At 45.9% G+C, this 144179-nt stretch overlaps 5 protein-coding genes and 2 long non-coding RNA genes across 13 annotated transcripts in view; 3 read left to right on the forward strand and 4 right to left on the reverse strand.

Moving 5' to 3' along the window:
• Positions 1 to 2365, forward strand: part of LOC120671000 (disease resistance protein RPM1-like) — a 3173-nt gene extending 808 nt beyond the window's left edge. The window contains exons 1-2 of one of the 2 annotated variants that reach the window (XM_039951193.1): positions 1 to 1709; positions 1788 to 2365. The exon at positions 1 to 1709 is cut by the window's left edge and continues 808 nt beyond it. In XM_039951193.1, the coding sequence (XP_039807127.1) occupies positions 1 to 1709; positions 1788 to 2229 (2151 nt within the window). In that variant the 3' untranslated portion in view covers positions 2230 to 2365. The remainder of the gene's footprint in view (positions 1710 to 1787) is intronic. The other variant, XM_039951194.1, reaches the window with a different exon arrangement.
• Positions 2366 to 13200: 10835 nt separating this feature from the next.
• LOC120671110 (zinc finger BED domain-containing protein RICESLEEPER 2-like) lies at positions 13201 to 20625 on the forward strand. 2 transcript variants are annotated; one of them, XM_039951353.1, is made up of 4 exons: positions 13201 to 17536; positions 17836 to 19999; positions 20088 to 20239; positions 20325 to 20605. In XM_039951353.1, exons 2-3 carry the CDS (start codon positions 19231 to 19233, stop codon positions 20234 to 20236), a joined length of 918 nt encoding a protein of 305 aa, XP_039807287.1. In that variant the 5' UTR covers positions 13201 to 17536; positions 17836 to 19230; the 3' UTR covers positions 20237 to 20239; positions 20325 to 20605. The 2 variants fall into 2 exon arrangements, with proteins under 2 accessions (XP_039807287.1, XP_039807288.1); XM_039951354.1 differs by having other exon boundaries at positions 13201 to 19999; positions 20325 to 20625.
• Positions 20626 to 22287: 1662 nt separating this feature from the next.
• Positions 22288 to 23931, reverse strand: LOC120671003. The gene is made up of 4 exons (XM_039951197.1): positions 23785 to 23931; positions 23639 to 23656; positions 23371 to 23524; positions 22288 to 22656 (listed from the first exon to the last, which is right to left on the reverse strand). The coding sequence occupies exons 1-4, from the start codon at positions 23929 to 23931 to the stop codon at positions 22580 to 22582; spliced, it is 396 nt and encodes a 131-aa protein (XP_039807131.1). The 3' UTR covers positions 22288 to 22579.
• Positions 23932 to 50695: 26764 nt separating this feature from the next.
• On the reverse strand, positions 50696 to 89420 carry LOC120671010. Of its 4 annotated transcripts, none has more exons than XM_039951222.1 (3): positions 89292 to 89420; positions 52575 to 52730; positions 50696 to 51985 (listed from the first exon to the last, which is right to left on the reverse strand). In XM_039951222.1, exon 3 carries the CDS (start codon positions 51634 to 51636, stop codon positions 50821 to 50823), a length of 816 nt encoding a protein of 271 aa, XP_039807156.1. In that variant the 5' UTR covers positions 51637 to 51985; positions 52575 to 52730; positions 89292 to 89420; the 3' UTR covers positions 50696 to 50820. The 4 variants fall into 4 exon arrangements, with proteins under 4 accessions (XP_039807156.1, XP_039807155.1, XP_039807158.1 ...); XM_039951221.1 differs by lacking the exon at positions 89292 to 89420 and adding an exon at positions 56028 to 56164; XM_039951224.1 differs by having other exon boundaries at positions 51663 to 51985; positions 89292 to 89413.
• On the forward strand, positions 56708 to 57418 carry LOC120671011. Its single transcript, XR_005673467.1, has 2 exons — positions 56708 to 56992; positions 57206 to 57418. It is a non-coding gene; the product is annotated as an uncharacterized LOC120671011 (long non-coding RNA).
• LOC120671009 (UPF0481 protein At3g47200-like) lies at positions 64084 to 66234 on the reverse strand. Its single transcript, XM_039951220.1, has 2 exons — positions 66163 to 66234; positions 64084 to 66004 (listed from the first exon to the last, which is right to left on the reverse strand). The coding sequence occupies exon 2, from the start codon at positions 65930 to 65932 to the stop codon at positions 64253 to 64255; it is 1680 nt and encodes a 559-aa protein (XP_039807154.1). The 5' UTR covers positions 65933 to 66004; positions 66163 to 66234; the 3' UTR covers positions 64084 to 64252.
• A 44279-nt stretch (positions 89421 to 133699) lies between the features above and the next one.
• Positions 133700 to 135529, reverse strand: LOC120671275. 2 transcript variants are annotated; one of them, XR_005673576.1, is made up of 5 exons: positions 135324 to 135524; positions 134986 to 135204; positions 134564 to 134877; positions 134094 to 134168; positions 133700 to 134018 (listed from the first exon to the last, which is right to left on the reverse strand). It is a non-coding gene; the product is annotated as an uncharacterized LOC120671275 (long non-coding RNA). The 2 variants fall into 2 exon arrangements; XR_005673575.1 differs by having other exon boundaries at positions 134564 to 135204; positions 135324 to 135529.
• Positions 135530 to 144179: the final 8650 nt, after the last annotated feature.

Genomic DNA, 144179 nt, shown 5'->3' on the forward strand with positions numbered 1-144179 from the left:
AGCCCGAGAGTGAGGCAGGCATTCCAGCTCCGGCCCTGGGTCACCGTGCCACACCCCCTGGTCATGGACGAATTCATCGCGAGCTTGGCGAGCCAGCTGGAAATGGTGGAGGCCGAGCCGGGCTCGCTCGTGCCCTTGCACACCAAAGCCATGCGCCACCTTCGTGACCGGAAGTACGCGATGGTTGTGGACGACGTGCTGACCATTGCCGAGTGGGAGAAGATCAAGCAGGCTCTCCCGGACAGCAGCACGGGGAGCTGCGTCGTCGTGACGACGAGGGACGAGGCCGTCGCCATGCACTGCTCGACATCGCCCGGGCATGTGCGCCAGCTCAACTATCTCTCACACGCGGAGTCTTTCCAGCTCCTCTGCAAGAAGGTGCCACTGCAGGAGGGGGGCCCACTGATGCCCATGGTGGATCCCATCCTCGAGAGATGCCGTGGGCTGCCTCTCGCGATTGCCGCCGTCGGGAAGCTGCTGGCTACGATGAAGACGCCGGCGGAGTGGAACAAGCTGCATGATCACCTCGGGTCGGAGCTGAAGGGCAACCCGCGGCTTGAAGAGATCACTAATGTCCTCACATCCAGCTATGAGGGGCTGCCGTATCACCTCAAGTCCTGCTTCCTCTACCTCAGCATCTTTCCCAAGTACCGTGAGCTTCGCCAGACCCGGGTGTCGTGGCGGTGGATGGCCGAGGGGCTCGTGCGGCCGGAGAGTTCATCTGGCATGGACCCCGAGGACATCGGGGAGAACTACTTCAACCAGCTCATCAGCAGGAGCATGATCCAACCAGCCACCACCTGGGTCAACCTCCACGACAGGATCAACACGGCCCAGGTTCATGACATGATGCGAGAGATCATCCTGGCTAAGGCCACTGAGGAGAACCAACTGTTCATTCTCAACGCCCGCCTTCCGTCGAGGCTCCCACGGGAGAAGATCCGGCACTTGGTACTCACCAGCGACGACTACTGTCGCTGGCCGGCTCGCAGCGACACCACTGCTATTCTGGACGGCATTCGCAACATGTGGCAGGTCCGGTCACTGACCGTCAATGGAGAGTGCCCACCGCGCCTAATTATTCCCTCCAAGATGAAGATGCTTCGAGTCCTCGACCTGGAGGACAGCACCAACGCCACGGATGAGCACCTCTCGGGTATCGGCGAGCTTCTCCAACTCAAGTATCTGGGGCTCAGAAAGACAGGCATCACCAAGCTACCGGAGTCACTGGGAAGGCTCAAGTTCCTACGGTCACTGGACGTCCGAGGCACCAAGGTCACCACAATCCCACAAGGTGTTACCAAGCTTGAGAGGCTGCGGCACCTTATGGCCGGGAACGGCATGCTGCATGATGATGACAACACCATCAGCTCCTTGCCGTCCAGGCCATGCTTCTCCTGGAGGGCAATGAGCAGCATCAGTGCCAGAAAACTAGCCAGAAAACTTACCGTGAGTAGTAGTATTGGAAAACACAGCGGTGTATGGCTTCCTGATGGCTTTGGGAGGCTGAAAAGCATGCATAATCTTGGCACGGTGGATGTCGGGAATGATGGCCAGCGCATACTCAAGGACATAAGCAAGTTGGCTGGCCTGACCAACCTTGAAATTACTGAGCTCACTGACAGAGATGGCCCTGAATTTTGCAACATGATCCATGAGCTCGTCAGTCTTAGGGACCTGGAAGTGCGCTCTAGGTCGGGCAGGAGCAGGTCACTTCATTGCCTAAACATGATAGAATCACCCCCGCCGCATCTCATCACTCTTCGCCTTTGTGGTCATCTTGGCAGGCTTCCCTCGTGGATTGGGCACCTCCAAGACATCACCAAGATCAAGCTGCTGGCCACAGAGCTGGAGCAAGATGCGATCGAGATGCTCGGTGATCTCCCAAACCTGACTGGTCTGCATCTCTGGAGGATGTCCTACATAGGGCGAGAACTGCGCTTTGGCACCGGAAAATTTCCCAAGCTCAAGCTCATGGACATCAACCGCCTGGAAGACCTGGTGTCATTGGTAATCGAAGGAGCATCGACACCGCAGCTCGAGTGGCTGTGGCTCAAACAGTGCTGTAGGTTGAGTGACGATGAGAACGGCATTGTTGGCGTGCCACTCCTGCACCGATTGAGAGAACTTCAGATCATGTTCTGCGGTGACAAGCCCAACAAGCTTGTGGACCTGCTACAGAAACAGCTAGGAGACCACCAAAATCGCCCACTTTTTGAGTGTTTTTGAAATGTAAAGATTTTTTTTTCATTTGCTTGCAGGCGTACACACTAACCCCCGTCCCGTACACACTCGATCCAGATGTAATCTACAACTATGCAATGTTATCAGATCATCCGACTAATCATGATTAGTCAACTAATCATCCTTATCGGTTCCTTGGTACTGATTACACTCACCGACTCGATTAGCTCGACTAGATTACAAGATGTCCGATTAGTCATCAACTAATCATGATTAGTCGTCTGATTAGACATAGAACAACTAATATCTGATTCATAATACACTTCCTAAGGTTTGTAATCCATTACTAATCTCTCTTAACTATACTTACCATTTACAATTTGCTTAAGGATGTTTGTTTGGTGAGATATTTATGTGTTGGACCAACCAACTACGGTTGAATCTTAATCTTTATTGTTTGTCTATGTATTCTCTGCTGTAATTAAAAATTGACCATCTATTTAATATATATATACATCCTAGTATCAGGAGATTTAGATAGGACGACTAGACTACCGATTAGGTTCGACTAGCCTCAACTAATCAGCCTGATCAATAATTAATCATGATTAGTCATCTTATCGGTGCCCTTATGACTAGGTTCGATAATACGATAATATTTTGGTTATTATTATGGTCATTATAACTTATCATTCATTATATTATGTATTTGCTTTGAAATTTTTTTATATGCGGCATACCTAGCCGCAAATTCCTAGCTCCGCCACTAGCATACAAGCAGGGGTATGTTGTCCAATATATTTGTTTGGTGATTTGTTTGAGTAGAAAATATTATTGTATGAGCTATAGTGTCCAACACCAAATTACCACACTAGTGTAGTGTCTTTGAGCAAAGATATAAATTTTTAATGGCTTGTGGCAAAAATCATCTTTGAGCCGTGTCATGTAGCCAATTTTACCTTCTTATTCTTTTTGTTCTGATTTGTAATATAATTTCAATAGTGAATGAATACCAACTCAGGGGCGGATATGGGCCTAATAGGGAGGGCCGTGACCCTGATCTATTTATATCTCCTACTCCCTTCATCCCACAATATTAGCACTCCAAGCATTCAAATTTTTTCTCACAATGTAAGCACTTATGCAGTTCTGTGGGCCCCACACACAGTGATTCCCCTCACCCCCAAGGCAAGCCATGGCACATGTGCGGCAGAGAAAAAAAAAATCCCCAATCGCCTCATCTCCTTCCCCAGCCTCTCCGGTCGCCATCACCTCCCCACCCTCCGTCCCCACATGGAAGCGGCGAGTGATGGAGAGTGCAGGTGCCGGTGAGCTGAGCGGCACCGGTGGTAGGTTCCTGATGAGGACGCGGAGGTGCCATCGGCAGCAGATTTGTAAGCGCTGCCACCAGGATTTGTGGCGGCGGTGGTTGGTGCTATGGCCGCGCCCCCAATAGCTGACGAGGCATGGCGCCGGTGGGAGCGGCCACGGAGTCGACAGATGGTGCTACTGTGGAGGCGTCGCGCGGGAGTTGCTGGTGCTGGTGCGGTGGCGGCGGACCAGCGGATGGCTGGTGAGCGGGAGCAGCTATGACGGCGGTGTGGGAGGGGTAGCATCGGCGGTTGTTGTGGCTGGGGTGGGAGGCACGGCGGCGCCGGCTGCTGCAGAGTCGACGGGAGCTTCTCCGGCATTGGATTGTGCTGGTCAGTTTTGACTTCTGACGAGGACATCTTACCTATGCACGACGCCACAGAATTCCATTTTGGAGGGCATCAGTGGCTCGGTCTTGTTGGTGGTCCACTGTCTGCTATTGTACCTTTGTGGTGGGCCACTACACAACTTTGCACATTCGTCATTTTAACATAGTGTTATTTCTTCCATTTGAATGCTCCAAATGTTAATTTTGTGTTACGGAGGGAGTATAGTTTTACATTTTTTTTGAGGGACTGCACTAGCTTTATTCATATATCAGAGTAACTAGTACAAACTCCATCCGGGGGAGCCAAAAACCAAACATGACGTACTAACGATTCATAAATCGAGATTTTAGCAAGCCTGTGAGCATCTCCGTTTGAAATTCTTCCTTCATGGACAAGAAGGGCGTCCGTGAAGCTCGCCAATCCCGCCTTGATTTCTCTGACAATGTGGCCATACAAGCCCATCCCTGGCCCTTGTGCGCTGCTCACCACGTTTGCGCAGTCGGAAGCCATTCTGAACCTCTGCAGCCCCAAGTCTCTCGCCAGAGCCAAACCTTCTCTGCAGGCCATCGCTTCTGCAACTTCTGGCATCGACACTCCTTCCAGAACAATTGCTGAGGCACCCTGAAAATTGCCTATATCATCCCTCGCCACAGCAGCCAGGGCTACTATATTTGAGTTTTTCGACAGTGCTGCGTCAACATTAATCTCCATCATGCCCCGCGGAGGGGGTATCCAGCGTGGTGCTTGGGGCCGCACCCCAACAGGCCTTTGCTCCATTGTTGTCTCCATTTGCAGGTCCGAAAGGAAACACTCAACAAAGCTGTGGGTCGACAACGGACTCTGAAACAAACCTTCATGAATAGCTTTCCGTCTTGCATACCATATTGCCCACATCGTGACAACCAGCTGCACAACATCCTTGTGTTGCAGTGTTGCCACAACATCATGCAACCAACCCCTTGCATCAATATGCTGGGCCTGTGCCAAGAAATCGAGAATGACCTCAACTTGCAGTGCCCAGACACACCTTGCCATATTGCACTCGAGTAAAGCATGCCTCCAGAAATCTTGATTGCCGCAAATGGTGCAGTTGCTGTGTTGCGCCATGTTTCTCTTCTGCCGAACATCCCCTGTAGGCATCGATTGTCTAGCAAGCCTCCATAGGAAAACCCGGACCTTAGATGAAACTTTAATATTCCACAGCTCTGTCCACTCTTTCTGATCAGCCCTCAGGTCTGACCGGCCTAGATTATGGTCGATCCAGTCTGTCCTTCTCTCCCGGTTGTCTACATGCATCCGGTACGCAGATCTGACTAAGAATACCCCTGATTTCTCATAGTGCCAAGCCCAGAAGTCCTCCTGTCTTCTGCTCGATAAAGGAATACTCATGATCACTTCCCAATCAATTGGCAAAAAAATTAATTTCAGAGGTTCTAGATCCCAGGTCATCAGAGCAGGATTAATCAGTTCTTGTACTTTAATCGGCGCCACATTGTTCACACAACAAACCGGCCTCATCATCCCAGCCCTGGGTATCCAGTTCATATTACACACTTCTGTATCCTCCCCTGTCCCAATTTGCCTGATCAAGCCCTGCATGAGAACTTCCTTTCCATCGATAACAACTCGCCAAACTCTGGATGGGGATGGCCCAATATCCGCTGAAAAAAAAATCTTTCTCTGGGAAATATACTGCTTTCAGAACTCTTGCACTAAGGGTTGTCGGTTCCTGTAAAATGCGCCACGCCTGCCTGGCCAGTAACGCAAGATTAAATAATTCAAAGTCTCTGAACCCCAGCCCTCCCATTGTTGACGGTTGTTAAGTCAAAAATATATGCCGTCAACTCCTGCATAAAGACATGAAAAAAGAACATCAACAGTAGTGGTAGGAGTTATTACTAACAAATTCCACGAGTGTTGGTGAATTGTTGATTGCAGGGACACAAGTCGGGAATAACATGAAAACATGCAGAAGACACAACAGAGATATACAAAACATCGCTGCTGCGTTAAACATCCAAAAGAGGCCCATTTGACATAGAAAACTGACGAACAAAGCCCCGACACCGACATACACAAGTTGGGGGCCCACTTAGCAGTGTCTAGGATGAAAGGCGGCGCGAGAGGCGACGCCCATGGGCTGGCCGAACCACAGGGTTGGCTGGCCCCATGTTGGCGGCAAATGACCCGAGCTTTGGCAGGAAGAATGATCTTATCAACATAAGGCGGTTCCCATATGTTTCCATGATTATTCCTCATAGGAACCGACCTCCTTGGGCTATAAAAGGAGCCTCCCTCACCCCCTCTCACACACACCACTCAAGAGAAGATGTAGTGCTCCAATGCTAAGGCGAGGCCCTGCCTAGTCTAGTGCTTAGAGTAGGAGGAGAGTGAGGAGTAGTTCGGGAAAGCGCGGGGCCTGTCGGCGGTCTTCTCCGGTCTTGTACCTCTACGGATGCTGGCTTCCTCTGGTATGAGTAAGTTAGTTTTTATGATTCTTGTATTGTATAGTACTTTTGCATAGTACTCATCGCTCTGTATTTATATGAAGTGCTGTAGTTTGCTACAGGTCAACATACGTAGTTAGACTGCAGTAGTAACCAGTAGCGCAGACGTGGTGTCTGGGCTAAGGTTTACCTTCGTTTGCCTTATATCCCACGGTCTGTGCAGTAGGCCGCAGGTGGTGACAGCCCTATCGGTCCTTCGTAGTCCTCCACGTTCGGATATAACATAGAGATGTTGGCCAGAGTCTCCAAACCATTTCAGGGGTAAGCCGGTCCCGAAGCGAGTATTCTGCCCGAGAGATCGATCTTTAACTCATCTTTAGTGCTACCGCAGGAATCATCTCCATCCTCGCCACATATCCTGGTGTGTCCTTGGACCGACTAAGTTAGGAGTTAGTGCACACACGTTCTCTGTGGATACGATTCCCTTGAATACTCACGGGTGAAAGCTACAACGGTATCCGTGCGCTTGCGGATTTATTTCGCATCGTTAAAATACCCAACAAGCTTTATGGCGCCGTTGCCGGGGAACGATTGCTGTTCTAACTTCAAACCTAGTTGGTCCTCGTATCCTTATCTTTCAAAAAAAAAGTCTTATCCTTTGCTTTTCCTTATCTCTACCTTGACCCTCGCTACCCACTTCGTCTTCATACCTTTTTGCTTTTCTTACCTCTACCTCTACCCCGCTACCCTTAGAAGAAGGTTATCCTCGTACACACCTTCCATTCTTTCGGGGCGAGTCTTTAGAGCCATCCTCTCTGGACCTAGTTCCTCATCCGGCTATGAGATTCATCCCTGAAATGTTCCCGTGTCAAGGTAATCTCCAAGGTGTTTTCGCCGAGGAATATCATCGACATTGACCACCATGCTGTAAGTCCGTAGGACTCATCTTTCGGTCAAGGGATCATAGGAACATACCGATCGAATCGAGTGAAATGAATTTACATTCAAATTCTCGATTTCCGATCAATGCCAATCAAATCAAGTGATTCAAAATTCACATCTTGTTCCTTGATTTTGATTGATGCCCAATAGAAATTATGTTCACCCTTCATTTCAAATGAACTTCTATTGGAAGCTTAGGATGGTTTGCTTTGTCTCCACGCAAGGCTTTCATCCTAATGTGGGGTTGAGCTGAAAAATACTCATTCCCCTAATGATCCGAACTCAGAATCGTTCCAATAGCCCAAAGAGTTACACATCCTCTTTCATTTTGGCGCTATGAACATTCTTGAGTTGCTCTATCTGGAGATCAAACCACTCACTCCATGAGCATGAAGTTCTGTTCTGATTCATCACAAAAGCCATGCTCATCCTTGATTTCTCTGAGATCTTCTGATGTGCCAAGTCGCTACAAGCCATACAATCATCTTAGGGTTTCCCCTCATAGATGCCCTTTAGGATGGTTGTTCTGGGTTCTGCTTATCATAGTATCTATGCAGGGCTCGTTGTTGCATTTGTGCACTAATCTTGCAGCTTGAACAACGATAAATTAACAAATGGTGGTAATGTTGGGGACTACATCACCATTGATAGCTGCAGGAGGAATCCCCATGGTCGAGCTTGCGACCATAAATAAAGCACTACCGGGAGATAGCCCGGAGCAACTTAAAAAAAATCTTTCTCCTTAAAAAAAAGGCAAGAACATGTTTTTATGCATAGTATGCACCTTCGGGTATTCTTGTTCCTAACCATTTCATGTGACGATTAAGAAGAACGAGGGACATACGATGCCCGAGAACATGAGGTCTGCATCAGCTGAACACTTTGATGCTCTTTGGAGTTGGAACACACTCGAAAGGAGACCCCGACATTGCACACTTGACTTTCACACAAAAGTCCAAGTGTGGGGGGAAATAACTGAGCGTCTCGCTGCAAAGTTCTAAACATCCAAAGGAGTATCCTTGTTTCAAGAAGGTGTCAGACCTAGCTTGCTCAAAAAAAAGAGAAAAAAAGAGAGGAAAAGAAAGAAAAAATGGGGAGAGAGATAAAAAAAGAAAGAAAAAAGGGGAGAGAGATAAAAAAAGAGAAGAAGGAAAAAAAGAAAGAGAGAGAAAATAAAAAGAGAGAAAGGAAGAAGGAAAGAGTGAGGGAGAGCCATGGCTCCACACTCTCAAGCAGCTCATGCACACAAACAATCAAGAACCCTGCTCCTCTTCCTTTCCAAGCCTTCGCTGCTCCACTCAGATCGATCAGGCCTCTCCAAGGAGTATTGCTCCCACACACGAGGCAGGAGTATCACACGCCATCATTGCAACAATTCCAAGGAATCCATCTTTCATGCTGGCGGTAAGTATACTCAAGTAAGCAAAGGTAATGTTCACTAATCCCTTATGTTTATCTCCAAATGAGCAGAGTTTGAAAAATCATGCTTCCTTTGTTTGCGTTCGTTTGCTCTGGTTTGGGAGTATTTTCGAGATACTTCCATAGGTTTTTTAAATTAAGCATGGTGCTTAGATTAAATAGCCTTCTTTAATCAAAATGAGACATGGTGTCAAAATTTTGGTTAATGAACTTTGGAGTAATACGACCATAAACTTTGGATGCATATCTTTTTGGACAAACCCCTGCAAGAAACTTTTTAAATTTGTTGGGTAAAGTCCTCAAGTTCATGCTGGAGATAAGGCAAGGCTCAGAAGTGCTTCAAATAATAAAATTTGCACAACTTTCAAAGGAGGCACTTTTTAGCTTTCAAGAATTCAAAATTAGTATTCTGTGAAAATGCCTCTTTGTTTCGTGCAGTTTTATCTTGGCCTTGTTTGAGTTTTGCTAAAAAGATAAAAAATTTGGTGAACAATAAATAAAAAAAACTCTTTGTTTAAAAAAATCTCTCTCGAAAAAAAGATAAAATAAAACAATGGCAAGCATTTTGGGATCCATGCTCTTTACATCTTTGAAATTTATTTTTGGATGTGAACAACAAATCTCAAAAAAAAGAAAAGAAAAAAATCATTTCAAAATTCTTTAAAACATTCCTAGAGTATTTGTTGTCCACTAACATTCTGCAGGGAAGGAAGTAAACATCCAAAGAGCAGTGTACAAAAACTCCATCACCAACACAACGCTCCTTGGTCCCATGAGGAGACAGATGCACGAGGAACCAAGCTGAACAAATGCAAAGTTTTGTTTCATATTTATGAAGCTTAACTCTTGAATTTTTGTTCCAGGCTTGGCGAGTTCTCTCAGGTAAGTATCCTACACACGTCGTGCACCATTTGCCTCATGTCTCCACCCTGCTGTGTTACCCATCTTGTTTAACTTGCCATGAAAAGAAAAATTTATAATAAGATAAAAAGAATAAATAAAAACATCAAAATTGATATAGACTCCCCGGTGTTAAACCCGGTAGAGTCCCATCTTGTTTCCACTTTTGTTTTCTTTGAATAAAGACAGGTACAAGAATAAGTGTGGGGGTGATCTCTCAAAATCACCAATTTCAAATTCGTTCAAGATCTCTCCCCCAAACATGTTGCACATCATCGACGGTTTAGCATGTTAAAGAACAGGACAGATGGAACTTAGAGAAGGATAGCCGAACCTCTGGTTCAACCAGACCACCTCTGAGTTTCCTCAGCTCTCTCTTCTTCCTCTACAAGCGATGATATGTGCAACACATCCCTCACAAAAACTACTCTTACTCCCTAAGTTCTTGAGTTTAAATGAATTCATGCTAATCACTAAAATAAACTCAATGAAGCACCTATCACCCTATGCACTCCTTGTGCTTTCATTAATAAACCTTCATACTCTTTATTCCTTGCATTCTTTCTAGTTCTTGTGAACATTTATTTTCATAGGGACCCCATGCTCTCTAAGTGATTGAATAATGTGATATGATTAGATGAATGGAACCATGCTCTTCCTTGCAAAGTACTTGGAATTTCTTTTCAAAAAAAAATCATCAATAGCTTCTCTCCTCAAATTAATGAAAACTCCTACCAAAGCCGAAGTTAGATTTTCATGCTCAAACCTTCATATGCAGTTTGACTTTGCTTTGAGTTTTGTCAAATTCTTTGACCCTTGTTAGAGACTTGTCATACTCTCATGATCAAGATCACGTACACGTCCACTCACATGCTATACTTCTACACTGGAAGATAGCAAACATTGTCATCCACCCATAAAATAAAACTCCATGACATACCATGACTCTTTCTCTCTAAAGTGACCATCGAGGATGTGGGCTATGAAAAAAAATGATGAAATAAAAGATGCATACCCAAAGAAGGTATGCCACATGCCCAAAAGGCATGTAAAAAGAAAAAGAGAAAAAAAGATGCATACCCAAAGAAGGTATGCCACATGCCCACAAAGGCATGTCAAAAGAAAAAAAAGAAAGATAGTCCACATCCAAGGAAAATAAAGAAGAGAGATGGATCATGCAAAGGAGTTCATCCACCCTCTGCAAAAAAAAATCCACACACTTGCACATCGTGATCGGTTTGTATGACTCGTTTATGCTTGGATCTAGTCTTTGACTTAGCAACATAAGCAAAGCAGACATGCCTCTTTTACTCCTACCCTGAGCTCCACATAAGCCTGATTAGATTATAAGAGAAAAAGAAGGCAGCAACTTTGCCTTGGTGAGGATTTAAGATACAAAGAGTGATTCGAGAGAATAATTTGAGGAGCAAGACTATTCTTTTATTTCAAAATTTTAAAACCCAAGTTTCTAAGCAAGAAGAGCTAGGAATCCGAAGTCTTTATTGTTCCATTCTACAATTACCCAAGAAAGCATGGTAGCCACTCAAAAAGTATCACAAGAATTGGAAGGAACTTGGAATAACTTGTATGCAGGTTTTATCAAGGGAGATGCATCCACCTTAGTCCTTCAATCTTTACTCGAGGACGAGCAAAGGGCTAAGTGTGGGGGTGTTGTTGACGGCTGTTAAGTCAAAAATATATGCCGTCAACTCCTGCATAAAGACATGAAAAAGGAACATCAACAGTAGTGGTAGGAGTTATTACTAACAAATTCCACGAGTGTTGGTAAATTGTTGATTGCAGGGACACAAGTCGGGAATAACATGAAAACATGCAGAAGACACAACAGAGATACACAAAACATCGCTGCTACGTTAAACATCCAAAAGAGGCCCATTTGACATAGAAAACTGACGAACAAAGCCCCGGCACCAACATACACAAGTTGGGGGGCCCACTTAGCAGTGTCCAAGACGAAAGGCGGCGCGAGGGGCGACACCCATGGGTCGGCCGAACCACATGGTCGGCCGGCCCCATGTTGGCACCAAATGACCCGAGCTTTGGCGGGAAGAATGATCTTATCAACATAAGGCGGTTCCCATATGTTTCCATAATTATTCCTCGCGGGAACCGACCTCCTTGGGCTATAAAAGGAGCCTCCCTCACCCCCTCTCACACACACCACTCAAGAGAAGATGTAGTGCTCCAATGCTAAGGCGAGGCCCTGCCTAGGGTAGTGCTTAGAGTAGGAGGAGAGTGAGGAGTAGTTCGGGGAAGCGCCGGGCATATCGGCGGTCTTCTCCGGTCTTGTACCTCTACGGATGCTGGCTTCCTCTGGTATGAGTAAGTTAGTATTTATGATTCTTGTATTGCATAGTACTTTTGCTTGAGTGAGATCAGTTCTCTTACTCGCAGGTTCGTCGCTCCGTATTTATACGGAGTTCTGTAGTTTGTTACGGGTCGACATACGTAGTTAGACTGCAGTAGTAACCAGTAGTGCAGACATGGTGTCAGGGCTAAGGTTTACCTTCGTTTGCCTTATATCCCACGATCTGTGAGGTAGGCCGCAGGTGGTGATAGCCCTGTCGGTCCTTCCTAGTCCTCCACGTTTGGATATAGCGTAGAGCTGTTGGCCGGAGTCTCCTGACCATTTCAGGGGTAAGCCAGTTCCCGAAGCGAGTATTCTGCCCGAGAGATCGACCTTTAACTCATCTTTAGTGCTACCACAGGAATCCTCTCCATCCTCGCCACATATCCTGGTGTGTCCTTGGACCGACTAAGTTAGGAGTTAGTGCACACACGTTCCCTGTGGATACGATACCCTTGAATACTCACGGGTGAAAGCTACGATGGTATTCGTGCGCTTGCATATTTATTTCGCATCGTTAAAATACCCAACACCCATATATTTTGGTTTCGTCATATCATCCCATGCCACCCAGCATGTCCTCCTCTTTCCTTCTTTACTTCCCCACCAAAAACCACGAAGCAGACCATCAAGATGATGACATAAACCTCGCGGCAACCTGAAGCACGACATGGAGAAAGTTGGAACTGCCTGTGCAACTGCCTTGATCAACACTTCTTTTCCACCCATCGACAGTGTCTGTTCCATCCAACCCTGAACTTTCTTCCAAACTCTGTATTTTAGGTATTTGAATGCCCCATTGGTCGCCCCTCCGACGTCCGTGGGCATACCTAAATATTTCTCGCTTAACGCCTCATTATGCACATCCAGTGATGTCTTAATTTCCTCTCTGATACCTTCACTCACACCCTTGGCAAAGTGTATCGAAGACTTGTTTGTGTTAATCCTCTGACCCGATGCCTGGCAATAAATGTTTAGCACATCATTGACCATATCTGCATTCTCTCTATTCGCCCTGAAGAATAGCAGGCTGTCATCTGCAAACAGGAGGTGACTGACCATCAGCACCGATGCAGCCACTTTAATTCCACTGAGGTTTTATGACTGAGTTCTTGAAGTATAGTTTTACATGATCCAATGAAAGATTTGCATTGGGTGGCCCAGTATCTCAGCCGGCCCATGTTCTTTCGCAACCTAGCAACTCATTCCGGAGGTTAGGTCGGCCTGTCTCCGCATCGCACCATTCACCCCTACCGCCGCGCCGCCTAACAGTTTGCTCTACTTGCCCGACTCCTCCCAAACCTAAGCTGGCGGCGGGCGGCCGATAAGCGAGGTCACGATGGGGGTGAGGCTGCCGAATGGTCGGAGGCGAATGAGAGCGGGCGCTCGGCACAGCATTTCCGGCTGCTCGGCATCTGGTGGCCCGCGGCCAGCGGCAAGCGCCAGCCACTCAGGCGCCCAGGCCAGGGCCACCAGCACTGCAGCTGATGGCCGGACGGTGGGCCGCAAAAGCAGCAAGCCAGCAGACCAGCATCAGCAAGCAGTAAGGTCAATTATTCAATTTGATTCTGTCTTCCCCAATCGGCCAATCTTGCAGTACACATCAATTTTTTCTGCTAAAGTCGAACACATTGACTTAAGAGATTATTTATGCCCCATTCCCATTATATAGACTAAATTACTAAATGAAGAGGAACATGAGAAATCCTTTTTCTCATGCTCCTACGCCTGCAACTGCACTCTGCCCTCTTGATAAAGTTGAGCAACAAGTAGAGCTAGAGAGTGTAGTAGAGTCTCAAATAATAGCTAGCAATGTGGATGCCGACATTAGAAACAGAAGGATCAAGTTTTTATTGAGTTTTTCGTACAATTAGACTTTGGAGATATAATCTAAACCATGTAATTTAAGAACTTTTAGCTATTGCTATTTCAACAATTAATATGTGGATTAGTTTAAATGTTTCAAACACTTAGATAAGTGGCCCCTGCTAGAAAAAAGCACATACGTACCGGGCGCCGGCCCGGTACCGCCTGGCCGGTACTAAGTAGGCCGCCACTTAGTACCGGTTAGGCGGCCTGGTACTAAAGGTGCACTTTACTAAAGTGCCTGCCACGCAGGCGCCGCAGGTGGAGCACTTTAGTACCGGTACTAATTCGTTTCATTTTTTTGGTTTCAACTAATTCGTATTCGTATATGTTTGCGTATTAGTATTAGTGTATGTCTATGTATTCATATTCTTGTACGTCTGCGTATTCGTATATATTCGTATCTAGCATATAATTGAATACATTTATTATAGTTACATAAACTTGAAATATTATATGTACCTCTAATATAAATATGTTAATAATAAACTTAGGATTCATAACATATTTACAAGTCGTCGTGCACAAAAGTTTTGTCCGACAAATTTTTACAAGATACTAAGGGTCCTTAGGCGCCTCATCATCGCTGATGTCTTTATTCGGATCCGCTCGACCCACACTTATTTTAGGATTCACATAAAATTCTCGAGTTGGATTTATGACCTCATCTAGGAGGAATCAACAGATTGAATATTGAATTGCTTTGATTCTTTCCGGTTGGATGAGGGCATTCGCCATGCAAGTACTATGTCAAGTGCAAACACCAATATTTTGAATTAGTACCTAGAAAGAACTAAATGCAAGTAATTGTTAGTAATGTTGTTCTACGTACTTTGAAATCATGTTGTGACATCGAGCTGCGGCGGCAAAAATCCACCATGTACTCACATATGTAGTAGCCACATAGGTTGTTTCCTGGCGCCTGTCTCATTATATATGTATATATATGTTGATTAAAGAAACGACAGTAGATGTGCGATATATATTCGTACCGGCCAGTTAGTGGTGAATTCTAGCGGGGCTGGAGGTGACGATATTCCTATATGTTTTTCGAGGAAGCGAGCCCATGCTTTTTGGATGATGTTTATGAGGTCTTGGTAATAATATGTTGGCTTCCTCAAGGAGTCGTGCACCCGAACTCGGCATCTATCGATCTCGATAATAAGAAGGATCTAGTGGAACCTGTTTCATGCACATATATGTATAAGAAATGTTGGATATATATACACATATATATAGTGAAGTCAAGAAAAAAGATAAAGAACTCACTCGAAGTTGTACGGAAATAGAATGTATTGACAAGTATTCTACTTATGCAAGGCCCTGAGTATGTTGTTCTCGGTCCGATTAGGCCATTTCCTGACACTCTCCTCATGTATATTATATGAGTCTATGAAGCCGACGTGGTAGTATCCTTTTCTCTGGCATTCTTGAACCTTCGCCCTACACAATTAAAAAAGAAGGAAGAGGATAAGAAAACACATAATTAGTAGAGCTATGATACTATATACAAATGGTAAGACGAAGTACACTTACATACAAAATACACTGAGGAGAGACTTGTCTAGGGCGTTTTGATGGTATAGATCATAAAGATTTTCAAATTCAATCCATATGTCATCCATCCCCCGATGGAAATGCCTATCTTGTATTCGAGCACGGAACACTACATCCTTCGATGCACTTGCTTTCAGGTACCATGCATGCAACTCACGCATCCTAGTTGGTAGCGTCGGAATCAACTCTTCCCACATAAGAGGTTCCCCCAACACAAAAGGTTTTTTGTTTGCCCCTGGGTGAACCTCGATTGGAGCCTCTTCGAGCAGCTGAGCTTTTGTGAGGCCGCTTTCCAGCACAAACTGAGCAGTAGCTGCATCCTTTGAGTGGGGGTATCGATTGCTTGGACTGTTGTCCGAGCTAGGGAACTTGGTTGCGCCAACGGTTACTTGGCTTCTTCAAGTATTTTGTGATCTGGCGGTCGTAGTCCGATAGGGGTGCCCTGTACTTTGGTTTGAGTAAAGATCTGAAGTATTTCTTATCTGCCTCTGACCATTGATGCATCGGTGGAGGCTTTTTTGGTGCGAAATGAGCTCTGACGTGCTCGCGCACACTCTCATCCAATTCCTCCTGAGTCATATGGTATGCTAACTTCGGTGGTGGAGGTTTTTCTTTTTTCTTCTTGGGGGTGTTCCTCTTCTTAGGAGGAGGCGCGACCCTTGTGCTCTTCCTTGCCTTCGGAGGCGGTGGGACCGAAGGCTTCGCGCTATCCTTCTTCACCTTCGGAGGCGGTGACGGTGGGACCCAAGGCCCTGAGCTAGCACTTGAGTCCCTTGCATCATCGGGAGCCGAACTAGGACTCTTTTCTGCTGCCGGTGCTATTCTAGGAGCCAGACTGGGACTCCTTTGTGGTGTCGGTGGTGATCTCGGAGCTGGACTGGGACTCCTATGTGCTGCCGGTTGTGATCTCGGAGCTGGACTCAGACTGGGACCTCTTTGGGCTGCCCGTGACTTGGCGGGCTCAGAGCCGGGAGTTGGTGTATCGGTGAATTGTATCTCAAAGGCCAATCGTATGTACCACTTGTTCCAACAGATCCATGTGTGCATGGCGTGTTCAAGTTCCTCTTGTCCGTCGCCTCCAAGGATCTCGCGGTCAAGGTCTTCCCATCCTGGCTCGACTCGATCGATCATGACCCTAGCATATCCTTCCGGAATCAGCCTGCCATGAATTGTCCCACATTGGACAGGCACTTCAGCAATGCCGTGCGCGACCAGTTTGATCTTTTTTCTCTACTGATACAGAAGCTCGCAGGGTGTCCTCACAGTGATGTCATCCACCGGGTAATGTTCTGACTCATCCACAACCACTGTGGGTTGACCTCCGGCTGGGTGCTCCGTGGAAGCGATGCTGCGATGGCGTTGCGAGCCGGGGCTGCTCTTCAAATTGGCGGCTGATCTGGCTTCTTGTTGGTGTGCCTGGCTGCTAGCTGCCATTACCCCTTCAATTGAAGCTATCCTTTGTTCCAACCCGAAGCCCGAACCTGAGAAACCCGAGACCAAACCCGAAAAACCCGAACCCCAATTCGGGTTCTAACCCACGGTACCCAAAATTATTACGGGTAGTTCGGGTATTGGGCCACGGTACCCAAATTACCCGAACTACCCGAAATACCGCCCAGCCCATGTATGTTTACTCATTGCACTTGCAGCCCAGCCAGCCCACGAAACCAACCCTAACCTAGGCAGCCGCACAGAGCCCACCCCACCCCAAACCCCAGTCGCGCTGCCACTACCCTGTCCGGCTATCCCCGTCGCATCGCGAGACGCGAATCGCCCACCCCACTAGTGCCCCTCGCCCACCGACCGTCGCCGCACCACTGCCTCTCGCCCGCCAGCCGGTGTCACCACGCCACACAAACTGGTGGCCGCCGCCTCCGCCCGCCGGGCGCCGGGCGCCACTGCGCCTACGTGAACGTGCAGCTGGTGCAGGACTGCAGGCCGTGCAGGCCCCCTCACCGGCTCCCCCCGAGGCATCATGGTGAGGCCCCTTCTCCCCGTCCCCGATGTCGCTAAGACCAGAAGACCTCGAGTCCTCGGCCTCGACTGCAGGCCAGCAAGGCGCTCCTTACCCCCGGCGGCTCCGGCTTCCTGAATCCTGAAGACCTCGAGTCCTTGACCGAAGAATGACACCATCGACGGAGGAATCTTGCAATGTATGTCATTCATTCCTCTTCTACTTGTTCATGGTAGTACAGATCTAGTGACTAGTATGGTCTATTTGATCTAGTAGCATCGCTTCCACAGTTACACTCTTGTTTGAATGCCATTTTTCTGTTGAATTAGTAGAACATTTGAAATGCATAGATAGGACAGGTCACAGGTGTACAATTTTTCAGTCATGACTTGAGGCAAATTAAGATTTGATCAGAGATTACCACAGTCCACCTATTTGATCTAGTAGTGTCTTGAACTCTTGATGAGCTCACTGAAATCAGTGCTCTTTGTTTTTTAGATGCCTGAAACTGAAGATAATATTGAGACCCAGTCAATAAACACTGAGGCTCTACATGATAATTCAGTTGTGCCAATGGAGATTCAAGATTCACAGCCATCAGAGTCGAATGGACAAGCTGCTAATCAGGAGGTCATTGATCTAGGGAATGACACAGGGAAAGAGAAGGAAAGGAAGCAAATGGCACCAAGGTCAAATGTTTGGAATCATTTCAACAAGATCAAGGATGATAAGGGTTTTCTCAAGTTTGCACAATGCAAATATTGCACTCGCAAGATGAAGGCTGAATCAAAGGGACATGGTATATCTTCGTTGTCTCGACACTTGCAAAGTAGCTCGCGAAATCCTAACAAGTTCGAGAATGACTCAAAACAAGGCACATTGCAAAGGGAAGGTATTACCACATGGAGGTTCGATCAAGATGCACTTAGAGCGGCTTTCGCTGAGATGGTTGTAGAAGATGAGGAGCCTTTTTCTATGGGTGAGAGGCCAGGCTTTAGGAAATTTATGAGCAAAGCCTTCCCACGATTCCAATTACCATCTTGAAGAAACTGCACCAGTGATATTGTACGTGTTTACTTTCAAGAAAGAGCCAAGCTGAAGAATTTTTTTAAAGATTCTTATCAGCGAATTTGCTTAACAACGGATGGTTGGACTTCTCAGCAGCAAGATAGCTATATGACTGTCACTGCGAGCTTTATTGATGATAATTGGCAGCTGCATAAGAAAGTGATCAGTTTTTTCAAGGTAAAAGGACATAAGGGAGAGGATATGGGGAAAAACTTTCTTAGATGCTTGACAGAATGGGGTTTGGACAAAGTAATGACTGTCACTGTTGATAATGCTAATGCTAATGACAATGGTGTGGGTTTTTTGAGGAGACAGCTGTAGGGGACCAACATAGCTGGTGGCAAGTATTTGCACATGAGGTGTGCTGCACACATCATTAACCTCATTGTGCAAGATGGATTGAAAGAAGTTGACCTCTCTGTGAAGCGTGTCAGGGCTACTATTAAATGGATTAAGAATGGGACTTCAAGATTGGTAAAGTTTAAGGAAATTGCTGAGGAAGAGAAGGTGGACAGCAAGGCATTTCTTAAGCTTGATGTCCCAACTAGATGGAACTACACATACCTTATGCTGAAATCTGCAATAACTTATGAGAAGGTGTTTACAAGGCTTTTCAAAGATGACTACTCTTTTGTTATTGACCTATCCGAACAGAGAGAAGGACCTGGTCACCCGGATGAAACTGATTGGGATAGGGCCAAGAAAATGGCTGAATTTCTAGAGCATTTTCATGATCTTACTGTCCGTGTCTCCCCAAGTCTCCATGTCAGCTCTAATACATTCTTTCAAGAGATTGGGGAAGTGCACTTGCTGATTCAAGCTTGAATGAATAGTACAAATAATCTGCAAGTATCAATGGGCAAGAGAATGAAAGATAAATTTGACAAATACTGGGGAGTTTGGCACACCAATAAAGAGCAGGAGCAAGAGGCTGAGAGTGATAGGGATAGTGAGAGGAGGGGTAGGGGGAAGGGAAAAGCAAAGGAGAACATTAATTTACTGATTTTCATTGATGCAGTTCTTGATCCAAGATACAAGTTATCTTTGTACACCAAATTGACTGTTGAAGAAATACTTGGTGAGGAAAGAGGACAGCTAGTTTGGGCAGCTATTAAATCTTGTCTCCGTGAGCTGTTTGATGAATATAGGCAAATTCATACAACAAGTGAAGTACAAACTGAAGTAAATACCAATCAATCAAGTGGAGCTAGACAAGGCATGCTTGCTGAAAAAATTGCAAAGAGGATGAGGATGGAAAGTGGTTCCAGCAACACAACCAAGTCAGAACTTGACAAATATCTTAGTGAAGATATAGAGGATAGGAACAAGAAGACTGACATCCTTGTTTGGTGGAGAGACAATGCACCCAGGCTTCCAGTTTTAGCTCACTTGGCTCGTGATGTGCTTGCTATACCTATCTCCACAGTAGCATCAGAGTCCGCTTTCAGCACTAGTGGACGCATTTTAGATGACTTCCGTACTTCTGTTACTCCATTCATGGTAGAGGCTCTAGTTTGTGCACAAGATTGGCTAAGGAGAGCAACTCCTATTGATATCCAAGAGAATATGGAGGAATTAGAAATGATGGAAAAAGGTACATAATTTTACTTAACTCATTTATGCATTTGTTGCATTGCATCATTGTAAAATTTTACTCATTGCTTGGATTCTTGTCATTGTAGAGTTAATTGAAGAATTTGGTAACCATAAAGCCCAGAATATTGGCAAAGGAAAAGGGAAAGAAAAAGAGGCTTCCACTGAGAAAACACAAGCAACACCAACAGGAAGCAACTCCAAGTCCATCTCCAAACCCGGGTCGTCTACATCTTAGAAGGTAATATTGTCATTGTTTCCAAACTATTGTCATTGTCGTTGTTAATTTGCATCCCTGTCTTATTGCTTTGTGCCTTTGCATGTAGGGTGGTGCCGTGGTGCATGGTGCTGGTGGGTGCCTGGGTGGTTTGGACTTTGGAGCCTGGAGGCGCAGCTTGATGGGAGTCATGTAGTTTGGTCATGTTTATCTCTGTTGGTGCTGTTTATCTCTGTTGGGTGCTCTTTATTGGGTGCAGCCTGGTCCTGGTGGGTGCTGTACTGCTGTTTATCTCTGTCTGGACATGTGGTGCAGTGGTGCATGATTTGTGTGCTTTAAAACTATATTTATTAATTGTGATATTTGAAGTGTAAACTGTCAGTTTGTTCATGTACTGGTACTGCTGTTTATCTCTGAAAATCTCATGTTTATCTCTGAACATGTATACTAGCGACTGTTGTATAGCCTGTTTATTGCAGAGTTCAAATCAGCAATTCGGGTAGTTCGGGTAACCCGAACCCGAACCCAAAATTTTTGGGTACCCGAATTGTCGGGTTCTAGTTTTTGTCAGCGAATTTCGGGTTCTATTTTTCAAAACCCGAAATTTTAAAAACCCGAAACACCCGACCCAAAATTTTCGGGTAACCCGAACGCCCAGCCATAATGGAACTACACCCATACCTCGCACACGTCCTATGTGTTCCGGTGTCCCGAGAGCGTACGTCAGCTCATCTTTCTCTCTGTCCGGCTTGAAACTGCCTTCGGACACGACCTTTAGTGCCTTATCCAGCCTGTTGGCTGCTTCTCTTATGGCGTCGCTAGTAATAAGCGAGCCATCTTTCGGGTTTAGGGAGCCTCCATGAGCGTAGAAGAAATGCTTTGCTCGCTGCGGCCAGTCGAAAGTCGCCGGTACGATTCCCCTTGCAGTGAGGTCGTCTTTCATTTTCTACCATTTGGGGATCGCCGTCGAATAACCTCCTTGCCCAAGATGATGAAAGTGTATCTTCTTGCTCGCGTTCTCTTTGGGTTGTCCTGTCCTTTTCTCGCTGGTCTCGGACAGTTTGTACTGCACAAATGCATCCCAAAAAGGACGTTGCTTCTTGAAGTGCTTCTCGAAGTCTGGCACGCGGCCCTTCTTTATGTAGTCTTTGTTCAAGTTCTTCTTGAACGTCTGGAAAGAAATAGCCATCTTCTTCATGACCCAATCCTTAAAGATTTCTTCTTTGTCCTCTGGGAAACTGAAGCGTTGTTTGACATCTGCCCATAGTATTTGCTTCTCTATTTCAAGGACGATGTCAGCATCATTATCTGTGCTTTTTGTTTTCTTCCAGAGCTTGAAGCTAATGGGGATGTTCTCCCTGACATAACATCCACACTGATTCACCACAGTCGTCTTAATCTCCTTGGGAGACTTCAGTTCCCTATCCGGGTGCAATGAGGTGATCGTGATACGCCCCTCCATCTCTTTCTTGGAGCCTCGTTTACGTTTCGAGCTCTTCAATCCAGAAGCCTAAAATTATATATATATATATATATATATATATATATATATATATATATATATTCCATACCCGAGCCAGCCCGCTGCCCACCAACCGTCACGCCCGCGTGCCCAGGCTCCCGCCATCCGCGTCCGGTTTTTCATCCGCAAAGCACGCCCTGCCTATCTCCGCCCAACCGGTCATGTATGCACGCCGCACTCCAATGCACAAGTGACATGTTCCCTTCTCTACAGCTGTACGCCTCCTTTTCTCATGCTTTTTTTTTTTGTAGTTGGGCGCTGAGCGATTCCTCCAAGAGGTTCCCACAAAACCTTTTTTTCCTAGCGTGTGAGCAGATTGTATAGACGGATTATGCACTTAATTGTTTGCCGCGTGTCTTGCAGGTGAGCCCAGATAATTCACATGCTGTAAGAAAATAGAAGCGTGCAAGGACTCGATACAATTATACGAAAATTGATTCACACGCCCAGGGCATTGAAAAACAAAAAGGTTTTGCAGTTGCCGGACACAGTAATACTAGGGCCAATTGAAAAGCATTTTGTTTGTATTGGCAGGTGAATGCGTCAACTCTAGATTAAACTAAATATTCTTTACATCAGAAACTACGAGACAAAACATAAAATGTCTGATTTAGGACCATGAGCTTACAGGCACCACACATTTTTTCTAAGCCGGTTCATAATTACTATAAACACACAAAGGTGGAGTCATATTTCTGTTATGCCACACCGAACTTACACTTTCATAAGAATCTACACACAGAAGGTCTCTATATACCATCCTCTCATAAAACTCAGAATCTATTGTACAACATATGCTCTCTGCATGAAATCCATGAAGTGATGATCAAGGGAAATTATCCCTAAACTTCTAATGGTGATGATGGGTGCTGCCAAAAGATGGCACTGTCAATGGAGATCATGGTGTCCACCTCAAATCCTGAAAAAACCATAAAAACCACTTGAATACGATGGCATCATTTTTATAGATTGACTCTATAAAGGTATAAAACATTATGGAACATAAGTTGGAATGAGCAAGGAGTAACAAAAAAAAAGAACCATTTTATTCCTTCTAGGAAGATCTGAACTCAATCAGGGATACCCTGATATCCTATAGTAAACTGTCAACTAAAAATGATTGTTAAGAAGGAAAAAAATCAACACAGTATAATCAGTTCAAACTACATGATCATGAGCAGAGCGCGCAGAAGGCTTTGGTTACCTCAAGCTCACAATCCTATGCTCACAGTAGCCATTGTGTCCAGGAAATGAGATTTATACAAAACAGAGTACGGTGCATTTCAAATACTTTAGTAGCATTAATATGGAACTTAACTATCTCATGTTGGCAAGGCTGTGCTGTGTGCACAGCAAGTATATTACAGAAGTATTCTATCACTACGTTGAAGCCATGGCATGTCAAATTAAAATTCAGTTTAATGGGAGACATACCATACCCGAGTAACAGATGATCGTGCAAGATGGAATCACATACTAAAAAAGAGGATATGCTATCATTTGGAGAAATTCTAACCACTAGCTAACATAATCCAACAGCAGTTGTTTTACAAATCAAAGGCTCTGCAAATAGCAGGGCTAAAGATCCAGCTCAAGATCCCAACTTTGCCTCAACAAAAAGAATAGAGTTCACCTCTAATGCCTAGCCAATCTTGTCGAGGAGCACCATGGCACCTAAACAGAAGGAGGCACAACACAAGATGCTCTAGCCAATCTTCCCAGATGATAGATATCCACACCATGGGACCAGCACCAGCGGTTAGGTTCATTACTGCACCAACAACGCCCTGGAATATTAGGCCCAAAACCAATACTCAGATGCAACAGCTCCTGATGTTTCAGATAGCACACAAGTGAGATAAACTAAGAGTAGATAAATAAAGTAGTCCGAATTTAAGTACCAATGCAGAAACAGCAAGCTGCAACGCCAAATGAGATCTGGGCTCAACTTGCTTTCACATGAAAAGAAATAATCCACCTTTCTATTATATTATTACTTATCGATATTGCAGTAAAAAAAAGATGAATTCTTGGTTGTTTGACGGACCTGCATGTGTACTCGATCTCGATTGCAGCAACCAGCAAGATCTATCTGTGCATATGAAAATAGAGAAGGAAAAAGAGTTTTGAAAATAAAATTAAGCTCCTGCACATGCGAGATCAAGAATAGGCAACTAGCAGATAAAAAACGCATCTCTACCTAGATGAATCAGGCCTAGAACAAAGCTGCGATGTAGGGATGCAGGGTATGCACCTTCACCTGCGTGCTTGTACGGTGTCAGTTCTGTCCATGAGAGTGGAGCATGCCGGTGGTTCCCTATGCCATTGCAGGCATCCTCGATTCAATGGAATCTCTTCCGCTGGTAGATCAATGATTCAATGGAACCTTACATCCAACCGAAGTCAAGGCTGAGATTTAGATCCAGCACTGGCCAAACTGTGATGCCTAGATTGTTTAGCATTCACCAGGAACAATTATTGGAGGTGAAATCCAACTCGATCGGACACCTGCAACGAGGCAGAGCAGCACCATTAATACAACAACCTCGATAAAAGATTCGAATGGGGATGGTGATAGTGGGGAACCTTATGCCTATGGTGAGGAATCCCCCAAGGATTCGACAACTCAGGTGAGTGTGAGGAAGCTTCGATGCCTAGAGTGGATGCCGCCATTCGCGTCATGATCCCCCGCTGCAAGAGATTGTCGATTTGAAGGAGGGGAAAAACTAGATCAGGTCATCAGCATTGCCTCCAAGCATTTGCGGCCCAGGTAGCAGCGGGACGGGCCGCACCTAGACCATCCGCGTGCCGCCCTACTCCTTGCACCCGTGTGCCGCGCGCCGCTCGCTGCCCCCGCGCACTAGGCCTCCTGGGCCTGCCTCGCGCCGCACGGGGTTGGCCCTCGCCGCGTAACCCGTGAAGGGGGACGTCCTCGATGGGGCGGTACGGGAGCCAGCCGCCGCGACCGCCGGCAGCTGCCAGCCCGCTGGCCGCACGCCGCGCCTGCCGCACGCCGCTGCTCCGCCCCCGCCGCCGCCGCCGCTTCGCGCATTTGCTCCGCTGCTCCAGCCGCGGCCGTGTCCCCCTATGCTGCCGCATATGAAGGGGAGGGAGGGCCGCCGCCGCTGCTGCTCCCCGCGGTGGGAGGCGGGAGGAGATGGTGAGCGCGCAGATCGGGGAGGCGCGCGGGTCGCGGATGCCGATATGTGCCTGGATGAAGGAGTTGGGGCGCGTGTGGAGGGTGAAGGAGCGGCGACGGACGCCGGGAGGGGCGAGGGTCGCCTCCATGATTGGGGGTGCTGGTAGAGGATGGAGCCGTGACGGCGAGTTGCCGCGGGGCAGTTGCTGTGGCGCAGGAGGGAGGAGGGTGAGCTGGGTGTCGTGGGTGGGTTGGGGGAGGGGGATGGTCAAACCGGAAGGGGGGTTGGCGCGCGCGGACCGGGCCGAAGGAAAACTGGGTGCGAAGGAGGCTCGGGTATGGAATTGCTTGTGGGTACTCAATAGACCTACTATATATATACATATGTTTGACATACATAAGTATCTCATATTCTGTGATCAAATTCCATATATCTCGGAGATGTCATCTTCCACATGCATTTCTTCCATAGTTTCGGCATCGCCATCACCAGTATCATTGAGATACTGGCTGCCATCATCCTCGTTTTGATTCTCTTGGAAACACCCTGCGGCCTGGGTGCCTTCTTGAATCATTTCATGGAGGGCGTACTCATCTTCGAAATCATGTTGAAAGGGATCCATCTCGATCCCTATGCAAACATATATAATATGCGGAGTTACGTGTGATACGCGAAATTATATAAGACACGGAGTTCTTGTATGGAATTATATATGACGCGGAGTATCTTGTATGGAATTACACGAAATTAAAGCAACAAAATATGATAAATTTACAATTTAAATTTACAAGCTGAATACATCATGAATTGACACACAATCCAACAATAATATATGAAAATTATGTAAACTCAGATATAAGTTAAATACATCATAATGCAACAACATGAAAATTATAAACTCATATATAAATACATCATAATATATCCAAAAATTTTCAACAATAAGTACATGATTCTACAATTTTCCATGATTCTCCAACAATTTTCAACAATAAATACACGATTCTACGATTTTCCAACCATGTTCTACGATTTTCCATGATTCTCCAACAATTTTCACCAATTTTCTACAATAAGTACATGATTCTACGATTTTCCAACAATTTTCTACAATAAGTACATGATTCTATGATTTTCCAACAATTTTCTACAATAAGTACATGATTATATGATTTTCCAACTATTTTCTACGAACTTCCGTGATTCTCCAACAATTTTCAACAAGTACATGATTCTACGATTTTTAAACTATCTTCTACAATTTTCCATGATCCTCCAATAATTTTCACTAATTTTCTATGATTTACTAGTAATTTTCTACAATTTCCTAACTATTTCCTATATTTTCTACCTATTTCTATAATTTTCTACCTATTTCCTATCTATTTTCGGCTAATTTCAACATAATTAAAAAAAATTTCTGACGTCAGCACAAAGCAGTGCTGACGTCAGCCAGGGCTTACGTCAGCTCGTGTTCTTCGTCCTGGCCGGCAGTGCGTGGCGGGTTGGGGCAGCAGTGTCCATCGGCTGCGGTCGAGAGGGGGGGCGGAAGCGGTCGAGCTCGGGGAGGCAGCAGGCCAGCGTGGCGGCGGTCGAGGTCGGGCGACGGGCGGCGCGCGGCCGGCGTCCAGGGGGCCGGTGCAGTCGGCGGCGACGAGGGTCCGGTGCGGTTCGACGTCGAGGTCCTTGTTTGGCGCGTCGGCAGGGTCCTGCACGCGCGGCAGGGCAGCGGCAATGGATGGCGGAGGTCGTCGAGGGGCGATGACGGCGGGCCGGCGGTCGAGGCAGCGACCAGGACGACGGACGGCAACGGCGCGTGCGGTCGACGAGCGCGAGCGGGACGATGGCGTGTCGTCGGTTGAGGAGCACGCGGGCTGGATGGCGCGGCGGCATTCTTGGACGGCGGCGGCGTCGCGCGGGACGGCGTTGACGGGCGGCCGGCGACGACGACGAGAGAGAGAGACCGAGAGGGGAATGAGAAATCGATCTAAGTCCTAGGGCTTATATAGGGAGGGCAGCTTAGTACCGGGCCGTGGCTGCGCCCGGTACTAAACTGGCTCCTGGGACATTTAGTACCGGGCGCAACCAAGGCCCGGTACTAAATTGGTCACATTAGTACCGGGCCAAGCCTCTGCCCGGTACTAAACAGCTACCACCGGCGGGAAATTTTGGTGGTGGCAGTTTAGTACCGGGCCAAGGGCCTGCCCGGTACTAAAACACCAAAATTATTAATTCGCAGCTATTATTTTTTTATGAATTATGCATTTCTATTGTTTAATAAATTGACAATGGCATTAAAAAAATAGAAGGATATAATATTTTGAGCATGCAAAAAAATTTTAGGGCACTTTACATAATGAATAATTATAGAATATAGGTATATGCGGAAAAATGTTTTATTTTCCTTAAAAATGTTGTTGGTGTGTAACATATTTAAAAAAATCATGGAAATGCTAATATATGTAATTTAGATAAAGAAAAATGCTAATAGTGGAGTAGACAATGAAGGGGATCATGTTGAACATGCAAACACAGAACGAGTAATTAATATATAGGTAAACAATACTAATTTATATTATTTATGATTGCAAAATGAAAATATAAATTACAAAAATCACTTCATGAAATAAACAATAAAGTAAAACATAATGGATACACAATACTATGACTCAACATTATTTAATGGAACATTTATAATTTTCTTTTTGACGAACGTCCCTTGGTCGTGATCACGGCGTAAATAAGGAGCGTCCTCTTTGGCTAACACGATGCTTGGATCAACATCAACCGAGAACGGAGGATGGTCATCAAACTGATCAAAGTCTTCTGACTTGTCCGAAATATCCTCAACTCCAATGATTTTTCATTTTCTTGGAAGAACTATGTGGCGTTTTGGCTCGTCGTCGGACTTGGCTGAATTTTTCCTAGGCTTGCTTGACATGTCCATCACGTAGAACACCTGTGCGACATCCTTGGCTAGGACGAATGGTTCCTCTTTATATCCAATCTTTTTGAAATCCACAATTATCATTCCGTACCGGTCTATCGTTATGCCGCCTCCAGCTCAGTTCATCCATTGGCACCGAAACAAAGGAATCATCAAAGGCCCATATTCTAGTTCCCATATCTCCTCTATGACTCCGAAGTAGCTATCTTTATTTCCATCATTGCCTATTGCGTCTATGCGCACACCACTTTTTTGGTTGGTGCTCTTTTAGTCTTGAGCTTTTGTGTAAAATGTATACCCATTAATCTCGTACCCTTGGTACTGCATGATTGTCATTTGATGGGCCCCTTGCCAGCCATTGAAGTTGCTCTGCAATCGTGCCGTCACCCATCAACTTTGCTCTAAGTCAAACAGCAAAGTTATCTATGTGATGCCTTGTAATCCAAGCCTCAGGCTTCCCTGGGTTTTCAAACCTTACGATATTCATGTGCTCATCCATATATGGAGCCACGAGGGATGAATTTTGTAGAATTGTGAAGTTTGCTTTGCGGATTTCACTCTCTAGGATGTGCATATTAGATTTCTTCCCTAGTATGCTCTTTCCCTTCAGTCTCCCCTCGTGGCGTGACATGGGGACCCCAATTGGATTAAGATCATTAATAAAGTCAACACAAAACTCAATGATCTCCTCTGTTCCATAACCCTTGGCGATACATCCTTCTGATCGAGAACGATTGCGAACATACTTCTTAAGATGTCTCTCTAAAGGGAACATGTTGTGTAGGAATACAAGTCCCAGAATATTTATCTCTTTGACAATATGAACTAAGAAATGTGTCATAATATTAAAGAACGAAGGTGGAAACACCATCTCAAAGCTGACAAGGCATTGCACAACGTCATTCTGTAGTTGTATGAGCTTCTCCGGATCGATTGCCTTATGTGAAATTTCGTTGAGGAAAGCACAAAACTTCACAATTGCCAATCTAACATTCTCCGGTAGAATACCCCTTAACACAACTGGAAGCAATTGTGTCATCAGGACGTGACAGTCCTGAGACTTTAAATTTGTGAACTTTTTTTCCTTCATGTTTAATCTTCCTTGTATATTTGACGAGTATCCGGATGGTACCTTTATACTGTTCAAGCATTCAAACATGCTTTGCTTCTCCTCTTTACTGAGAGTGTAGCTAGCAGGACATAAGTAGTGTTGTCCCTTCTCTCTCTTCTCAGGTTGAAGATCTTCTCGTTGTTTCATTTCTTTCAGGTCGCGTCTTGCTTCGAGTGTATCTTTTCCCTGACCATAAGTACCAAGGAAACCTAGTACATTCACGCAAGAGATTCTTTGTCAGGTGCATGATGTCAATTGCGTAGCAGACCTCCAAGACTTCCCAATAAGGTAGCTCCCACAATATAGATTTCTTCTTCCACATCGGTGCATAGCCGTTTTCATCATTCGGAATTGGTTGGCTACCGCGACCCTTTCCGAACACTACATGAACATCCTTTATCATCGAGAAAACATGATTTCCGTCACGGAACATAGGCTTAGCATGAGTTTCCGGTTTCTCTTTGAAATGTTTCCCTTTTATTCTCAAGGGGTGTTTGAGGGGCAGAAATCGACGATGGCCCATATAGACGACCTTCTGAGAATTTTTCAGGTACAAGCTGTCGGTTTCATCTAAGCAATGGGTGCAGGCCTGATATCCCTTGTTCGATTGCCCTTACAGGTTGCTAAGTGCAGACCAATCGTTGATGGTTACGAAAAGCAATACTCGGAGGTCGAAATTCTCTTTTTCGTACTCGTCCCACACACGTACACCTTCTGGCTTCTACAACAATAAAAGCTCATCAACCAACTGTCTTAGGTACACATCAATATCGTTGCCATGTTGTTTGGGGCCTTGGATAAGCACCGGCATCAATATATACTTCCTCTTCATGCATAGCCAAGAAGGAAGGTTAAACATACAAAGGGTCACAGGCCATGTACTGTGACTGCTCCCCCCCTCACCGAATGGATTCATTCTATCTGTACTTAAACCAAACCTTATGTTCCTTGGGTCGCTGTCAAAATCTGGGAATTGTCTATCCACGTTTCTCCAATGAGACCCATCTGTGGGGTGTCTCATCACCTGATTTTGCTTACACTCTTCTTTGTGCCACCGCATCAACTTAGCGTTTGTTTTGTTTCTGAACAAGCGCTTCAAGCGTGGTATTATCGGAAAATACCACATAACCTTAGCCGGTACTTTTTTCCTTGCGGGCTCACCGTTGACATCACCGGGATCATTTTGCCTGATCTTATGCCACAACAAATCCTCGAAATCAAACGGAGGTTCCTCGCCCCTTGACACACATTCTCTATATTTTTTTCCAAATAACAGAGCGCTGCCCTATGAAAAGCGTTAGGTTTCTTGCACCGACGACCTACTGGAGTTGTGCCATTCTGTCCAGAAGGACAACGATCACCCCCACCGGCACCACTTCCTCCAGCTGCTGAAGCCATATTTTACAGGAAAACACTATTATTTTTCACAACATTATAAATTCTTACTAGTACAATAACATCATAATAAATTAATTGAAATAAATCACATTAATTTGCAAATTGATTGAAAAAACTCTTACAATTACAATGCAAATATTAATTACTATTACAATTACAATGGTCAGATTAATTACTTACAAATAACAATAAAAACATATAAAAATGACGAAGAATTACACTCACAATTACAATTAAAATAGGTACATCATTATATCCTCATATTTGAATTGCACAAGTACTTACCATGAAGTCTGAAATGTAATCCAATTAGAGTTACTATTGAGGCATTAGTCATCATTGTGTGCCGTGCTATGTCGCAGCTCTATCTGAGCCCATATTCTTCTCGATCCTGACCTCACCCTATCTACATAATGAAGGGTCTAGAAAGAGCTGTGACAGAGCAGACACAATGTGACTAATGCCCCGATAGCAACACTACTTCGTTTACATTTCACACTTGATGGTAAGTGTCTGTGAACTACATATCTAATTAATAAATTAATTCTCAATCAGAAAAACCTGAATAAATTAATTAAAATAAATATCTAATTAATTGAAATAAATCTCTATATCTCCTAATTATTTTGACACCCTTCAGTTTTAGGCGAACAATCTTTTGATCAATATCCAGAACCATCTAGAAGAAAAAAAACTTTATTTCAGAAAATGTATATGTCGGTAACCTCGACCCTGCGGTGATGACACTACCTTTCGGGGGGACACGGTGCGGTACAAGTGCATCGACAATAGGCCAGTCGCAACACCAACATTTTTGGTTGATAGGAACACAACACTTGGCACAGGCAGCATGCTCGTTGATATGCTCTGAGTAAAACAACGACCACGCTGACTGCGCCAAATGCTGTGTTCAGATTAACCGAAAATGCTAGTGTTGCGACCAACTATTGGCGACGTCCTTATAGCGCATCGTATATTCCCGAAATGTAGTGCCATCACCGTTGAATGGAGATTAACGACGTACACTTGTTTCAAAATAAAGATTTCTTAAGCTTCTAGATGGTTTCAATGTGAGCCTGAATAAATACATCACTAGAGTGTCAAAATAATCCATTCATAATAAAAAAAATATATTATACTTCTTTCAATAATTCATTATAAAAAAATTAACTATCCACATTATGGTCATATCTACTACTATCCACATGCCCATCTGAATCTAAAAATTAAAAATATGCCACGGTCATTTCTAATATATAGAAAATTATTGAAAAATATGTTTATAAATTATCCACATTCAACCTAGCCAATAAACCTACTCCCACATTCAATTCATCGGTTCTATATATCTCAAATTATTGCATAAATCAAAGAAATCATGCTCATCCTCACTATTTCCAAAAGTCATAAATTTCTCTAACTATGGAGCATAAAATGAAGAATAAAGACTATCAATGAAGGGAGGATGAAGTTGCAAACCTTTGGCCCACTTGGATGAGTGCAAATCACACAAAAAATGGATCAAATGGCCGCACTGTAGGATCAAGAACACCGACTAGAGGGGTGGGTGAATAGGCGGTTTAAAAATTAAAACCACAAACACTAGAGAAATTTAATTAGTAACAAAAGAAAGCCCTATGTCATGCCACTACTAACTCTAGTTTAGGTTTGCAATCTAGGGTGACAAGATACAATTCAAGCTCTCGTAAAATAAATTGCTCAAATGTAAATACAAGAATTGAAATGAGCAAAGGAATAAATGAGCTTGACACAAGATTTTATTCTGTGGTGTCGATGACTTGCCGGTCACCTCTAATCCACGTTGAGGTGAATTCCAAGAATCAACCGCTCCTCTATCAAGAACCTCTTGATCTTGAGCCGGCATGAATCAAGGAATAGCTCCACACCTCGATTCCACTAGAGTTGCTCTTCACCACTCCGGTGAGGTGAGCACAAGACCTCTCACAACTGAAATCGGGCTCCTCAACAATCTTCTTGGAGGAGCTCTACGAAAGCCTCTTCTCCAAGCTGTCTAGGGAGTGGCAACTCCCAAGAGTAACAAATCGATGATGCTTGCTTGAAGTTTTTCTAGTGCCACAAAGCTCAAACTCTTGATGCAATGCAATAGGATGCTCTCACACTCTCAAGAATGCAATCTCTAAGCAAGTGTGTGTGAGAGAGGGGTGGCTTAGCTCTATAGTGTCAAGAATGTAGTCCAAATGGCCAAGAGAGACACCCAATGGCCAGGCATTGGGTATATATAGCAATCCCCTAAAGAACTAGCCGTTACACTCTTTTCTGCGAAAACGCGGACCGTCCGCGGTTCAAAAACCGGACCGTCCGCCGTTATAACCTATGGAGTCAGTGTGCAATCATTGTGTGTCAGAACTAGCCGTTACAGCCCTGGCGGACCATCCGCGCCCCATGGGCGGACCGTCCGTGGTTCAAAGTTCCACACCACCAGACACAAACATCGTCTCTGGTAAAATCTGAAATTAGCCGGCGGACCGTCCGCACCCTAGGGGTGGACCGTCCGCTATTCAACCATTAAGCCCAACCAGAGAAACAACCTCTTTGGTACAAAACTTGAAATGAGCGGCGTACCGTCCGCACCCCAGGGGCGGACCGTCCGCCGTTCAACTCACTTTTCCACTAGAGACACCACAAGTTTCTGGTACAATTTTGATTAGAGTGGCGGACCGTCCGCCCACCTGGGCCAGACTGTCCGCCAGCCAATTTTTATTCCCACCAGAGCCTAACATGCTCTCTAGTACAGGCGCGGACCATCCGCACCCCAGGTGCGGACTGTCCACCCTTAGGCAGTCAGCTCTCAACCCTTAGATCTTTTTCAGACTTTTTCAAAAAATCGTTAACCCTCATGCATGCATCTAGATATTTTGAGCAAAATGGCACTAAAGACCCGTCAAGCACGAGTACATGACCCCTCTTGATAGTACGACTAACTATCCAATAAATCCGGTCACTTTTCATCCACTAATCACCTTGTGATCGGTAAAATGCAAAAGCCCTATTTGATACCTTTGCCTTGAGCTCGAGCTTTGCACATCATCTCCAAAACTCCATATGATCACAATCAAATCCCTTTCATCCGTGGATCAACCTATGCTCATTATCTCAAATGAAATCATTAATCCACAAACCGTTGTCATTAATTACCAAAACTCGAATTTGGGGCATAGATGCTTTCAATCTCCCCCTTTTTGGTAATTGATGACAACACTAATTTTGGAGTGATAAAAAGTGTTCAAGTTAACTTTATACACAAGGCATAAGGTGGACTTGGAATTGAACTTTGGAAGAACTTACTCATTTTTCTTGAAAATTTCAGAATATGATATGAATAAATTCACCTAAGTTCGATGAGTAGAGAGAACTCCCCCTTGATATATGCATATAATTTTGAATGAATACCAAGAGCACATATATATAAAATTTGAAAATTTTTACGGAGTTTCCCCTACAAGTGGTAATCGAGGCATACAACAAATAAGATATATACGATATGAATTTTAACAAGATTAGCACAACCTCAACAAACCACAAGATTAACATAAATAATAAAAGCATCACAAACCAACATAGTTCATCACATATTACAAGCCAAGTTCAAATTCAAGCCACAAATCCATGCAAGACAATAAAATAAGCGTGTAAAGCAACATAGTTCGACACGAATAAAGTTCAACACAAAGGGAACCAAAGTAGCAAGCGGAAGCAAAAGCGAATTATCTCCAATGAAGTCCATGAGCTCCCCCTAGATCCAAGCACTCCAAACCTCCATCTCCCCCTTTGGCATCAATTGCCAAGAAGGTCAATCCATCGGCGGCGGAGGAGGTGGTGGTGGGTAGAACGGCTGGTGCGGGTAGAACTCCGGAGGCGGCACTGAAGCCGGGAACACCGAGTAGAAGTGATCAGAGAACCCAGTGAAAGTTGTGCTGAATGTGTCAAACCTCTGCTCAAGTTGCTGCTGTCTCTGCTCAAGCTGCTCAGAAGAAGGCAAATCCTCAAAGCGTGAGTCCAAGGCTGCTATGTTAGAGTGTGGACTCTCCTGGACTCCCTGCATTTGAGCCATCATGGGTTGGAACATCTGCTGCTGCATGTTCTGGAAGTTGAGGTTCATCTGACTCTGCATTTGGCTAGCCAAGCCTGCAATCTAAGAAGACATGCTCTACTGCATGGATATAAAATATGGATCAAAGTAGCCAGCTGGAGGAGCCCACAGCTGCTGCACTGGAGGCTGTGGAGGTGGCATGGCATGCTGTGCTACAGCTGCACCCATATGAGCATCATCATCACTGTCACCATCATCATCTTGCCCATGTACTCCCTCATCCATATCATCTCCAGGGAAAGGAGTCAAGGGCCTCAAGAGAAAAGCAGTGTCATTCTTGAACGGCCTGAAAGGAGTGTGCTTACAGTCACATATCCCTCTGAAACTGATCTTGGCCTTGATGATAGACATAATATAAGGTGCAAAGTATAAGTTCATCTCAAGGTTGAGCCTCAGATCTGCCAGCTGATCCATAATAAGAGCACTAATATTAATTCTGTTGCCATTCATCACATGAGAAATCACATTCTAATAAAGGCCTCTAATCTTGTCCTTGTTGCCACTCTTTGGCATGAATGTGACTCTAGCAATCTTGTTTATGACAGCAAGATAATGCCTAAGACCCTGAATGCCCCCAAAACTTCTAGCAATACCAACATTTGCAGGCTCATAGTACATGGGGTAGTCATTCTCATCAAGTGGATTTTCCAATACAACATTCACACTTTGCTCATTTGTGATAGAATCATAATCCAATTCATTTGCAGCTGCAAACTGAGCAAAGGTAGCATAGTATGTTCTCTTGCCAGTTTTCCACCAAAACTTTTCTTCTACCATATTTATCTCAAGGGTGGAATAGAACTAACGGATAACAGTTTCATTCCAATCACACCTATGCTGAAGAAAGTTTGCTAACCCCATAGCCTCAAATCTATCAACTAGTGCAGACATAACAGGCTGTGACCTCATGTACCCTAGGTCTATGGTTTGGTGCTTGAAAACTTTCTTCTTAACTAAGTGACCAAAATAGGCATCTTGTTGAACCATGGTACTGAAATAAAGAATGTTGGTGTCACTTGGCTCATGGAGCTGATTTACTGACCTCGCATTTGCATATGACTCAGTGGTCCACTGCCTGCTCTGAAGATCAAGCCCCATCAGATCAGTGACATCATCCTCAACACCCTCAATATTTTCGTCTGAAGAATCATCTCCAACATTGCCAACTGAAGATGCTGCAGCCAACTCACTGGGATTAGGATCATAATCCACATCATCTGAGTCATCACTGTCCCTGTGCCTCTTTGATGCACCAGCTTTCTTGATTTTGGAAGTGGTGGCCTTTTGGATCTTCCGAGGTGGCCTGAGATCAAGAATTAATCATAAGAACAATTATCCAAGCAATAGAATCAATTCACATTGATACATGTCAATCAGTCCCATGTCTGAAAAATCTAACATTGACGGACTGTCCGCAATACTGAACACGAATCGTCCGCAGTTCACTGAACCACCAGCGTGGACTGTCCGCAGTCAGCGGGCAGATCGTCCGCGACCCATCTATTTTGCACAGTAACTTGAAATCGCCCACAATTTGATTCAATCACAACTTGAGTTCTAGATCAAATCCACCAACCAAACTTTAACCAAAGTATCTCCTCAACACTAGGAACAATATCCCCCAACTATTTTCATGAATCCATGGCCCAAAAATAGATCGGAGGACCCCAAACCCTAGTCTTTTTCATGATGAAATCCACAAATATACTGAGAGGAATAAATGAAATACCGAGAGGACATGATGGAGAGTTGCAAGAAGAGTCCGGGGATGTGCTCGGACCATTCGGGAATCACGCCAAAAAACCTTGACCTTATCGTCTCCCTCACGTGCTTGAGAGAGAAAAGAGAGAGAGAGCTTTTGGTCGATGTGTGCGGTTTGGTGGGGGAGGGAGAGAAAGGGACACCCCATATAAGTCAAATAGCCCGACCCCACCTTTCTACGCTAGTGCGGACCGTCCGCGATACCCAGGTGGACCGTCCGCCTCTGAAATTTTTGCCGCAATACTCATCTGGAACTGCCTTTAATCATCCTTTTTCAGCAACGGCGGACTGTCTGCGGACCCATGGCAGACCGTCCGCGTCTCGCTCAGAGAGCATACCTTCGGTGTATCCGATGCTTACAGGATGCACCGAAGACACGCGGACCGTCCGCGGTCCTATGGCGGACCGTCCGCCACTATAATTTTGCGGCTGAAAACCTCTCTGCAGAGCCTTTGGTGACAAATCCAATGAACGGCGGACCGTCCGCACTACCAAAGTTCAGTCTGTCCAGAATTTTGTCAATTTTCTCAATTTCAACTCCAATTTGGGATCATTGCTCATATAAAAAATCTAAAAATCTCAAAACTGGCATGAAAACCTTCCAAAGACTCATAAGAGCAAGTTTCAACAAGAAATAAAAAATGAATCTAGTAAAATCATGAAAAACTCATAAATGGCTTAAAATTGCTCCAAAAATTCGAAAAAAAGAACAAAAGATGTATGAAAGAACCATATGCCACATGTGCTAGTTTTCAAGCCACATTTGAGAAGTCAATGATATTGAGCTCATTTCTCAACTTGCAAAACCGAGATTTATCCAATGGCTTGGTAAATATATCGACTAATTGATCATCCGTGCCAATACCATCAATCTTGATATCACCCTTGTTCACATGATCTCTAAGAAAATGATGACGGATATCAATATGCTTAGTCCTTGAATGTTGCACCGGATTAGTTGCAATTTTCACGGCGCTTTCATTATCATACAATAAGAGAATCTCATCAAACTTCACACCAAAATCAAGAAGAGTTTGCTTCATCCATAATAATTGTGCACAACAACTTCCGGCCGAAATATATTCCGCTTCGGCGGTTGAAAGAGCCACAGAATTTTGCTTCTTTGAAGACCAAGAAACAAGAGACCTTCCAAGAAATTGACAACCATCGGAAGTACTTTTCCTATCAATCTTGCACCCCGCGTAATCCGAATCCAAAAATGCAACCAAGTTAAAATAAGCACTCTTGGGATACCACAAGCCAATATTAGGAGTATATTTCAAGTATATTAAGATTCTTTTGACGGCGGTCAAATGACATTCTCTAGGTGCAGCTTGAAATCATGCACACATGCAAACACTAAACATGATGTCGGGCCTAGATGCGGTCAAATAAAGCAAACTACCAATCATTGAACGGTAAAGCTTTTGGTCAACCGGGTTACCTTCCTCATCTAGGTCGAGATGCCCATTAGTGGCCATAGGAGTCTTGATTGGTTTTGCATCTTCCATACCAAATTTCTTCAAGATATCCTTCACATATTTTGATTGACACACAAAGATTCTTTCCTTGAGTTGCTTGATTTGAAGTCCAAGAAAAAAACTTAATTCACCAATCATTGACATCTCAAATTCCCTAGACATCATTTTACCATATTCCTCACAAAAACTTGGGTTAGTTGAACCAAAGATAATATCATCAACATAAATTTGACAAACAAACAAGTCCTTACCAATGGTTTTAGTGAACCATGTAGTGTCAACCTTACCAATTTTGAAGCCCTTAGAAATAAGAAAGTCCCTCAATCTTTCATACCAAGCTCGTGGAGTTTGCTTAAGACCATAGAGAGCTTGTATACATAATTTGGCTTCTTAGGATCTTCAAAACCGGGAGGTTGCTCAACAAATACAAGTTCACTAATCTTGCCATTCAAGAAAGCACTTTTCACATCCATTTGAAAAAGTTTTATGTTTTGAGAGCAAGCATAAGCTAATAAAATTCTAATAGCTTCTAATCTAGCAATGGGAGCAAAAGTTTCACCGAAATCCAAACCTTCGACTTGAGTGAAGCCTTGAGCTACCAATGTTGCCTTGTTTCTAACAACCATTTCATCTTCATTTTGCTTGTTTCTAAAGACCCATTTAGTGCCAATGACATTATAATTCTTGGGCCTCTCAACTAGATCCCAAACTTGATTCCGTGTGAAATTATTCAATTCTTCATGCATAGCATTCATCCAATCCGGATCTCTCAATGCTTTATCTACACGGTTAGGTTCAAGAAAAGATACAAAAGAATAATATTCACAAAATGAAGCAATAAGAGATCGAGTTTGTACACCCTTACTAATATCACCCATGAGTTGATCCACTGGGTGATCCTTTGCAAGACCATAATGAATTCTTTGGGGAACAATGGGCTCTTGAGGTGATGTAGAAAGTGCACTAGATGAACCCATTTGATCTTGTGCTTGAGAATCGTCATTACTTGAATCTTGTATAATTGGTTGTGCTTGATCATTTGAGATAGAGGTTGAAGGATTTACTCTAATAGAAATAGAAGGACCATCTTCATCCCCATCTTCTTCTCTTGGTCTAACATCACCAATTGACATATTTTTCATAGCATTTTTCAAGCCATCATTCCTCACATCATCAAGATTTTCTTGTTCATCATGAGACCCATTGATTTCATCAAACTCCACATCATATGCTTCTTCAACAATGCCATGAGTTTTGTTGTAGAACCGATAAGCCTTGCTACAAGATGAATACCCAAGAAGAAAACCCTCATCACATTTACTTTGGAACTTTGATAACCGAGTTCCCTTCTTGAGAATATAGCATTTGCAACCAAACACTCTAAAGTATGAGATATTTGGCTTCCTTCCAATAAGCAGCTCATATGGGGTCTTGTTATGAAATCTATGGCAATATAATCTATTAGAAGCATGACAAGCTGTGTTGATTGCTTCGGCCCAAAAATATCCGAAACATGATACTCGGAGAGCATTGATCTTGCCATATCAATCAAGGTTCTATTTTTCCTCTCAACAAGACCATTTTATTCCGGAGTGTACTTGGTTGAGAATTCATGCTTGATTCCTTTCTCATCACACCATTCCTCAACTCTTGTGTTTCTAAACTCACTTCCATTGTCACTCCTCACTTTCTTCACCTTGAGCTCAAATTCATTTTCGGCCCTTGTCATGAATTTCTTGAATATGTCATATGTATCGGCCTTGTCATGAAGAAAAAAAACCCATGTATATCTTGAATAATCATCCACTACCACAAGACAATAGCAATTCCCACTAATACTTCTATGTGTTGTAGGACCAAATAAATCCATATGCAATAATTTCAATGGTCTCTCGGTTGACATGACACTCTTAGTGGGATGAGCATTTGCAACTTGCTTTCCGGCTTGACATGCACTACATAGCTTATCTTTTTCAAATTCCACATTCTTCAAGCCAACAACTAAATCATACTTCAAGAGTCGGTTGAGTTGTTTCATGCCAACATGACCAAGTCTTCTATGCCATAACCAACCCAAAGATGATTGAGAGAACAAGCAAGTAGACAAGTTTGCCTCTTTAGTAGCAAATTCCACAAGATATACATCCTCATGTCTAAATCCCGTAAAGATATGATCTTTTCCATCCAAACTAGTCACTACAACATCATCTTTAGTGAAACTACACTTATAGCCAAAATCACAAAGTTGAGTGACCGCTAAGAGATTGAACTTGAGAGAATCAACCAACAATACTTTTGAAAGAGAGTGATCACTTGAGATAGGAATTGTACCAACTCCTTTGACTTTGCCCCGGCTACTGTCACCAAAGATGATGTCACTATAGCCAACCATATTTTCATCTAGAAAGGAAAACATCATTGGATCTTCGATCATGTGTTGAGTGCATCCACTATCAAGCACCCAATGTCTTCCTCCGGACTTGTAATTCACCTACAAAAGAGAAGTAACTCTTTTAGGTACCCAATTTTTCTTAGGTCCTTGGATGTTAGTGACCAAGGTTTTAGGCACCCAAATGACATTCTTTTTAGCACCATATATAGACAACCCAGCATATTTAGCTTTAACACAATCCTTAGAATCTTTCATGAGAACATAGCTAGAAACAAAGGATACGGCTTTGTCGTTGGTGTAATTCTTCTCATTATGGCCCTTCTTTTTGCACTTCTCACAATATGGCCGTCCATATTTCTTTGACAAACACGGTCTTGGTTTCATAAAAGGCCTTCTTGCCTTTCTTTGGGATATATCCAAGACCTTGCCTATTTAAGGTGAACTTTTGGCTTGACCAACAATGGTTGAATTTGGCTCTACTATCATAGCACTTGCTCAAATCATTGGTCAAACAAATCACCTCCTTCTTTAATTTTTCATTCTCCAAGACAAGTGACTCATCACAAGAAGATTTTTCACTTGTGCTACATGAGGGGTTAGTAGAGCTAGATGTATGACAAGATTTGCAAGTTTCACTACTAGCCCCCATGCTCAACTTAGCCTTGTCCTTGTGATCAAACAAGGTATTGTGAGCTTCCTTAAGCTTCTCATGAGTTTCTTTGAGATTCTCATGAGAAGTCTTTAGCTCCTCATAGGAAGCTTGGAGTGAACCATATTTCAACTCCAAGTCCTTCAACTTTGTCTTTTCCTTGATCACAAGTTCACCGGCATCATTGAGCATGTCTACAAGATCATCATATGAAAATTCTTCAAGTTCATCATCATCTTGTAATACCTTTGCACCACCCTTTGCCATAAGACAATGTGGTGTGGAGAAGAGTGATGGAGCCTCCTTGATGGCGATCCCGGCAACCCCCTTAAATGGCTTGTCATCATCATCATCATCATCATCATCATCATCATCATCATCATCATCATCATCATCATCATCGGAGCTTGCATCGGAATCCCACTCAATAAAATAAGCTTGACCATTCTTCTTCTTCTTGATGAACTTATTATTCTTCTTTTCATCATTTTTCTTGTCCTTCTTGTTATTTTTCTTGTTTGGACAATTGACGATGATATGACCCACTTCACCACATTGGAAGCAAGTCTTGTCAATAAAAGGATTTTTCCATGATGATTGCCCTCTCTTGCCAAAGTTCTTCTTGCTCATCATTCTATTGAACCTTTTGACAAAGAGAGCCATCTCCTCATCCGATTCTTCTTTTTGGCACCCACTTTTTTCTTCATTTTTGCTATCTTGAGCTTTGAAAGCCACACTTTTCTTTTTCTCATCAATTTCTCCCCTGTGAGCTTCATCTTGAGATTTTTTCTTGAACATGTCATGGGTGAGAACTTCTCCCAATATTTGTGTGGGAGTAGCGGTCTTCACATTTGACCTCACAAGTAAGGTCACAATAGTGTCATATCTTTTCGGAAGACACCTAAAAAACTTGTGATTGAAATCCGCATCCGGCACTTCAAATCCAAGCCCCTTGAGCTCATTCACAATATCATTTAGCCGGTTGAACATCTCGGCTACACTCTCATCCTTCTTCATTGCAAATTCACTAAACTTGCCCTTGAGCACATATAACTTAGCCTCCTTCACACTTGATGTGCCCTCATGAATTTCCATGAGCTTCTTCCATATGTCATTTGCATTTATGAGGCTCTTGACTTTATTGAACTCACTTACATCAAGAGCACTAAATAGTACATTTACCCCTTGATCATTTAGTATCTCATTTTCCTCATCTAGAGGTGTCAAATTCTTTTAGTCTAAAATGACATATCCATCACTTACAACTCTCCATAGCTTTCTACTCATGGCCTTGAGATGAGCCGATATTCTAGTCTTCCAATAATCATAATTATTTCTATCAAAGAACGGTGGCTTCCCAACATGAATCCCATTATCACTAGTCATTTTTCTACTCCAAGATGGTTAAATCCATAATTTAAGGAGTACTTAGCTCTGGTACCACTTGTAGGATCAAGAACACCGACTAGAGGGGGGGTGAATAGGCGGTTTAAAAACTAAAACCACAAACACTAGAGAAATTTAATTAGTAACAAAATAAAGCCCTATGTCATGCCACTTATAACTCTAGTTTGGGTTTGCAACCTAGGGTGACAAGATACAATTCAAGCTCTAGTAAAGTAAATTGCTCAAATGTAAATACAAGAATTAAAATGAGTAAGGAATAACCGAGCTTGACACAAGATTTTATCCTGTGGTGTCGATGACTTGCCGGTCACCTCTAATCCACGTTGAGGTGGATTTCAAGAATCAACCGCTCCTCTATCAAGAACCTCTTGATCTTGAGCCGGCATGAATCAAGGAACCGCTCCACACCTTGATTCCACTAGAGTTGCTCTTCACCACTCCGGTGGGGTGAACACAAGACCTCTCACAACGGAAATCGGGGCTCCTCAACAATCTTCTTGGAGGAGCTTCACGAAATCCTCTTCTCCAAGCCGTCTAGGGAGCGGCAACTCCCAAGAGTAACAAGTCGATGACGCTTGCTTGGAGTTTTCCTAGTGCCACAAAGCTCAAACTCTTGATGCAATGCACTAGGATGCTCTCACACTCTCAAGAATGCAATCTCTAAGCAAGTGTGTGTGAGAGAGGGGTGGCTTAGCTCTATAGTGTCAAGAATGTAGTCCAAATGGCCAAGAGAGACACCCAATGGACGTGCATTGGGTATATATAGCCATCCCCTAAAAAACTAGCCGTTACACTCTTTTCTGCGAAATCGCGGACCATCCACGGTTCAAAAACCGGACCGTCGGCCGTTATAAACCATGGAGTCAGAGTGCAATTGTTGTGTGTCAGAATTAGCCGTTACAGCCGTGGCGGACCGTCCGCGCCCCATGGACGGACCGTTCGCGGTTCAAAGTTCCACACCACCAGAGACAAACATCATCTCTGGTACAACCTGAAATGAGCCGGCGGACCGTCCGCGCCCCAAGAGCGGACCGTCCGCGCCCCAGGTGGGGACTGTCCGCCCTTAGGCAGTCAGCTCTCAACCCTTAGATCTTTTTCAAACTTTTTCAAGAAATCGTTAGCGCTCATGCATGCATCTAGACATTTTGAGCAAAATGGCACTAAAAACCCGTCAAGCACGAGTACATGACCCCTCTTGATAGTACGGCTAACTATCCAACAAGTCCGGTCACTTTTCATCCAGTAATCACCTTGTGACCGGTAAAATGCAAAAGCCCTATTTGATACATTTTCCTTGAGCCCGAGCTTTGCACAACATCTCCAAAACTTCATATGATCACAATCAAATCCCTTTCATCTGTGGATCAACCTATGCTCATTATCTCAAATGAAATCGTTAATCCACAAACCATTGTCATTAATTACCAAAACTCGAATTAGGAGCCTAGATGCTTTCACGCACCACTCTAATATGGGAGAAGAACTGAGCTCGAGCTAGCTCTCTAAGTGAAATGGCTGGCTCGGGCTCGGGGAGGAAGAAGACGTCAATTTATAGTGGGCGCATTAGTACCGGCTAGTGGATTTAGCCGGTACTAAAATGCACTAGTCTGTACTGGTTGGAGCCACCAGCCGGTATTAAATTCCCTGGGGGCCATTTAGTACCAGCTGGTGGCTCTAGCTGGTACTAAATGGTAGCTAGCCGTTGGGGGCGGGTGTCGGTGGTGGCGCACTTTAGTGCCGGCTGGAGCCACCAGCCGGTACTAATAGGCTCCCGTGGGCTCTGTAGATTAGGCCCTGTACTAAATTTGCACGTTAGTACCGGTCGAAGCTGTGACCGGTACTAACGGTCGCGGACGAATGTGCATTTTTCTAGTAGTGGGTCCTAGGTGTGAAAAACTGCCAGCTCCGCCACTGGAGCCAAGGTATGCCTCTCTGATCTTTCGAGCCCCACATCACACGTGATGGTTTTGTCAGATGATTACTGCTTTACATACTAGTAACTATACATTCTTGCATGCCTAGATCTCTAGCAAGTTTTTTTTCTCTAGTTAGTTTTGAACCTTGCTGGCAGTGTTTTGGGCGGCATGTTACAAGTCCTGGTTGCTGGCAGTCTTATACTAGTTATATTTTCTTCTCTTGCCATATACTGTTTTGAGCTATAGAACAAATTTGATCTCGTTAACCACTAAGATCCAACCATGAGCACATATTAGTTTTGTTTCTGTGTTCCTGAACGACGATCTAGTTTTGGTAGTTTTCACATGCAAACATCAGTGAATTTTTTTTATTCACTGAATATGGAACACATGCCACTCCATGTGTGGCAACTGTCGGCTAACCCATCGCGCCGGCGGCCACCTCTTTGCGTTGCGCCGGCCAGCAACCCAACACGCACACCCCAAGCTAAGGGGCTATGTGTGTACGCCGACGACCTCACCTGCGCAAGCTCGCTTTTGGTTGCCACCGCTGCGCGTCGAATGTTGGCGTCAGCGGCAGCGCTGTTATGCGCAACTCACGCCAGCGGCCTGTTGGCAGCCAAAATTGGCAAACACCAAGGCCGACCTGTCTGACCGGTTGAGCAGTCCGGTCAGACTGGCTTGGGCATGTGTAATTCGGGTCAAGTTAGATCTGTTATTTAGAGTTTTTTTATAATCCGATTTGGAAGAGGTACATCCTCCCCAGCCTATAAATATTTTGGTCATGGCCGATTGAGGTCCTTCTACCCAATCGAATCGTTCAATCTATAGCTTTTCTAATCTCGTGCTGTTCTTTGTCCGTCTCTACGACGTTCAAGGGCGTCTTTGGTGGTCTGCCGACTCTAAGACCATCCATCGCCAACTATGGCTGGTGACAAGGGGGTCCCCTTCAAGGTAGATTCAACACATATTGAAGTCAAGTATGATGACATACCTCACGAGAGCTGCAAGCAATTCAAGGCCCAGCTCAAGAAGGAGTAGGAGGAGGCCATGAGAAGATTGCTTGCCTGTTACGGGAGGAGAGGCGAGGTTGGAGTAGGAGCGGAAGCTGAGGGAGGAGCAGGAGTTGAGGTGGCACCAGGAGCGGCAGAGGTACGAGGCCTTGTAACAACAGATGCAGACCATGTTCACCTACATTCAAGGTCTTGGCGCGTCTGTAAACTATATATCAACTGCCACCAACGGTGCCATAGCCTCCACCACCGCCACCTCTGCCACAGATGACCTTTGCACCATGTCTTTTCTTACTCCTGGCCTTGCAATCACTCCTGTGAGTATGAATTTATTTGCTTGCATGCGCATACAATAAATATTGACTTGGAAATGTAATCTTGTATATTCTCCTGTTTGCAGAATCAATCAGGGGCGACATCAAACGAGCCTCCGGACGAGCACTCGCCGGCAACGCAGTGGCCAACTTGGGGATCTAACCGGTGAAGGTATTTCGACCTGTTGGACTTGTACGGTTAGACGTGTTGGACTTGTATTTGTTGGACAATGTTGGTTAGAATTGTTGGTTCTGATCGGAGACGTCAGACTTGTGGCATCGGTGTTGAACTTGTCATATTTGTGATACTTGTGGTACTTGTCGAATTCATGGACTTGTCGTATTTACCTAGTGATATTAGTGCTATTATGTGATATTTGTGATTCCGGTGTCGTATTTGTGATATATATATTATATAATAACAGCATGTGATGTATATATTGTGTTATATTTGATGTTTGAATATGTGAGCCTTGTAATTGCGAGAAAATAGGCCAAAAAAATGATAACTTTGCTGAGTGCATTTACCATAGCACTCGGCAAAGATGGCTTTCACAGGGTCCCTGGGATCCAGATTTTCCGAGTGTATTTGCCTTGGCACTCGGCAAAGATTTAAACTTTGCCGAGTGCCAGGAGAAAGGTACTCAGCAAAGCTGAGGGGTTTGCTGAGTGCCGTTGGCCAGGAATATGGCAATGGTCAGGGGTATGCTAAGTGTCGTGCGCCAGACACTCGGCAAACTACTTATCTTTGCCGAATGCCTTTCCGTCAGCACTCGGCAAAGTCACCGTTAACGGCAGTTTGGCCTGTCCCGTAACGTTTTTTGTGCCAATGCTTTTTGGAACACGGCAAAATTTTTGCCGAGTGTCCGAAAAAAGGGACTCTGCAAAGACTTCTTCGCCGTCACATTTTTCGCTGTGTCTAGTTTGCTGAGTGCAAAAGGGTCATTGCCGAGTGTATTAGGCACTCGGCAAAGTAGTAGAGTCCGGTAGTGCAGGATCTATCACACCACAGAGGACGCCATCACTAAGTCCCCTATGCTCACACGCACCAACTACCAGTAGTGGGCGATGTTGATGCAAGTGTATTTGGAGGCGGTGGGATGGTGGTACACCTTCGAGACGGAGGAAGGCGGGGAGATCGAGGACCCTTTGAATAATCTCTGAATATAAAAAATGATGAATAGTTGCTATGTTATAATTCCTTTCAAGTAACTAGTTTTCAGTCTTGAATTCTTTTGAGTTTTGGATCAAACTGTTTTTATATAAGGATCTAAACTTAACTCATGGGTAGCATATGCTTGACCTAAGTCTGGGTAATTGATCGATATGATATGAGAAGGTGTGAGCTGTTGTTTATGATATGAGAAGGTCTGAGCTGTTGTTTATTTTCTTCCTAGTGACACTGGAATTCCGGAGATTTACTTTTTGAAAAGCATAAAATGCTACATGATGAGTTTCTGTATGACAAAACTTGAGTTCATACCATAGCCATACGTGTTAATTAGGCTAGGAAAACTTCAATATATATTATGCTGCTTGTTATTGCATTGAGTTTTGTCAAACTTTGTAGTTTGTACCCTTAGAGACTTATATATCATGCTCTTAAAATTAAGATCACACACACTCCACCCATATATGCTCAACTTCTACACTGGGGGTAGGCGCAAAAAATGCCATCTATTTTGATCCACTAAAAAATATTTTATTCTAACACTGGGCTTAAACAAAAAACATGCTTCGTAGGTTTTTCATCCAAATAAATGCTCTAAGTTGTTGTTACTATCTTTCGAAAGTTTTTGTTGCAGAAAGAGATTTGGGCTATGCAAAAATATTGAAAAAATGGACACAAAGATATCCGAGATATTGAAAACAATGGGTACTTAGATGCCCGCTTAAAAAAATGAGATGCCCGCCCAAAAAAATGAGAATAGAGATAGCCCTTGTCTCCTACAAATGTTTTCAAGTTTCTAACAATATTTTGAAGCACTGAATGATTTTAGCTGAAAAAGTTGTAATCAACAAAGTTTTATAACTTTTCAAGATCTACAACTCTTATTTTGGATATTTCTCCATCCAAGGCTGTTTAAAAATTCAAAATTTAGTAAATAACTTTTAATATTCGATGTCTATTTATAGAGACGGCTTAATATAAAGCCTCTCCTACAAATCCTATTTATAGCAGCTGGTCTATATTGAGCCGTCTCTACAAATATGGCCATTTAGTTGTAGGTACGGCTGATCGATAACACTAACCGTCTCTACAAATCGATTTTATGGGTGGTTGGTTTTATAACCATTTGTAGGGGTGGCACCGCCCCTACCAAATAAAGGTGGCGTTGTTATAAATCTTTTGTGTAGCAGTGTGGAAGTAGCCTGAGGGCTGCAACAAGCATATCTGCACATATAGGGCTTCGTCGTCATTAGCAAATATCCAAATATGTTAGGCTACAGCACGGTCGCGTGCCTTGTATGTATGTATGTATGTGGAGGGTACAATAAGTACATCGATCTTCATGGGCCCAATTTCCGTGTGGCCTTTGTTATATATATATATATATATATATATATATATATATATATATATATACTGCGCACTATATATGCGCAAACCGGCACGAGTGAATATCCAAATACCAACTTGTTCGCCCATCATCACTAGCCTAGCTAATGCGCCGTATGGAGCGAGCGCATGCCAGGATGTCGAAGCATGTGATGAACTACTAAACAGCGGTATCTAAAACGAACCCTAGCTTAGCTAGGGTACAAGTATACTATAACATTCAGCTATCAGCAGACTGACACAGTAAAGTTAGAGCGCAGCGCTCCAACAAATAGCGGGCTCCTAAATGTTATGTAAACTGAATCAGAGGCGCCATGATGCGGGCTTTATGAAATTAATTTCATATACTTTGGCCTTTTGGTGCATGCGATGGACGTTATATTAATTGTTGATAGGTCCATGCAGAAGCATCAAGACAAAATTAAACTATACATATGCATCACATAAACCGATTGGGCAGCGTCAAGCCCTCCACAACCATAAGCTAAATATCACAATATCAAGAAGGAGCTTACAGCGCTCTTGTCAGGAACAGAAAAGTAGCCGTACGTAAGATCAGAGGCTTAAATTGTCGCCACAACGCCGGAAAATCTTATGGTTGGTTTTGTTTGAATTCTGGAAGACCTTGGAGTTACGATATTTCTAGATATCCCACACAGAACACAGATGACCACCGTGGATCTTTACTTCAGTTTAGTTTTTGGAAGAGGAGGAGGTGGATTGTCCCAGAGCTGTTCTAACTTCCACGAGTGTCTAGGCGCAGCAACAGCACCATACGTTGAAGAACCAGTTGCTCATGTTTGGGCTCCTGCTGGCCTTCCTATGGAGTATGCGCTCCATCTGGGACATATTTGGTACCTATAGCTCAAAGGAATTGGGTGCTCATAGCCTAAGAGGGGAGGGGTGAATTAGGCAAACTAAAAACCTTAACCTCAAGCTCCAACTAATTTGTACAAAACATAAACTAGATCATGCTATCTAGATGTAGAACTATGGTTCATCTAGTGTGAAAACCTTCATCCCAAAAGAGTTATGCAACCTATAGCCAATACTATCAAGAAACTACTCTAGAAAATTAGAGGCACACAAGTTGCAATATAAAATGCGGAAACTTAAATGGGGATGAAAGAAAGCAAACTCTTTGACTCGAGGATTTATCCCGTGGTTCGGTTAGCCACAAAGGCACACCTACATCCACATTGTTGAAGCACTCACAAAGAGTATTGCTTCCAGCAATCAAGTCTCTCCCGTGAACACAATCACGGTCACCTTAATCCCGCTTTCCACTAAGGAGCTTCACCAAGAAGGGTGGGGGTCTCCACGTCCCCCGCACAAAGATGTCGTCGCCGCTCCACACCAAGCTGGAGGGTCGAGGACGTTGCCGGCGAGCCACCAAGACTCCAAGGGGCCGGCACACCGAGTACAAGAGGTGGTTCTCTCCTAGAACCAAGGCACAAGGCACACAACCTTGCTCACTCACTCACTCAAGTGCTAATCTAGCGCTAACACTCACAAAGCATGTGCCTAAGGATGTGATCAATTTGCTCTTTGGATGGCTTGAAGTTGTTCTTCAATGTGTATGAGGTGTTTCTAGTCTCCAGCAACTCCAAAATAGCCGGGGAAGCCATATATATAGCCCACAAACTTGAAGTAGCCGTTGTAACCGTTGGGGGCATTTCTGCGCAAGTGTTGGATCATCCGACGGTGTGGGGTGTCGGATTATCCGGTCACTAAAAGCTTAAACTACCCGTTGGACCTTTCTGACAAGTTCTGCAGCTAAAATAAGATACTGTCAGATTATCCGAAGGTACCGTCGGACTATCCGGTGCTAAAGAAACTTTCTAGAGCAAAAAACATGCTCTCTAGACAATACTCTAGTGCATTAGTCCGACGCTTTTTCTACAGGCGTCGGATTATCCGACCACTCACAAAATCAGCTTCAGGTTGCTTCGTATTTTGATAATTATTATCAGCTCCAAACTTTGTTTTCGATGATCTTGTACTCTTTGGAAAGCTTACGAAATTCTCTACAAAAATATCCAGGAGTCCATCTCATTTGATCAAGTTTTGGGCGTCGAAATATCCAAAGACCGTCGGATCACCAGTCGCACACAGAAATCAGCTTAATGGTGCTTCGTATTTTGATCATTACTCTCAGCTCCAAACTCCGTTTTCGATGATCTTATACTATTTGGAAAGATTATGAAATTTTCTACAAGAATATCCAGGAGTCCATCTCATTTGATCAAGTTTTGGGCGTCGGAATATCCGATGACCATCGGATCATCCGGTGACACACAGAAATCAGATTCATCATGTTTTGATCATAACATTTTGATCCGAACTCCGATTTTGATGATCTTGGACTCTATGGAAAGCTTATGAAATTATCTACAAGAATATCTAGAAGTTCATATCATTAGATCAAGTTTTGGGCACTGATTCAATGCATCAGTTTAACCGGTGCTACTATTTCATGTGAAACTCAACAAATTCAGCATTTATTTGAGTTCTTTCTTTGACCCTTGTTTTGCTAGGGCTTTATATTCATCATTGGAACCTAATATGATTCACTCGATATACTTTGTTAGTCCCATGATTATGTTGTCAATCGATCATTAAAATCACTCGAAATGTTCTAAATGGGGCCATGCTCGTTATAGTAGCCTCCGAGAGCGAGCATATATGTGCCTGATGATTATTATTTCCATTCTACAGAGACATTTGCTGGTAGATTGTTTTTATTCAACTAGACACATATTAAATACATTCTGAGGTACAATGAAAAAAGGAGAAACTACTAAAAGCACCAACAATATATATAGTACCAGGGAAATACTACATGCATGCATCTCTCTCATATCAATGGGCGGCCTTGAGCTTCATGAGCGTCACTATGATACCGATAATACCACTAATGGTGGAGCCAGCCGCGACGATATACTTCCAGTTGTTGTAAACAAACTTGTACACCTTGATCCACGGCCTCTTGTTCCTGTAATTCTGGATCTCTACCATGACGAGGGCATAGCAGGGTCCTTTGCGCAGGCTATGCAGGCTGGTGAAGAAGTCGAGTGTCTTGTTATTGTTGAGCCCTGCTCCTTGAAGGATACCCTTGGTTCGCAGCTCATGCACGTCCTCCTCTCGATGCATCAACATGGACAGGATGAGGAGGTACGAGCAGACAGCAGAGTCTTCAACTTCGGCCGTGTCATCGTCAAAAAAATCTGGAGTCGTGCATAGCTCTAGTGCCGCCATGTTGACGAGCCATCTTGCATGTGCATCGTTGAGAGACAGCGGCGCCATGGAGAGCTCGGCCAAGACGATCCATTTCCTGTCGAGGCCCATGTCTGGGAGCTCCGTTGTTTCGTTTGCTGTGAGGAAGATGCCCATTTCGGCAAGCTCGATAGCACCGGCTGAAAGTGGTATCGATTCCATTTTCATTAAATCTGAAGGTGACATCTTGGGTTTGCTGGTGCTTCTTCTTCTTTTTCCCACAGCGTAGAATCGGAGGAGGCCAAGGAGATGCGGTGCTTTATTGTAGTAGTCTTGGACCCAGTAAACACGAGATAATCCAGGGGCACAACCCGGTCTTTTTTTGAACGAACCCGGTCTTGCAGAAAGCCATCTTGCCACCACATAGCAATGAACATCTTCAGGTATATAGTTTTGTGACATTTCTTGGTATTCATTATGATGAAAAATGAGCGTAAAAAATTAGTAATGATAAAATAATCATCATAAAATTTATGACAAAAAAGATGTTTTCGTCGCAGAAGACCTTTTATTACATGGTATAGGTGACGAAGCGATTTTCGTCACGCAGGCATCGCAGATTATGAAATATAACGAAAATAGTACTTTCAACGACATAAATAGAACATCACAGAAGCCGACTTGTGTTGCACATAGTCCTCCTTGCTTCATTTTGCTCCGCTTTGTTTTTGCTAGTTTCAATAAATTTGTTATTATTCCCTTTGTACGCCTTTGTCGCCCTTTGTCGGCGTAGTGGAAGCAGAAGGACTTCCTGAAACCAAAGCAACCCACAAGTTGTTGAGATTTTTTAACCCGCTATTAGGCAGACCCATCCCTCGCTATTTTTTTGTTTGAAAACTGTAATATCTTGTAGAGAAGCAAGGTACTTCGCAAGATAAGCCATATAAAACCAAAATATTGAACTCAAGATACAAATCTGTAGTAGGCACTGGATTAAGCTCTCACTGTCCCAATCCACAAACCAGCACTATATGAAATAATTGGGTTAATAAGGCAGTATGAAGAACTAATCAGTATGGACAAACTCATAATAACCATCAAAGTATGAAGAAAGATAGTATGGAACTAATTACGTTAATAAGGCAGTATGAAGAACTAATTAGTATGGACAAACTAATAATAACCATCAAAGTATGAAAAAAAGTAGTATGGAAATAATTACGTCAATAGAGCAGTATGAAGAACTAATCAGTATGGACAAATTAGTGAGCATCAAAGAAAGCTTGTATGGAGGGTCATCAAACACTAATGAGCACCTAAAAAGCCTTATATATACCAACTAAACTTTGATAGACAGACATTTTAGAGTAAAAGTAACATCATGCTTCAACATTGTATACCTTGGTCTGGTAGCTTCTTGTTGTCTTTGTTGTGCATCAGCGTTGGGTCTGGACAACGGTGTGACTCATTCTCTTTACGCTTTGGCCCCGTATCGTTCATGGCAGATTCAATAAAATTATTATGTGACCCTCTGTTCGCCTTTTCAGCAGGAATTTCTGAAAACAAAGCAAGCCACAAATAGTTGACATTTTTTTAACCTGCTATTAGGCAGACCCGGCCCTTGCTATCTGTCTAAAAACTACAGTAGCTTGCAAAGGAGCAAGGTACTTAGCAAAGGTACTTAGCAAGACAAGCCATATATATTACCAAATATTGAACTAAAGATACAAATCTGCAGTAGACACCGGATTAAGCCCTCAGTGTCCCAATCCATAAACCAGCACTATATGAATTAATCACGTTAATAAGGCAGTATGAAGAACCAATCAGTATGGACAAAATAATAAGCATCAAAGTATGAAGTCCCTGAATAAATCAATTTCTAAAGTTGTCCTAAGTCAAAAAAAAATTTAGCTTTGACCGATTTTTTTGAGAAAACCGTGAAGATTTATGGTATCGAATTAGTATCATTAGATATGCCATAGAATATATTTTCATAATGTGTTGAATTTACATTATAGATATTGTTATTCAATTCTATAAAGCCCGTCAAACCTAAAAATGTTTGATTGGAACGAATTCTAGGAATTGATTTATTTCGGGACAGAGGGAGTAATATATATATGGAAATAATTATGTTAATAAGACAGTATGAAGAACTAATCATTATGGACAAACTAATGAGCATCAAACTACAAAGGAAGCTAGTTTGGAGGGTCATCACACACTAATCAGCGTCCAAATAGTCTCATATATACCAACTAAATTGATAGAGAGACATACTGGAGTAAAAGTAACATCATGCTTCCAGATCAATATACATTGGTCTAGATATAGCTTCAACATTTTTAGTCTATCCATTTCTTCTTTGGGCATCGGCGTTGGGCCTTGATGACGGAGTAGAGTGACTCGTACTCTTTACGCAGTGCCTCCTTTTTCTTCGCTCTGTTGATATTTGAGGCCGTGTTAATTAATTTATCACATTGTCCTTTGTTCGCCTTTGTCTGATTTCCGGATAACAGTGCAATCCACAGATACTTGAGTATTTTAACCCGATATTATCTAGGTGGACCCGACCCTCGCTAATTTTTGTCTAAAAACTATAGTAGCTTGCAAATGAGCACCATGTATTCGATGGCTCAGATGATTTACAAAGGGCTCCCCATTGATGAATTTCATTCACATGTAAAATTCTCTTTGTTCTTGATGTGTGCCCTCTCTCAAGTATTATCCTGGGTCCGCCCCATGCTATATTCTTCCCAAAAACAAATGGTAACTTAAGTGTATCCTACCATTTTGGTTGATGATTTTTTGCAAGAGAAAAAATATCCATGAGGCATGAGACCAAAACATGGTGCAATATAATATTTGGTGAGGCATGTTATTTTATAAACCTTGTTCGTGCTACAAAATTACCAATACCCATGGTTTAATTAACTTATGATTCATGGGCCCCATGTCATCAAACTATTCGTAGAATGTCCAGAATATGTTGGACAAGTGAGGGACCCTGGTAAAAGAGTTCTCTGAATTCAACAGGAGCCTCAGCAGATTAATTAATTGGACATCGTTCGGCAGTCCTAGCTTGTGAGCCCCAACCAAATATGACATTGAGACTTTTTTTGAGCAAATATGACATTGAGACTTGTTCATATATCATGGGTATCATCTCATCATATGGTTTTTGAATTTTTTTGAAAAGGAGTGGTTTTTGAAAAATCAACAGGAATAAGGAAAGACTCCTATCGTCGGTGCAAAAAACCGTGAGCTAAGACCTGAAATATGTTATTACGTGCCAACATTAAATATGAAAACTGTTAGGAATAAACCAAAGAAACCTGTTGGCCTTTGGAAACCATGAGGAGAGGTATTCATGTCAGTTCGCCTAACCTTCAGGACCTTTCTTTTCCACCAGATGGGCACACTTCACTCCAAAAAAAATGGCAACACCTGCTAAAAGGCCACAATTGTGGGTCCAACACCGGACATAACAAAAGCCCCCAAACCGTAGCTAACCCGCGCGGTCCTTCAATCAAATCGCTATCCTCTTCCTTCCCACACACCCCCTCCCCAAAAGGTCTCGTGCACGCACCCGCTACCACACTCCTCTCTTTGACGCCCGCACCATCACCCTCACGGGCCGCGTCACCGCACTCAGGGTCCTTTCCAAAAGCAACGCCTCCCCCCACGTGCCTCTCCGCTGCCCGTGCCGCTGCCCCCACGGGCCGTTTCTGTATATATACACCACACATATATGGAATTAATGAATCGACTTCCTCTTCTACTCATCTTAAATACAACTTTCATCTAAAGAAAAGAAGAGAGAAAAAGGGTTCTACACACATCTTTCCTCAATCAACCAAGTAAAGCACCCATCCAATCGTAGGCATGCAGATGTAGCTAGAGCGTGCAATAGGTGCTAGGGGAACCATCAGATTTGGAGTTAGTATGATGGAGAAAAACAAGTTACAAGTTTTACCCACAGATTAAAAAGAGAAACTAGAGTTCTTCAACAATTTAAAACAGCATTTTGAAGCATCAAATTAATTCAAATGGAAAAGTTGTAAACACCAAAGTTCCATACCTTTTTAAGATCTAAAACTTTTATTTTGGTTAATTCTCCATCTAAAGTTGTTTAAAATTCGAATATTAGTACTTAATTTTTAATTTTCGGCATCTGTTTGTAGATGCACTCTATGAGCCGCCCCTAGAAATCCGATTTGTAGGAGCTGTCAGATATGAGTCACCCCAATAGAGCGATGTTTAGGGGCAGCTCATATCACCGGATGCCTCTACAAATGGATTTATAGAGGCAGCTTATTTAAGAGCTATTTGTAGGGGTGGCTCTAAGCCGCCCCAAAAAAAAGGGGTGGCGCCGCTTAAAATCCTTTTTCACGTAGTGTCAGCCTACAACTATTAGGAGCAACTCGATTCACCTTTACAAAACTGAGGTAGAGTGTGAGCAACCCTACCTTTACAAACGAATCAGACAATACATGACACGGAGACGAATAAGTAGAGTTTGGACACGAAATCAAATTCCAGCCTCCTTATAATCCCTTTTTCCCGGCCCTGTGCATGGTATCCCCGGCCGTTTGCCTGCTGGCTCATCAAAACAAAAACAAAAACAAAATACCCCACGCATATCTACAATTAATTAATGAATCGGCTTCCTCTTCTATAGTCGTCTAAAGAAAAAGAGGGGGGGAGGGGGAAGGTTCTACACACGTCTTCCCTCAATCAACAAAGTAAATCAGCCATCCAACCACAGGTAGCTAGAGCACGGCATAGGTGGTAGGGGAGCTGAATGTATGCATGCATGTAATCATAACCGCGGTATTTAGCTAGCTTACCTTCCTTGTCCTTCATGGTCCCCGGGGAGGCTGATCGAAACGACCTAGATTTTGTGTATGTATTGCCCGAGTTAAAGAGCTTTAGGGATATGGGGGATCGATTTACTTGCAAACCTTGGAGGAGGCTAGCTGCTCGTGTCTTGACTATATGTATATATAGACACGGTACTGCTACTAGTACAGTACAAGAAGTCGTAATAACAGTGAAATTAAAAGGAAATGCGTTGGAAATGTCTTGGCCGGTCGTCACAATCTCCAGCCTTGGTGGGTTGCATTGGAATGGGTTGAACCTGGCCCTATGGCCTTAGGGCCAATTTGTGAGGCCATAGGCCGACCCAATTTATCACTTGCATATGGCCTTGTTAACCCAATGGGTATGATGGGTTGACCAATTCAGACATACTATATATGTTAAATATTGCATCAATTATCCCACGAAGATGACAATAACAAAAATAAAGACTGAACATGTACAGATTGGGCAATGTCATGTTGTAGTCCCCCAAAATTGCAATACTCTACAACATGACTAGAAAATTAGAGATTGTTGGGATGGGGGAGACTGGCATTCTTATCGCAGTAATTGTAGAGATGGGGGAACTCTAGTCTAAGATATTTATGACTGGGATCTGATGCTGGAAATGCTACATCACTTTAACCTACAAGGGGAAGACATTCCTATCTGGGTGCTTGACAAATCTGGCAACTACACAACTCGTTCAATGTACCGCTTTCTAACTTTTGGGGGTGTGGTCAATTCCAGAATGAAGAAGATCTGGTCTGCAAGATTGCCTATGAAAATTAAAGTCTTTCTCTGGTTAGCTATTCAAGACAGAATCCAATCAGGAGTTGCTCTAAAACATAAATCCTGGAAGGGGGACCCAAACTGTAGTTTGTGTACTTCTCCTGAGACGGCAGATCACATAATCTTCCAATGTGTGTTAGCACGCTTTGCTTGGGTCGGGGTGAGCGAAGCCCTGGGCTGGAATGACTCTCCTATTAGTTTCAGTAATCTTTTTTCAAAACAAGGGGGTGCAATGACTTTGGGGTTAAAATTGTTTTGTTGGCTGCTTTAGCTTGGTCCCTCTGGACTACCAGAAACATGTTGAGATTGCATAATAAATTCCCGAGTTCTCCGACGCTATGCATTCACAAAGCTATCATATATGTTTATGCAGAAATGGGGGTTACTGCTTCGAGAGCTTGATCGCGCCAAGATCTCAAGCTGAGGACGGCGGAAATGAAGACTTGGCTAAGGAACTACGAAGACTCGAGAGTTTTGGATATAGATACTTCCTGGTGCTAGTTGTATTCTGAAGGCTATTGCTTTCTGTTGGAGCTCTGCTCCCTTTTCTTTCTTTTGCTGAACGTGGTGTGTTTTGTGCGGCCTAGCAAGTTGGTTTCCCCAACTCAGTTACTCTATGCCCGAATATTTGCTTTCTTAAAAAGCTGGTTAGCTCGCTAAAAAAAATTGCAATACTCTGTAGTGTTCACTTGCGAAGTTATACATCAACCGTGCAAGCAGGAAGCAGCCAAGTTGTTCGATTGGAAAAAAGGACATGACAGCATTGTGGTCGGAAGACTTCAGAGCTCAGAAGCTGAGAATATGCCTCTGCCTGGCCTTCCACGGCAGGAAATATCATTTAATGGAGTTTAGATAAGTACAGGTGCACAGTGATCAGTCCCCTTCAGATTACTTACCCCGGCCGTTCCCTAATCTCTGAAAGGCATCATCTACTACTTCCCTACTCAACCTGCTATGCGTATTGCCCAGGAAAACATCAGGCATATGGTTAGACCAAACGGCTTGACAAAGAGGTTGAAGTTGAATACTCGTTTTAGAAAATAATTTGTGCGTCAGCGTCACACAGTTGGATGCACAACTTGATGCCGCAGCATGGCTCTGGCTGGCCTGCTGCTTCCTTAAAGAACTCGACACTCGCAGCTGGCTGTGGTGCGTGCTGCTACCAGTGGCCTCGGGTTAGATATGATGTTGTTTTGGGTCGACCTATCATTTTCAGGGGCGGGTGGCCTTATGAGCCGTCCTTAGAAAATAGGGCTCATTTTCAGAGGCGGCTGATGCCACCACCCGGCTCTCGAAATTCATTCTTTAGGGGCGGGTGGCGGCACCACCTGCCCCTAAAAATGAACCCTATTTTCAGGGGCGGGTGAAATGCTACAGTAACCAGCTCCTGTTGTAGGAGCGGGTACGTTTGCACCCGCCCTTAGAAAAAAATAGGGCGTTCTTAGAAATTGTTTCTGTAGTACTAAAAATCAAATTCAATTTTTATCAACTAATTTGTTTTTATTAGATGTTTAACAAAATTTGATCGAATATCACTACTACAATTCTGAATTTTGCGAGGCACTTGAAAAATGCCTATGAGGCATACACAAAAAGAAAACGTCTCTCTTAATGCCCAGCATTAACAGAGGCGTTCGTTTCCTATTAACTGAGGCGGTTACGAAAAACGTCTCAGTTAATCGATTAACTGAGACGTTTACGCTATAAAGCCCGCCTCAGAAAAAATAGGCCCAGCCCGTTGGCCCAAAAAACCCGATTGCAAGCATATATATATATATATATATATATATATATATATATATATATATATATATATATATATATATATATATATATAGGGTTAAGGTTTGGTCTCTCTTTCTCCCTGACTCACTTTCTCTCTCCCTCCCCTCTCTCTCCCGAACGACATGGTGGCGGCGGAGGCCCCCAGCGCGCTGAGGCCGTGTACCCGCAGATCCACGAGCGGTCGGAGGCCGGGCACGCAGATCCACGGCGCGGGCGGAGGGCCGCGCGCACAGATACCTGGGCGTGGGCGGTGGTCTCGGGGCGACGGGCTTCGCCGACGGCACCGCGCGCGGGGACGGCGACGGTCATCGAGGACCTCCCGGCGGACGTCCTAGCGCTCGTGCTCCGGCGCCTCGACGGCGCGTCGCTGGCCACGGTCGGGTGCGCATGCTCGGGCTCTGCCTCGCCATGTGGCCCTCGGTCCGCGGCGTCCCGTTGCGCGGCGGCGGGCACCACGCGCTCTTCGCGGACGCGGCGCAGCCGCAATCCGGCGGCCACGGCGCCGCCCAGTACCACCACCAGCAGCAGCACGTGGACCCGGACAGCAACAACTACCCGGCGCAGCCGCAATCTGGTGGAGCGTGGACCTGCAACACGGCGGCGCCTGCATCCTGTCCCGCGTCGTGGAGCACCGGCCGGTGATCGACGGAGGCGCGCGGAGGGCGGTGGCGGCGGCGCGGCAGGCGGCCGGCGGCAGCGGCGCGACAGATGGGCTCGACCGGGCCTGTGATGGGCTCGGCATGCCTGTGGTGATTTTTTATTTTTTTTATTTGATTAACTAAGGCGTGTTCAAGAACGCCTCTGAAAATGGTATATTAACACTGACTATAGTTTTGAGGCGTTTCCAAAAAACACCTCTGAAAATAAAAAATGCACACCTCTAAAAATAAAAAAATGTAGTAGTGTGTATTTAAATATTTGCCAAAGTGACTCAACAATATATGTTTGATTATTTCATGCGAAAAAACTATTATTTCATGCGTTTCATGCTGATATTGAAATTAAATATATTGATTTTCAATGAGTGCAAAACAAAATTGAAAAAATATATAACGGACTCAAAAATTAACCAAAATTTCACAATACACATATTTTGTTGTTAGTTGTGTATACAAAAAGTTTCACAGAGAAAACCTGATGTGACTATCATTTCGACTACAAATCCTACAGGATACTCCGCATCTCTCTGAAACTTCTTCAGAGATCCTCTAATTTATAAGCAGTGTACGTACAACTTGTCCAAAACGCCGTTAATTTTTCCGCACTATCCCGGTATGATATCATGACATTTCAACAAGTCCCATGATTTTCAGACCTCGTTTGCTATTTTTTATTTTTCCCGAACGTCCGGGCACATGTTTGCGCACTACTAGAAAACACACCAAAGGTCCACCCCCGTTATGAAGATGAACCTATACATATACTAAATACCAGTACTTTTGGGTGGATGGAACCTATGGATGAGCCTTAGGTAATGGTTGATGACACCAATTGGTACCTAAGACTCTCCATAGGTATCAGATGGTAACTTTTATATTAATACCGGGTAGTATCACCAACCGGTGCCTATGGAAGAGGCATAGATACCGGTTGGTAACCAGTACCTTAGGCTCATCCACGAGTTACTTCAAAATGAAAATATTTCTTTCTCAATCACAACTGCTGCGTAGGTGAGATGGTAAAGGAGCGATGCATAAGGCAAAAGGTTGCAGGTTCGAATCCCAGCCAAAGGATATTTTGCGTGAATATTTTGGTACCAGGTGGAACCTTGACCCGGTACCAAAGGAGGCCTTAGGCATCGGTTAAAATACCCGCTATCTTAGACACCCACATTTGGTCTCGGTTTGGTGTACCGGTTTCAAAACCAGTACCTAAGGCCATTTTGAACCGGCACCTATGGTCTTTTCTCTAGCAGTGGCCATCAAGTTTCGTGATCAAGATGTATCAATTTTGAAGTTTTTTCCCGTTATGCCTCAGTTTTGATTCAATAATATGAATATCACTTTCCCTTTCAATTATTTTGAAATTTTGACCCACTTGCAAATCATATTTAATTTCGATCAATAATTTCTCGCAAACAAAATAAAATGATGAAATTTAGTAAATCAATTGATAAACGTAACCTATATCACTAAGAAGTGACTTTTCAAGTTTGAGGAGAGAAGAAAAAATTTGAAATGCAAAAGGTTAAATAAATAATTTGCCGAGCGCTAGAGAGCATTAGGAAAACCTTGCTTTGCCGAGTGCTGCACGCCTGGCACTAGGCAAAGCTGACTTTTATCGAGTGCCAACAAAAGACTCTTGGCAAAGTCTAATGACCGTAATGCTGCTTGACAGCCGGTGTGCGTAAGGCCGCTTGATGACTGGTGCACGGTCGGCGCGCATGGCTGGCACATACGCCTCCTTTGCCGCGTGCAGGCTCTAGGGCACTCGGCAAAGATAGGGTATGCCGAGTACCTCTTCTTTGCCATGTCGGCACTCGGCAAACAATGGAAACGTAGTATGCACTACTAGAAAATAGGCCAAAGATCCAGGCCAAAAATACCACTTATTGTTTGAACCGGTACTAATGTAAAGCATCGGCACCGGCTGCAACACTAGCCGGTACTATTGGCCTGCACCGAGCGCTGGCAAGACGCGCCACGGCACAAACCGGTGCCAATGCACTGACAAAGGCACTGGGTAATGCCACGAGCCGGTACCAAATGGTCGATGTGTCAATGGCACCGGGTGGAGGCACGACCCGGTGCTATTGGTGCATACATTGGCACCGGTTGAAAAATTCGCCCGGCACCAAAACATGGCCGCCCTCCACGATATTTTAAGTCCCTGCAGTCCATTCATCTCTCACATCTCTCATTCTCTCATCTCTCTCATCTCTCATTCTCGACCTCTCATCTCTCCCACGGCCTTATCTCTAGGAGACTGAGCGGAGGGGCGCACGAGCGCCGCCGCCGCGGGAGCCGGCCGCCGCCGCTGCGGGAGGGCGTGGGCGCTGGCTGCCGCCGCGGGAGCCACGGAGAGGCGCGCGCGGGCGCGGGCGCCGGCCGCCGCCGCGGGAGCCGCGGAGAGGCGCGCGGGGCGCCGCCACCGAAGGAGCCGTCCGCCGCCGCCGCGGAGAGGGCCGAGCGGGGCGCCTCCGCCGCGGGAGGGCGCACGGGCGCCTGCTGCCGCCGCGGGAGCAGCGGAGAGGGCGTGCGGGGCGCCGCCACCGCCGCGGAGAGGTCCGAGCGGGGCGCCGCCGCTGCGGGAGCCGGCCGCCGCCGCCACGGAGAGGGCCGAGCGGGGCGCCGCCGTCGCGGGAGCCGGCCGCCGCTGCTGCAGAGGGGTGCGCGGGCCGCCACCGCCGCGGGAGCCGGCCGCCGTCGAAGCCGTGGGAGCGCGGGCTGCCATGGCTGCGGGAGTCGGCCGCCGCCGCTGCACGGGTCTGCCCCGGCCGTTGTTTTTTTTCTTTTTTTTTCTTATTTTTTTAAATAGAGATGCATGTGGGATTATAGATTGTGAACGATTTTTTGAATGATTTGTTGGATCTATGAGTATTTGTTTTGGATCAATTCAATATTTTGTTGTTGATTCTTTTGAATGAATCTCTACTGCAAGTAGAGGATGGGATGCTAGTGGAGGATGGGAGGGGAATGGGAGAGAGTGCAAGCAACAAAACGGGAGATGATGAGAGCTGGGAATGGGCGTAGCTGCCTTACGGGCGTAGCTGCCTTTGGTACCGGTTGGAATTCCAACCGGTACCAAAGGTGGCTTTAGGTACCGGTTGATTTACCCGGTGTCAAAGCCTGACTATATTGGTCTCACTTTGGGGCACCGGTTGAAAAACCGGTACCTAAGCTTGTTTCCAACCGGTGCTAAGAGCTCTTTTTCTAGTAGTGATGCGTGGTGTTTGCCGAGTGCTTTTTGGCTAGCACTCGGCAAAAAGTCATCTTTGCCGAGTGCCCGATTTTGGGCACTCTGCAAAGCCGCTAGCACACGGCATAGATCGGTTTCTGGTAGTGAGTCATTATGGTTCAACTTTTAAAATCCAACAATCCCATAAGCTTACTCTCCTAAGCTTTAATTTTTTTCAGCTTTTGAAATGAATATATTGAAGCGAGCCAAATATCCTCATCTTTTACGTCTAGCTTTTACAATATTTTAAGCCATGAGCTAGCCTTATGGTTCCACTTTTAAAATCCAAAAATCCCAGAAGCTTCCTCTCCTAAGCTTTATTTTTTTTCACCTTTATACTGAACCTACCCTTAATCTATCTAGTTATATCGAAACATCCTAATCTTTTACGTCCAGCTTTTAAGTATTCAGCACTACCACAAAAACGATTTGTAGACACTTTAATTTTTTTCAAGGATGGACCAAAATCGCATCCATTCCCTACAAATAACGTGCGGTTACTGTAGCAATAGAATTGACCCTAAAAATACGCCATCAACCGCCCTTAAAAATGGGTGCATTTTTAAAGATGGGTGATGGCACCACCTGCCTCTAAAAATATCATTTTTAGGGGTGGGTGAGACCGTCACCCGCTTCTAAAAATGAATGCATTTTCAGAGGCGGGTGCGTCTTTGAAAAACGGGGCCGTAAAGCGGTCCACCAGAGCAGCACCCATCTTTAATTTCTCCACTGCACAACAGACCCCCCCCCCCCCCCCCCCCCCCTCCGCACAAGACCCAAGGTCTTATCGTCTCCACCGCCCAGCACTCATTCTATGTTCTCCCCATCTCTCCTCTCTCCTACTCCATGGAGGTCGAGCTGCTGGCCGGCAGTGAGGCCATGGAGGAGCTCCGCGGGGACGCTTGGCGCGGTGGCCATGGAGGAGCTCCGCGGGGGCGCTCGGCAGCGGCCATGGAAGATCTTGTGCGGGGGGCGTGGAGGAGCTCGCGCGGGGGTGCTCTGCACGGCGGCAATGGAGGAGCCCGGCGGGGGTGCTCGGCGCGGCGGCCATGGAGGAGCTCCGCGGGAGCGCTCGGCAGCGGCCCTGGTGGAGCTCACACGGGGGGCGCTCGGCGCGGCAATGGAGGAGCTCGCGCCGGGGGTGCACGGCGCGGCGGCCACCACGAGCTACGTTGCCGCCGGCCACGCTCGCCCGCAGATCCGGTGGAGTGGCGCCAACATCCAGCCGCGACGGGCCAAGATGCAGCAAAGGGCGGGCGGCGGCCTGTGCGGCGGACGCACGACAAACATGGAGCGGATGGCATTCTCTGGGTGTTCATCATGACGGCAACGGCAAATGTGAGGACACACGAGAAACAGGCGGTTTCCGGTAGTGCCAGGTCTGCAGGGACGATGAAGTGTGTGCGTACTTCAGTTTAGTGTTTGGAAGAGGAGGAGTAGGTGCAGCAACAGCACCATACGTTGAAGAACCAGCGCAGTTGCTCATGTTTGGTCTCATGCTGACCTACCTATGGAGTTTGCGTTCCATCTGGGACATATTTGGTACCTGTAACCTCCGAGAGGAGCATATATGTGCCTGATGATTACTTCCATTCTACAGAGACATTCGCTGCCAGATTGTTATTATTCAACTAGACACATACTAAATACATTCTGGTACAATGAAAAAGAGAGAAACTACTAAAAGCACCAACAATATAGTTCCAGGGAAATACTACGTGCATGCATCTCTCTCATATCAATAATGGGCGCCCTTGAGCTTCATGAGCGTCACTATGATACCGATAATACCACTAATGGTGGAGCCAACCGCGACGATATACTTCCAGTTGTTGTAAACAAACTTGTACACCTTGATCCACGGCCTCTTGTTCCTGTAATTCTGGATCTCTACCATGACGAGGGCATAGCAGCGTCCTTTGCGCAGGCTATGCAGGCTGGTGAAGAAGTCGAGTGTCTTGTTATTGTTGAGCCCTGCTCCTTGCAGGATACCGTTGGTTCGCAGCTCATGCACGTCCTCCTCCCGATGCATCAACATGGACAGCAGGAGGAGGTACGAGCAGACAGCGGAGTCTTCAAATTCGGCCGTGTGATAGTCAAAAAAATCTGGAGTCGTGCATAGCTCGAGAGCCGCCATGTTGACGAGCCATCTTGCACGTGCATCGTTGAGACACAGCGGCGCCATGGAGAGCTCGGCCAAGACGATCCATTTCCTGTCGAGGCCCATGTCTGGGAGCTCCGTTGTTTCGTTGGCTGTGAGGAAGATGCCCATTTCGGCAAGCTCGATAGCACCGGCTGAAAGTGGTATCGATTCCATTTTCATTAAATCTGAAGGTGACATCTTGGGTTTGCTGGTGCTTCTTCTTCTTTTTCCTACAGCGTAGAATCGGAGGAGGCCAAGGAGATGCGGTGCTTTATTGTAGTAGTCTTGGACCCAGGAAACACGAGATGATCCAGGGACAACCCGGTCTTTTCTTGAACGAACCCGGTCTTGCAGAAAGCCATCTTCCCACCACATAGCAATGAACATCTCCATTATCTCCATGGACTCGGCCGTGCACATGTTCATGACGGCCTCCACCACCTGCAAGGGGATCTGGTTCTCAAGCAGCATGATGTCAAGAGCGATGTCATTATCGTTGGCCTCGAAGAAATCGTACAGGTCCCTGTCCAACGACGCGCCCGACTTCCTAAGAATGTATATCACCAAGAAGCAGGCGTCATAGAACATCATAGGTAGGAAGTCGCCCTCGTAGCTGATACCTGCCATCACGTCCTTGTCGAAGAGGCCGCGGATTTCCAGAGCAACGGAGACCACTGCATCATACAAGTTCTGGACCGAGAGGCCGGAATTGTTGTTGACCTTTTTGTACTCCTGGATGCAGTACTGCGCAGCTACATACTTCATCTTCTCCGCCTTCTGGAGGTGGTCTCGGTGGTGGTAGTAAGGGCCGATGGCCACAACCTTGGGCACAGTACACCAATCGCCGAGAGCTCGAATGCTTGGAGGGTACCTATGCATCTTCATTTTAATCAATTTGGCATCATCCTTGAACTCCTCCTGTCTTTCCTGGAACAGTTTCTCAGGGTTAACCATGTAGCTCTCCATAAGATCTGGATCAATATAGGTCTTCATAGGATCTGGATCATGATGCTGTGCGGTGGCAGCATAGTAGTTGTAGTAGTTGTACTCAACCAGTTGCTGCTGCCCTCTGCCACAGTAGCTGCTAGCAGGGACGACATACGGTTGGAGGCTGCAGGAGGAACCAAACATGTCGCCGGCGATGGACTCATACTGCAAAGGGTGGCCGACGGCAGGAGCCCACACTTGAGGATCATCAGCTGGTGCTACTTCAGCGGTCCAGTTCTTGGCCAGCTGAAGCTCGTAAGGTCCCGCCCATGGAGAAGTGGATTCCATATATGCGCTGCTAGGTCCAACCGTTAATTAAGCTGAACCCACGCAGCGATATGCAGTTTGCTGCAATAAGCACTGCGAGAATGTTGGAATGGTTAATAGTGAAACATGCAAGAGAAGGAAACTGCATGCTAGGTGCTAGATATATAATGATATTTACTCATGAGAGAAGCATATATTCAGCAGGGTTAGTTATAAGAGATCCAAATGGAGAAGAGAAAAAGAGTACTTACAGTAGCGAACAGCGCAGAAGAAAAGGAGATCCAAATGGACAGCGCAGGAGCCTTCTCGACGCTCGTCTTATACTCCCTCCATTCACTTTTGATAGATATATTTCAAAAACTCAAATATTCATAAATGATAGCTATATTTGCTATTGGCATGGGATGTGGCAATAAATAGCACTAATAACGAGGAGTTTCCAGTTAAAGCATTGGAGGACTAACAAAAAAGTCCGTGTTGCATTTATTATATAATAAGTAAGGTTATTTTCCTTGGTCATTGTGTCAAGGTGAAATATAGCTATCAAAAGTGAATAGAGGGAGTATATAGAGCGTCAGTTCCTATTATTGTAGCGCAGGTTGTCATCTAACGTTGCCCAATTGCTTTACATACGATAACGTTGATGCAATTTAGCCTTGATGGACGCATGCATGCACGTACCCCCACATGGTTGGGGCCACCATCTCTCACGACAAGATTTACAGCTACCACAAAACATATTATTGTATCACCCGCCTGGAAAGAGTCCTTTAAGAGAAGCTTGAGGTTGAGGGTATCTTTAATGAGAGCATGCTAGTAAAGTCGCCGACAGCCGGTGGATTGAAAATCCAGCGTGGCGAGTATTAAATGCGGGCGCAGTGGGGGGGGGAGCAATGCAGTTCATGCAATGCTGAGCGCAGCAGCAGCGCAGCCAATGGAGTTTTAGGCGTGCACATGTGCCCGCTTTAGGCTGGCGACTCGTGACTCGCCTATTCCTTCTCTTTCTTAGTTTCTCACTCCACGTTGGATTCGGATGATGTGACAGTTTATTTCGGCAGCTAACTATACCTTAGGGTAATCCCAACCCAAAACACTAGTAGTAGTTTCTATACTTGCCATGTCATATAGACACTACTTATAGAAACTGCATCCCCAATGGATAGTTTCTTCAAAATAAATTACTATCCAATCATATTTCTTCTCTCTTTTCTCTCTCCAATCACCTCTTTTTTTGTCTTGGTTTTCGTGTAGACATGGTTTCTTGCATGAAACCTGGTTTCTTCATGTTTTTTCTTCTCTTCTCATTAACTCTCCTGCCAACTCAGCTTTTTGCTTATGTGGCACTATATTTAATGCTATGGAAACCAGCTGAGTTGAAGGGTTGGGATTGCTCTTACTGTACTTGCTCCGAGCAGCTAGCGAGATCCAAAAGCATGCAGCCAACCGCCGGCCGGCAGGGCGCTGGGTTGCTTCGCAGAGCAGGCAAAGCCATCGACTCCGAGGTACGTCAACGGCTGGCGATGACTTTTTTAATTTTTTGAGATCGTGCCAAAGCACATTTTTCATTAAGAAGGAAAGAGTTTTGTTACAACACTAAGTGACTACGGTAATCATGATGCTACCGGGGCCACACGCCACTTGAAATTACACACTTGAAATTCCACGACAGACACGACGAAGTAGCTAGGGGCTCTGGAGCCTTAGCCTCAACATTGCCCAACTCAGCCATGTCAGGATCCATAACCATAGGGTCGAAGTCCCTGTTGAAAAGGATCTGCAGAACTCGCTCCTTCCTCGCTGACATGTCCCGGCCCGGAAGGCGCCCTTGAACTTTTGCTCATTTTTCTGTGTCAACGGCATCCTCATCAACGACAATGCCAAGCTTCCTCGAATTACTCTTACTAACCTATCAACCGGTGCTCAATTAATATGATAAAGTTTATAGCTAATAATTATAATTATCTATCTCATGCCCTCTTTCATTTATTAAGCATTCTAGCACATACTCTAAAATACATATGTATCATTATCTAGCTGCAATAGATTTAATTTTGGATCGCACCTCCATGTTTGTTTGGTATATATATTAACCATTTATTTGTGAATTGATATTTTTATATTTTTCATCATATATGAATATTGGTGATACATATTGTGGGTAGTATCTTTTTATATAGACAATAACATAAATAATATATTAATAATGTTACAAATAGTAATTACAATTTTATATTGGTGCACTTTAATGCTTTGTTATAGTTATATGATTTAGATTTAGATTTAGATTTAGGGATTAATTTAACTTTTAATAATGATATAATTGGATAACTTATATGCAAATTTAGAAAGTTATTTATATTATTTTTATAATGGCATAGATGGGTAGGGCGGTTCACAACAACAGGGTGGTTTGACATCCTTTTCCTTTATAGTTAGCAGTTCGTTTTATTGTATTAAATGACTTGCCAGACGATTATAGGGGGTCACTTTAAATTTTTTCTATAATGACAGAGGTGGGTAAGATACATGTTTAGGGTGTTACTTTAGTTTTCATAATGGTGGAGGTGGGTAATTTATTAGGAAAAATAATAGATTCAATGGCTATTATAATTAGAGTTGTTGAATTGATGGCTAGATATTTCTGATTTCTGTGAGGAATTTTTAAGATTTTTCTATTTTTTTAGAGTGTCCACCTATGATCCTAGGTGGCTAAGAATTTTCCAATTAGTAATAGTAAAATAAGATAAGATTTGTTTGGTTTCATCTTTCATCCCCTTCTCTGCAGTTGGATGCGGGGCGACGAGGGATGGGTACGGTCGCCAAATATCACAACAAAATTCAGGTTATCCCGTTCCTAGAAAAAGGTCGGACAGGTTCGTCCTCTATCGACATTGTCGTTGGGATGGGTACTTTGGGCCATCTCCAACTCCTCCTCACATAGACCTAGATAATACACATGGCTAGACAAAATATTAGATAAACATGAAACGTATTTTTTTGGCGCCATTTGAACCATAGACACGAAAGATCCAGCCCTATGAAATGAAATGAATTGATGGTGCAGTACCTTGTTCACTGCCAGCATTAATTATATTTGCTCTAGACGGGCGGCGGTCTTAATTTATTGGCATGGAAATGTAGTTGACAGAGGTCGATCTGGGCGAAGTTTCAGGGTTGTACATACTCCCCCACCTGCCGCCAATCATTCGTCCCTCCATTCATTTCAGCGTGGTTGCAGCTAGCAATTTGAAGATGCATGACAATAATACCATTAGTATACAGCTTGATGGCGAGTTGGACCTATGGGCTGTGGACAAGGACCCATGCCCCGTGGGAACTGGAGTTTTTTTTTATTTTCATATTTTTTTTGATTTATCAAAAATATATGTCGTGATTTTTTTTTTCAAAAATGTCACCCAGCCGCCGGTTCATCCGGCGGAAGGTTGTTACCGCCGGATGAACCGGCGGTAGGATCGTTCCGCCGTGGGGCGTGGTGGGCCGAGCCTTACCGCCGGTTGAAATGGCGGTAGGTGGAACCTACCGCCGGATGATCCGGCGGTAAGCACCTACCGCCGTTTCAACCGGCGGTAAGGTCCGGCGTATTAAACCGTGCGCGCCCGTCCCCCAGCGCCGCCGCCCGCTCGCTCCGCCCACGCCGCCGCCCGCCCGCTCCGCCCGCGCCGCCGCCCGCCCGCGCGCTGCCCCGCGCCGCCGCCCGCCCGCCCCCCGCGCGGCTCCCGCACGCGCGCCAGGCTTTGCCGGCGGCGCGGCTCGCCGCGCTCTCCCGGCCGCCGCACCGAGACGGCGCTCGCCACTCGGATCGCAGGTACATTTTAAAATTTAATTTTAGTAATAATAGTTGGTAGATTAGAATTAGAAATATTAGTGTTTTTGAATATAGTTTTATGTGTAGAAATAGTTTTTAGCGTGTAATTATTTGAATATAGTTTCATGTGTAGAAATTGTTTTTTTATGTGTAGAAATATTAGTGATTCGAAAACAAATTATTACGATACAAAATTGTAGAACATGTAATTGAAAATATTAGTTTACATACGAATATAATTAAAAATATTAATGAGTTCAAACAGACATATTTGTCGCATAAAAATATTATTAATTAATATTATATTACAGAAAAATAGAAATTGTTGTCAGTAATAAAAATTGTAGAGAAATAATTAAGATATATGTAAAAATAGCAGAATTATTTTTTAGCGTTGATTAAATTCTAAGGAAGAGTAATTATTATCGTAAATATTGGCAGGCATGTCAGATGATTTGTATTTTCAAGTGTTCTATGGGTCAGGAGAAGTTAGATATGGTCCTGAAGGGGTAGATTTGTCAGAGTTTAGCTCGATCACAAAAAAAATACCCCGAGCTAGAGAGACCTTGGATTTCAATATCCAATTGGCTATTTAAAGCTTTAGGCCTTAGTCGAGATGAACATGAGATCTCTGTCATGGCAGTGGTCAGTCGAAGGGAACCAGTATTTTGGGAGCTATTGCCGCTTGAAGGGACGCAAAACTGGAGGAACTATGTCAATATAAGTAGTAGCCGAGGCTTACCGCTTGTGTTGTTTGTTCAAGCATTCGAGAAGATTAGTTTTAGAACTGAAGCGGGCGGGGATCATGAAGGCCAGGGAGATATAGTATCGGAAGAAACTGAGACGATGCATGAATCTCATGAAGAAGGTGGTGAACTCGAGATTTTAGAAGATGATAGATATGCTGCACACGAACCTCGTCAAACAACTAGTCAGGCTGATGAAGGGGAAAACATTCCAGAGATAGTTGAAGAGTTTCAGATGGAGGGTGAAGAACAGCACAATGCAATGAATGATGACTCCTCGGATGATGATGATGATGATGATGATGACGACGAAGATTATCATGTCCCACACAACTGGTCCGGTTATGATTTTTCAAAATTAAGTGTAAATGAAGGTGAAGCGGTGCCTTGGGAGTACAGGCAAAATGAGGTATGCATCGGTTCGGTGTATGCCAACAGTGACAACATGAAGGAAGCTATAAAACGTTGGTCGACTCTCTCTTTGCAAAGACAGTTCAAAGTTCTCAAGAGCAGTCCGAGAACATATGACGTGCGTTGTGTGAGAAGCGAATGTCCTTTCAGGGTGTATGCTTTTATGGGCAAGTGGCAGGATTTCTGGGAGGTTAAAAAAATTGTGGAGCACACATGGCTGCTTGAGCAATTAGAACCACAGCACCGCAACCTCAGTGCAGGTTTCATAGCTAACTACATGTACCCTTTGATCGTGGACAATCCTAGTTATGAACCTAAGTCAATCATTTGTGCTGTTGAGGAGGAGTTTAAATATAAAATTAGCTACAACAAATCTTACAGAGCGAAACAGAAAGCGCTGCAGACGAGGTGGGGGACGTATGAACCCCGGTCCCGATTGTGCACTCGGTGGAGGCCCACGTCCACAGGTACCGAATAAATAGTTCTGTTAATAATTCATCATTTTTTAACCTACCATTTAGCATTGAATCGCTCAAGCTTTCTATTATAGGTGGACACGGCAGGGTCAGCCACCAGGCTCGCGGTGGGCCGACAATGTCCGTCCTTACGTCGACTCTTGGGCCGCGGCCCTCGACGATGTCGTTTTCGAGGATCGGCCGCACAGCCACGAGGCGTTCGCGGACTACCTACGGTGGTACCTGCCGAGGATGCGCACACGTGTCGTGCACGTTCCACTAGAGGCTCTGATTGAGGCCGCAAGGGTGTCGGAGACGTACCCCGTAGTTCGAGACCAGAACTTCGCCATAGCGGTACGTTTCTCTGATTGATTTTGCAGTAAAAAAACTAGTTGCATATGATGTTACTACTTTCTCGGTACAGTACGATGTCATACGAGCGATTGAGTCCGAGGCTTCGTCGAGTATGGGCCAGTACCATGACATGACGCCCGCCCAGCACCAGAGCACGCTGCAGAAGATCGTCGATATGTGCAAGCGATTCCGACGAGCCGTGACCTGTCGTGAGGACGACACCTTCCTCCCACCTCGCAATTCGGGGCCGGTTCCTGTGACCGGTCCATCGTCACGATGGTCTGCACTCGCGGCACAGTCAGGTCCACAGCCACCGCCACCGCCACCTGAAACAAAGGCGACACCTTCGGGTTCTGCAGTTCGGCCCACGTACGTGCCGCGACCGGCACATTTGTACTCGGCAGGTAAATCGTACTCTAACCTCGTGTCACTTACAATACCGTATCATGTAAAACTTTATTCATTAACTTGTACTTCTTATTTGTGTAGCGCCCGGCTCGTCGCTGTTTCCGTCGATGGATCCCTACGGCGCTGGATCTTCGTCTCTTCGTCGTCCAATACACGATTTAGGTACGTCTAAGACCAGTTGTTAATTTACGATAACAAGTGCATTTTTAATTGAATATTGATGGATTGAAGTTTGTGAATCAGAGTATCGGCAGGTGGGGGGAACAGACGACGATGAGGAGATTCAAGAGGTGGACGACCTCGCGCAGATGGAGTGGGTGAACACGTTCTTCTCTTCTGCACCGTTGCAGGAGGTCGTTGGCACTTCACAGCTGGGGGGTGCCCCACTCGCGACGCAGGACTACAGTCAGGTGGAGCAGATGCCTGTTCCTGAGCAGGGTCGTCGGTCCACTTGCCAGACCATCCCGCCGGAGCCACTGACGTACTCGCAGCACCACACTAGGGCGGGCCAGGCTGCAGAGCGACGTGGCAGGAGGAGAGGGGGCAAGCGCGGACGCATCTAGTTTACAGGTTGTAGCTTGTTAATTAATTTGTTCCGTCATACTATCTTATGTATGCATGTGCAGACTATGATTCGATGTGTCCATTACGTACCATTATGATGAGTAGGCCGGTGCAATATTTCGGGCGATGGTATATGTCCGTGCAGTGAAATTATAACGATTAGGCCGGTGCCGTGCAGTGTTTCGGGCAATTGGATATGTCGGGGCAGTGCAATAATCATGAGTGAGCGCTGTGGAGCGTGCAAGTGCTGAAGTCATGAGCAGTGAGACGTCATGTCGTTGTTTAAAGTGGGAGGAGTGAGCGGTGTTGAGCGTGCGAGGGTACAAATCAAGAGCAACAAGAGGTCGTGTCCGTGTTTAAAGTGGTACGAGTGAGCGCTATGGAGCGTGCGAATACAGTAGGCTTTTCATGTGCATTTACACTCCACACTCCGGGTATCAGACCTTTGTGCGCCTATAAATACTCACAAGCTTGTGAACTCCCAGCACCACTCAAACACCAAAGCTCATTGTATACCCAATGTCTGCAGGTGGGTCTAGCGGGAAGAATTACTACGGTTTTGGGAAAGGAAAAGGGGGAAGAAAGGGAGACCCCATAATATGGGAGGGGCCTCTTGGACCTGATTCCTTTCCGGAACCAGTGTTTGAGTTTCCGCCACAGCACAAGAGTGAATTTACCAATGAAACTCCTCTTCGACAATACGATAACCGTAGAGAAACGTGGCCAAAATGCAGACATGGTGAGGACTGCTTAGTGCAGATGTGCACCGACGGGATGGATGGCGGTCGGCGTTTCTTCAAATGCTCTCATGCATGGGTAATGCTCGGTTGTTTTATTTCTTTATCTTCATTGAGACACCTTACATGAAATTTGTTTTGCAGTCTTCAGATGCTCCAGAAAACTGTGGGTTTACCAGGTGGGTCGATCCTGCACCAATTGATTCAGTTCAGGATTTCATCGAGTACCTCCAGATTAAGATATTTGATCTAGAGTGCAAGGTGAACCATTACGAGGAAGTGAGCGAGGGTAACAAAGACGACGAAGATGATGATACCAGCAATGCTGCCGCTTCACAAGATGAACCATGCACTATTTCTTACTGCAACTGCCCTTGTCACAAGAACAAGGGCCCTGGCCCTCCGGCACCACCGTCTGCGCAACCTGCAATGGGTGGATACTGCGGAGAAGGCTTAACGCAGTTTGCTACGTGGGGGTACGGCTATTAGGACTACCTAGTCCAAGTGACATATTGCATCGTTGTATTTGTTGGGTTTTTTTAAATTACCTAAGGCATGTTAGCTTAGATCAAAATCTGTTTACCGTAGTTGCAACGGGTTCTGCCATGCCACTGCATTTCTGCTGTGTGTTTCATTAACGTTGTATTATGATGTAATTCCTATGGTTAACATTGTGACGATTACGCCGGTACCGTGTAGTGTTCCGGGCGATGGGATGTGTCAGGGCAGTGCAATAATCATGAGTAGGTCGATGCAGTGACAGTACGACGAGTTTAAAGTCGGCGATGCGATGAGTAGGTCGATGCAATAATCCGTGTTTAAAGTTGTAGCAGTGAACGCTGTGGAGCGTGCGAATACTGATGGTACGAGCAGTGAGAGGTCCTGTTGTTGTTTTTAGTGGAATGAGTGCGCACTGTGGAGTGTGCGAGTGCAGAACCATGGACGACTGTGGAGCAGTGAGAGGTAATATCTGTGTTCAAAGTGCTTGGACATGCAAGCAGCCCTGCGTCTATAAAAGAGCACCTTGTGGTTCCTGAGAGCACAAACTTGCAATTCAGTTTCCACTTTTTTTAATTAGCCCAACCAAACAGCTATGAGCTCCTCATTCTCCTGGGCAGCTTTCCGTCGGGAAATGGAGGCTAATTTAGGACTCTCTCCTAACGATCCCAATAGATATATTACAGATTGCAAGGTATGGCCGAAAGGTGTAGAGCCACCCGATTGCTATTGCCAAATGCGTTGTGTTCCGAGCATATCTCGTGATTACGTGACTTTTGGCCAGAGGTATTGGTGTTGCAAGAATATCGAGGAAGTCCAAAAAAGAGGTGCAACATCACAGGTATAGATTAATTTGTAAATATGCTTTTATTATTTTTATTAATTTTGAATCGTTTCTTGTTTGTAAAAGTACGCTGGTGATGACACGCATACTCATTGGTGTCATTTCCATGAGTGGATTGACACATGGATCACTCATCGTGATCAGCAATATATGGAGTGGTTAAAGAAGGTGAATGAAGATTTACGCAAAGGCGAGCGTGCAAAACCAGACATCGCGGGACGTGATAAGGGTACTGCCCATGAATGATTGATGTTGTACTGCTCCATCTGAATAAATAATGTAACGTTTGTTCGAATTACCTAAGGCATGTTAGGTTTAGTATTGGACCTCGTTACCGTAGTTTGCAACAGGTCCTGACATGCCATGTCATGTGTTCTGTGCGTTGAATTGTGTGGACCACTATTTCATTTGTGTTCAATGTTTGAACGGTGATTGTTTTCATTGTTTTTATGTGTGTACTGGCCGATATATGCCAATGGAGTTGTCATCGCCTCGGTCTGAAAAGTTTATTTTTAGGGCAATGCTTCTGAATAATTTAGTTGCAGCTAGTACAAATTACACAATGTCGATTAATTTGACATTGAAATTACAATAACAATTGCACTTGCATGTACATGGAACACGCTAACGTCGTGTTCCATCTAGACCTAACATGCCTTAGGGAATATTAAATTCGAACATTACATGATAGTCATCTACTGAGTGCACCGAGGATACTTCCCCTTCCTAATAGCCTCGGGTCCCGCCTCCTTCGCACGGCGGGCCGTCTCTCGCTTCCTCTCCCTATCAGCTTCACGCTCCTCCGCCTGCCGACGTTCCACTTCTGCGAACCTCTTCTCGATCTCTTCTTTATCTTTCTTGCGCTTCTCCTCCATTTTTTCCTCTTGCGCTCAACGTGTTCCTTAGCTTCGGTCGATTGCTCCGTGTCCAGCCACTGTATGAAATCACAAAGAGGTGGTGAACTCCGAAGGCGCAAACTAGATAGTGCGAGGTGATACCTTCGCTTTGTCCTTGCCGTAGCGCTTTGGCGGATCGTACTCGTAGTTCTCACACATGAAGAAGCTCCTGCCGAAGTCATCGCCCAAAACTTTGGACTCCATCAGCTTGCACAACGAACCGCAGAAGCACATTGGAACCTGCACTCCTTGAGGCACACGTTCTCTAATCTTGTTCCACGGAATGTAGGTAGAACCAGAGGAAGACATGGTGGCCGTGCGTGGATGGCTAAAGACTTCGTATGAGATGGCTGCTGACTTCATATGAGATGGGGCGATGTTTTATTTATAGATGGAGCTATTTGGTCTATAGGCATGGTTCACGCATGTCTATCGCCGTTTGAAACGGCGGTAAGTACTCCCACATTTTTAATTATAGTGGGGGTGCAGAAGAATCTGATGCAAGGTGATAGGACATCGAAATCGTAATTGAAACTCATGAATATCTCATGAAAATATATTTTCACAGACTATTAGAGTTAAATCTAATTTGTATAAATTTTTAAAAAATATTTCCCTAACCTCCGCTATCTCTATTATTTTCTGAAATATCTCTAAACGTAAAGAAAATATTTACAGTTCAGACAGTCTTTAAAATAATTATACAATTAATTATAGCAGTGAAAGCTTATAAAACAATTAAAAATAAAAAATAAATTGTGGGAACACCTACCCCCGTTTCAAACGGCGGTAGGGCACTGCCGTCTACAGGGCAGCTACAGCCGACTGCTACAGCCGGCTATAGCCGGGCTACAGCGCGGCGGTAGCACTTACCACCGGATCGTTTGGCGGTAAGGAGCTACCGTCAGATCAAACGGCGGTACCTTCCATGGGCCGTGGGCCAAGGATCTTACCGCCGGTTCATCCGGCGGTAACTCCTTACCGCCAAACCAACCGGCGGCAGGGTGACATTTTAAAAAAAAAAATATAGCCACATATATTTTTGATAAATCGAATAAAAAATAATAAAAAAATAAAAAAAATTCGGGGAACTGGGAACAAGTTCCCTTCATGTCCAGTCCAGGCCCCCACCCACCCTATTCATTTCTCACATGCCACATGCTATGGGCCCACTACTCAATATGATTCAGATAAATCTGAAAAAAAAACCTAGTGTGGTGTCAACGTTTCCATGGCCCAGTGGAGTACTGATTAAAAATCACGCAAGCGTGTGTTGGCCCAAAGTACGTAGACTGAACTTGCAGAGGGAATAGGATACTCCTAGATAAGGCCCAGTTTAGTTCCCAAAAATTTTCCTACAGTACCCATCACATCGAATCTTCGAACACATACATGGAGCATTAAATGCAGTTGAAAAAAGCTAGGCTTACCCCCCGGCCGCCCCTATAAATGGTTGTAAGGTTTTTTTTGTTTTTTAGATCCAATGAAGCTCTCTTTGCCTCTCGCTTGATTTAGATCTCGATGGTGTGGATTAGTCATAGTTTATGCGAATACCAAGCCTGTGGAGAGCACATACTTTTGAACTCTTACAGGAGGCGGATCTTCACAATTTGTTAGGGCTAGCCGAATCCTCTCTAACAACTTAGCACTAGCCACACAAGTCTGAAGGCAGTTAAATTGCCATCTTGGATCCCACGAGGGCCTCCACTTCTTGGTAAGAGGGAAGGGATCAAATATTGTCTTTGGAGGTATCGGAAGTATAGGTGACCCATTCACGAGTGGCAGGTTGTATATGTAGCCTCTCTTTCTGGCGGTGGCAAGGCATCAAATATTATTCCGAAGTATAGGGTCTTTGGAGGTGTCAGAAGTATAGGTGACCGATTAACGAGTGGAAGGTTGTGTATGTAGTCTCTCTTTCTGGCAACGGTATAGGAGTACTTTGAGTCTACAAATTCTAGAAGTATGGTGGCCTAATAGCCGGTCCAGGTAGCAATCTGTTGTTCACTGACCTTAACCCGTTCGACAAATTAAAACCAACTATTGGTTTTGGGAGACCCATTGGCTCATCATCCAAAGATTTAACATAAGTTCACATCTACACAAATAGTGTGCAATACATAGTCACAACTCACAAACTACACATAGAGATAGAAGAGTTAACAAAAGTTGAATTGCATGCCTACATTACATCATCTAACGAATATTATTCCGAAGCAAGAGGTAGTCAACATATTTAACATCGCCAATCTTGTACCCCAGGGCATCATCAATGAAAATCAATGCACGGATCGAATAAGTGCACTGTCCTTTGCTTCACTTCTACGAGTAAGTACTTTGGCGTAGATGGTGAGCATTGGTTTTGCAGTAGGATCTGGCATAGTTCGAAATTGAAAAGAACCCTGGTAGAGACATTCTCTTGTATGTACCGGTCCCTCCTTAGTGGAGTAATAACCCAACTGCTCCACGGCTTGACATAAAATTTCTTCTAAACTCATCGCCACAAATGTGTTACCAAATATATCATGCAATGGATATAAATTTTATAAATATGCTTTGATTAATAAAATTCACATACTATGTCATGTAGAAACTATCATAATTCTTTAAATTAACAAAATTCACTTACTATGTCATGTAGATTTTCTCGTCAAAGGCTCTCACAGAGACTTACAATATCATGTTGATTCCGTTGAAGTGCTTTGATTTTAAACCATGACAAATCTGGAATCAGATAACCATAGCTCTCAAGTTCCAGAAGGCATGCTTTTATGACAGTTCTTTCATAAGTCATCTGAACTGGTGATTCCTTCCCACTAGCCACTACTGCCATCATGGTACCTGGATCTTGTCTTAATGGTATCTTGAAAGAGATCGTCATTTTCTTGAATTGTAGGCGTTCTATGATTTCCACCCATAGAGGTGTACCACCTAGGCATTGTAGTGCTTCAGTAAGCCATTTAAAATAATCGATCCTCTGCATTAGAGGCAACAAAATATTAATAAGTATCAACCATTCTTATTAATCAAGCAAAAAAAGGCTCATACTCAAAAGATGGGTCTTACTATGCTTGGAGCTGTAATGTTCTGTTGAGAACATGGCCTCCGTCTAGCCCTGTTGACTCTGCTGAAAATGATGCCAGGAGGGCGAGCCAGAGGGAAAGGGTAATCCTAATGCGGCACACCACCACCAAAGCCACCTCTTGCCATATGCCTTCATAGAAAAATTATGCATATTTCATACATAAAATAACATGTGTTCAATTCTCAAATTTCCTAGCTAATTTCAATATCTAAATTTACTATTCCCATACTAATTAGTTAATTTCACTAACTACATTTATTATTGTCTAACTAATTAGCTAATTTCAATAACTACATTTTTTATTCTCAAACTACTTAGCTAATTTTAATAACTAAAATTTCTATTCTCAAACTAAATATCTAATTTCACTAACTAAATTTCTTATTGTCAAACTAATTAGTTAATTTAATTGCACTAACTACATTTTTTATTCTCAAATTAAATATCAAATTTCACTTACTAGCCAATATTATACATAAAAAACAATAAAAGTAAATCAAGAATCTAACCTTAGCTCAGATCCGGATCTGAAAATCCAAATCGCGGGCGCGCGACTATGGGCGGCAAAGGAGGACGACCACGGGCGGTGGAGGAGGCGCGGGTTCGGCAGGGGGGAGGCACGTGGGCGGCGGTCGTGGAGGGCGAAGGAACGATGCGGGTCGGACGCGGGAGGGGGCGCGCGGGCGGAAGTGGCCGCAGGCGTGGAGGGCGACGGCGCTGGAGGCGGGGGGGGGGGGGGGGGGGGGGGGTCGGGTGGCGGCGGCAGCAGCGGCAGGTTATCCTCGAGCTCTCTGGAAACAAAGAAAAAAATACAAGTCCACTATATATATGGAAACAAATTTATAGGGGCGGCCGATGCCGCGGACTGCCCCTAGAAATCGCTTTGTACGGGCGGGTGACGCCCCCGCCTGCCCCTACAAATATTTTCTCATTTTTTTCTGAAAAATCATTTAATCCTAAAAAATAGCAAACGACATATAAAAAACATGAAAATTTCACCATTAGCATATAACAACCTGTGCCTGTGGTGAAAAATACTGAAAGTACAATTCAGGTTTTTTATTGTTTGAAGGTGTGGAAAGGACAAAGTTGCTCTTAAATTGTTTGACAGAGTAGTGACTTAGTAGACGCTAAAGTTTGAACATATTTTCTTATTACATATAGTGCAATGCAGGTTTATTCATTTTGCTGTGTTTTAATACGCGTATGGTAAAAATTTCACCAATTTTTTATAATGTTTACTATATTTTCTGATTTAAAATAATTTCTGGAATAAAAGTGGAAAACTATTTTTAGGGGCGGGCCGGGGTATAATCCGCCCCTATAAATATGTTTGTAGGGGCAGGCGTTGTCTCGGGCCGCCCCTAGAAATAAATTTGTTGGGGCGGGTGATGCCCCCAACCACCCCTACAAATGGTTTCTCAATTTGGTCTGAAAAATCATTTAAACCTAAAAAAGTAGAAAACGACATATATACGACATATATACAACGAGAAATTTTCACCATTAGCGTATAACAACCTGTGCCTCTGGTGAAAAATATCGAAAGTACAATTCATGTTTTTTATTGTTTGAATGTGTGTAAAGAACTAAGTTGCTCTTAAATTGTATGAGAGAGTAGTGACTTAGGAGATGTTAAAGTTTGTACATATTTCTTATTACATACAATACAACGTAGGTTTATTAACTTTGTTGTGTTTTACACATCAAAATATGCGTATGGTAAAAATTTCAACATTTTTTGATAATGTTTACTATATTTTCTGATTTAAAAGAATTTCCGGAATAAATTTCGAAAACTATTTATAGGGGCGGGCGTGGCCGCCGACCGCCCCTACAAATCTGTTTGTAGGGGTGGGTGATGCCCCCAACCACCCCTACAAATAGATTTGTAGGGGCGGTCGGCGCCACGGCATGCCCCTAGAAATAAATTTTTGGGGGCGGGTGATGCGCCCACCCACCCCTACAAATCGAGCTCCTATAAATATCTAAGGACTTAGAAAATTTTTTAGACTCTCCTGGCGCGCGCGAGAAGACGCCGGAAGGCTGCCAAAATTTTTGGTGCTCCCCCAGCCGCCACTCCCCCCGCTATCGCTCCGTCTGCCGCTGCACCGTCCGCAGCCGCTCTCCCGCCGCCACCCCCTACGCCGCTCCCTAGCTTAGATTCGGGGCACCGGACCCTCTGCCGCCGCTCCCCCGCCGCCGCCCCCTTCGCCGCCCCCGCCACCCCCGCGCCGCCCCCTCCGACCCCGCGCCGCTCCCTCCGACGCCTCCGCCGCGCCCGCCTCCTCCTCGCCGCCACCTCTGCCCCCACTAGCTAGCCTCCTCCTCGCCGCCCCTTCCGCCCCCGCGCCTCTCCATCCACCGCCTCGGCCGCACCCTAGCGTAGATCCAGCACCTCCCCACCATTTCTCCTCGCCACCGCGTCCGCCTCCTCCTCGCCGCTCCCTCCCCGTGCCTCCTCCCCGCCACCTCTCCTCGCCACCGCGTCCGCCTCCTCCTCGCCGCTCCCTCCACGTGTGTTCTCCCTGCCACCTTCTCCGCCGCCGCTACCTCCCCTAGCCTCCTCCTCCCCGCCACCTCCTCTGCCGCCACGTACGCCCCCGGCCGCCACCTCCCCACCACCTCGTCCCCTCCGTGTCCGGCTCCTCCCGCCACTGCTACCCCAAGCCGCAGCGCCACCCCATCCTCAGGTGACCAACCGATGGCACATGTCAACTATGAACACTTGACAATCTTTGAGGAACAAGAGTTCAACTTGCACGCCCAGGTTTTTGCCGGCCTCTTAATAACTACTAAGTTTCCTCCATGTCCGCATACTCAACTAGAAGTCCCCCATTCTGTCAGTCGCACCGTGCTAATGCGAGTGTTAAAGGAAAACACTGGGATAGAGCTTCCGCTACAGAATGTCTTTCGTTTGTTCGGCGATTATGTGCTGCTAACCCAAACATTCAAAGAAGCCACTCGCATCATGAGTTTTCCATACATCCAAGTTGACAACCATGTCCTTGCGATCTGAGTATGGACGCCCGACAATGGTTCCACTACTTTACTCATGCATGAGTCTATTCTAGTAGAGCACCAGATAGAAGGTAGACAACAACGTCCACAAGGAAATAACGTACCACTCATATCTAGAATGCCACCACAATTATTTCTATAGTGTCCCACGATATTACATAGAATCTTCACGAACATATGTAACCTTCGCAACATCCATATGAGGAAAGTGGATTTCTCAATCAGGGCACATACATTCGCTCCAAGGAACGCTATACCTAGTGTTGTGCATGTAGTCGTCCGCAGAGTTCAAACAGGAGGGGGTTCCTACTTGAGCATATGGCCTCTTTGGATTCGTGCTGATGTTCTTCCACCGGGCGACCCAACGGCAATCCAGTTAGCCGCGAGCGCGAACGGTAACTGCAGTTACAAAAGACCATTGCTCCATTAATGTGAAACTGTTTCGTCTAACAATTGTCACTCTTCTTGCAGCATCAAGCAACTTTCCACTCCGATACACACTGTACCCGGAACCCTAAGGTGACCAAGGTGCGGGGACTTCTAGACAAGGAGGTGGACATGAAGCACGTCGTCTGCAATTAAGTATGGTTAAGTATGGTTCAAGTTGTCTGTACATCGCCCCTAACTACATACTTGAGCACCAAAACAATCCGCAAACTGCACTACCTCATGCGCATTCTCATGCAGATCTAATTGAAGAAGAAGATTCGCCTCCTCAAGAGAAATGGGGATCTGGTTGCACCGAAGTAATAGAGACACCACCGAGCACACCATCAGATAACACACAGCCAATGGACATTGCGGAGGATGATCAGGAAGAATCCAACCACGATGAAGAATTACTATGGTACAATTATTACTCCAGTCCTTATGTATACAACTATCCAACTAAAACAAAAGAACTTGTCCAGCTGTTGCTTTGCTAACACAACTCTTTTACAGCACGAAGAATAATAATTACAAACATGAGGAGACACTGTAAGCAGCAAGCACTTAAGAAATTTGTGCCTGATGCCACGACTACGTGCCCATCCTCTATCGTACCCACGGAGCAACACTGCAGTCGCCGCCGTGAGACTCTCGTTGCACAATGTGTGCTTGTATCATTTTGCTTTGTATGTGATAGTAAGAACTAGTAGCTAGTTGTACTTATTGAATGTTATGTTTGTTGTAATGTATGGACTTCCATCAGTTAGCGTGCGGATGTAATGTATGGACACGTAATTTTCGCTCCTAGTATGGACTTCTATCTTAATAATACGCATATGGTATAAATTTCAGCTTTTTTGATATTGTTTACTATATTTTGTGATTTAAATGATTTTTTTGGGTTAGTATGGAAAACGATTTTTAGGGGCGAGGGGGGTTACCCGCCCCTGCAAATCTATTTCTAGGGGGCGGGTGACACCCCACCCGCCCCTGGATATGCATTTGTAGTGGTGGGTGGGGGGTCACCCACCCCAAGAAAACCATTTGTAGGGGCGGGTGACCCCCCCCCCCCCCGCCCCTGAAAATGCATTTACAGGGGCGGCCCTTGTACCCGCCCCTGCAAGACGCCATTTTTAGCTGCGAAAAGCAGGGGCGGTTACGCGGTCCGCCCCTACAAATGCATTTTCGCCTACCCCTACAAATCGTTTCTGTAATAGCGAAACCCTCATCCCAAAAAAAGTTTTGCAACCTATAGCCGATCATATCAAGATACTACTCTACGAAAGTAAAGGCACGCAAAGATTGCAATACGTAAATGCGGAATCTTAAAAGAGGGATGAGAGGAAGCAAACACTTTGACATGCGGATTTATCCCGTGGTTCGGTTAGCTACAAAGGCACACCTACATCCACGTTGTTGTAGCACTCACAAAGAGTATTGCTTCTCGGCAATCAAGTCTCTTCCGGGGACACCATGTCACCACGGTCACCTTGATCCTGATTTCCACTAAGGAGCTTCACCAAGAAGAGTGGGGGTCTCCACGTCCCCCGCACAAGGATGTCAACGCCGCTCCACACCAAGCCAGAGGGTCGTTGACGTGCCGGCGAGCCACCAATGCTCCAAGGAGTCGGCGCACCGAGTTCTTCTTTTGGTTCACTCTAGAACCAACTCACAAGGCACAACACCTTGCTATCTCACTCACTGAAGAGATAACCTAGAACTAACACTCTCAAGGATGTGCTAAGAACTAAAGATATGATCACTAAGCTCTTGTATGGCTTGGAGATGTTCTTGGATGTGTGTGGGACTTCTAGCAACTCCAGCAACCTCCAAATGGCCGGGAAGTCCCATATATATAGCCTTCCAAGTTGAACTAGCTGTTTGGAGCCGTTACCCTTTTTCCTGCAAGGGCACTGGTTAAACCGATGGGGTATCATCTGTTCAACCGGTCACACACAGCTCCAAACTAGCCATTGGCCTTCTGACACAGTACTCAGAAGTCACCGGTTACACCGGTGCGTTGCACTGACGCCTTGTCAGTTCAATAGGTGCTGAAGAGTTGGCTCCTGTGTGCTTTACATGCTTTCTGGTCAATAGTACGGTGAATGCACCGACGCCTATTTCTTGAGCGTCAGTTCAACCGGTGCCACTGTGATTTCTTGACTTGGTCTCCATGCACTCTGTCCAATGCACCGATACCTTTGCGTCGGTTTATCCAGTGACCACCGGTTAGACCGGTGCATGGTCGTCGGTTAAACTAGTGCTACCATTTCTGCATTCACTCATCCAACTCGTCGCGATGGTCATTTGGACACCTCAAAAATATTCTATCTCTGCTTTTTTACTATGGTTTGGCATCTCGACGGTGGATTGGACACATCTCTACGGCAAATTTGACATATTTGATTTTATCTATGGGACCTAAAAATTCTACAAATATGATCTCACAAACTTATTAGTCCCATTAATTAAGTTGTCACACAATCACCAAAATCACAAACAATGGCCTAATGGGGCCATGTTCCTTACAAAGGATGATGGGTGATGGACTTATGATGATGATGAGTGGATGATGTGAATGAGATTGTGGATTGGGATTAGAGAAGCTTTATATTACTTATTTGATGCTTTTTGCATGCGCTAAGGATGCAAACCACAGAAAGGCTGTTAGGATTGCCGGATCCCTTTATTTTTAATATTCCGCTACAGCTCATCGGCGCTGACCATGGCCTGCACACATTTGGCGTTGTGTAGATTTGTTGACTTGCAGTGATGATTGAGACTAGTATTTGGTTTTGTTCTACACTCAAGGAGATGCCTCTCCATGGGTGATTGCCAAGCTTTGCTTCCATGATAGAATAACAGTTGTTTATTTACTTTAGCTATATCCAAACTATTGTAATATATGTATTTGTGCACTCTGTGTTGGAGTTGATCTCCACGGGCCCGATCCAAAGATCGGGCAGGACCCCTTGAACATGCCCTAATCGGGGGCGTCCAGCCCATATGGCTGGTGGGCCCCCATCGCCCGCGCTATATAGAACGGGAGAGAGGCCGGGGCATGGAATACAAGGTTCACCGCCGCAACTACCCTCTCCCACATCCCTACTGATCTAGGGTTGCGTGAGGCCGATGGGAAGTGCCACCACGTCGCTCCCCATCGCCGCTGCCGGATCCGCACCTCAGCAACTCCGAGTTCCTCGCCGCCATCGGCGCCATGGCGCACCCGGCATCCTCCTCTGCGCCATCCCCGGCCGATGGTTTGCGCCTCCTCCTCACCCCTCTCTCCCTCTGTCTCTCTCTCTCTTGTAGATCAGGGATGAACAACCACTTGTTATTCTACTCAGAAGTTGTACCCCATACTCGATTTGTACATCTAGTGAAGATCCTTGTACAGAAACAGAGAAGAAAAGAATCTTACATTGGTATCATTCGCCGATCTAGTTGTAGATCGAGGTTTTGGGGTAAGTATGCTCAGATCTATGCTAAGAAATTAGAAGGAGGTGAAAGAAAACGCAAATCGATCTCGGATCAACCAAGAACCCCAAGAACCCCAGAACCCTAACCCTAGCAAAGAAAAGAGGCGGCGGGGCTTACCTGAGCCTTACCGCCAGTGCCACGCCGGCCACCGCAATGCACTCAGAAACCCGGACCGGCGGCGCACAAGAACCAGACCAGGACGCCACTCGCCAGGATCCGTCGCAGATCCGGTGCGCGGGGTCGAGCACCGCCGTTAGGGCGCTCGACGGCGTCACGCTCTCATCACGTGAGCGCGCACGCCGTCGAGGGGGCCGGCGGCGGCGCCGCCGCTCATCCTCTGGTCGGCTATGAAGGCCGCCACTCGCTCAGATCCAAGAAAGAAGAAAAGAAAGAAGGCCGCGGCCATGGCACCAGAGGCGTAGCGGTGTGAGGCCGCGGCGGCGCGGCTACTTCCCCGGCGGTGCCGCCGTTGACTGCGGGCGAGAGAAACTAGGGGAGGAAAGAAATGGTGCTTATGGCTTTGGGGGCGCCGGCGGCCGGCCCCGGTTTTGTTGCGCCGAAAAGGGCGGACGGCCGTCGGATTTGATCCGACGGCCTAGGGCGGATGGCCGAGAAACGGGCCGCTTATGGCCCAGGAGAGACCATGCGTCGGGCCGAATTCGTGGCCTAGGCCCAGGTTGCGGCCTAGCCGCACGGCGTAGGCCGTGGGCCAAAAGTGGCTACGGGCCCAATGAACAGTACAAGAAATGCTTTTCCTTTTTATTTTCAAAAGTTTTCTGAATATGAGTTTTCTGAAGAATTTTATTCAGAATTTATTCTCTATAAATTACAGAATTTTTCCCTTCTGAATATTTAGAATATCACGTATTTTCGCTGCGAAGAATTGTGATTTTTTTCTCTGTGTTAATTTGAACCAATGGGATAATTAATACATAGGAATATAAAATTTTGACTTGAATACAGAATTTTGTTAATTATGATATTGTAATTTCTGACCAAAGTTGATGTTACAATATTATAGTCTTGTCTAGAAATTTTTATGCATTTTCTCTATCTCTGCCTAAAGGTGAGTTAGACTTAATGCACAAAATATTGTATATTTGAATTTTGAATATAGAATTTTGGACTTGAACACAGAATTTTGTGAATTATGATATTGTAATTTCTGACCAAAGTTGATGTTACAATATTATAATCTTGTTGCATTTTATGCATTTTTACTATCTCTGCACAAAGGTGATTTAGACTTGATGCACAGAATATTGTATGTTTGAATTTTGACCAAAGTTAAATTTAAACATGCCATTTGTTGTTATCTTGAATTTGTACTCAAATTTCTGAATTTTGTGATCCAATGCTATGTCATATGTGAATGCCATTCTAGAATTAAATGGCCAGAACTATGGGAAATGGTTTTCAGAAGTTACAAATTGCTCTGGTGATGACTATTATAGATTTGGCCATCATAATGCCAGCTCCAAAAGAACCAGAAAATCTCGTAAGGGCTCAGAACAAAGCAGATGATGCATGGGCTATTCGACAGAAAGCCCATAACATTGCTTGGGACAAAATAGGAAATTCAGCAGGCACATTGGAATATTTCAAACCGCAAGTGCCTGGTGATCATCAGAGGTTCCATTTCAGATGGTATAAGAATGACAATTCCAGAATGAGCCACCGCTACTGAGTATCTGCAATGGTGAAGAGTTAGTTCACTGATTCTTCAAAGCTTATGCTGCCACTTTGGCTGAGCAGCATATGACCATGAAATATGATGGAGGTGGAATAAGATAATAGATTCTAGAAATGAGCCACATGGCAAACAAGCTTAAGAAGATGAACATGCCTCTTCCAGATGCCTTCATTATTCAGCTGGTGTTCAAGTCTATTCCCAAGGACTTTTTGATTTTTCATGTCAATTAGAACACTCAGCCATAAAATAGGAACGTTGAGAAACTGTTTACCATGTGCAGTCAAAAATAGGATAGACTCAAGGCCGCCAATGGAGGTGAGCTTGTCTTCCATGTTCAGCGAAAAAACAAGAACGATCAGAACAATAAGAAACTTTTCCCACCTAGTACAAACCGTTAGGAATAAACCAAATAAATCTGTTGGCCTTTGGAAACCGTCAGGAGAGGTATTCATGTCGTTCGCCTAACCTTCAGGACCTTTCTTTTCCTCCGATGGGCATACTTTACTCCAAAAAAAATGGCAACACCTGCTAAAAGTCCACACTTGTGGGTCCCACACCGGACATAACAAAGGCCCCCAAACCCTAGCTAACCCGCCCGGTCCTTCAATCGAATCGCTATCCTCTTCCTTCCCACACGCCGCCGCCCCCAAAAGGTCTCGTGCATGCACCCGCTACCACACTCCTCTCTTTGACGCCCGCACCATCGCCCTCACGGGCCGTATTACCACACTCGGGGTCCTCTCCAAAGCACCGCCTCCCCACGGGCCTCTCCACTACCCGTGCCGCTGCCCCCATGGGCCTTTTCTATATATATATATATATACCACATATATGGAATTAATGAATCGGTTCCTCTTCTACTCGTCTTAAATAGAACTTTTGTATAAATAAAAGAAGGGAGAAAAAAGGTTAAACACACGTCTTTCCTCAATCTACCAAGTAAAGTACCCATCCAATCGCAGGCATGCAGATGTAGCTACAGCATGCAATAGGTGCTAGGGGAACCATCAGATTTGGAGTTAGTATGATGGAGAAAAACTAGTTACAAGTTTTACCCACAGATTAAAAACAGAAACCAGAGTTCTTCAACAATTTAAAATTCAATTTAAAACAGCATTTGAAGCATCAAATTAAGTCAAATGGAAAAGTTGTAAACATCAAAATTCTGTACCTTTTTAAGATCTACAACTTTTATTTTGGTTAATTCTCCATCCAAGGTTGTTTTGGAAAATTCGAATATTAGTACTTAATTTCTAATTTTTGGTGTCTATCTGTTGAGGTGCTCTATATTAAGCCTCCTCTAAAAATCCGATTTGTAGGAGCGGTCAGACTTGAGTCGCCCTTATACAGCGATGTTTAGGGGCGGCTCATAACACCAAACGCCTCTATAAATGGATTTATAGGGGTGGCTCTAAGCCGCCCCCCCCCCCCCCAAAAATAAGGGTGTGGCGCCACTAAAAATCTTTTTTCACGTAGTGTCAGCCTACAACTATTAGGAGCAACTCGATTCACCTTTACAAAACTGAGGTAGAGTGTGAGCAACCCTACCTTTACAAACGAATCAGACAATACGTGACACAGAGACGAATAAGTAGAGTTTGGACGCGAAATCAAATTCCAGCCTCCTTATAATCCCTTTTTCCCGGCCCTGTGCATGGTATCCCCGGCCGTTTGCCTGCCGGCTCATCAAAACAAAAACAAAAAAAAATACCCCACGCATATCTACAATTAATTAATGAATCGGCTTCCTATTCTATAGTCGTCTAAAGAAAAAGAGGGGGGGGGGGGTGGGGGGGGAAGGTTCTACACACGTCTTCCCTCAATCAACAAAGTAAATCAGCCATCCAACCACAGGTAGCTAGAGCACGGCATAGGTGGTAGGGGAGCTGAATGTATGCATGCATGTAATCATAAGCGCGGTATTTAGCTAGCTTACCTTCCTTGTCCTTCATGGTCCCCGGGGAGGCTGATCGAAACGACCTAGATTTTGTGTATGTATTGCTCGAGTTAAAGAGCTTTAGGGATATGGGGGATCGATTTACTTGCAAACCTTGGAGTAGGCTATAGCTGCTCGTGTCTTGACTATATGTATATATAGGAACGGTACTGGTACTACTACAGTACAAGAAGTCGTAATAACGGTGAAATTAAAAGGAAATGCGTTGGAAATGTCTTGGCCGGTCGTCACAATCTCCAGCCGTGAGAAAACAAGGCTCGTTCAGTGTAACGTGTCGAGTAGTTCAACGAACTACTCAGCGACATTGGTTCATTGGACCACGGAGGAAGCATATACTAGCTTGTTCACTGAGTCAAAAAAAAATGCATTGCATGGAACCACTCTAGAGTCTAGAAGTTGTGTGAAGATCCCTGACTCGATCTCCTCTCTTGCTTAACGCGCTCCGGTCAGTAAGTCAGGGTCCTGGTCGTCGTCGTGTTCACCGGGCACCGGCTATGACGAAGGACCTACGCGTCTTGATGTGCAACCTCCACCGGGCAGGCGAGACGACCATAGATGACTTGGCAGATCCAGACGGTCACGTCGTCTCTCTGCTGAAAGCGCGTGGTGGATGGCTTTCATCAATCCGGAGAAATGCATCACCACCCAGGCTCGTCTCCATCGCCAGATCACCACACCTGGCCGGCCTCCCTCTGGCTGATCGACTCGGCGCTCTGTAACGAACATGGCCCCATTTAGACCATTTCGAGTGATTTTGGTGATCGAATGACAACACAATCATTGGGACTAATATATTTGTCAAGTGTATCTCATCAGGTCCCAAGAATAAAGTAAAAAGACCTAGCAAAGCGAAACACGAAGAAAGAACTCAAAGAAACGCTGAATTAGACGAGTTCTGCAAAACACAGTGGGCTCGGATAATCCGAATACCCTAGGGTCGGATAAATAGGTCAATGCACTCGGATTATCCGACGCTATCAAGACAGCAGGTCGGATTTTGACTCGTAGCATTCTGCAGAGAGCTTGTCACGCGGCTTGGAAAAATGCCTTCAGGGTCTGATTATCTGACGCTATGAAATTACAAGTCGGGCAAAGGCTCGGGTGATTCTGCAGAGAGCATGTTTTCTCGAGTTGGATTTCATGCTTCAGGATCGGATGATCCGACGCTGTCAAGGTGGACCGTCAGACTAATGGACAGGAGCAATGATCAGAGACGTTGGCTCAGAATTCAATTATGACTGTTGGTTCGGATGATCCGACGTTTGGTTTGAAGACCGTCGGACAAATTGGTTGGACAAATGACGTCAACAGTTGATTTGAAAGTTAACGGCTACCGTGGAGAACACAGTGGGGTCGGATGATCCGACGCCCTTGGTCAGGCACCGTCAGATTATCTGACGCCTATGCAGAAAAAGCAGTAACGGCTTAAAACAGCTAGTTCGACTTGGTGGCCTATATAAGCGCCTCACCCCGGCCATTTTGGAGTTGTTGGAGTTCAGAGAAGACCCATACACATCCAAGAACATCTTCAAGCCAACCAAAGATCAAATTGATCACATCTTTAGGTTTAGCACATCCTTAGTGAGTGATAGTGCTAGGATAGCTTCTAAGTGAGTGAGTGAGTGAGCAAAGTTGTGTGCCTTGTGCCTTGGTTCTAGGAGAGAACCATCTTGTACTCGGTGAGCCGGCCATCCTTGGAGTTTTGGTGACTCGCCGGCAACGTCAACGACTCTCCGGCTTAGTCTGGAGCGGCGTCGACAAGCTTTGTGTGGGGACGTGGAGACCCCATCCTTAGTAGAGAAGCTCCTTAGTGGAACCCGGGGCCAAGATGACCGTGATTGTGTTTACGGAAAAAACTTGGTGGCCGAGAAGCAATATTCTTTGTGAGTGCTTCAACAACGTGGATGTAGGTGTGCTTTTGTGGCTAGCCGAACCACGGGATAAATGCTCGTGTCAAAGAGTTTGCTTTCTCTTATCTCTCTTTTAAGCTTCCGCATTTACTTATTGCAATCTTTGTGTGCCTTTACTTTCATAGAGTAGAATCTTAATAGAATTAGCTACATGTTGCATAACTCTTTTGGGATGAGGGTTTTCACAATAGAAGAACACTAGTTGCATATCTAGATAGCATGCTTTAGTTTAATTTATGTGCAAATAGTTGGAGCTTGAGGTTAAGGTTTTTAAGTTGCCTAATTCACCCCCTCCCCCTCTAAGCCTACGAGCACCCGATTTCTTTTAAGTGGTATTAGAGCCGGGACTCACATCTCTCACAAAGAAAGCCAATTCCATTGGCAATTTGTGTTACTGGCTCATAGGATCGGTATTAGGCTTCACCGCCTAGTGAGTTAGCTCATCGGGGAAGGGATGGATTTTTTAGGACCTCCTCCATGGTTTGATGGTACGGGCTTCCAACGATGGAAGATTTTAATTCAATCCCATCTCCAAGCTAAGGGCCTAAATGTTTGGAGAGTAACTAGTGAGGGCATGAAAAATAAAGGTCAACAAGAGAAACAATTTGATGCTATTGCAAAATGTGTAATCTTAAGTTCTCTTGAGGATAAAATTTTCAATCGTGTGTTTGCTTATGAGAATGCTAAAGAGCTATGGAAAGCTATCAACGAGAACCATGAGGGCACAAAAGATGTTGCAAATGAAAGATATCATGTTCTCATTGATAAACTTAATAACTTCAAGCAACTTGATTATGAGAATGCCAAATCTATGTACTCATGGTTGAATGTTCTTGTGAATGAGATTAACTCTTTAGGTGTGAAGCAAATTGATGATTTAGAGCTCATTCGCAAGATCCTTCACTCTCTTCGAAGACCGAAATATGATATGATGACAACCATTCTCTATGAGAAAGAGCTCTCAACAATGACACCAAATGAAGTCCTCAACAAGTTGACCGCCCATGAGCTTCGCAACGACATCAAGCCAAGAGCTCCACCTTCTTCACCAACACATAGTGCTCTCTTGCTCAAGTGAAGAGAAAGAAAGCCAATGCTCCTCAAGTGATGAAGATGGAGTCATGCCCCCAAAGCTTTTCAAGCAAGTGAAGATCATGAACAAAAGCTTGAAGAAAATCAATTTGATGGGGGTACATGGTTTTCCTCAAAGATGGGCCTCACCACCAACATATGAAGGTTGAGAGGAGATTTAAGAAGAAGAAGGAGAAGAAGCCCAAGGAAGAAGCCTTTGTTGTGCTTGGCGAATGGACAAGTGGTGGTGAAGAATCAAGCACAAGCTCAAGTGATGAGTCAAACAAGACCTTCACCACCCGCTTCAACATGGGTGCGGCTTCATCATCCAACATATGTCTTATGGCTAAATATATGGAAAGCGATGTAAGTGATGATAACTCCGACTCTCCTTTCTATGAAGAGCTTCTTAACTTAGTTCATGAGCACCAAAGAGCAATTAAGAAACAATCTAAAAAATGTGATGCACTTAATAATCTTAATGCTACCCTTACTACAAATTATGATAATTTGTTATGCAAATTCCAAATACTTAGCAAGGAGCATGAAGAGCTCACATTAAAAATTGAGAACATCACTAAAGAAACTAATGACTCTTTCGAAACGGAGCAATCTAACCATTACAATGAGAAATGCTATGAGAATATTGTTGTAGAATCATGTGATGATCTCATTGCCAAAGAGAATGATGAGCTCAAGCAAGAAGTGGAAAGGCTCATGAAGGATTTGGCAAGATTGAAGGGCAAGAGCATTGTCCAACCTTCTCAAGATAACCGTGAAGACATGGTGAAGAAGCTTGAGAAGGAGTCCACCGTGACATGCTTCAAGTGCCATCAAAAAGGCCACAAGTCCAACAAGTGCCCTCAACAAAAGAAGAAACTTCCGGATGAGAAGAACAAGAAGAAGATCACAATCAAGAGTTCTCTCATCTACACCAAGCCCAACCGGAAGAACAAGAGCAAAAGCACCACCTATATGATCAAGAAGAAGGACAATGGCAAGGTGGTTGCTCACAAGGTTGGGAAGAAGGATTGGAGTTGGAACCGCTCCATTTGGGTGCCCAAGGAAGTCATTACCAATATGAAGGGGTCTCAAATGGTGTGGGTTCCAAAAGATACTTGAAGCCCAAAGATCGGCTTCGGGGGATTTGGAGGCTTAGCTTATAAGATGATGAGAATATTCAAGACAAAGAAACTAAACTCACGACTTGGACATTTGGTGCCCAAGTCTCCCATAAGGTAATGATAGCTAAATTTCATTTCATACATCATATAGCTTCATTACTCTTGCTAGGATGTTTGCATGCATTGCATTTCCTAGTATTATATATGGTGGGTTGCTTATGTCTTGCTCTAACCCATGAGCAACCTACATGATTTGATAAGTGTGTAGAAAACTACACAAGATCACCCTTTTATGGTACTTGGACTTCATAAGGTATGTATTTCATTTTTGTACCATGAACACAAGCTATAGGTCGGATTTTGACTCATAGCATTCTGCAGAGAGCTTGTCACGCGGCTTGGAAAAATGCCTTTAGAGTCGGATTATCCGACGCAATGAAATTACAAGTCGGACAAAGGCTCGGGTGATTCTACAGAGAGCATGTTTTCTCGAGTTGGATTTTTTGCTTCAGGATCGGATGATCCGACGCTGTCAAGGTGGACCGTCGGACTAATGGACAGGAGCAATGATTAGAGACGTTGGCTCAGAATTCAATTATGACTGTTGGTTCGGATGATCCGACGTTTGGTTTGAAGACCGTCGGACAAACTGGTCGGACAAATGACGTCAGCAGTAGATTTGAAAGTTAACGGCTACCGTGGAGAACACAGTGGGGTTGGATGATCCGATGCCCTTGGTCAGGCGCCGTCGGATTATCCGACGCCTACGCATAAAAAGCGGTAACGGCTCAAAACAGCTAGTTCGACTTGGTGGCCTATATAAGCGCCTCACCCCGTCCATTTTGGAGTTGCTAGAGTTCAGAGAAGACCCACACACATCCAAGAATATCTCCAAGCCAACCAAAGATCAAATTGATCACATCTTTAGGTTTAGCACATTCTTAGTGAGTGGTAGTGCTAGGATAGCTTCTAAGTGAGTGAGTGAGCAAGGTTGTGTGCCTTGTGCCTTGGTTCTAGGAGAGAACCATCTTGTACTCGGCGAGCCGGCTATGTTTGGAGTCTTGGTGATTCGCCGGCAACGTCGACGACCCTCCGGCTTGGTGTGGAGGGGCGTTGACAAGCTTTGTGCGGGGGACGTGGAGACCCCCATCCTTAGTGGAGAAGCTCCGTAGTGGAATCCTGGGCCAAGGTGCCCGTGATTGTGTTCACGGAAAAGACTTGGTGGCCAAGAAGCAATACTCTTTGTGAGTGCTTCAACAACGTGGATATAGGTGCGCCTTTGTGGCTAACCGAACCACGGGATAAATCCTCGTGTCAAAGAGTTTACTTTCTCTCATCGCTCCTTTAAGCTTCCGCATTTACTTATTGCAATCTTTGTGTACCTTTACTTTTATATAGTAGAATCTTGATAGGATTGGATATAGGTTGCATAATTCTTTTGGGATGAGAGTTTTCACACTAAAAGAACACTAGTTTCACATCTAGATAGTATGCTTTAGTTTAGTTTATGTGTAAATAGTTGGAGTTTGAGGTTAAGGTTTTTAAATTGACTAATTCACCTCTTCTCCCTCTTAGGCTACGAGCACCCGATTCCTTTCACGCTCCCGGCCAGCAGATCGAACGGATGAGATGCTATAGCTAGCTAGTGTGATGTCCTAGCACTACGTACCAGACGAGAGAGCATCCATGCATGGTGTACGTGGTAAGCCGGCATCCATGGCCTGGTCGCATGTGCCCGGGAGACGATCGAGCTGTGACGTCGAGCTGTGCACGCATGGGAAGACGAAATAATCAACGCGCTTCTCACATATACATGTACATGCATGTAGGAAAATGAAGAACACGTGTGCGAGATGGTTTGGTTTGGTCTATCTTACATTGAGCCCACAATAAATAAATAGCCTTTCCCTTCCTACAGCTACTAATGCCTAGTAGTGCATATATAGTACTATATGTATACGTACGACCGTCAACTATAATGATGATGTACTTCTAAAAAAGCTGTATGACGATGTATATATGTCCGTACGTAATTAACAGGCAAATCTAAGATACGTCATAGTCACCGCAAATCTTAGATGGCTGCTGTGTACCCTATCAAGGAAGCTCACTAACCCCGGTGGACCTATAAGAAGCTCATTAAGTCAATTTGGATGACTATTTGGTCAAGCTATCTCTTTCTTTGATTTTTTTATTTATCCAACTGGCAACATAACTGACGTTTTTTCGAAGGAAGTTTACGCGAAGAAGCTTCTCAAAATATATATCGCAGCACTATGTCAGCTGCTGACGAATAGTAAGTTTAGTAACCCATCGTCATCCGATGACTGACAGCCAATGTACAAAGATGCGACCATTATTTACAAACATGTATAAAGGGTGCGACGAGTTGACGAAAATTCAAAGTTTTGGACCATAAACATGAACGGTCATTAATTACACTACGACGGTTATTAAATATGTCATCCGAGTCTCAATTTTCAAAGCTCTCAACCATACACATGATTGTTGTCCAAAATCGAGGCCCAAGAAGGGGGTTGAATTGAGATTTTTTTCAAAATCTAATTTGTCCTTGGTCTACTTCTAGTGTTGCCCAAACCTACAATTCAAAACCTAACAGCTAGAGCACACTAACAAGGTAGGCCTAGGTGGGAAAACAGTACACTAACATGCTCATGATCCTAGTAGAGATCACACTATTAAGTATATTCCTAGGCAAAAGAGCACACTAGCAAAAACACGACCTAGATCAACAAACAAGCAAGTAAAGAGCAACAACAAGATCAAACGGATTTAAATGCTTGAATGAAAGAGCAAGGACACGAGACAACCAGATTTTTTTCCCGTGGTATCGAGGAGTTGACGCTCCCTACTAGTCCACGTTGGAGCACCCACAGAGGGTCGAGCTCTCTTGCATCACGAAGAGCAAGTATCCACTAAGAATGCTCCTTCTCTATCTCCGGAACAGCGAGCTTCACACCGTGTACAAGTCTTCTTCTTGGGGCTCCCACAAACTCCAAGAGCACACCAAGAGCCTCCGATCACTAAGACCGTCTAGGTGCCGTCAAACACCAAGAGTAACAAGCTTATAAGCCTTCACTTGACCCTCACTAAGCTGGCCCTAAGCTCAAGCACACTTGCTACTCTCCATTTGAATGAGTTCTTGAATTGGATGAATCTCAAGCTCTAGATCACTTCTCTCAACACAAGGATGGCCTCAGGTGTTCAATGTGTCCAAAGGCAACTCAAATGACCTGGGGGTCACCTTATATAGGGTAGAGAGGCTCCCCTAGTCGTTACCAACTCACTGCGAAAAAGCAGTAGACATCGGAACTTCCGATGGGGGGCATTGGAACTCTGTAACGAACATGGCTCCATTTAGGCTATTTCGAGTGATTTTGGTGATCGAGTGACAACGCAATCCCTGGGACTAACGAGTTTGCAAGATCATATTTGTAGGATTCTTTAAGTCCCTTGGATGGAATCCAAACCATATCCGAGACGTCCAATTCACTGTCGAGACGTCCAAACCATCGTCGAGACGTCCAATATAATTGGAGTGTCCAAATGACTGCTGCGACGAGTTGGCGACGAGTTGGACGAGTGCAAAGAGGAAACAAGATTTTCAGTACCACCGGAATATCTGGTGGGCCGTCGGATTATCCGAAGACTACCCACCTCCCCCCCTCCCATAGGACTAACCGGTCGCATAGGACCGGATTAATTCTGACAAGTTCTAGTTTCAGTTGATGAAAATCTCTTAACCACCGGATGATCTGACACACCCAAAGATGCACCATCGGACTAATCGTCGGATCAACGTCCAGAGAGTTTGTCGAGGGCGCAGCAGAAGAGCCTTCTGCACCGGATGATCCGACGCCCCCATCAGACTAAGGCACCGTATCAATGATGTCAGCATTTCAGCAGAAGAAGACAATTCTTCAGCATCGGATGATCCGACGCCACGTCGGACTAAAGCGTCGGACTAATTGCATCAGCCTATGCACTGTTCAGAACTAACGGCTACCGTTTCATCTCAGAGAGACCAGATGATCTGACGTCACCCCGTCAGATGATCCGACGCCTACGCAGAAAAAGGCATAACTGCTCTAAATGGCTAGTTTGACTTGGTGGGCTATTTAAGCACCTCACCCCGGCCATTTTGGAGTTGCTGGAGACTAGAGACACCTCATACACATTGAAGAGCACCTCCAAGCCATCCAAAGAGCAAATTGATCATATCCTTAGGTTTAGCACATGCTTTGTGAGTGTTAGTGCTAGATTAGCTCTTGAGTGATTGAGTGAGCAAGGTTGTGTGCCTTGTGCCTTGGTTCTAGGTGAGAACCACCTTTTGTACTCGGTGTGCCGGCCCCTTGGAGTCTTGGTGGCTCACCGGCAACGTCTTCGACCCTCCGGCTTGGTGTGGAGCAGCGACGACATCTTTGTGTGGGGGACGTGGAGAACCCCACCCTTCTTGGTGAAGCTCCTTAGTGGATAGCGGGATCAAAGTGACCGTGATTGTGTTCACAGAAGAGACTTGATTGTCCGAAGCAATACTCTTTGTGAGTGCTTCAATAATGTGGATGTAGGTGTGCCTTTGTGGCTAATCAAATCACGGGATAAATCCTCGTGTCAAAGAGTTTATTTCCTCTCATCCCTTCCTTAAGCTTCTGTATTTACTTATTGCAATCTTTGTGTGCCTTTACTTTCATAGAGTAGTATTTTGATAGGATTGGCCATAGGTTGCATACCTTTTTTGGGATGAGCATTTTCACACTAGAAGAACACTTGTTGCACATATAAATAGCATGATCTAGTTTATATTTTGTGCAAATTAGTTGGAGCTTGAGGTTAAGGTTTTTAGTTTACCTAATTCACCCCCTCCCCCTCTTAGGCTACGAGCACCCGATTCCTTTCAAACTTCCGGTCACTCTGACCGCAAATAGTAGTTGTTGCAGCTCTGACAAAGTAACGGGCTGGCGTCATTGCTCTGACGCATTAGTCCGATGGGGCATCAGAACTTCCCGGTGCTAAAGAGAAATTTAAAACCCCAAAAACATGCTCTCTAAGTGATGCGCCGGTGCTTAGTCCGATGGGCATCGGAACTTTCGGTGCAATAGGCATTTTGAAATCCTGAGAAACATACTCTTTGTCTGATGGGTCGATGCTTAGTCTGATGCCTATTGTTGGAGGCCATCGGAACTACCAGTGATATTGAGATTTTCAATTGAGTCCAAAATCCACTGAAATTTAGCCCAATCCATAGGAGTCGAAATTTCCGGTTCTGGGTCATCGGAACTTCTGATGCCCACCGGAACTTCCAGTGCTGCTGATTTTTTTGCTTTTTGCCTATTTTGACTTGGATTTGATTTCTTCTTTGTGTCTTTCTTATTCCAAGTGTTCTTTTGAGTTCTTTCGGCTGTCTTGAGCTGAACTTGAGCAAATGTGCTTGATTTCTAAGGCCAACTCAATTTGGATCAAGCTACTAACTCACAAATCCCTCTTAATAGTACAGTCACAAACTAAACATCTTCCAAGTTTCTGTTCATTTGCTGATCTGAATAGTTCGAGTATGAAACAATGTTGTTCCACCCATTTTCAGGGCCGCACTCCAGCTCGCCAGGGTGACAGAATGGCTCCAAGATCAATACTCAAAGCTACTAGACTGCCATGGGAGAAGGACATGGTCTGAGTACAAGAGGATTTATTTGTTACTTTGACTATAAAATATTTATGTTTTCAAATTGGTTACACAATTATGCTTTGGACTTATGCACTTTGGGTGTTATTGTAATTTATGTTTTGGATCAAGGAACCATTTTCATGTTTAAACATGATATTACCACTTTGGGTCTGAGTGTTTAGTCACCGTGCACATGTGTGCCTCTTTGAGCTGGTGAGCATGCCGTGCAATCCATGGCTTCATTCCAGGTCAAACCGAATGCAGTTTTTTGAAGAGGTGGATTAAAAAAAAGGAGTGGATTCAATCCACAGGTGGTTCCAGTGACTCACCCGGATCCATTCAATCGTGGCCTGGATCAAATACTGGCTTGGATCAGATACGGTACTACCGAACGAGGCCTAAATAGCAAAATCCACCACTACATGTGTTGTTGTTCCTTGTCTAGTTTAAGTTTTTTTTTTTAGGGCTCAGTGGGGGTAACCCCCCCCCCCCAAACTTTTTTTTTGTATTGAATAACAATGAAAGAAGTTTTACATCTGCACGAGTTGTAAATAAAGAGCTTGCGAAGCTCAAAAAGAAAAGCTGAGTTACATCAGGTTATATTCTCTAACCACTGTTTTAAGGGGCCTGCACGGCTTGGTTTGGCTTTGATACATATCAAACCAAATTGCTCTTTGAACCGAATTTTCCAGGTGGCAATAGAACAGGGTTCATTATCAAAAATCAAACCATTTCTTGATGTCCGTATCGACCAACATGCAGCAATGACAAACTTCTCGGAAAATTACCCTTCCAAAATCGGTTCTTGACTCAATCATATCCAAAAGGAGGCAAAGAAAGATCCCAGGTGACAACAATCTGATTCCAACAAGATTGGCTAAAAGGACATTCGAAGAACAGGTGCATCAAAGTTTCCTCCACATTGGAATTACAAATGGCACAACAGTAGCTAGCAAGATGCATGTTTTTTCCTTCTTAAAAGATTTCTAGTGTTCAATCTATCTTTGAGAAGGAGCCAAAAGAAGAATTTATGCTTTTAGCACACAATTATGAAGAATAATGGAAATAATACAGGATGAAGTATAATCACTATTTGCTCCAATGAAAATAGAGCCACCATTGGTCTGCGCTACTTTCCTCAGCTTCTCAAGATGTCTAAATAGTCATATAAAAAATTGCTTGTGTAGTAATGTTACTTTACCAAACAAATACAGTTCTTAGCTAGAATTATTACTATTAATATAGATATATCAAACATTTTATATAAAATGTATAAATTATAAAAAGTAGCAAATTATATAAGTTGTCGATAGTAGTATAGTTTCAGAAAATATGTTTGTATCATTTTCATATATCATGGAAGGATTTTGTTTTCAAGATTGGGCTGAGTAGGCTGTTGTTGGGCTGGTTGCCTTATATGTGCAGTGCTTTTTTTTGTTTTTGGGTAATCGGGCTAGCCCATGAGTAAGAATGTGGGGTTGAGCCCGACCTAAACTTTTCCATGATTGAGAAAAATGGGCCCGGGCCTGCCGGACGTATTGGCATGCCCTATAACTTTGGTGCGGATCGTATAGGCTGTGGTTTGGATCGAGGGGTGGAGAGGGGAATTGGGTGCTGAACCGCAATCACAGGAAAAAAGTGGATGGGCTGCTTCGTTTGAAATGAGAGTAATGAAGATGGAAAGAGAGATTTTTTTATTTTTATATTATTTATTTTTCGATTTTTCAAAAATATATACTGCAAAAAAAATTACAGATCTGGCCTCCTGTCGCCAGTTCAACTGGCGGTAAGGCCATACCGCCAGATGAACCGGCGATAACCGGCGCTACAGTACCCCTATCGCCGGTTCATCCGGCGAAATGCCTTTTGACCTGGACAGCTCACATTCAAAAAATCATAACTAATTTATATGAACTCGGATGGAGATAAACTTTATATGAAAATTGTAGATCTCGACGAGATCTATAACTTTGTATTTTAAAATTTTTTCATTTGGAGCCATCTTAGTGCTTAAATAATTGACAAAATTTTTAAATCTAAAATTTAAATTTTGGTCTAAACACTAGACAGCCACCTTAAAAAAATCATAATTAATTTATATGAACTCATATGGAGATAAACTTTATATAGAAATTATAGAACTCAACAAGATCTACAACTTTGTAGTTCAAAATTATTTCATTCGAAGCCATCTTGGTGCTCAAATAATTGTCACAAGCTTCAGATCCAAAAATAAATTTTAGATCTGGAGCATTTATCGATTATTTGAGCACCAAGGTGGCTCCAAATGAAAAAATTTTGAACTATAAAGTTGTAGATCTTGCCGAGATCTACAATTTTCATATAAAATTTATCTCCATCCGAGTTCATGTAAATTAGTTATGATTTTTTGAAAATGTGATGTCCAGGTCAAAAAAAACATTTCGCCGGATGAACCGGCGATAGGGGTTCATCCGGCGGGATGCCCCTACCGCCAGTTGAACTGGCGACAGGAGGCCAGATCTGTAAAAAAAAATTTGTGGTATATATTTTTGAAAAATCAAAAAATAAATAATATAAAAATAAAAAAACTCGGAAAGCGAGGAATTAAGTTGGGCCAGGAAATGGATTTGAGCCCAACGGACAAAGGAGCTCTAATTAAAGTTTATGTTTTGAAATTATTTATTTTATATTGTTTGTATTCAACTACTTATTTGGTGTATTTTGGGATATACGTACGTGTTAGAAATGGAAGCATTGTGCGTCTATAGACCACTTTTACGGCCGTCTCTCGTTCACTGAATATTTAAGTATAAAGAAGCCAACAAATCCGAAGTAGAAATAAATCAATTTTCGAATTGCGGAATGTAAAACTATGTTAAGTTTTGACTAACTTCATAGAAAAAATAATAACATCTACCATACCAAATAAATAAATTATGAAAATATATTTCATGATGTATCTAGTGATACTATTTTGATGTCATAAATACTAGTGCTTCTTTCTATGAAGTTGATCAAAGTTTAAATAATTTAACTTAGGGCAACTGTATAAATTGAATCAGTTTGAGATCGAGGAACATAACAAGGATTACATCATTTTTTTCTCTTATTATCACTAAAATGGAAGGGTGCTGCGTACCATGTTGGCTCTTAACCCTGAAATGAGGAAGATGTTGGACTAGCACCGTCCAAACCCCTCCAACTAACCTGGAGAGAGGTCGCTGGTTCGAGTCTCCGTAGCCTTAATTTTTTTCATATTTTTATAACTTCCAAATGATTTCTTTTAAAAATCCAAATTTTCTTTTTAAGAGATGGTTGACTTCAGTCAACTGACTCTAAAAAATAATTTTTAAGGACTTATTTTGAGAAAACCGTCCCTGAAAATCTGTAGAAACAAATTAGACAATCATTGGCATCGTATTGGTTTGCTAACCGACTCTGTAGTCTGTAGTTCCATTTTTGACTATCTGTAAAATAAAATTTGTGTGCTAGTGCCTGCTCGTCCACTCGAGTAGCCTACCCCACATACAAGATACAAGGGCAATTCTATTTATCTCGCGCGTGGCTGCCAGCCAATGCGTCGCAGAAGCCGAGAAGCGCAGAAGTCGCTACGGAGTTCCGCTGTGTTGTTCGGCTGTTCCGTGACGTGGCATCGATTTTTTCTTTCTTTTTATCCGGCTCATCTAATATTATTTCACTTTCTATTAGGTCGGTCCATATTAATTCAACACATGTTCTCGTATCAATTCGTCAGCTACTCAGTTCTCGATTTTCTACTCAGGAGGTGATATGGAATTTGCAGCCTCATTTTACCATTATTTTAATTTTGTTAATAGATTAGGATGGACCAATGACACGTAGGATTCTCGTTTCTTTCTTCTAATCCTAATTTTACTTCTTTAATTTGATTCAGGAATTGTTTGGTTTCAGGGACTAAACTTTATATTATGTCACATCAAAAAAAAATCTTGATATTTATTAGTATTAAATGAAGTTTGATTGTAAAACTAACTATAGAATTCTGGGCTAAACTGCGAGACGAATCTAATGAGGTACATTAATTCATAATTAATGAATTGTTACTGTAGCATTACTGTAGCAGACCATAGATTAATTAGGCTCATTAAATTCGTATCACAAATTAGCACTCATCTGTCAAAAAAAATTTATAAACAAATTTTATTTGGTACACCTAAACAGTAAGATTTCTTTTGATATGATAGGGGCTAAAAATTGATGAAAACAAACATAGTCTTACCTTTTGCCTTCGTGCATTAGGTACGGGGTGTTTATTCATCGCGCGTGCTTTTTGTGTGCCGCTGCGTCGCCGGAGGCTTTCCCCATCGGCTCCCGATGCACACAGATAAGAAGAGCCCATCAGCTCTTGGCATGGACCACAATCGCCTCTTCCCTGGACAATCTGTATAGGCCCATCGGCAACTTCGGCCCATATCCTTCTCGACCAAATTCTGGGAATTCACAAGCCTTCTTTAATTTCCGCACTAAGCCCAACTTACTCTCGGCCCATTAATTAACCCTGTTAATTTATGGCGACAACAGTTTCCCAAAAGTGTTCCGATCTTAATGTTCTTTCGGATCACTTTTGAAAATACTGCGGAACACTTTTGAAAATACTGCGGAACACTTTTTCAAATATTTCGAAACGCTTTCGACAATGTTCCGGAACACTTTTGAGAATCGTCTTAATGTTTCGGAATAATGTTCCTAAGCACTTTTTTGAATTGTTCCGGAACATTTTTGAAAAACATTCGGGAACACTTTTGAAAATATTTCAGAATATTTTTTAAAATCGTCTTAATGTTTCGGAACAATGTTCCAAAACATTTGTGACAATGTTTCGGAATACTATAGAAATGTTCCCCAACACTATTGAAAATATTGTGAAATACTTTTGAAATATTTCAGAACACTTTTGAAAATGCTCAGGAACACTTTTGAAAACGTTCCGGAACACTAAAGAAATGTTCCGGAACTTTATGAATTGTTTCGGAACACTTTTAAAAATATTCCGGAACACTTTTTGAAAACCGTCTTAATGTTCCGGAACAATATTCCGAAACACTTGTGACAATGGTCCGGAGCACACTTTTGAAAATGTTCCAGAACACTTTTTAAAATGTTTCGGAATACTTTTGAAATGTTTTCGGAACACTTTTGAAAAAGAAACACTTTTGAGAAATGTCTTAATGTTCTGGAACAATATAGAAATGTTGCAGAACTCTTTTGAAAATACTGCGGAACAATTTTTGAAATGTTTTTGAACATTTTTGAAATTGTTCCTAAACGTTTTTGAAATGTTCCGGAACACTTTTTGAAAAACCGTGGCATTTTGAAAACAAATATATCTGTAAAGTATTAAACAATTAAAATTGTTTACAAAATACCCTTAAACAATTTGAACTGTTACCGAAACATTAGGAAAATAAATTTTCCAGAACATTTACAAAATACCCTTAAACAATTTCGCTTCATTAGATATAGTGCAATGAAGCGATCAATTTGAAGCGCATCCGCATGCCAAAACAAAAGAATTTTGAACCGTGAAAGCAACTCAGAAGTACAGAACATTTCCAAATAATTTTTATCAGAACATTTCCCAATAAATACCACTTCTGAAGCAAATGGCAGGCCTAACATCTAATTAGCTTAATGGGCCGGGCCCCCAGCTTCCGTTGCCGCTCGTGCCATGCTGACGCGCGCGGCGCGCCCACCCGCGGCCCGCCCATGCTTCTGCGATGCTGTCGTCTAAAGTCGCTTAAAGCGACATATAGACGCCACGCGCCTGTAACCTGACGGTTTCAACGTCGCTCTCTGACCTGAGCGAGCACACCAAGTCGTCCAGGGCAACAATAAGCCATTGAGCAAGTGGCAAAAGAGCTACTTCTTAGACAGAGGTTCATTGAACAAGTCGTCCCTTGGCTGGGCGGCCGGCGGAGTCGTTGGGGGCTACCCGCTCAACTCTTCGTCAGTAACCTGATGGTTTCCATCGTCTTGTTGCCATACCTACTTCAACAGAGGTTTCATTCTCACCACCATGGCATCGACACCTCCTTCCTCCTCCTCCTCCTCCTACGCCTTGGAAGCAATTCTCTTATCGGAGATCGGTGATCTGGCAGCAGACGACATCTTCTTATGTACCAGGTAAGCACGCCACAAGGATGCCCTTAACAATCCTGTGTCTCTCTCAGTATCTCATATGCTGATCTGAGCATGTTCAACAGCACCATGCGCATCAATCGCTGATAGCTGAACCAAATTATTTTGGCAGACCGAAGCAACGAAACCGTAGGCTTCTGCAAGTGGCGAAACCCGGTTTTACGGAATCGGTAGAGGAAGATATTGCTGAAGATGGCAAACAAGACAGCCCCAGGAGTCCAGACGAGCGATCCAAGCACAGCGATGAGTGCATCCTGCAGATGAACACGCCCTCTACTCAGCAGGCGCCACGTACAACATCGCGCGGTCACCATCAAACCACGTCCAGATCCTGCTCTGCCTCGTGAGCACACGGACGCTTATGAAGTCTGCTTCGAGTCCTGGTGCAAGGTATAAACACTTGGGATTGTGAAGCCTGCGGCTAGCTATCTGTAAGGATCGTGGCCCAAGAGAGGGGTTGAATTGGGACTTTTTCAAAATTCTATCTAGTTCTTAACCTAGACTAGTATTGCCCAACCTATAAATTTGAAACCTAGTCACTAGAGCATGCTAGCACATGGTCCTTAGGTAGGTAAACACACTATCATGATCAAAACCTAAGCAAAAGATCACACTACCATGCAAGTTGTCCTAGTCAAACTACAAACAATCAAAGACAAGAGTAACAACAAAAGGATTTAATTGCTTGAAATAAAGGTGAGAGACACGAGACAACCGGATTTTTTTCCCGTGGTATCGAGGAGTTGACGCTCCCCCCTAATCCACGTTGGAGCACCCACACAAGGGTATAGCTCCCTTGATTCACCAAGGAGCAAGTGATCACTAAGAATGCTCTTTCTCCATCTTCGGAACGGCGAGCTTCACACCGTGTACAATCTTCTTGTCTTGGGGCTCTCACAAACACCAAGAGCTCACCAAGAACCTCCCGATCACCAAGACCGGCTAGGTGCCGTCAAACACCAAGAGTAACAAGCTCCTAAGCCTTCACTTGACCTACACTCAGTTGGCCCTAGCTCAAGCACACTTGCTACACTTGCAAAGGATGGATTCTTCAAGGTTGAAGCACAAACAAAATGCTAGATCTTCTCTTGTTTGCTCAAAACACTTTCTCTTCTTCTCAAGGGTGTTCTCAAGTATTCAGGGTGTCAAAGGCAACTAAAATGAGCCATGGGTGCCCTTATATAGAGTGGAAAGAGTTACATAGCCGTTGGAAGTCCACTGCAGAAAAACCGTGAGCACCGGAAGATCTGATGGGTGTCAGATTTGAGGCGTCAGTTCAACCGGTCTCTCTGTGTCCAAATTGTAGCCGTTGGGGTTCTGACACAGTATCCAGGCTTGCGTCATTGCACTGGTGCATGCTCCGTAGGGGCATCGGTTCAACCGGTGCTGAAGAGGTTCACTGACCAATACAAACAAGCTCTCTGGAACATAGGACGTCTAATGCACCGGTGCTTTGATTCTGAAGCGTCGGTTCAACCGGTGCTGAAGAGAAGTTGAACTCCATCAAAATATGCTCTCTGGAACAAAGTACATCTAATGCACCGGTGCTTATCTTTTGACCGTCGGTTCAACCGGTGCTATAGAGTTTTTGACTTGATTCCTTTCTGCATCCAGAGGAGATAGACCGACAGGGCATCGGTCCTTCCGCCAAGCATCGGATGCTCCGATGCTAGGGCACCGGTTCAACCGGTGTTGCTGTTTTTCTTTGTTTTCAGCTGAATTGACTTGGATTCGAATGTAACTTCGATTGTTTCTTCTTCCAAGCGTTGTGTTAACTTATATTGACTATCTTGAGCTGTTTTTGAGCGAGTGTGCAAGATTTCTAAGGCCAACTCAATTTTGATCAAGCTACTAACTCATGAACCCCTCTTAATAGTACGGTCAAGAACTAAAAGCTATAAACCCTATCTAAATCAAGTGTCCTTAATCTCCTTGTGACACTTGAGACTAGAAAGGTCCTTAATCTTTGAAATTGAGTCCTTGGCATGCATGATTGTTCCGAATTTAGGGGTCTCTTTTCACATTCCATATGAGACTAATTTAATCAATAATTTTTCCTTCAAAAACACACGTTAGTCGCATACGGTTGTCATTAATCACCGAAACTTACCATTAGCATCTATCGGCCTAGATGCACTTCAATCTCCCCCTTTTTGGTGATTGATGACAACACAAAGTAGAGATACATACTATAAGAAATTGAAAGCGATTAACAAGCATGCATTACTCGAAATAAAGCACATGTAGGGACATGTCAACACAGAGCATACACAATATCCAAATAACATGTCCATACACAAAATCCATGAAGATCCAAACACGCCACAAACCACTGAGATCCCCCTATCTATCTCCCCCTTTGGCAACAAAGCACCAAAAAGAAAGGCGATCTAATCCTTAACTGGAGAAGGCGGGGACTTCCGGCTGGGTCCGGTGGAAAACTGAGCGGCGGAGTCGTCGGCGTCGTCGTCCGTCCAGTCGTCGTCGACCGAAGAAGACTTCTGCTCGACTGGAGTCGTCGGAGCAGCAGAAGTAGCTAGGGTAGCGGTAGAAGCTGGCTCGGCGACGATCGTGGAGTCCGTCGGAGGAGCAGACGTGACGGCAGTCAGGTCTGGCTGAGTAGGGCGCACGACGGACGGACGGAGCACCTCAGGCTGAGAAGGTGAGTCAAACGTGAGTGACTGAGCTGAAGGGTGCTGTAACTGATGCAGAACCTGCTGCTGTCTGAGGAACTCTGCACGCTGCTCGGCGGTCCAGATACTAGGCTGTGGAGCAAGAGCCGGAGCAGCGGTAGAAGTATGAGCAGGACTGGCAAACAACCCGGTCTGAAGAAAGGGTGACATCGGGAATGACGCCAAGGGTGTCTGCACAAAACCGCCAACGGGTGGAGCAGGAGCTGTGGGGTCAAACTGGAGCTGCTGGGGTGTGGGGAGCTGAGGCTCAGGCAGTCCAGTGTGATGGTATAGCTGACCGAAGCATCCCGAGAAGAATGTGAACATCTGCTGCTGAATCTGGGACTGCTGCTGTAGCTGTAGCCTCATGGCCTCCTGCTGCTGCCGAATGCCCTCAAGAACAAGTGTGTGGGCCTTCTGCTAGCGAGCCTGCTCGGCTTGCATGCTCAGCTGAGCTGCAGCAAACCGGTCCTGCTGGTCAGAGAGCCTGGCTGTGTGACCTGTGCAGTGGTAACTGGAGGAGCAGGGGCTCGTGCTGCATCGGAGGATCCTGCCTCATCGTCATGAGCACCTCGAGGAACAGTAACTGTGGGAATGAAATCCTCATCATCCTCCGAGTCCTCTGAATCTGTGATCAGGTAGTGTGGGAGCTGGGCCTCTGCTGCTGCTAGTGAAGCGTCCTCAGCTGCTGTCAGATCGTCTGCAACTCTGCCCTCAGCCAAGGTACGCTCATCCAGAATCCACTGTGCTCGGCGCTGGCCTCTCGAGCCACGACGACCGTCTCGAGGAGTAGCAGGTGAGTAAAAACTGAAGTGTGTCCTCGACTGCTCCAGCTCATCCATATGTTCATTCTGACTTAGCTGAGCCAGAATCCAGCAGATCCAATGAGCGAAGGGGTGACGACGGTGAACAGTCATCCCATCCATGATCACGTCCTCTAGCTCGCAGATGAAGAAGTCGACAAGGTTAAAGTCACGACCTGTCATGATGTATAGTAAGAGCCACTGCTGCAGAGCTGTAATCCCCTCGTTGTACCCAATCCGGAACAGCAGACTCTTCCTCAGAGCTAGGTGGATAGAATGTGCCATGGGAGTCAGCCTGTCCGGAGTCCTTGGTGTGCCAGGCAGGAAGGGCTGCTGAAAAAGAACACTGATCTCCTCGTCAGATGGGATGTGAGACTCATGAGGACGACGAGGAGGCACCGTGCTGCCATAAGCCTGATAGTGCACGAAGTGTGGCTCCTCGGCAATCTGAACACCAAGGAGGGTAGCCAGTCGAGCTCGGGTCAAATGATAGTGCCTCTCCTGGAACATGAAGTCGATAAACTGCCGGTCCTCCTCAATAAACAGAGTGGCGTAGAAGACTCGAACCCATTCTCGAATGTATCTGGACCTCTCACTGAGTAGAGCAGGCAAACCAACATATCTCTCGAAGAGAGGAAGCACTGGAGTCCCACCTGCTGCTACTCGCATAGCTACCCAATGGAGCATCTTGTGCTCACTGATCTTGATATCCAACTGGCAATAGGCGTGGTAGAAAGACTCCTGAAGCAGAGTGTGAAAGCGACGATCAACTCCAACGTCTCTCCGCTCGGGAAACCACTGCTCCGGGGTGACATACCTCAGTCTCTTGACCCTAGGTCCTGGAATACCCCTGAGATCAAATAGCTTAACCTCGGGCAGCTCCTCGCCACTGTCCTGACCTCCTATCTCAGTGCCACTGTCAGTGTGCTGCTGCTGTGTCTGGCCTGCACCCCTCTGAGTACCACCACCTCGAGTCTGTGGACGAGAGCGGGACTCAGGTGTGGTCTGAGCTGTCTGAGTACGTCCTGAGCGACGTAACTGCTGCTGTGCCTCCCCCTGAGCCTGAGGATCCCTGATCCTGAGAGAGCCCTGCCTGTTTGCAGCATCTGCAACTGCCTCAGCTCGCTCTCGCTCGCGATCCTCACGGGTACGCTTCTTCTTCTTCTGCGCTACCATCTTACCCTTGCCCTTCTTGTCACCAGCCATCTGACATAGAAGCATAACATGGAATGATATGAGTCTAAAACATGAAGCCTAGTGGATACCCGTTGAAAAATCACACTAAAAGAGATTCTGAAGTGTTGAGCAAGAGTGTGATTTGTGCAAGATAAGTGATATATGTGAACATGTGTGTAACTGAAGTGAACCAGAGACACGACACATGTCAAGGAGGTTAAGTTCATATCCTGATAGATCAAGCGAGGAAAAACCGACGAAAACGACACAAATTGTCTTAGAGACAATCTGTCGAACACCTTGAGTGCAGAAGAGCACAAGGTGGGAGGGGCACTGTGAGCTTGGTTCCCTGCGCGTGAGGAGATCCTAGAGGAGGATAGAGGTGCATGGCGTGCGGAGAAGGCGTGCTGGTGCTGCAGGCAGCGGTGCTGGTCTTGGATGCCGGCGGCGCGCGGTCAGCGGCGCACGGGGAAGGGGCGCAGGCGCGGCGCGGGGGTTGCTGCGCGTGAGCGGTGGCAGAGCAGGGCAGCGGCGGAGGCGCAGGTGGAGCTGTGCGCGGGCGGCGGCTGCACGGGCGGCGTAGGAGAGGCGCAGGGGTTGCACGAGCGAGGAGCAGTGGCGGCGCGGTGGTTCGCAAGGTAGAAGAAGAGGCCGCAGTAACTGACGCGCGAGGCCCGTGGAGAGGTTATGAGAAACAGGACCTGCGGGCCCGCCAACCCTAAGGCATCGGAAGTTCCGATGGTTCAGAGAAAAGAGCATCGGTGTAATCACCGGTTTGAGTTTGACCAGATCTGGTTTGGTTGAATACGTGGTCAAAAGGGGCACCGGAAGATCCGCCACTGAGGCACCGGAACATCCAACGGGCGTCGGTGCATTGGCAGGAGTAAGGTCCAGAGACGCTGCAAGGGCCAAAACTCCACGCAGCAGCACCGGTTGAACTGATGCAAAGGCGTCGGTTCATCCGCCAACCGTCGGATACACCGGTGGCCATCGGTGTAACGGTCGGAGTTTGTTCCAGAGACGATGCAGAAACCGAGCCACGAAGACTTAAGCACCGGTTGAACCGATGAAGGTAAAAACAGGGCATCGGTTTAACCGGTGGTTAAGGAAAAATTTCTGCTGAACTACAAACTCTACTTATGATCCAAATTCACAAAACCAAAGCCATAAACACTCAATTTGGACCATTTTCGAGCGACAACCTCACCCCTCAAACACTCATACTAAGTGCTTGCAAGCTTTTACATAAACATAGGCAAAAAAAGATCCAAGCGAGGTTTAAACACAAAAACCAAATATATGAGCCACTTTGCCTATGAACTTAGAGATTGAAACTTTAAGTTCGATAGGACGTGTCTCAATAGGCATGAAAGCGCAAAATTGATCTTATCACTCTTGTGGAGATGATATATCATATTTAGCATGAATATCTTTCTCGAAGTGTGATTTGCTCCCTTGTGATGCTACTAACGTGATGCAATGCCAATGCAAAGCGAGAAATTAAACATGGATGCATTCTATATGACAAGCACATGCATTGCAAAAATTTAAATCTATCTTGTCAAGTTTGAACCCTCGGCAAGCTTCTTCATGATGAACCATTCTTCATGCCATGAGCGAAACCAAGACCACCGGCTCATGCAAGACCCATGTTCATCACTATCTTGACAAGGTTAGACAAGCCCCTAGCACATGTACATATGAAATGCATCTATATGACAAGGCAATTATATGACGTTAGAAGCATCTAAAACGTTAAGCTCACTTCGCAACCTACAAAAGGTGCTCTCATCTAGAGGTTTGGTGAAGATATCCGCCAATTGATCTTCGGAACAAACACCACAAAGTAGTATATCATTCCTTACCACATGATCTCTTAGAAAGTGATGGCGAATATCTATGTGCTTGGTACGAGAGTGTTGAACCGGGTTATTAGCAATTTTAACGGCACTCTCGTTATCACAAAGGAGCGGAATCCTATCTAATACTACACCATAGTCTAAGAGGCTTTGCTTCATGTAGAGGATTTGAGCACAACAAGCCCCGGCGGCAATGTATTCCGCCTCCGCGGTTGACAAGGCCACGGAATTTTGTTTTTTTTTTGACGACCAAGAGACTAAGGAACGCCCTAGCAAGTGGCACCCACCCGATGTACTCTTGCGATCCACACGACATCCGGCAAAGTCCGAATCTGAATATCCCAAGAGTGTAAAACTAGCGCCTTTGGGGTACCACAAGCCTATGCTAGGCGTATGCTTGAGATATCTAAGGATCCTTTTAACGGCACTAATGTGTGATTCCTTAGGATTAGCTTGAAACCGAGCACACATGCATACGCTAAACATGATATCGGGCCTAGATGCGGTTAGGCAAAGAAGTGACCCAATCATAGAACGATAGAGAGTTTGGTCAACCGATTTACCTCCCTCATCCAAGTCAAGATGTCCATTAGTTGGCGTTGGAGTCTTGATCGGCTTGCAATCATCCATCTTGAATTTCTTGAGTACATCCTTTGTATACTTTTCTTGATGGATGAAAGTCCCTTCCTTCAATTACTTGATTTGAAACCCAAGGAAGAAATTGAGCTCACCGATCATGGACATCTCGAATTCCCTAGCCATCATTTCTCCAAATTCTTTGCAAAGAGTGGGGTTAGTTGAACCAAAAATGATATCATCAATATAAATTTGACATACGAATAGCTCTTCATTGATGATTCTCGTGAATAGAGTTGTATCCACCCTCCCGATTTTGAAGCCCTTGTTGAGAAGGAAGTCACGAAGGCGTTCATACCAAGCCCTTGGCGCTTGCTTGAGCCCGTAGAGCACCTTGTGCAACCTATAAACATGATTAGGATATCTAGGGTCCTCAAACCCGGGAGGTTGTTCAACAAACACCAACTCATTAATCAAGCCATTTAAGAACGCACTCTTCACATCCATTTGAAAGAGTTTCATGTTATGATGTGAAGTGTACGCTAAAAGGATACGGATGGCTTCAAGTCTTGCAACGGGGGCAAATGTTTCACCAAAATCCAACCCTTCAACTTGTGCGAAGCCCTTTGCCACAAGTCTTGCCTTGTTGCGAATCACTACACCATGCTCATCTTGTTTGTTGCGGAAGACCCACTTGGTACCAATGATATTCTTGTCTTGAGGACATTCTTCAAGAACCCAAACTTCATTGCGGGTGAAGTTGTTGAGCTCTTCTTGCAAGGCTATCACCCAATCTGGGTCCTCAAGAGCTTCATCTATATTTGTGGGTTCCAAGCAAGAAACAAACGAGTAATGTTCACAAAAGGAGGCATATTGACGTCTTCGAGTTCTTACTCCACTGGAGGGGTTACCCATGACTAAGTCAATGGGATGATTTCTTGAAGTTCTTGTAAGCCTCTCTTGTGCTTGAGACGTTGATTCTTCTAGTGATTCGCCATGTTGATCTTGAGCTTGGGCTTGTTCACTTGTGATGTGTGTGTCATCAAATGGAAGTTGTTCTTCAACCACTTGTTCATTTTGGGCATCATGGAAAGGAGGTGAGGCATCATCTTCTTTATCGGATGACTCATCATGATGATGTGATGATGTAGAATTGTCTTCATCCTTTGAGTCATCCTTGGAAGTGACTTCAACTTGAGTGGATGAGCTTTGTAGCTCTTCTACCTCCTCCTTTGGCTTGACTTGCCCAATAGTGATGTTCTTCATGACTTCTCGAAGTGGTTCATCACCTACATCATCACAAGAGAAAACTTCCCCTTGGGAGCCATTAGTCTCATCAAACTCCACATCACAAGTTTCTTCAATCTTGCTTGTAGCACTATTGAATACTCGATATGCTTTGGAGTTTGATGAATAACCAATAAAAAAACCAACATCACATCTACTTTCAAACTTGCCTAGGTGCTTCCTTTTCTTGAAGATGTAGCATTTGCAACCAAACACCCGGAAGTAGGAGATGTTGGGCTTCCTCCCAATGAGAAGCTCATAGGGTGTCTTTCCCAAGAAGCGGTGAAGATAAACTCGGTTGGATGCATGGCATGCGGTGTTGATGGCTTCCGCCCAAAATCTTTGTGAGATGCCATAGTCATCCAACATTGCTCTTGCAAGGGTGATCAATGTCTTGTTCTTCCTCTCCACCACTCCATTTTGTTGGGGTGTGTATGTTGATGAAAACTCATGCTTGATCCCTAAGTCGTTGCAAAACTCTTCTACTTGAGTGTTCCTAAACTCCGTGCCATTGTCACTCCGGACCTTCACAACACTTGACTCAAATTCATTTTGAGCTTGCTTGACAAAAATCTTGAAGATCCCAATAGTTTTTCTCTTGTCCTCTAAAAAGAAAGTCCAAGTATATCTAGAATAATAATCAACAATTACAAGACAATAGAGATTACCGCCAAGACTTTTGTAGGTGGTTGGCCCAAAGAGATCCATGTGTAGTAGCTCCAAGCTTCTTGATGTTGACAAATAAGCCTTCATGGGATGTGATGATGTAAATTGTTTCCCGGCTTGAAAAGCACTACACAATTTGTTTTTGTCAAATGTAACATCTTTAACACCAACCACCATACCTTTTTTGAAGGCCTTCTTGAGTTGGCTCATGACAATATGAGCAATGCGGCGATGCCAAAGCCAACCCATGGAGTTCTTGGAGAAGAGACATGTCGCCAAGCTTGCATCATTAGATGAGAAATCAACAAGGTAAATGTTACCATGTCGAAATCCTTTGAATATTAAACTCTTGTCCTCCTTGCTTGTCACTATAACCTCACTATCAGTAAAGGTGCATATTAGTCCTAAATCACAAAGTTGAGCAATAAATAACAAATTGAAACTAACCGACTCAACAAGCAACACATTAGAAATAGAGAGATCCTTGGTAATGGCTACCTTACCCAAACCTACCACTTTTCTTTTTGAGTTGTCACCAAAGGTGACATGTTCATAATCGCCCACATCTTCATCTAGTGAGGTGAACATCTTTACATAGCCGGTCATGTGTTGTGTACATCCGCTATCAAGCACCCAATGCTTGCCACCGGCTTTGTAGTTCACCTACACACAAATGAATCACTTTTGAGGTTTGGGAACCCATGCAAGTTTGGGTCCTTTTACATGAGTTACTAAAGCTTTAGGAACCCATAGTTGGCGTGGTAGCTTTCCCTTAATTTGAGTGCCAATAAACTTTGCCTTAACCTTGCCACTTTTAAGCTTACTTAACAAGAAATGATTTTCATTAAATTGAGACTTGTAATTAGGAGGCAAGGTAGGAAGTGGACGATTAGGAATTGGACACTCCCTTGTGTGATGCCCGGTGATTTGACAATATTGACAATATGAGCCAACTTTCTTGGTGAAGCATGCCTTGAGCTCCGGCGACTTGGGATAATTTTCCGGAGGATTGGGAAATGATCCAAGTCCATTTGTCCCATAGTGCCTTGCATTGTGGAAGAGAATTTCCTTATGCAAATATTCTTCTCTTGTCACATTGAACACGCATTTGGTCATGCTTTCAAGCTCCTCCTCAAGTTGTTTCTCCCTATCATGGTTAGTCTTTGAACAAGAAGGAGAAGCATTATGACAAGTAGTAGGGTGAGGCAACTCCACAAGATCATCACAAGAAGTAGCTATATTGACTTTGATGACTTTCTTTTGAGTTTCTTTTAATTCTTCATCCAAAGCATCAAAGGCAAGGTCAAGTTCTTGATATTTCATATTTAAGTTAGCATAATCAAGCTTAAGCTTCTTGTTGCATGAAGTAAGTGACTTGTTAAGCACAACTACTTCCTCATATTTAACATTCAATTCATCATACTTAACAAGTAGCTTGTCATGGTCCTCTTTAAGTTGCTTGCTAGGAACAATGCTTGTTTCATGAGTTTCTACTACCTCATTATGCCTAACAATCAACTCATTATTTGAGGCCTTAAGCTTGGCATATTCAATTTCAAGAACTTTACATTTTAATTTGTACTTCTTGATCACTTGTTGGTACTCTTCTAGGATGTTTTGCACTTCATTAGGAGATAAGCAATGTTCACTTTCATCACTAGAGGAGTCTTCATCATCACTCACCTTGGAGTTACCTCTTGCCATGAAGCACATGGGTGGTGGAGGTAGAGGTGCCTCATCACCATTATCTTCATCATCATGCATGGCAATCCCCACAATCTTTTTCTTGGATTCTTCATCACTTGAGTCATCATTTGAGGATTCACCATCCGTGATCCATTCTCCAAGGAAAGCCTTGACCTTCCCTTTTCTTGTGAAAAACCCTTTCTTCTTGTGGTCCTTCTTCTCATGACTTTTCTTTGAAGTCTTGTATTGATTGTTACCATCTTCTTGTTTCTTGTTGAGCTTTGAAGGCTCCGGACAATCATATGAGAGATGACCATATTTGCCACAATTGTAACAAACTTTCTTGACATTGTCATTGCTCTTCCGGGTACGAAACTTGTTTTTTTTTGGGTCATAGTTGTACCCTCTCTTGTTCAACCTTGACATCATCTTGGAGGTCTTCCTCATGAGAAGTGCTAGCTCAACATCACCATCTTTATCACTTGAATTTTCGTTAGCTTCATCTTCGCTTGAGCTTGGTGATGGAGTTTTGCACTTGTTCTTTTTCTTGGACTTATGATCACTCTTAGCTTTGAGTGCAAGATCTCTCTTGTCTTGCGGTGGATCAACTTCTCCCAAGAGGAACATCTCATGAGACCGAATCTTCCCAACAACATCACTCACTTCAAGTGTTTCAAGATCCTTCTCATATAGCAATGAGGTGACGATGTTGTACTTGGGCTTGTGTAGACAATGTAGAATCTTCCGGATGATGTCACTATTAGACAAAGGAGAAATTTCAAGAGCGTTAATGTCCTCAATAAGCACATTCAATCGAGCAAACATTTGTTCAACCAACTCATTTGGAAGCATTTTGAATTCATTAAGTTTTTCCTTAAGCACTTGATATTTTTCTTCACGAAGCTTTTTAGAACCAACATAGATAGCTTCAAGTGCTTCTCAAATTTCATGAGAGGTTTTTTTGCTATGAACACGAGCAAAGATCTCCTCACTAAGAGCATCAAATAAAGCATTTTTTGCTCTAGCACCATATTTAACTTGGTCTTCATTCCAAGGACCGACTATAGGTTTCTCCGTGACCGCCCAAGCGATGGGATTAATAGCCTCAAGGTAACCCGCCATGCGAGCTTTCCAATAAGCATAACTTCTCCCATCGAGTTTGGGTGGACCACCACTTCCCCCGGCCATACTCTAGGATTTTAAGCCTAAAAAGAGAGCCATTGCTCTAATACCAATTGTAAGGATCGTGGCCCAAGAAAGGGGGGTTGAATTGGGACTTTTTCAAAATTCTATCTAGTCCTTAACCTAGACTAGTATTGCCCAACCTATAAATTTGAAACCTAGTCACTAGAGCATGCTAGCACATGGTCCTTAGGTAGGTAAACACACTATCATGATCAAAACCTAAGCAAAAGATCACACTACCATGCAAGTTGTCCTAGTCAAACTACAAGCAATCAAAGACAAGAGTAACAACAAAAGGATTTAATTGCTTGAAATAAAGGTGAGAGACACGAGACAACCGGATTTTTTTCCCGTGGTATCGAGGAGTTGACGCTCCCCCCTAATCCACGTTGGAGCACCCACACAAGGGTATAGCTCCCTTGCTTCACCAAGGAGCAAGTGATCACTAAGAATGCTCTTTCTCTATCTCCGGAACGGCGAGCTTCACACCGTGTACAATCTTCTTGTCTTGGGGCTCCCACAAACACCAAGAGCTCACCAAGAACCTCCCGATCACCAAGACCGGCTAGGTGCCGTCAAACACCAAGAGTAACAAGCTCCTAAGCCTTCACTTGACCGACACTCAGTTGGCCCTAGCTCAAGCACACTTGCTACACTTGCAAAGGATGGATTCTTCAAGGTTGAAGCACAAACAAAATGCTAGATCTTCTCTTGTTTACTCAAAACACTTTCTCTTCTTCTCAAGGGTGGCCTCAAGTATTCAGGGTGTCAAAGGCAACTGAAATGAGCCATGGGTGCCCTTATATAGAGTGGAAAGAGTTACATAGCCGTTGGAAGTCCACTGCAGAAAAACCGTGAGCACCGGAAGATCTGATGGGTGTCAGATTTGAGGCGTCGGTTCAACCGGTCTCTCTGTGTCCAAATTGTAGCCGTTGGGGTTCTGACACAGTATCCAGGCTTGCATCATTGCACTGGTGCATGCTCCGTAGGGGCATCGGTTCAACCGGTGCTGAAGAGGTTCACTGACCAATACAAACAAGCTCTCTGGAATATAGGACGTCTAATGCACCGGTGCTTTGATTCTGAAGCGTCGGTTCAACCGGTGCTGAAGAGAAGTTGAAGTCCATCAAAATATGCTCTCTGGAACAAAGTACATCTAATGCACCGGTGCTTATCTTTTGACCGTCGGTTCAACCGGTGCTATAGAGTTTTTGACTTGATTCCTTTCTGCATCCAGAGGAGATAGACCGACAGGGCATCGGTCCTTCCGCCAAACATCGGATGCTCCGATGCTAGGGCACTGGTTCAACCGGTGCTGCTGTTTTTCTTTGTTTTCAGCTGAATTGACTTGGATTCGAATGTAACTTCGATTGTTTCTTCTTCCAAGCGTTGTGTTAACTTCTATTGACTATCTTGAGCTGTTTTTGAGCGAGTATGCAAGATTTCTAAGGCCAACTCAATTTTGATCAAGCTACTAACTCATGAACCCCTCTTAATAGTACGGTCAAGAACTAAAAGCTATAAACCCTATCTAAATCAAGTGTCTTTCATCTCCTTGTGACACTTGAGACTAGAAAGGTCCTTAATCTTTGAAATTGAGTCCTTGGCACGCATGATTGTTCCGAATTGAGGGGTCTCTTTTCACATTCCATATGAGACTAATTTAATCAATAATTTTTCCTTCAAAAACACACGTTAGTCGCATACGGTTGTCATTAATTATCGAAACTTACCATTAGCATCTATCGGCTTAGATGCACTTCACTATCATCTGTATGTCGCCGATCTTGGTGGCGGACAACGTGTTGCCGTTTGCTACCCTGACCATCATTTTTGATACACAGAATACAATGGACAAATATAAATTAGAGCATTAAAATAACGATTAAGATGAACAATTCATATATACGAGCTTAGAATTAGATCAGGTGCATACATAGGTTCGCTACAAATGAGTTGTCCATACATAAATTTTAAAGTTGAGACATAAATAGTGCTAGGATATTCACATTCAGATCAAAGGATAAGCCTTCGTTTACTTCGTGTGGCCATTGAAGGGACGGCAAGAGCTGCTGCTTTGCTTCTTGTGGCCATTGCTGGGCGGTCAAATGGCACAATATCATTCTTCGCACCTCCTCTAGCAGCCTTTTTGTTGTTCTCTTTGGCCTTCAGTACTTTCTTTTCGGCTTTCACAATTTTTTTGGCATTGACCTCAATAGGAAATTGTTTAGGCTCATTTGAACGACTTGTACACCTACAATTATGCATGTATGGCAGCAATGGATCTAGTATAAATGAGACTAAAAAGTTGAGAGAAATTGAATTTCAGAATTAGATGTCTACCTTTTTGATGGTCCAGAGTTTGAGTCACCACATTTGCCCTTTTTCTTACTTGAAATCTCAATGCTACGACGACCATTGTGATATTAAAGTAAAGTGATTAGTTGCCAATCTAAGTACTCAATAATTATAATAAAAAATCAGCACTAGTAGGGATTACTACCTTTTAGATGCTCCAGAACCAGAATCAACACATTGAGCGCGCGCGTGCCGACTCCGAGGAGCTGCGCCACACTAATTTCATCTCCCCATCCAAGCATTTAGCAGATGAAGTGGCAGCGGCAACGTTTGGCATGCTCAAGGATTGGAGCACGTAGAGACCGTACTTCTCTGGCGAAGCGACTGCGACGCCGACCAGATCGGGCCCCGCGAACAGCGTCGCCCGGTCGCCATCGAACCACGTGCAGATCCTGCCCTGCCTCGTGAGCTCACGGACGCTGATGATGGAGAGCGGATTTATGCCCGCCCGGCGCCGTTACGCCGGGTATCTGGACGACGCAGATGGCGCTAAGATTGGTGATGGGCAGTTACAGGTCGCGGAGTCGAGGTGTATTTTTAAACAGTTCTGTTCGTATTTAATGGGTGAGATAATTTTTTAGAGCATCTGAACCGAGTTGGACAGAGGACACGTGGTCTGGCAGCATGCAAGTGGAGCACCCCGGATCCTTCCGGAGGAGACGGATATTTGTAACAGTACATTTCGCAGTCCAAGATTAAACTAGTACCTTGCTAAAAAAAGATTAAACTAGTACCTAGCCGTCCAGCTTCTCCTACGTGGCTACCTACCTCCTCTTGCTGTTGCTGCTCCTCCTCCTCCTCCTCCTCCTCTCTTCTGATCCAAAATATGCCATGAGATAGATCCGTGGTCCAGGAGCAAGAGGAAGCCCGAGCATCTGGACGGATGTGCCTCTGCGGGAGGTGCATACGGGTGATTTCGCGCTCGCGAGTTGTGGTTTCGCCATGGCCGGAGTTGTTGAGCTGCGGCTGGAATGAGAAGCGAAGGTGCATACGCAAGATTGGATGGGGTAAGAGCGGATTTTGTACTGTGATCTAGGTCCGATGATAATGCATCGTCCATTTGAACAATACGCAGAAATCCGTGCTGTCTTGAGTTTGAAGGGAAGGGAACACGGTGGAGATGGCAGCAGCCATGGTGGGATGCAAGGGCGCAGCGTCAGCAGGGCGTCGTTGGCTTCCATCTACACCTCTCCGTCTCCGTCCAAGAGGCCCAGGATCCTCGCTGGATGTAGGCCGCCGTCGAGCAGTCCGAGCGCCCGCTCCTTCCGCACGCACACGTGCAGATGCCGACCATGGCGGGGCCGCGCGTCCGGCCGGCCGCGGAGCCGGAGGGGAGCGGCGGCGCAGGACCGGCCGCGGCTGGGAGCAGTGGCGCCGGCCAAGCCTCCCTGTCGAACATCTGGGCGGGGACGTCGGTGTCTTGCCGGTCTCCTAGCCTCCTAAGCAGCGGGCGGCCCTTGCAGGAGACTGGGAGAGAGATGAGCGGTGGTAGGATGAGGATGACGATCCTGGGGAAGTGGGGAGTGGTATATCGTTGTAATTTTGCCATCCAGCTTCTAGGATTTTTAGGAATATGAAAATCTGGCTTCTTGAATCTTTGGTAAAATCTTTGGATTCCAAACGGGCACGAAGTCAGGGTGGAATGGAGTAGCGCAAGAAGTGAGGATTCTAATGGTGTTCGTGTGTCGCTTGGCCAGTGTATTCAGCTGTCACTGTGCTTATTAGTACACAATCATGTTTGAAATATGTGCAAATATGGTTGAAGCAGTAGTTAATCCAACTATATGATGCATATTTTTGTGTGCATGATAACCGTTTATTTCTATTATATTCTATATAATAGTACGAACCCAAGTTATGGTAGCAATTACCTTTCATACCAAAATTGAACTCAAGTTTTCACTCGTGCACTGATATATTTGCGAGTGGTGGCAACTATATTCCTAACAATTGAAATAAATAATTTTTGGGTTGGAGTAAGTGAAAGTGTGATTCTAAATTGGACTGCAAATGTATTGGTTCTGGTTGCATACTTGATATTAGCTTACACTATTTACTCCTCCAACCATATTATCACCAAGAACATCTCCTACATTACAAGCAGGTTAGGTGTTACTTTCTCCGTTCCAAATTATAAAGCATCCCAAGAATTTTGGAGAGTCAAGTCAATATCAAGTTTGACCAAGATTATAGAGAGAAATATAAAAATTTATAATATCATATTTATGTACTGTGAAAATATAACTAATAAAAAATCTAATAGTACTTAGTTTATATAATAAGTGTCATTATTCTATTATATAAATTTGGTCAAACATAAAAAACTTTAACTCTCCAAGATTGTTGGAATGTCTTATAATTTGGAACGAAGGGAGTACCAAATACGGTAGTACCTAAACCAGTGCATGTAAAATTGTAAAACTACGGATTGATAGAGAATACAATTATATATTGGCATGTAAATTTGAGCTTAAACAAAAAAATTGTGTAAGAAGAAAAGAAAAAGAGAAATCGGTGTTTGAATAGTTGCGAAGACATGGATAGTTCCACCCGCAACTATTTAGGTGCTGATTTCTTTTTCTTCATTTCTCTTTGCACAAGTATTTTCTTTACCATAGATTTTACTTGCACATGGATGCTTGCTTCCTCTATCTATCCATATTTTTTGTTTAATTTTACATGCACCAATTTAGTTATCACCTGTTTACTGCATAGTTGCACACATGCATGTGCAACTTACTTGAGTGCATGTAAGTGGATGACAAACATATACTCCCTCTGTCCAAAAAAACTAGTCATTTTAGGATTCAAAATTCTAGGATTCAAAATTTGTTCCAAAGAACATGTCACTTTACCCTTTTAAAAAGTGTACATGTGAATATAAAAATCAATTGCTGCCAAATATGAGTAATAAATAGATACAAACATGGTCATTTTCCCTTCCAGATAATCTGCCCTAAAATTGTAGTGTGACTTGTATGTTGGAACGGAGAGAGCATGCTGCTTGTGGAAATGTGATCATGTTGGATCAAAGTGATTGTGTCGTGGTGCTGCAAACCACAGCCGGGTGGCGGAAGGCACCCGCCCTAGCCCAGAGGGTGTGTACTCGGGGGTTAGCTAGTCTTAGATCGATCTCACTCAAGAACACGATGAACACAGCAAGATTTAGAGTGGTTCGGGCCGCCGGAGCGTAATACCCTACGTCCACTGTGTGTTGTATTGCCTTCCCACGAGAGTGAGAAGGTGCGAGAGCTTGAGTCTGTCTTCATCTGTCTGACGAGCGCCTCCCTTTTATATCTCAAGGGGGCGTGTACACAGCCGTTGGATCCCCGACAGGTGGGTCCAACGATGCAGTATGAACTAACGTACTGTTCATACATTATGGCGTCGCAGGCGAAGGAGATCTCTCTCTTGGATTCCCTTGCCTGCTCCCGGAGCCCTTCGTCCATCATGTCCTAGCGTCGTCTTGTCAGGTCGGGCCTGTCGTAGCTAGTGGCACCGCCCGTCACATTGCTTAAGCAGGTGGTGTAGCTTGTGGCGTAGGCGGCATGATGGAAAAGTGCCGTGCTGTCGTATCCATTTAATGCTGCAGGCGGGCTCTGCGCGGGTGCGGCACAGGCGGCTGCACTGTGCTTCTTGGTAATACGCGGTGCTCAGCGAGGCCTGACAAAGGCTGTCTCACGTACCGCGGCGACAGTGCACGCCTTGTCCACCACATTAAATGCGGTGGGTGGGTGAGTCCCCCTGCGGAAGACTCACGCACGATCCCGCGTCCTCGGGACACGTGGCGGTCCCGGACCCCTACATGGTGAGGGTAGTCCGGACGGGCGCAGGAGGTCCCGGACCCCTATGGGGGTCCGGCCTCGGCGGTCAGCACGGAGCTTCCCTTCTTTAGGGATACGTGGCGTCTCCGGACCCTTCCCCAGGCGGGGAGCGGGTCCGGGGCCGTTGGCCTAGTGAGGGAAGAGCCTGACCTGTGGGGCCTGGCTACTCCGCCTTTCCCGCGCAGCTATGGACAACTACGCGGGTCCTGCCTTGCTGCAGTAAGAGTGGGTATCCCTGCTACAGGGTACCGACAGTGGCCCCCGGGCCCACCTTGGGGAAGGTACGAACCCACAGGTGGGGCCACTTCTGCGATTTGGCTCTGTATGGCTTGAAGCTCCTTTCTGCAGGGGCCTCGACCGGCTTTGACCTCCCGTCGGGTTGGTTGCTGCCTCATCACGTCGCAACGGATTACTGACTATGGCCCCCACGATCAGTGGTTCACCTAGCCACACGCGCGACGTTCGGCATTGTTGCGGCCGGAGTAAACGGATCATTTACCGCCGGCGCAGCTCCTGAAAAGCTCGGCCACGCCTGCGATTAATGCGCGCACGTCAGCTCGGCTTCCGCCTTGCTTCACGCGCGTGGGCGACGGTTCGGATCCCGCCTTCTCGCACCCTCGTTGATTACCCACCCTCCCTGACAGGTGGGCCTGGGCCCCCACGTCATGGACTGGGCGGCTAACTCCGGGTGCGGGCGTCGCTTGAGTTCCGGCGACGGTTCCGGGGCGCGCCGGTTGAGTCAGGCTTTATAACGGGGCATACCGCATTCCACGGTTGCTTTCCCGCATTCGTCTTCTTCCTCCAGCCTTTGCGCCCCTTTTGCCTCCGAGCTTTCCTCGCCCTTCTCTCCCCCTTACACAGGCTCCTTCCTCACCCACCAAGAGATGGCATCCCTTGTTCATCCCCGTCGCTTCCAGACCGAGGGAGAGCTGAACACAGTGCGCCGCCTGCTTGGGTGGAGCGCTCAGGAGACCGGCTGGGGGGTGCGAGCAGGCTCGGTTCCCCTTGGCAACCTCCGCACCGGGGAGTTCGTGCTATTCACCTCGCACGTCTCCGCCGGTGTGGGACTGCCGATTTCTTCATTCTTGCTGCTGCTGCTGGAAGACTTCGGCCTCCAGCTTCAGCATCTGACGCCCCACTCCCTCCTCCTGGCGTCCATCTTTGCGCATCTATGCGAGATGTTCGTGGGAGTGCGTCCCTGCGTCATCCTCTTCCGCTACTTCTTCATCCTGGTGAGGTCCGGAAGGAGCAGGGACGAAGTGGGAGGGTACTACTTCCAGATAAGGAGTGACCTGCCGACTCCTTACATTCCGGGCCTTGCTGGCGGAAGGTGGGAGGAGTGGCGCAGGGATTGGGTGATCGCCACCACCGAAGCCAACGAGCGCCTTGTCCTGCCGACCGCGGGGCCCGCCTCCGATAAAGCATCCTGGAGGGCCAAGCCATCGCTGCAGCCGGAGTTCGACTCCGCGCTGGATAAGATCAGGTCGCTGGCAGGGAGCGGCCTCACCTCATGGCACGTGCTCGGCGACTTCGTGAAGCGCCGGATCGCCCCCCTAAAGCAGCGGCCGCGACCGGCGTGGAGCTTCACCGGCCTCAACGATTGCAGCAGGACCCACCGCGGGGAGGGAAGCGATCTGACCCAAGAGGCCTTGGAGGTCCTGGTGCGGAACGTGACGGGAGACACCTTCATCCCAGAGAACCTGATCCTCCCGCAGAGCATAGTTCCCCTCTGCGAGGACCCGGCGAGGGTGGCGGTGCTGGCCACCCTGCCAACCCTGGACGACGGGGGACTGGCCCCACGGCAGACCGGGGGTGACCTGAACCGTGGGCTCCGGATCCCCGGCACGTCCGGGGATCAGGCTACGCTGAGCGCTGCGGGGTCCGGCGCCACTACGAAGGGGAAACAGGCCGCGGCTAGCAGCGCGGCCGCGGCCGGCTCCAGCCGGGCTCAGAGCAGCTCCGGTGCGTCGTCGGGGGACGTAGGCCGGCGGAGGCTACTCCAGGGCGACGGGACCCTGGTCTCGGAGCCCGCCGCGAAGCGCTAGAGGTCTTCTGAGGGCGCAGGCCAGGGTAGCTCCCGGGCTGCCGGCCCCCACGGGTCCTCTGGCGCAACTGGACCACCACCATCGCCGCCGAGGAATTCATCCCGCCGGCAGCAAGAGCAGCAGCAGCAGGAGCAGCCGCAAGAGCAGCGGCAGGAGGCACGCGGACGGCAGCAGCAGCAACAGGTGCGACCCCGGGTTGCGCCCATGCCGCAGCCGCAGGAACAGCAGCAACGGGTGCAGGCCCGGGTTGCGCCTGCATCGCAGCTGCAGGGGCAACAACAGCAACAGCAACAGCAGCAGCCGCAAGAGAAGAGGCCCGGGCTCCGGGGACGCTGGGTACCCGGTACTGCTGGGTTAGTGTCATCCTGCTCTCCTCGCTTGCGCCGGTGTTCTGTTTGTTTGTTTTTTGTTGATGGCTTTTCTGCTTTGCTACCAGGGCTTCCCGCCCCAGCGGTTCTTCAACCACCGTTGGCACATCAGCAGGTGCCCGGGCGGCGGCGACCTCGGCATCGACAGCGACGGTGGCAGCAGGTGCGGGACCCTCAGGTACGGCGTCCTGCTGCTTACTCCGTGGCACATGACGCGACGCTGACTATCATGCCATTTCCAGACTCCGCAGTGCTCAGTGCAGCAGCGGCGGCGGCGGTGGCGCCGGTGCTGGGTGCAGCCGCACCTGACACGGTGGTGGAGGTGCCAGTGCAGGGCGCAGCCGCTCCTGACGTATCGGTGGCGGGGGCACCCGATGCGGCCGCGTCCGCCACGGCAGCTGCGGGAGCGCCGGAGTTAGGCTCGGCCGCGCCCGACTCGGCGGCAGCGGGGGCGCCGGAGCTGGGCCCGGCCGCTCCCGACTCGGCGGCAGCGGGGGGCGCCGGAGCTGGGCCCAGCCGCTCCCGACTAGGCGGCAGCGGGGGCGCCGGAGCTGGGCCCGGCCGCGCCCGACTCGGCAGCAGCGGGGGCACCGGAGCTGGGCCCGGCCGCGCCCGACTCGGCAGCAGCGGGGGCGCCGGAGCTGGGCCCGGCCGCGCCCGACTCGGCAGCAGCGGGGGCGCCGGAGCTGGGCCCGACCGCGCCCGACTCGGCAGCAGCGGAGGCGCCGGAGCTGAGCCCGGCCGCGCCCGACTCGGCAGCAGCGGGGGCGCCGGAGCTGGGCCCGGCCGCGCCCGACTCGGCAGCAGCGGAGGCGCCGGGGACAAGTGCCGCAGCGAAAGCCCCTACCTCCAGCTCCGGTCCTGTTGCGGAGGAAGAGTTGGAGGTGGTCTTTGGCAGGCGGCTCCTGCAGCTCCAATCCCCGGAGGAGGATGCGACTCCGCTTCCTCAAGTGCTGTTGCGAGTTCGGCGTTCGATCGAGGAGGCAACCTCCTCCGCCGAGGTGGCCTTCCGGCGGGAGTGGTCTGCGCTGGAGAGCGAGCGTCAGCGCCTCTCCGACTGGCACACCCGCCTGGAGGCGCTCACGAAGGCTGAAGCCTCCCACTCCGCGGAAACTCGGTCAAAGCTCAAGGCGGACCAAGAGGCCTACCGAGTCAACCTTAAGAAGGTGTTTGACCGAGAGCTCGCAGTGTCAAACCGAGAGAAATCCTTGGCGCAACGGGAGCAGGACTTCACCCTGGAGGTTGTTGGCTTCGCTGCTCAACGGTCCGACCTCGAGGCCCACCTCGCAGCCCAGCAGTCAGAGCTGGAGACTCGCAGCGAGGACCTCGAGGTCCGGAGGCAGGAGCTCGACGTCTTCTCTACGACTCTGCAGGGATGGCGTGAACAACTGCAGGAAAGAGCCTGCCAGCTGACTGCCGACGAGGCGGATTTGGAGGAGGACCGGAAATCTCTCGCCAAGCGGGAGGCTCACGCCACCGGCATAGAGAAAGAGCTTGGGCGCCAGCGAGAATCGCTCAAGAAGCGGAAGGTATATGCGGAGCAGAAGGAGGCCAAGCTGGAGGAGCGGTCCCGCGAACTCGAGGAGAGATCCCGCGAGCTCGAGGAGAGGTCTCGCGAGGTGGAGGTGGCCAAGGCGGCCTTGGACACCCGGGTGCAGGAGGCTGTCCGGGAGACGGTCCGGAAGCATCAGGAAGACCAGCGCGTCGAGGCCCAGTGGATCGCTGACTGGGCAAGCGAAGCAAGCCTGGCGCTGGTGCCACTTGGTCTGAGCCCGATCCAGGTGGCGGTGCCGCCAGCTTCGGTAGCTGACGCCCTCCCGGTGCTGAGTTCTGCTTCGGATAGGCTCCAGCTCCTGGGGCCAGTCCTTGCTGGATAGCTTGAGTCCGAGGGCCGCGAGCTGATCCGGCTGGTGGCGGAGCACATCCTGACCTGCCTCCGGAGCCACGACCCGACCATCTCGCTGGCGCCCGTGATCGATGGCCCTGTAGCGGAGACGGAGGCCGCCGCTCGGGACAGCGTGCAGGAGGTCGTTGACTTCGTCGCCGCCTACTTCAAGCGAGAACCTGCAGACTCTTGAGCTGGGCATCGTATCTTTTTCTTTTTGCATTATGTAACAAACTTGTACTAGCTGAAATTTTTGAAGAAGAAAAAACTTCAACTTAGCTGTTTGTCAGTTGTTGATTTGCAATATGCAGCACCCCGGCGCCCTGGCCCTCTGGCAGACAGGTTCAGTTGCTTGGACCTGTCTGCCATCTGAGCCGTAGAAGATACTCCGGACCTCCTTGGCATAGGGCTGCATAGCCTGTAAGACGAGCAAGCGCCTTGCTCCCTGTGTAGTATACAGGAGTACAAATAGAATAATCAAATTTGCTTATATAGTAGCATCGATACTGCAACTTAGCTATTTGACGCATGCAGAATTCATCCACGATGTCTGGGACAAAGCGGATGCCCCGGGCCCCCTGGGAGAGAGACTCAGTCGCTTTGAGTCTGTCTACCATCAAGATTGGCTCTTATCCTGCATGAAAGCTTTGAAGTAGATACTCGGACCCCCTGGTAGGTAGGCTCAATGGTTTGAGACTGTCTACCACTGGCCAGGTTTTAACCTGTGTACCACTTCAAAGTTATAGCTTAGTAGCAGACCCGCGGGGCTCATTCCTGACCAATCCCAGGCTGGTACCAGGTCCAGGACTCTAGATGCGCAGGCCCAGGTAGCTCTGTGCTTGTTACAGAGTGGGGGAGTGCGTAGGCTTAGGGTCGGAACCAGGCTAAGGCGCCACGCAGGGCTCCGGACCACTCCAGGAAACAGCACGATCTTTCCGGACCTGGCTTCATCGTCCCAGACCCTTCGCAGCAGTGGGTGAGGTCACTTTGCTGTGCTCGATCCTTTGAGATATAGTGTTGGACACACCGTGTTGGACTTAGGAAGCCAGCTCTTGAGCTGGGACGAGGTCCGGGCCCCCAATTACCCGGCTCCAGGTACTAGAGCACTCGTTACAGGGTGGTGGAGAGTGCAGGCTTTTGGGTACGGAACCAGCTAAGCGGCTACACTGGGCTCCGAACCACCCCAGGAAACAAGTACCCGCTCCCCAGAGTAGGTCTCTAGGGGTCCGGACCCCTCTCCAGTAGCAAGAGGGTCCGGACCTGTACGGTAGTCCAGCAGCTCAATGCAGATCTTAGTTGCAGCAACAAGAGTAGAGGTCCCGCGGGGGTTAGGAAAAAGCGAAAATTCTGAGAATCGAAATGTGTAATTTAACTTTGACACAAAGACAGAACTAGGAGAAAATCTTTCCTTTGCAATCTCGATGTACATGGCTTGCGCGATGGATGCCAGAGGCCGGGTTTATGAGGTCGGACCTCTACCGCTCTGAGCCGCACGTTAGCCGTTAGTGCGATGGATGCCAGAGGTCGGGTTTACGAGGGTGGCCCTCAACCGCTCCAGGCCGCACGTTAACTCTATCTTATTACAAAGGAAAAGTTATTTCCCTGCTCTGCCTAGGTGTAAAACTTACGCAGATGCTCTATGTTCCACGGGTTGGGCAGCGGCACTCCGTCTTCTGTGGCGAGGCGAACACATCTGGGCCGGCATACCTCTGTAACCTTGAAAGGCCCCTCCCAGCTGGGGGAGAGTTTGTGGAGCCCCGCTCGGTTCAGAATCCGTCTGAGGACGAGGTCGCCAGCCCGGAGCTCCCTACTGTGCACGAACCGTTGATGATAGCGCCGGAGCGCCTGGTTGTAGCGTGCATTTCGGATTGCTGCTCGCCACCTTCGCTCGTCAACGAAGTCCACGTCGTCGCACCGCAGCTGCTCTTGCATGGATTCGTCAAAGGCCTGGACCCGTGGTGAGCCCAGGTGAATTTCTGGGGGAAGGCATGCTTCAGCCCCGTAGACCAGGAAGAACGGAGTCTCCCCGGTAGCTCGGCTGGGTGTGGTCCGGTTGCCCCATAGTACACACGGAAGCTCGTCAACCCATTTGGCACCATGCTTTTTCAAGCAGTTGTAGGTGCGGGTCTTGAGTCCCCTGAGGATCTCTGCATTCGCTCTCTCAACCTTGTTGAGGCTGGTGTAGTCGATGCACATCCGGAGCTTCCCGTTGGCCTTTGGGACGACGACCGGATTGGCCAACCACTCGGGATGGTGGACCTCCTCGATGAAGCCGGCATGTAAGAGCTTGTGGACTTCCTCGCGGATGAAGTTCTGCCGCTCCACGGACTGCTTCCGAGGCTTCTGGCGTACCGGCGTGGCGTCGGGGTAGATCCTCAGATTGTGCTCGATCACTTCCCTGGGGATCCCGGGCATCTGTGACGGTTCCCAGGCGAACACGTCGACATTTGCCCGGAGGAAAGCGATGAGCGCGTCTTCCTATTTCTCCTCCAGGTTCCCCGCAATGCGGGTGGTCCTGGTGGAGTCTGCTCCAATCTGTACCGACTTCACGGGAACTTGGTCCGGATCAGATGGTTGGACCTTGGGAGCCTTTGCAGGCGCCCTGGGTTGCGAGGTGGACGGATCCTCCTCGGAGCGTGCAGCCTCTGCCGCCAGAGTATGCAGTCTCTCAACTGCAGCGACGGCAGCGGTGCGGTCGCCCTGCACGGTGAGGACTCCGGCAGGGGAAGGCATCTTCAGGACCAAATACCCATAGTGGGCAATGGCCATGAAGCGGTAGAGTGCCGGTCGGCCAATGATGGCGTTGAACGGGAGGTTCACCTCCGCAACATCGAACATGACACTCTCTGTGCGGAAGTTCTCCTCGGTCCCGAACGTGACCGGCAATGTGATGCTCCCCAGGGGGAACACCGGGTGTGGGCCCACTCCGGAGAATGGGCGAGAGGGAGTCAGCTTGGACTCTGGGATCTGCAGCTGCTTAAATGCTGCATAACTGATGACGTTGAGGCCAGCCCCACCGTCAATCAGCACGTGGTAGAGCCTCACGTTGGATATGACAGGAGCGGTGACTAAAGGTAGCACACCAGCTCCGGCCATATTCTCCGGGCAGTCGGATGGCCCAAAAGAGATGGTGGTGTTCATCCACCTCTGATGCGGCGCCGCCCTCGGGACCCCCGGCTTCACCGAAAGGACCTCCCGGCGAAGGGTCTTCACGTCCCGCCGGGAGACAAGCTCCCAGCTCCCGCCATACATTACGTACAGCTTCTTGCGGCGGTCGCCGTTGTCAGAATCGGAGTCGTCGCCGTGATAGACGCCCTTCAGCTCTCGAGCGGGGGATTGGTACCCCAGCTCCTTCTCCCCGGCCGCGGCCCCACTGTCAGAGGCCTTCTCCTTGCCGGCCCGCTGGCGAGGAGGGGGTGAGCCATCCTTAGAGGACTGCTCACGCCGCCCACTGACCCGTTTCGCGAGCTTTTGGATCTCGCGGCAGTCGGCGGCGCTGTGGCGAGCGGTGGGATGCACTGGGCATGAACCTCCGTTTCCACCTTGCGGGCGAGGGCGTTTGCCGTGTGTATTCTGGCCCCCAGCCGCTGCAGCCGCAGCCGGCGCCGCTGCTGGCGCTGCTGCTGCAACGACTGGTCCGCCAGAATGCGGCTCCCCGCGACCCCGGTTCTTCTTCTTCTTCTTGCCACCGCCCTGAGCGGTAGCGCTGGAGCCACCAGCCTTGGTGTCTCCGTCTTGGGGGGCTGAGTGCCATGCACGGCCCTCAGCGGCCCTGGCACACTTGTCTGCCAGGGAGAAAAGCGTAGTGACGCTTTCCACCTCGTGCGTCGCCAGCTTCTCGAGCATCTTCTCATCACGCACCCCCTGGCGGAAAGCAGTAATAATAGATGCATCTGAGATACGAGGAATGGTACCCCGTACCTTGGTGAAGCGCGAGATGAAGGCCCGAAGCGTTTCCCCGGGTTTTTGCCTCACGGCGTGAAGGTGTGCCTCCACACCATGCTGCTGGTAGGCGCTGGCGAAGTTCGCTGTGAACCTCACACAGAGCTCTTCCCAGGACTGGATTGTCCCAGGTGTGAGGTTCATGAGCCAGGTCCGGGCTGGCCCAGACAAGGCTACATGAAAGTAGCTTGCCATGACGGCGCCGTTGCCACCAGCCGCTGTGATGGCGGTAACGTACACCTGCAGGAATTCCGACGGGTTAGTAGTACCGTCGTACTTTTCCGGCAGGTGGGGGCGGAACTTGGGTGGCCACGCCACGGCGCGGAGGTGCTCCGCAAGCGCAGCACAGCCCACCCCGGCCACCGGTGCACCTGACTGAATCCGGGCGTTCACCGGAGGCCTGGGTGCCGCCGCGTCCAGATCGACATTGAGGTTGCGTCCCTCAATGTTGAGACGGCGCTCCCGCGCCCTCTCGACAGCGATGCGGGCATCCTCCCCCGCGCGCCGGCGGTTGAGCTCCGCCCGCAAGTCTTCTGTTCGTGCACCCCTCACGGTAGGGGAGCGCACAGATGCCGACGCACCGCCCTGACGCTGGTGGTAAGGTACCACCGCGTTGCCAGGCGGAGGTCGTTGCCCAGTCTTTGCAGAACTGGGGGAGGCCTGAGCCAGATGGAGGAGACGATCGACGTCGTCCCGCCACTGCCTCAGGGCGTCTGGCGAGGCTGCCTCAGCCGGGGGGTTGCGAAGCAACTCCCTAGCCGCTACCAGCGCTCCGCCGCTCGCAGCCTGTGAGGGGGCCCTTGATGGGCGCCCTGACTCTTGCCGGCGGGCGGCGCGCGCCGCCGCCAACGGTGGCTGCTCCACAGGCACAGTTGCCCCTGGAGCAGGAACGCGAGAGGCATGTGGCGTGGAGGACGCCACCCCCTCCGTCATCTCCACGTCGTCCACGCGAACCATGGGGACGAAGAAGATGATGACATGCGACCAGCTAACGCCCCTACCTGGCGCGCCAAATGTCGTGGTGCTGCAAACCACAGCCGGGTGGCGGAAGGCACCCGCCCTAGCCCAGAGGGTGTGTACTCGGGGGTTAGCTAGTCTTAGATCGATCTCACTCAAGAACACGATGAACACAGCAAGATTTAGAGTGGTTCGGGCCGCCGGAGCGTAATACCCTACGTCCACTGTGTGTTGTATTGCCTTCCCACGAGAGTGAGAAGGTGCGAGAGCTTGAGTCTGTCTTCATCTGTCTGACGAGCGCCTCCCTTTTATATCTCAAGGGGGCGTGTACACAGCCGTTGGATCCCCGACAGGTGGGTCCAACGATGCAGTATGAACTAACGTACTGTTCATACATTATGGCGTCGCAGGCGAAGGAGATCTCTCTCTTGGATTCCCTTGCCTGCTCCCGGAGCCCTTCGTCCATCATGTCCTAGCGTCGTCTTGTCAGGTCGGGCCTGTCGTAGCTAGTGGCACCGCCCGTCACATTGCTTAAGCGGGTGGTGTAGCTTGCGGCGTAGGCGGCATGATGGAAAAGTGCCGTGCTATTGTATCCATTTAATGCTGCAGGCGGGCTCTGCGCGGGTGCGGCACAGGCGGCTGCACTGTGCTTCTTGGTAATACGCGGTGCTCAGCGAGGCCTGACAAAGGCTGTCTCACGTACCGCGGCGACAGTGCACGCCTTGTCCACCACATTAAATGCGGTGGGTGGGCGAGTCCCCCTGCGGAAGACTCGCGCACGATCCCGCGTCCTCGGGACACGTGGCGGTCCCGGACCCCTACATGGTGAGGGTAGTCCGGACGGGCGCAGGAGGTCCCGGACCCCTATGGGGGTCCGGCCTCGGCGGTCAGCACGGAGCTTCCCTTCTTTAGGGATACGTGGCATCTCCGGACCCTTCCCCAGGCGGGGAGCGGGTCCGGGGCTGTTGGCCTAGTGAGGGAAGAGCCTGACCTGTGGGGCCTGGCTACTCCGCCTTTCCCGCGCAGCTATGGACAACTACGCGGGTCCTGCCTTGCTGCAGTAAGAGTGGGTATCCCTGCTACAGGGTACCGACAGATTGTGATTCTTATCATGTCATGCTGAGTAATCCAAGTAATTGTTGCTGCTGCAGAAATACGAAGCTTATCGGGGGCATAAAAATTTATCAAACAGGCCTTGATGCCCCAAAAATAAAGCATGTGGGAACAATTCGATAGTAGTTACAACATACTTGCAACATAAAGTATATAAGCTAGTAAGGAAGGACTATGTACATGAGATCTTTACGTGCACATAGAACACGGGAAATCTTTTAACTAGATACTATTGGAATGACACGAACAGATCCTGATGTCTCCAAAATGAAACACGACAGCCAAGTCTGATCTATATCTCCGATTGGTGACCATAAATCTTCGATAGCTTGTAGCATGAAAAAATTTCTCCATTCCCTGCATGAAAAAAAATGCTAGTAAGGGAACATGTACTGCAAATATTCATAATGTTGTGGATCTAATCAAGATTACCTTGAACATTTTCAGTTCAGTTTAGGTCCATTGTACATCTTAGCATAATAGACTGAATAATAGCCTGATTCAGCACTGCAATTTCCAATTTCATCACGCCATAGCACACAGAATATCACAATAAAATGTGTGTTGATCCTCATTCTTCATAAACAACTAATACAAATTAAAAAGGTACAAGACTCCGCGTATTCTTGTGCAAATAGACTATTGCCTAAAATATTTAGATGCATATTCTTTACAAACCACAAAAAGGAATTAGCCAAGAGTGGAATAAAAGGCTGCACATATTTTGTGCCAATAAAAAATTTCGAAATTTGTTCACCTCAATATGATGAGACTGCTTCTCAAACAAGAATCAATCTAAATGTTCGATAGACAATGAAGCATCCTATTTGGTGTAGAAAGTTATATCTTTTTCTTGCAATAAACGAACACACAAGAATCATAAATTGAGGTTCACAGATTACCTCTTGGCCGGCATTGTGCTGTGATGCCTAGCATCGCCCTCCACCGGTTACTGCTTATTGAGGCAATGCACAGGAACAAGTGATGCTCCCTCAAGGAAGCACTGCAGCTTGCGCACCCAGAGGCAGGAGCTCGAGCTTCAGTGCAGCGTGAACACATGGAGCACTTGGCCTGGATGCCAGATCCAGCCGCAGCAGCTTTGCTAAGCAAGATTCAACACAATGCACGAGATCTGGCTGCCGTTTAGTCGTCATCGCCGTTCCTCTGCACGTATACGAACAATTTGTTCTGCCCCCCATATGGTTTGCTTGATTCACTGAAGCCACATGATGAATCATGCTGCTCACTGTCTAAATCATGGAACATTTGCAAATGCACACGACTAATTCATCGAGAACATGACTACTCATATGCTAGAACGTACCTTCCCATTCCGTCTTGTTGGCCCAGTGAGCCCGTTTCCAAATCCTCTTTCGTTGCTGGCGCATCCAAGGCTTGCTGCTCTGATTGCATCATATCTTCGTTAAGATCCAGTAATCGATCTTTGTTGAAATCGATATCGATAACACCTGCATGCTCCTCGCCTATCCGCTGCGCCATCCACCAGAGCTTAAACTGGAAGCACACCATGAGCCCCACGCCCCTGTGAAATCAACAGATCAGATCACTGCCAATCGACACGACCAACCAACGGATTGGAGGGGGCAAAAAATGGGGGAAATCGTTTCTAGTCCCCTCGAATTCCAAGGTTCAGGATCCAACCTTAGTGCGCCGAGGGAGACAACGTGCCGGGCGGCCGGCCGGCTTCGTGAAGTCAACGCCGAGGAAGATTCCACCAACCGCTTCCCCGCCGCGGTCGAGAGGCTTCATCGCGGCGGCCCCCGGCGACACTAGAGCTGGTCAGAGGCCCCGACGAGATTAGCGCTGGTCTGCGGTCCGCGTCGAAGTCGTATGCGGCCGCCTCCTTATCCGCCGGCCGCCGGCGAAACCACTGCGCTCGCACCGGCACCCCGGTCACGCCGCCTCCGAGACCTCCCCAGTTCCTGCACCTCGCCGGCGTGGCGGCGGCTCCACTGTCCTTGGATCTCTATCTCGAGGCCAGGAAGATGCAAGATGGCCGGTCGGAGAAGAAACATCGAGATCAAGATTTTTTTTGCCCATCACGTGGGCCCGTATACTGATGTATTCTTCTTTTAATAATTTAGGTATATATAATAGAGAAGGGAAGAAAATTCAATGACGGTTCTATATCCCAAGAACGAGCGGTCGAACAGGATGGGTGTCTGTCCGTTCAGATACCCGGCGGAATGGCCGCGGGCGGCTCATTTTAATTTCCCCTGATGAGGTGCATTGTGAGTCCTGGCGCAAGGTGAACACCTGGGATTGTGAAGCCTGCGGTCTCCATCCGTATGTCGCCGATCTTGGTGACAGGCAACTTGTCGCCGTTGGCTACCGTGACGGTCATCCCCGCCGGCGCGTCGCGGAGATTGGAAAGGAGTATGGGGTCACCCACCACGTGGATACTGGCACCTGAATCCAACAGGAGCTTTGGCCATGGCAGTGGTGGTGCCATCGTGTGGACGGGCAGGGACGTCGATCGCTAGGGTTCGGTTGTCCTGCTGCATGCTCTGCTGATCTCGTTCGATTTGGTAGAGTCAGGAGGGGGCACCGTGATGGAAACATATAAATAACTAGTTGAATACCCCGCGCGTTGCTGCGGGATTTGTGGACAAAAATGTTGAAATTGAGTGTATTGAAAAGATGGAGATATGAAGTTGTAGTCAATTTTAGCATTGGAGATATATGGCATGGTTATATTTAAGATATGCTTAAATACTAAAATTGAAGTACATATAAAAAATTCAAGTTGATGAAACTGATAAAAAGAAGAATCATAATTGGTATGGTAAGATCGCTTTAATTTTATTCTAGGAGAAAATGGAAAAAGTATGTATCATTTTGTGAAGTGATTTGACTTTGTATCGACTCTTTGGCTAAGCGAAATTTATGCAAATATTTTTTTAAATGAAATGTGAGGAATGCAGTTGTGTGTGAAATGTTGATAATTGGAAATATAGTTGTACAAATATAGTTTTATCAAACAGTAAAATATTAAAGAGAAACCAAATATAGTGTCAATATCAGAACATAATGAATGAATGTGTAACATTGAAGAGAAGAGACCTGGAACAATCCTTCACGGTGCTCTTTCTGTATGCCACAGTGATGCAAAACAAAATTTAAGAGTAGTAAAACAGCTGGGGAAGGCAAGGAGCTACCAGAACCAAATGGAATAATGGAGTCGAGAGTGTGTGTAACGCTACGATGGCTTCGACTAAGCAAAATATATAGAGCGTTGGGTTCTACAGATCATGAGAAGTGGAAGGGGTGGTGGTGGTAGTGTATTGTTAGATAGAGAGACTTAAGGAAATGACAGCTTGGATGATCAAGTTACAAACATGAGAGAAATGAAGAGACATAGTAAGGTGGATGAAGGAGTGCTTCTTCCATTGTTGGTGGCTCAATGGGGATTGAGAGAAATATAAATTAACATTTTCTAGTGGGATGCATCAATCTTAGAAGACAGAAATACAATAGAAGACTAATTGTTTTTCTTTTTGTTAACGTTTCCTAGTGGGATGCATCAATTTTAGAAGACAGAAATACCATAGGAGACTAATTGTTTTTCTTTTTGAAACAAATGTGGATTTATTTATTAATATTAGATAGACTAATATTTAATTGATAAATGAAAATAATGTTCATGAGACAATAATAAAAGAAAATAAAGGGAGGGGATTTAACATATGTATGTTGCATAGAGTAATATTTAATTGATAAATAAAAAATTTGGCTGTTGGGTTTCTTCTTTATTTATACTTTTGATGAACCGCAACATATTGAAAAACACGACTGAGAGAAATAGAAATTATGACACTTAGTGGGTTGATGACATAGCAACATGGCACTTAGTGGATTGATGACGTGGCAGTACGAGGATTGAGAAAAATACAATTATGACACTTAGTGGGTTGCATCTATATAGAATATATAGATAAAATAAAAAGCCCGTGGGCCTGGGGTTGTACAACGCCCCGCTATGCGTTTTTTTCATTTCTATATTAAAAAATAAAAAAAATCAAAAAAATATGTTACTTTTTGTAAAATTTCAAATATGGGGGCTATCGCCCGAGTAGGGGGCGACAGGCCACCTGTCGCCCATGTAGTAGGTGACAGGACTTATCTGTAAAAAAATTTACAGATAGGTCCCTATGCAAAAACGTTGCGCTGTGGAGGGACCGGTCCCCCCCCCCACCACTCGCGGGCGACAGGGGATGGGGCCGGTCCCCCCGAGCGACAGGAGGGGGGCCGGTCCCCCCCCCCCCCCCCCCGCGGGCAACAGGGAGGCCGATCGACCCCCACCGGGCGACCGCCTCCCCCTCCTCTATATAAGCCGTGAGGCCCCCTTCTGCCCTCATTTGAGCCCAAAAAATCCACCAAAAATCCAAAAAAAGAGGGGTGAGGAGAAGTGAAGCGGCGAAGCCCTGCAGGTAAGTATAATTTTTTGAGTAGTTAAATTATACTTACCTCCAGAAAAAATATAGAGCTACAGGTAAGTATATTTAACTATTCAAAAAATTATACTTACTTGCAGGGCTTCACCGCTTCACTTCTCCTCACCCCTCTCTTTTTTTATGGATTTTTGGGGCTCAAATGAGGGGAGAAGGGGGCCTCACGGCTTATATAGAGGAGCGGGAGGTGGTCGCCCGGTGGGGGGGGGGGCGACCGGCATCCCTGTCGCCCGCGGGGGTGGGGGGGCGACCGACCCCACCCCCTGTCGTCCGCAGGGGGGGCGACCGGTCCCCCCACAGCGCAATGTTTCTGCACAGAGATCTATCTGTAAAAAAAAATTTACACATAGGTCCTGTCGCCTACTACACGGGTGACTGGTGAGCTGTCGCCCCCTACAGGCCCCCATATTTGAAATTTTACAAAAACAACATATATTTTTGAATTTTTTTTATTTTTTAATATAGAAATGAAAAGGTCACCCCCGCTAGGCTGTGACGCTGGGCTGCAGGAGGCGGAGGAAGGTGGGCTTGCATCCGTTGATGGGCTGGTAAGAAAAGGCCGATGCCGAAGAAAACAAAACGTGTGGGCCACAATGAAGCTTGCGCAGAAATTAAAGGGAAAATGATATATATATTTTTTACGAGGAAAAAATTACGGTACTACCAGTCGCGCTGACGAGTGAGCGCGCGACCGCGCGCAGGCCTTCACGGCCCAATAAATCCTATATGCCAGATCATCTTATACACTCCTGAACTAGCAACTCACGCATTTCTGCACGTTACTGTTGTTGCATTTTTGTTTGCCCACACACGTAGTAGAGGGAGGAAATGAATTCTTTTTATATGAAGCTATCATAAACAATATTTTATCTACTTCATATTACTTCTGTTTCGAGAACCGATTGCACCAATGTGTTCTACGGGATAAGACGAACAAAACTAGACCCCACTTACATATGTTTTAATGATATTTTACACTATAGCAATTTATGTGATGACTTGCTCTCTTTCTGTTGCAACTTATGTGTATGTTATATTAATATAGTAACAACTTATGTGTATACCAACTATTATTTTGTGTTAACTCATATCTACCAGTGTATGAGCAATTTTATTTGCAGTAACTTGTATCTTATATGTGGGGAAACTCATGTATGATAGATGTTAGTTTTGTGGCAACTTTTATTTTTTACATGTGCAAATATTTTTATTTGTATAGCAATTTGTAAATAAATTTATATATTTTAAATTTTATAGCAATTTGTATACAAATTTATGTGCACGACAAGTTACTTCTTTTTTACTACTTATGTGTACAATACTTTATCTTTGTGACAACTTATTCATTTTATGTAATATGACCGATTCTTGTAACAATTTATGTTCATAACAAATTATCCTTTTTGTCAACTTTATTTTTTCACAACTTATACTATTTCTTTTTTTATAACTATTATCTTATATATGTGGTAACTCATACATTATATGTTGGGTTAATTGGATCTATGCCATTATAATTTCTTCGTTTTTGAAACACGCCATTACTATTCAAGAAACTAGGTCACTGCCATTGTAATTCCTGGCTAAGCTGAAATATGCCATTATATACGCCTCCAACGTCTTTTGGCCCATGTGCAGGTGTATGGGCAACATTTTATTTTCGTAAGGACCTAATAGCCCCTCCCACTCTATCTCACTTACAGGTGGACCCAATGTGTCATCACCTTCCCCTGTCCTCTTCCATTCCCTGTTCGAACACAACATGTGCACCTTCATCGATTCAGCCGGTGTAGGCTCGCCGGCGACGAGCAACTAGCCCATGCGCATGTGCTGGCGTTGGTGTGGCGGCCCGCACACTCGGCCGGCGGCGACGGGGCTCGCTCGACACGGTTGCCCGCCCAAGCGATCGGCCAGCGGCAGCGGGGGCATGGATCGGCCGGCGCGGGCAGGGGTAGGGCCCAGCGCCGCTCGCCATCTCTCCCGCTCTAGCGTCGCCCCTCCCACCCACTCACCATGGCGCCGTGCGGGTGGACGGAGCACGGCGTGGGTGGAGCGCAGGCGGCGCGCGGGTCCTCCCTTCCCCTCAACCTCCGCTCCCTGCTCGAGCTTCACCGCCACCTTCTCTCCAGTAGCGTCGCCATGGGGGCGGCACTGGGAGCGCCAATTGGCGGCGGCGCTAAGAGCTCCATGGCGGCGCGCCTCGCGGCGGAGCGGGGGCGCCGCCCCCGGCGGCTGGCTCCCTCCGGCCGTCCCGCCCCTGCCCTCGGCGATCGAGCTCCGCGTGAGGGGGCGGGGCGGGGCGGCTCGGCCGACGGCGGCACGGCTCGCTCGACGCAGATGCCCGCACGCGGCTCGGCCGGCGGCGGTGCGGCTCGCTGGAGACGGAGAAGATAGAGGTGAGGAATAGATGTGTGAAGAAGAAGGCTGAGGACTGGGCTCCTTATGTCAGTGAGTGAGAGAGAGAAGAGGAAGGGGTAATCTTGTTTATACAAATATACGATACCCGCCGTACGTCTGACACCGGGCCCAAATCGTCTCGAGGCGTATACAATGGCGTATCTCAAACATGTGTAGAGTTATAATGACAGTGACATAGTTTCTTAAATAGTAATGGTGTATTTAAAAAATGAAGAAATTATAATGGCACAGATCTAATTAGTCCTTATATGTTTGGCAACTCATGTCATCATAGATTTTGTTTTTATGGCAACTTTTTTTAATGAATATTTATATATAAACTTATGAATTCGATACTTTTTTTACTACTTATGTGTATAACCATTTTGTGTTTGTGATAACTTATGTATATGACAGATTTTATATGTAGCAATTTATGTTTATAACATATTTTGCTTATGTGGAAATATTTTTGTGAGAATAATCTATAAATATTTTTATGACAACTTTTGTTCTATATGTGTGGCAACTTATATATTATATGTGTGGCAACTCATATGCATGAAACCTTCTATTTTTGTGCCAAGTTATTGTATAACATATAGCAACTTGCTACCTGTGCAAAATATCTTCAAAATATATGTAAGTGAGATCTAGTTTTGATCGTCTCATCTCTTAGAACACAACGGTGCAATCGGTATTCAAAACAGATATCATATGAAGAAGATAAAATATTTATTCAAAGAAGTTGCATGTTAAAAAAGGAATCTGCGCGAGATCTCTCATCATACTGTGGTTCGAAAGTGACATCTATTTGTGTGAGGGTGAGGCATGCGAAAGTGACATTTAGTGTGATGGGATGAGGCGTGCGCTAAATCCGAAAGGGTGGAAGGGGTCGCGCGATGTGCTTTTGTGTTGCGCAACGAGTCGCGGGTTATCCAGGTCCTTTTTACGATGAAATGTGTGTCCTGAGTGTTCATCCAGCCAGGAAGCTACACAACCAATTATTACAAAGTTTTATTACAATAACAACAGAGCAAAACCAGTCTCAAACAAGAGAAAACAAAACTAAAGCAAACGATAATTGCGCTTCCACCCTCCTTGCGCTTGTTCCAGATCTACAATCTCAATCTTTGTGCTCAGTGAGGAGAGTGTGTTTCTGGCCTGCTCGTTATGCTTCAGCTGCGCCCAGAAACATAATCAATACGTTCTCCTAAAAATAAACTACATAATCAAATTAAATTTGGTTTTGTTGAAAACAATATCATTCCGACTACGCCAGATAGCCTAGCAAACAGCAGCAACCCCTACCCAAATCAATTGTCTAATCTTAATATGTTGCAGTGTACATATTGGAATTGGACTTCACACTATCCTTGGAAACGTGATGTTCTAACTTGGTTGAGCATTACTCATGAGCTTATACGAGTCAGATGGTTTAGAACTAAGGAGCAATCCAACCCACAGCCCCACACCACGTACAGCAAGCAAACACAGTTTGACCGGGTTGACAAAGATAGCATTAAGAGGCCTTAGGGCACCCTCACTAGTATGAATTAGTTACTACCTTTAAAGTAAATTATCAAATTTATACTATACCTAAATAGGAGAACCTAATAGCAGATTTTTCTGCAAAATTCGTGAGAAGCCACGTCATCCACCGTGCATAAGATTTTGTGTAGAAATTGGGTCTTGCATGTGATCTAGTTTCTTCATGTCTTCACTCTCTCTCATTTAATACATTGTCACATAAACTAAATATTCTAGATGGCAGTGTAATCAATGCTATGAAAATCATCCTATGTGGAGGATTGGGATGGTCTGAGTTCTTCCCCTTCTCCCTCTTTTGTTCACTCTGAATTCCATTGCGAACATGCGGCTCCCGCACCAGCGTCTTCACCGCCGGCCCAGCACTAAATAGTCTCTGCCGGAGGAGCGCTTTCAGCCGGCAAAGCACGGAACCCAAGCTCCGGCATGCGCCAGAGCCGCGCCGAACGGGCACTAATTTTATTTCTCCATCCAGACCGCTACCAGCGAATGTTGTCACGCTCAGGAACTTGAGTACGTAGAGACCGTACTTCTCCTGTGGAGCGACTGCTGCGCCAACGAGCCCGGGTCCCTCGGACAGCATCGCCTGGTCTCCATCAAAAAACGTGCAGATCCTGTTCCTGGTGAGCTCACGGACGCTGATGAGGTCGAATCTGAATCCTGGCGCGAGGTGAACATCAGGGATTCTGAAGCCCGCGACCATGGCGATGTCGCCGATTTTGGTGATGGGCAACGTGTCGCCGATTTTTTGGCTTGACCACGCTGTTTTGGGAGGATAGATGGTTGAAATTGCTCCTTGTCTGTACAATGTTATCGGTGCTCGTGCTCGCCGATCACGTTCCGTTGCTGATGGGTGTCATGCCAGAAAGTGGGTTCAGGACATCGCCGGAGCTCTGACGGTCCAGGTACTTCTTGAATAGCTCAAAGTTTGGGAATTGGTCGATGCCACAGTTCTTTGCACTAGTACACAAGATAAACTCCAGATAAACTCCTATGGAAGTGGACACCCGATCAAACTACTGGGAACATTGGGCTGGGCACGTGGCCCAAAAAGAAACCATAAGAAAAAAAAGTCGCATTTTCAAAACCGTGAACCGTGTTTTTAAATCCTACTGAATCACTGTATTTCTTAAATAGAAATTTTCAAAACATGATCGCACTTCAATATATTTGGATAAATTTTTTGAAACAATTATTTTAAATGCAGAATAATTTCGTTATGAAGCTAGAACAATTGTTCCAATATAATAATAAAAAGTTATTCCACTGGAACAATTTAGTTGTGAAGCTGCAACAATTATTCTATTTCAAAAAGAAATCCACATTTATAAAAAATAGTTTAATAACATTTTTGTCTAAATATAGTCAAGTGTAATCTAGTTTTGAAGATCTCCGAATGAAAGACAGCGGTATGTTTGCATGAATTTCCATACGACACTTCTAAGCACGTACCAAACTTGCAGTTCGGTGTGCCGTTGGGACCAATATCTATATCTGTAGCTATTTCTAAAGTAAGATTTTCACCTAAAATTTTAGTTTGGTTTGTTTGGTTTATTCTAGGGTGGCTAGGATCCGCGAGCGGAAGATAAGGGACATCAATCAAATCAAATGCATTAAGGATGGGACAGATCGACTGCTAGTGAAGGATGAAGAGATCATGGATAGATGGAGAGAGTACTTCGACAAGTTGTTTAATGGGGAGAGTGAGGGCCCTACCCTTGAGTTAGATGACTATTTTGACGATACCAATAGACGTTTTGTGAGGAGAATTCAGGAGGTAGAGATCGGGGAGGCTTTGAAGAGGATGAAGGGAGGTAAATCGATAGCCCCTGATGGTATCCCCATTGAAGTGTGGAGATGCCTAGAAGATAGAGCAATAGTATGGTTAACTAAGCTTTTTAATCTCATTTTTCGGTCAAACAAGATGCCGGAAGAATGGAGGAGAAGTATATTAGTACCTATCTTCAAAAACAAGGGTGATGTTCAAAGTTGTACTAACTACCGTGGGATTAAGCTGATGAGCTATACGATGAAGCTTTGGGAGAGGGTTATCAAGCATCGCCTAAGAAGAGTGACAAGTGTGACCCAAAACCAATTTGGG

The sequence above is a fragment of the Panicum virgatum genome, chromosome 4N (genome assembly GCF_016808335.1).
Source record: "Panicum virgatum strain AP13 chromosome 4N, P.virgatum_v5, whole genome shotgun sequence".
Lineage (NCBI taxonomy): Eukaryota > Viridiplantae > Streptophyta > Magnoliopsida > Poales > Poaceae > Panicum > Panicum virgatum.

Coding starts and splice junctions, on each gene's coding strand:
- LOC120671009 (XM_039951220.1), bottom strand. CDS start 65,932: ATGGAATCCACTTCTCCATGGGCGGGACCTTACGAGCTTCAGCTGGCC.
- LOC120671110 (XM_039951354.1), top strand. CDS start 19,231: ATGAATAGTACAAATAATCTGCAAGTATCAATGGGCAAGAGAATGAAA. Junction 20,000..20,087: donor ATTAGAAATGATGGAAAAAG/GTACATAATTTT, acceptor TTGTCATTGTAG/AGTTAATTGAAGAATTTGGT.
- LOC120671010 (XM_039951222.1), bottom strand. CDS start 51,636: ATGTCACAAAACTATATACCTGAAGATGTTCATTGCTATGTGGTGGCA.
- LOC120671003 (XM_039951197.1), bottom strand. CDS start 23,931: ATGCGTTTTTTATCTGCTAGTTGCCTATTCTTGATCTCGCATGTGCAG. Junction 22,657..23,370: donor AGATTGGCTAGGCATTAGAG/GTGAACTCTATT, acceptor TGGTTTTTTCAG/GATTTGAGGTGGACACCATG.